General features: G+C 54.5%; 4 protein-coding genes across 10 annotated transcripts in view; all 4 read left to right on the top strand.

Moving 5' to 3' along the window:
• The first annotated feature begins 3,195 nt into the window (after positions 1-3,195).
• On the top strand, positions 3,196-13,647 carry PRELP (proline and arginine rich end leucine rich repeat protein). Its single transcript, XM_021538786.3, has 3 exons — positions 3,196-3,240; positions 8,786-9,737; positions 12,286-13,647. The coding sequence occupies exons 2-3, from the start codon at positions 8,801-8,803 to the stop codon at positions 12,462-12,464; spliced, it is 1,116 nt and encodes a 371-aa protein (XP_021394461.1). The 5' UTR covers positions 3,196-3,240; positions 8,786-8,800; the 3' UTR covers positions 12,465-13,647.
• A 4,204-nt stretch (positions 13,648-17,851) lies between these two features.
• Positions 17,852-24,136, top strand: OPTC (opticin). Its single transcript, XM_021538787.2, has 7 exons — positions 17,852-17,857; positions 19,161-19,420; positions 19,736-19,874; positions 20,796-20,954; positions 21,822-22,024; positions 22,712-22,807; positions 23,812-24,136. Exons 2-7 carry the CDS (start codon positions 19,199-19,201, stop codon positions 23,980-23,982), a joined length of 990 nt encoding a protein of 329 aa, XP_021394462.1. The 5' UTR covers positions 17,852-17,857; positions 19,161-19,198; the 3' UTR covers positions 23,983-24,136.
• A 29,844-nt stretch (positions 24,137-53,980) lies between these two features.
• Positions 53,981-128,491, top strand: ATP2B4 (ATPase plasma membrane Ca2+ transporting 4). Of its 3 annotated transcripts, none has more exons than XM_077789074.1 (22): positions 53,981-54,129; positions 82,152-82,632; positions 88,702-88,899; positions 90,621-90,878; positions 93,347-93,472; positions 93,842-93,967; positions 95,582-95,617; positions 97,517-97,678; positions 98,085-98,299; positions 98,374-98,616; positions 99,639-99,880; positions 101,198-101,432; positions 103,115-103,294; positions 104,924-105,011; positions 105,113-105,219; positions 106,650-106,841; positions 108,327-108,540; positions 109,608-109,819; positions 111,388-111,495; positions 112,871-113,053; positions 116,395-116,484; positions 123,625-128,491. In XM_077789074.1, the coding sequence occupies exons 2-22, from the start codon at positions 82,437-82,439 to the stop codon at positions 123,919-123,921; spliced, it is 3,708 nt and encodes a 1,235-aa protein (XP_077645200.1). In that variant the 5' UTR covers positions 53,981-54,129; positions 82,152-82,436; the 3' UTR covers positions 123,922-128,491. The 3 variants fall into 3 exon arrangements, with proteins under 3 accessions (XP_077645200.1, XP_021394470.1, XP_021394471.1); XM_021538795.2 differs by having other exon boundaries at positions 116,395-116,587; positions 123,625-123,766; XM_021538796.2 differs by lacking the exon at positions 95,582-95,617 and having other exon boundaries at positions 116,395-116,587; positions 123,625-123,766.
• Positions 128,492-130,561: 2,070 nt separating this feature from the next.
• Positions 130,562-139,150, top strand: part of ZC3H11A (zinc finger CCCH-type containing 11A) — a 21,345-nt gene continuing 12,756 nt past the window's right edge. Inside the window, exons 1-6 of one of the 5 annotated variants that reach the window (XM_077789072.1) lie at positions 130,589-130,674; positions 132,870-132,934; positions 134,103-134,155; positions 135,205-135,355; positions 136,474-136,593; positions 137,671-137,794. In XM_077789072.1, the coding sequence (XP_077645198.1) occupies positions 135,302-135,355; positions 136,474-136,593; positions 137,671-137,794 (298 nt within the window). In that variant the 5' untranslated portion in view covers positions 130,589-130,674; positions 132,870-132,934; positions 134,103-134,155; positions 135,205-135,301. The other 4 variants (XM_021538797.3, XM_077789071.1, XM_077789073.1 and 1 more) reach the window with 4 other exon arrangements.

Here is a 139,150-nt window from a genome sequence, read left to right as displayed (position 1 = left end):
GCCGTCCCAAAATGCCAGACGTCCTTTTTGGGGGATCCCTGCGCCCCTCTTATCCTTTCCTTTCCTTTCCTTTCCTTTCCTTTCCTTTCCTTTCCTTTCCTTTCCTTTCCTTTCCTTTCCTTTCCTTTCCTTTCCTTTCCTTTCCTTTCCTTTCCTTTCCTTTCCTTTCCTTTCCTTTCCTTTCCTTTCCTTTCCTTTCCTTTCCTTTCCTTTCCTTTCCTTTCCTTTCCTTCCCTTCCCTTCCCTTCCCTTCCCTTCCCTTCCCTTCCCTTCCCTTCCCTTCCCTTCCCTTCCCTTCCCTTCCCTTCCCTTCCCTTCCAATGTCCAGAGTGACCATGGAATATCCAGAATGACCATGGAGTGGCCAGAACATGGCCGGACTGACCAGTGCTCCAACCTCCCCGTTCCTGGTGGGACACACTGGGATCCGCCAGGTCCCAAATCATCCCTCCGTGTCTCCCCATTCCCACCTCTGTCCCTCGTGCTGTCCTTGGTCCCCCTGTCCATTCCCACTCTCCTGGCCCTGTCCCCCGGCATTCCCACACCTCAGACATTCCCTCTCCCACCTCTGCCAGACCCAAGAGGGGTTTGGCTCCAAATCCCTGTGGGACAAACCAGGAAAAATGGGATCAACCACCAGGATGGCTGAAAATCCACATCAGGGCCACCAGAACTGCGATGTCCCCAAGCTTGGGGACACACAGCCCTCCTTTCCCTGCGAGAGCAGGGCTGGATTTTGCTCCAGACACGGAAAAAACGGTGCCGGGAGCCACGTCCGAGGTTTGAAAAATGTCAAAGGGCGCCTTTGAAGGTGGATCCGAAACTTGGCTGCGGCGGGGGAAGAATTCCTGCAGGGAGAAAATTCAACAAACAAAGTGCCCTGGCTGAGAGCAGCGCTCGCTGTCACCACCAGAGCCGCTGGGAGGGGGCTCGGCCTCCCGAATTTGGAGTTTTCCTGGGTGGGAGCGGCTCCAGAGGTCGGGCAGAGCATGGAGAAGGTCTGGATGTGAACATCTTTCCATGCCTAGCATGGCTTCAGTGCCAGGAACTGCCCCTTTGGTGCCTCAATTTCTCCCTTTCCATGCCCGGCTGAAAAGCTGTAAATTAGCAGGGAAAAAAAAATTACAAAAAAAACAACAACAAAAAAAACCACCAAAAAAAACCCCAAAAACAAAAACAAAAAAGCAAAAGCAAAACCAAACCAAACCAAAAAAAAAAAAAAAAACCCACAAAAAAAAAAAACCAAAAAACACAAAAAAAAAAAAAAAAACCATGGAACATGTCCCCATGGATCTGGGTTTTTTTGGACTGGTTTTGAAAGGAATTAGCCTCAAATTCCAGCAGCATCTCCTTCCAAACAGCATCTCCATTCCCTATCGATCCTGGTGCTTTTCCAGCTGGCAAACTCCAGTCTCCATCCCGATTTTTTGTTTAAACAGCCTGGAATTCCTCCGTGGCTCCTCTCGATGCCTTTTCCTGCCTCCCACTCCATCGACCTGCTGGATTTCAGGTTCGGGATCATCCTGCTCCAGGCCCTCAGCAAGGAGCCATCCCCCGGTTTTGGGGTGAAATTCAAAGTGTTGGCAAGAAATATATTTGAGGCAAAAAAAAAAAGGGGCGGTGCAGAGAGGGGGAATTTTGGGAAAAGCTCCGGTTTCGGCTGCCAGCCGCTGCCAGCGCGGTGTGGCAGCGCAGGAGCAGCCCCTCCTGGGGGGCTGCCAGCCCCTGGCACGGCCGGGTTGGGATTTCGAGGAGCCAGAGCAGCTCGGGTTTCACGGTCCTGCTGTAGATGGAGAGAGGGGGATGGTGGGGAGGGAGGGAGGAGACCCCCGGACCCCAAATCCCAGGAATTCCGGGACAGGGATGGATGCAGGAGGGGAATTCACAGGGCTGGGGGGGCTGCTGTGCCCCCCTGGATCCCACATCTCAAGGATTCCGGGATCGGGATGGATGTGGGATGGCAATTCCCGGGGCTGCTGTGCCCCCCTGGATCCCAAATCCCAGGGATTCCGGGACAGGGATGGATGCAGGAGGCGAATTCACAGGGCTGGGGGGCTGCTGTGCCCCCCTGGATCCCACATCCCAGGAATTCCGGGATCGGGATGGATGTGGGAGGGGAATTCCCGGGACTGGGAGGCTCCTGTACCCCACTGGATCCCACATCCCAGGAATTCCGGGATCGGGATGGATGTGGGATGGCAATTCCTGGGGCTGAGGGGCTCCTCCGGCCCCCCGGCCCCCAAATCCCAGGGATTCCGGGATCGGGATGGATGTGGGACGGCAATTCCCGGCGCTGGGGGGCTCCTGTGCCCCCCTGGATCCCAAATCCCAGGAATTCCGGGACAGGGATGGGTGTGGGACAGCAATTCCCGGGGCTGGGGGGCTGCTGTGCCCCCCGGGATCCCTCAGAGCTCTGAACACGCAACAGGTCCCGGTTCCTCTGAGCCCCTCGTGGACAAAAATGTCCCTTTTGGAGCACAAATGTCCCCCCGGGTGCTCCTGGCCGTGTCCCCTCTGTGCGCCGCTGTTTCCCAGCCAGGAAAACCCAGTGTCCCCTGGGCAGGGACACCCAGCTGGTGCCACCACCGTGTCACCCCCACCCTGCCTTCACCGAGTGCCACCGGGATTTCAATCCAAGCTCATTCCCAGCTGGCAGCAAAGCAAACCCTGCACCCCAATTTCCAGCTTTCATCTGCCCTGATGGAATTGGGGATGTGGGGACAGCGGGCGGCGACAAGGAACACCCACCCAGCACAACTGCGGGGACAGCGGAGCCGGCGGCGAGGGCAGGGCTTATTCCGTGATTAATTAGCTTTGTTTTGAAACAAGGAGCTGCGGCAGCAGCAGGAGGAGGAAGACGAGGAGGAGGAGGAGGAGGAGGAGGAGGAATTGTTGCCGAGCTCCAGAGCCGCGTGTGCGCCGAGCCCGCCGCGCTCGGCTGCCAGAGAAAGACGTGATTGTTGTCACCGTGCCTCGCTCGCAGCCCTCCCAGTGCTCCCAGTGCTCCCAGCCCTCCCCTCCCAGCCCTCCGCCCCCCGCGCTCCCACCGCTCCCAGCCACAAAACCCCCGCGCCCCGGCCGGGCTCGCCCGTGGCGGAGCGGAGAGGAGGAGGAGGAGGAGGAGGAGGAGGAGGAGGAGGAGGAGGAGGAGGAGGAGGAGGAGGAGGAGGGAGAGAGAAGCCAGAGAGAAACTTGTCTTGGGGATTAATAGGAGGCAGGAGGAGGGAGAGGTGCACACAGGTAAGCTCTGGGCAGGTGTTGCCCCCCTGAGCCTCCCACCCAGGGTGCCACGATGCTCCTGCCCTCTCCGGCCTCCCTTTCCATCCCCAAAAACATCTGCTCTTCCTCCTTTTTTCCCCCCTCTCCTCTTGGTTCTTCTGTCCTGCAGCGCTCTGGAGTCTTTGTTCTTTCTCCGCTCCGGTTCCAGGAGTTTCTCTCGCCGTGGGCTGGAGGAGGGGGGGATTTGGGGGCTGGGGGGTCACAGGGAAGCTCGGGGGGTGTGACAGCGCTGCGGCCACCGCCAGGCGCTTTTGGGGGGACATGAAGTGTCCTTTGTGCGTCCCCACACCCCAAACCCCAGCACGATGGGCTCTGCAGCCAAACTGGGGGCGCCAGGGGTCGGAACTGGGGGAGCCGGGGGGGCTGCAGAGCCCCGGCCATGCCCAGCACAATCCCTGCCTTGGGAAGCAGGAGGGAAAACAAGCGAGGAAAGGGAGAGGAGGAGGAGGAGGAGGAGGAGGAGGGACCCCTCCGGAGCCGGGAATGCCACCGGGATCCTCCGGGAACATCGGAGCACCTTGTCCTGCCTGCGACAGCCGGGTAGAGCTTTGGGGGGGCTCTGGGGGGCTGCTCCCATCTCCCCGTGCCGGAGTGGAAACAGGGAGTTTTGGAAGGGACCGGAGCGGGGTGGGGGCGAGCAGCCCGACAGCTCCAGGAATTGCTGTTCCCCAATTCCAACGCGCTGCTTTTCTGCCCGAAATGTAGGTGGTAAAGTCCCTTTTTCCTGTCTGGATCGCACCGAGCATTCCCAGGACATGTAATGCCACTTTTCCTGCCCGGAGCCGGCTCAGCTCCAGGTGGGAGGGGAGGTGCAGCCCCCTCCCCGCGGGGGTCCCGTTTGGAGCCGGCTCTTTGTCCCCACGGGAGGAGAAAACGGGAAATGATGTTCGCTGAAATCCTGGGAAAAAAGGGTTTTGTTACTGGGAAGAGGCTCATCCCAAACCTGCCCTTGCCCGGCGGCTGGAGAGGTTTAGGGAAAAGCAGCTCCAAAACAAAACATGGGAATGCATCCCACTGGCGTGCGGCTCGTGAGGGCTTGGAAACTTCCCTGGGATCCTGGGATTCTGGGATCATGGAATTCTGGGATCATGGGATCCTGAAATTCTGGGATAATGGGATCATAGGATCCTCCAGTCCTGGGATCCTGCCATTCTGGGATCTTGGGATCATGGGATCCTCCAGTCCTGGGATCCTGCCATTCTGGGATCATGGGATCATGGGATCCTCCAACCCTGGGATCCTGAAATTCTGGGATAATGGGATCCTGTGCGATTCTGGTATTCTGGGATCCCTCGATCCCGGCCCAGCCTCGCGTGGCGCCCAGGGCATCCCAGAGCCGCCTCCCGGGCAGCGCAGCGCCCTTTCCTGGGACAGCCAAAATGCGGGAATTCTCTCCCTGCTCCGCGGGGAATGAGGGATCAGCGCTTCCAGCCCGGGAAGAGATCAAAGCGCAGCCGCGGGAGGTTTTCCCTGCCCTTGGAAGAGGCTGGAGAGGAGGGAATGAGGCGCCGGAGCCGTTTCCCAGCCTGAGGGAGAAGCGGAGCGGGGCGAGGCGGCTGCTTGGGGGGCCAAGCGGGGCGTGTGTGGGGTCCGGGCCGGCGGCGCTTTGGCAGCCAGGATCCGCTTTTGTCCCTGTCCAGCCATTCCCACTGCGTGCGGCAGCGGGATCCGAGCCGGGAGCGGCGCTGGGAAGGGTCGGGACACGCAGGGAGGGAGGAATTGCTGAGACCGGGAGAGCAGCGGGAAGGTGCTCCCGGCCAGGGCCGCCTTCCCACGGGCGCTGCCGCGGGAGGAGGGAGCAGAGGATGGGATGAACCTTTGGGAAGGATCCCGGGGATTGTGGGGACCAGGGAGCAGAGGATGGGATCAACCTTTGGGAAATATCCTGGGGGTTGTGAGGACCCGGGAGCAGAGGACGGGATGAGCCTTTGGGAAGGATCCCGGGGATTGTGGGGACCCGGTAGCAGAGGATGGGATCAACCTTTGGGAAATATCCTGGGGATTGTGAGGACCAGGGAGCAGAGGACGGGATGAGCCTTTGGGAAGGATCCCGGGGATTGTGGGGACCTGGGAGCAGAGGACGGGATGAGCCTTTGGGAAATATCCTGGGGGTTGTGAGGACCCGGGAGCAGAGGACGGGATGAGCCTTTGGGAAGGATCCCGGGGACTCTGGGGACCCAGGAGCAGAGGATGGGATGAGCCTTTGGGAAATATCCCGGGGGTTGTGGGGACCTGGGAGCAGAGGACGGGATGAGCCTTTGGGAAATATCCCAGGGATTATGAGGACCCAGGAGCAGGGGACGGGATCAGCCTTTGGGAAGGATCCTGGGGATTGTGGGGCCCTTCCTCCAGGAGCACCCCAATGTTGTCGCCGTGTCCAGGCTGAGCCCTGGCGGGTGTCACCGGTCCCTGCATGGACACAGCGCCATCCCAGTGGGAATGACCCAGTCCCAGCTCCGCTGCTCGCTGGGAAAGGGCTGGGAAAGGGCGAGAACCGCGGTGTTGTTGCGTCAGGGCCGCGTTTCCCAAGGGACCCCGGCGACGCCTGGGTGACAGCCTGGCTGCCCTCCCCCTTTTCCACGATTCCCAGCGCTCCGGAGCCGCTGGATGACGATCTTCATGTTGGGTCACGCTCTCGCAGAGACACGAGCGGTGTTGGACGCGAGGGAAGCCAAGGAAGGAGCTTTGCCCGATCCTTGTGGTTATTTTTATCTTGCTCTCCTTGTTCTGCTCCGACATTCCCGTTCCCAGGCTGGAAAGGGGCTTTTCCCCCACCAGGGGTGATGGGAATTGCGGGAATGTGTGAGCAGAGCTAACAACGAGCTGGAAAGGGGCCCTGCTCCAGTCATCCAGGCTTTTCCTGCCTCTCCCAGAGTTAAAATTCCCTTTATCCCTCTGCGGGAGCAGGATCTTGGACAAATACCCGCATCCAGCTGCTCCCTCTCCCCTCACCGCTGCAGGAGGCACCCGAGGGACAACGAGGGACAAGGAGGGGACTTGGCCCGTGACAAATCCCCCGCGGTGACCTTTGCACGGCTCCCTCTCGCCCCGGGGTGGTGGCTTCTCCCTGCCCTTGGCTCCCATCCCGGGGCTGGCAGCCAGCGCCGCTGCGAGCCGGGGGTTACTGGGATGCGGGGAAGAGAAACTATGTGCAAAGCAAACCCCAGTGGCATTCGGGGCTGGAATTTCCAGCTGTTGCACCGGATTTATTTTTCATCCATTGTAGCTGGGGTGGCTGAGGAAGCAGCTGCCTCCTGCTGGGAAAAGCCCCGGGATCTGTCGGGTGCCTCGGCCTTGCAGGCAGGCCGAGCCCAGCGGCTGGGGAGGTGTCAGGACTGGTCTGATCCATGAATTGAGCCTTCTTTCCACGCCAGCCCGTCGGTTTCCTGAATTCCTCCGTTGCTCCATGACTTAACTTTGTTCCAGTGGCGCGGATTCCTTGTGGGCAGCTGGAATCGGAGCTGCCCCGTCCGTCCGTCGGGGAGGGGAGGCTCCGGTGGGATCAGGGGGTGGGATTTGGGAATTCTGCTCCTGGCACTCGTGCCAGTAAATCCGACTGGATGGAGAACGGACTTCCAGCTTTTCCAGATCCCGGGAGAGCTGGCTTGGAACCTTCCAGCGATTGTGACGTTGTGGTGGCCTCAGGCTTGTTGCATCCCTGTTTTTTTTGGGAATGTCGCTGCTTTGCTGCAGTTTGCTTGGAAGTGGGTCCTGCTTTCTGGTGGTGGCAGTGTCACAGGGCTGGGACAGTCCCCGTGGAGACGTGAGGTGGATAAAAAGGTGGTGTCAGCCTCCTGCCACTGCTGACAGAATTCCACAGCATTTTGTCACCCTCCAGCCGTGGCTGTTCCCTCTCTGTGACTCCCCAAACATTTGGAATGTCAAATCCTCGTGTGGAGGGCACGGGGTGACAGCGCTGCCCTGTCCTCCACCCTGCTGGGACATTGCTGGGTGGCCTCAGTGGATCCAACACCTGGATCCCAGCGTGTCCTGGCTGGAATATTGTGTCCTGGATGGAAGATCACCTCCCAGCTGGAAAATCACCTCCCAGCTGGAAAATCACCTCCCAGCTGCTCCTTCCCCTCTGCACCGGGCCAAGCTCAGACCTCAGCCCCCGCCGCTCCCTCGGGCGTTTGTGGGGGTTAAAATCCAGGATCTGGAGCAGAGGAAAAACCCCATGGAAAGCTCTGGGACCCCATGGAAAGCTCTGGGACAACACAGAGCCAGATCCATGTGCTGCGGCTGGGAAAAGAGCAGGATGCTGACGGAGTGGGAAGGGCACTGCACAAACAGCAGATCCCTGTCGCGGATTTTCCCATTTTCCGGACGCTGAACCTGGAATGCAGAGGCAGGATCACGTCCATCCCCAACCAGGACCTGCTGCAGCGCTGCTGGGCTCAGGATCCGGCAGCTCTGGGCTCTGCTGGCTCCTTCCCTGCTCCTCCCTTCCCCCAGCGAGATGCCAGAGCCCTGATGGAAAGCAGCCGGCTCGGGAGGCGTGCGGGGTTAACCAGAGCCAGATGGGAGCCGGGAGGAACAGGCCGGGCCTGCAGGAGGGGCGAAAACAGGATCTTTTCCTGGAGAAAGTCAACTCCTTGGAGCTCCAGGAAAGCGTGGGATCGCTCCAGAGGGAGTTGGGGCTGGCCCTGGGTGAGGGTGGCTCATCCAGGGTGGGATGCAGATCCTGCTGGAAAGCAGCAGGGGGTTGGTGTGGCCGGTTCCTGGGTTGGGAGGGTCCTTTTTTCCCTCCGGGGATGATGGAAATTGGGGGTTCCAGGCGTGAGGAGAGCTGGCAATGGGCTGGAAGGGGAGGATGGGCAGCGAATCCCACTCTGCTGTGCTGGATGTGAATTCCATGGATAGCAGTGAGCCAGGGAGAGGAATTCCATGGATAATGGTGATCCATGGGGAGGAAATCCATGGATAGCAGTGAGCCAGGGAGAGGAATTCCATGGATAGCAGTGAGCCAGGAAGAGGAAATCCATGGATAATGGTGAGCCATGGAGAGGAATTCCATGGATAGCAGTGAGCCAGGGAGAGGAATTCCATGGATAATGGTGAGCCATGGAGAGGAAATCCATGGATAGCAGTGAGCCAGGGAGAGGAATTCCATGGATAATGGTGAGCCATGGAGAGGAAATCCATGGATAGCAGTGAGCCAGGGAGAGGAATTCCATGGATAATGGTGAGCCATGGAGAGGAAATCCATGGATAGCAGTGAGCCAGGGAGAGGAAATCCATGGATAGCAGTGAGCCAGGGAGAGGAAATCCATGGATAACAGTGAGGAATTCCATGGATAACAGGGAGGAATTCCATGGAAAACAGTGATAAGAACCTCATTGACTCCTGCTCTGGGGAGGGGCTGGATTGGAAGATGACTTCCAGCAGGAAGGGGAGAGGAAGGCAGGTGGCAGAGACGAGGGACAAACCCCTGCGTGCCAGCGGTGGGGAGGTGACAATTTCTCAACCGACCCCTTCCCAACCCCTCTCCTCGTGTCCCTGCAGGAAAACACCCGGACCATGAGGGCGGCCCTGGCGTTCCTTCTCCCGCTGGCGCTCGCGCTGGTGCCAGCGGCCGGCGGGCAGCGGCGGAAACCTCCCCGCAGACCCACGCGGCCGCCCGCGCCCTTCGAGGAGCCGGCGGAACCCACGGAGCTGCCCCCTCCCCTCCCTCCGGGCCCTCCGTCCGTCTTCCCCGACTGCCCGCGGGAGTGCTACTGCCCGCCGGACTTCCCGTCGGCGCTGTACTGCGACAGCCGCAACCTGCGCACGGTGCCGGTGATCCCGCCGCGCATCCACTACCTGTACCTGCAGAACAACTTCATCGCCGACCTGCCCGAGGAGTCCTTCCGCAACGCCACCGGCCTCAAGTGGGTCAACCTGGACAACAACCGCATCCGCAAGGTGGACAGGAAGGTGCTGGAGAAGCTGGAGAACCTCATCTTCCTCTACATGGAGAGGAACCAGCTGAAGGAGGTGCCCGCTTTCCTGCCGCCCAACCTGGAGCAGCTGCGGCTCAGCAGGAATCAGATCTCCAAGATCCCCGCCGGCGTCTTCAACAAGCTGGAGAACCTGGTGCTGCTGGACCTGCACCACAACAAGCTGAGCGACGGCGTCTTCAACAAGAACACCTTCAAGGGGCTCAAGAACCTGATGCAGCTCAACCTGGCCCACAACATCCTGAGGAAGATGCCTCCCGGCGTACCCAGCGCCATCCACCAGCTCTTCCTGGACAGGAACAACATCGAGGACATCCCCAGCGATTATTTCAAGGAGTTTCCCAACCTGGCTTTCATCCGGCTCAACTACAACCAGATCTCGGATAAGGGGCTGCCCAAAAACTCCTTCAACCTCACCAACCTGCTGGTGCTGCACCTGGCCCACAACAAGCTCACCAACGTGCCCTTCATCAGCCCCAAGCTGGAGCACCTCTACCTGAACAACAACTCCATTGAGAGTGAGTCCCACTCGGGTTGGCTGGGGGATGTGGGGAGGTTTTTGGGGAGAAAAAACCTTGGAAGGGTCGTTTCTCACCCGGTGGGATGTGATCCCTTCCGAGGGGGAAGCGGTGGTGGGATGAGGGGGGAGCTGCAAGGGTGGAAGGGAAGGAGCAGAGTGAAACCCCCCCTTGGTGCTGCAGGACTTTTCCCAGCTGCCTTCTTTGGGGCCACCTGCCCTTGGAAGCGCTCTTTCCAGGGCAAAAATCGGGATATTCAACCGGGAGAGCCTGCGCTCACATTTTAGGAACAAAATATGGCAAAACAAACAGCTGGGGATGGTGAGGAAACATCCCGGAGTGAGGAAGGAACGGGGAGAACAAGGCTGCCATGGAGGCAGAGCAGCCAGGGCTGTCTCACACCATTCCAGGGAAATCCAGCTGCAATTCCAGGGGAGAGGAGCCTGGGATGTGTGGAAACAGAGCGGGCACAGAGGAGAAGACAGAATCCCACTGCATTCCCATTCAGCCTTCCAGCACCTAAAGGGGCTCCAGGAGAGCTGGAGACAGATTTGGGATGAGGCATGGAGAAACGGGACGCAGGGAATGGCTTCCCACCTCCAGAGGGCAGGGATGAGTGGGATACTGGGAAGGAATTCTTCTCTGGGAGAGCGGTGAGGGGCTGGGATGGAATTCCTGGAGAAGCTGTGGCTTCCCCACCCTTGGAAGTGTCCAAGGCCAGGCTGGACGGGGCTTGGAGCAGCCTGGGACAGTGGAATGTGTCCCTGGGTGATCTTTGTGGTCCCTTCCAACCCAAACCATTCCAGGATTCTTGGTCTCCCCAGATGTTTCCTCTGTTGGAGCTCCAGGACCCCGCTGTGATCACATCCGCTCTTTAATCTGAATTTGAATCAAACACCACCAAATCTGAGCCGGGAGGGACCTTGGGGTGCAGGTGGTGACCCCTGCTGTCTTCCCACACCCCCCGTATCCAAGCGCTGCTGGGGTTTTCCACGGAGAGAAACCCAGTGCACGCCCTGACCCAGCTTTTCCTCACCTGTTTTCCCTGGTTTTTAGAAGGTTCCCATCCCTGAAGCTGCGTGCTGACATCAGAATCCCGCGGTTTATTTTCCATAACGCATGCCCCGGCTGGGCAGGGACACGTGGAAGGGCTGGAGCGGGATTCCTTGATGGTTTTTTGGGAAGCTCGGGGCCGGCTCGGCAGGTTCCAGGAGCGGGATGATCCCTTTTCTCTCCGGAATGCCACCGCATCCCTTGCTGCGCTCCGCAGGAACGTGACCTACTTCGCTCCTGATCACAAGCCAGAATTTCTTTCTTTGAATAGCCTGGGATTATCCCTTTTGGTGGCAAAACAACCCCAATTTGGGGTTCAATAACAGGGGGGATTAAAAAATCCCTACCCATTTTCCCTTTTCCCTAAACCGCACCTTGCTCTTCCTCCTGTCCACCTTCCCCTTTCCCTAACTTGAATCCCGCTCTTCCTCATCTCCACATTCCCCTTTCCCTAACCTGAATCCTGCTCTTCCTCCTCTCCACATTCCTGTTCCTCCTGCCCTCAATTTGGTTTTCCCTAAGTCATATCCCGCTTTTCCTCCTGCCCACCTTCCCCTTTCCTTAACTTGAATCCCGCTGTTCCTCATCTCCACATTCCCCTTTCCCTAACCTGAATCCTACTCTTCCTCCTCTTTACATTCCCTTTTCCATGACCCACATCCCACTCTTTCTCCTCTCTACATTCCCTTTTCCATGACCCACATCCCATTCTTCCTCCCGCCTACATTCCCCTTTTCCTAACCCACACCTCACTCTTCCTCCTCTCCACATTCTGGTTCCTCCTGCCCTCAATAATCTTTTCCCTAACCTGAATCCCGCTCTTCCTCCTGCCCTCACTCCCTTTTCCCTAACCCACATCCTGCCCTTCCTCCTCTCCAAATTCCCTTTTCCTAACTTGAATCCCATTCTTCCTCCTGCCCTCATTCCCTTTTTCCCTAACCCACACCTTACTGTCCACATTTCCTTTTCCCTAACCCACATCCTGCTCTTCCTCTTGCCCTCATTCCCTTTTCCCTGACCCTTATCCTGCTCTTCCTCCCCTCCAAATTCCCTTTTCCCTAACCCACATCCTGCTCTTCCTCCTCTCCACATTCCCTTTTCCCTAACCCGTATCCTGCTCTTCCTCCCCTCCAAATTCCCTTTTCCCTAACCCACATCCTGCTCTTCCTCCTCTCCACCTTCCTCTTCCTCCTGCCCTCATTCCCTTTTTCCCTGACCCACATCTGACTGTCCACATTCCCTTTTCCCTAACCCACATCCCGCTCTTCCTCCTGCCCTCATTCCCTTTTCCCTAACCCACATCCCGCTGTTCCTCCCTCCCCATCCCTTTTCCCTGACCCTCATCCCGCTGTCCCTCCCTCCCCATCCCTTTTCCCTGACCCTCATCCCGCTGTTCCTCCCTCCCCATCCCTTTTCCCTGACCCTCATCCCGCTGTTCCTCCTTCCCCATCCCTTTTCCCTGACCCTCATCCCGCTGTTCCCCCTGTGCCCGCAGAAATCAACGGCACGCAGATCTGCCCCACCTCGCTGGTGTCCATCCAGGATTTCTCGCCCTCCGACCTGGACAGCGTCCCGCGGCTCCGCTACCTGCGGCTGGACGGGAACCTGCTGAAGCCGCCCATCCCCCTGGACCTGATGCTGTGCTTCCGCCTGCTGCAGTCCGTGGTGTTTTAGCCCTGCCTCGCCTCTCCCAGCCCCGGCTTCGCTCGGACGTTTCACCCCCGGCGCCGTTCGACGCGTGGGACCCTCTCTCCTCCCTCTCCCCCTGCTCTCTCCCCGCCTCCATCCTCCTCCTCGCTCCTTTTCCTGCTCTGCAGGGATGCTGGTGGCTCCTTGGGGACATATCTGTGCCAGCCCCGGTCGCAGCTCCCTGTCCTTGTCCCCCCGGCCCAGCCCGCAGCGGCTCCGTCTCTCCCTCGGGGGTTGGGGTCGGTGGGGATGGAGCCGCTCCCCGCTCCCGGGGAGCCGTTCCCGCTGGATTTTGGAGCAGGGATGGGATGGGAATGGATTGAGAGCGGTGGAAGAAGAGGGAGGATGGACAATCAGGCCATGCCAGGGGGTGGGGACACTCCTGTCGCCCTTCTGGAGAGCTTCGGCTCCACATTTCTCTGCGGGAGGAGGATCCGAATCCCTCCTGGAGCTGCGGATCTGCCGGGATGGAGCAGGGAGGGTGTCCTGCCCCTGTGGGGGTCCCACCTTCCCACACCCCCTGGGCAAGAGCAGACCCTGCCCGGCTTCAAATCCCCCATCCCAGCACCGATCCATGGGGCCACATCCCCAAAATCCTGAATCCTTCCCTGTAAAATCTGGGATCAAGGGCCACATCCAAAGAGCCAGAGCCCCATCCCAAAATCCTGCATCATTCCCTCTAAAATCTGGGATTCAGGGCCATATCTATGGGGTCACAGGCCATCCCAAAATCCTGCATCATTCCCTGTAAAATTTGGGATCAAGGGCTACATCCATGGGGTCACAGCCCCATCCCAAAATCCTGCATCATTCCCTCTAAAACCTGAGATTCAGGGCAACATCCATGGGGTTATGGCCACATCCCAAATTCCTGCATCCACATCTGTGGGGTCACATCCGCATCCCAAATTCCTGCATCATTCCCCATAAAATCTGGGATTCAGGGCCACATCCGTGGGGTCACAGCCCCTTCCCAAAATCCTGCATCATTCCCTGTAAAATCTGGGATCAAGGACCACATCTGTGGGGTCACAGCCCCTTCCCAAAATCCTGCACCCTTTCCTCTGAGATCTGAGGATTCAGGGCCACATCCACGGCTCAGTTTCTCTCTGGAGCCAACACACAAGGCTGGGTTCTGCCTTTTTTTTTTTTTTTTTTTTTTTTTTTTTTAATTAGAAATAAAAGGAAGGGAGAAGAAAAGGGAAGAATCATCCTTTGGAAGGGCTATTTTTATCCCTGCTCTTCCCCATCCTCACATGTATCGCTTCCCCCTCCCGTAGCTGTACCTGCATTTATAGGGTGTCCGGGTTTAGGGGGGGATTATTCTCTTCTTTTCTTCCCGAGTCTCAGGATTTGGATTTAAATGCCGAGCATTAGAGAGGAAAAAAAAAATTAAAAATAATTCAAAATCCAACTGCAACGAGCATTAAATAAACCAAAGAAAACTCCTTTGTGTCCAGCCAGCAGAACTGCCACGGACGGGCACCGTGTCCAAACCCCTGCGGCCGGCACAGGGATGCTGCCCTTTCTCCATCAATTAAAAGCTAATTTTAATTAATTAATTAATTAATGACTTAATTTTAAATTTAAATTTACATTAATATGTTTTGATTAATTAATTAATATTTTAAAATTTTAATTTACATTAATACAATTTAATTGATTACTTGATTAATTAATTAATTAATTAAAACCTATTGCGAATTAATGAGAGGTTTTCCCTGATGATCAAATCCCCTTTCCAGCTCTCCCTGCAGTTGGCTGGGACAGGTTTCAGCCCTAAACCCGGACGGACCCCCTGGATTTATAGATATTTATATCTGATGTGTATATAGACTGGTAGAATGTACAGACGTTCCTAAAGCCGCGTGTACCTCCCCACCCGGCAACTTTATGGGATTTTCACTCCCACTCCCTGCAGCAGTGGAAATAAAATCATTCACAAGGGACCCCGAGCCTCTCCCTGATCCATCCTCGCCTTCTTCCAGCTCCAAAATTTCCTTTCCTGGGGATGACTCTCCCAAAGTTTTTGGGGTTTGGTGGGCTTGGGGTTTTTGGCTGGAGGGATGGTGAATTTGGGAAGGAATTCTTGGCTGGGATGGAATTCCCAGAGAATCCGTGGATGTCCCTGGTTTCCTGGAAATGTCCAGAGTTAGGTTGGAGCAGCGTAAAATCTGGGATTGAGGGACACATCCAGGGGATCACAGACTCATCTCAGCATTCTGAATCCTTCCCTGAAAAATCTGGGATTCAGGGCCACATCCACGGGGTCACAGCCCCATTCCAGAATCCTGAATACTTCCCTGAAAAATCTGTGATTCAGGGACACATCCATGGGGTCACAGCCTCATCCCAAAATCCTGCATCCACATCCATGGTGCCACAGACCCATCCCAGCATCCTGCAAAATTCCCTGTAAAATCTGGGGTCACATCTATGGGGCCACAGCCCCATTCCAAAATCCTGAATCCATCCCTGTAAAACCTGAGGATTCAGAGACACATCCATGCGGTTACGGCCCACTCCCAAAATCCTGAATCCTTCCCTGTAAAACCTGGGATTAGTGGCCACATCCATGGGGTCACATTCCCATCCCAAAATCCTGCATCCACATCCGAGGGGTCACATTCCCATCCCAAAATCAGGGGGCCTCTCCCGGGGGGGCTGAGGGGCTCTGTGTGTGTTTTTTATGTGCACGGCACTCACACCCCCCCCCCCCCCCCGCCATCCCCAGCGTGAATCCCCCACTCCCGATGGGATTTTCCCTCCCCGGGGAAGTCAGAGCCGTCTCCCATGGGAGCTGAGCGCCCCAAAGCCGCTCCCTGCAAAGCCTCGGTGCCCCCGTGGGGTTGGGATTGGGGCTGGCATTGTGGGGAGCTGCTCCTGTGGGCTCACGGGCAAGGCTGGGACCCCCTCAGGAGTGGGGTTGGAGGGGTGGGGCTCCTCAGCTGCTCCCAGGGATTGGGATCAGGGGGAATTCTGGCTCCCGTCAATCCCCCTGGCAGCCTGTGACCCCCCAACCCCATCTGTGGGTGCTGAGCAGGGACCTCCTGCTCTGAGGGGCTGGCAGCGACCCTTTTTGGGGGCACTCAGGGACATTTGGGATGGTGACAGAACCTTCCAGGTGACACCGTCGGTGCGGGGAACGCTGAGGGGGCACAAGAGGAGTCTGCTGCTGGTGGGGACAAGGACAGGACATCATTCCGGGGCCAGGACAGAAAAGCAAAGACCCCAAAGACCCCACTGCCCTAGGGACCCTTCACCCCCGGGAACCCTTCACTGCCCTGGGGATGCTTCACCCCCGAGGATCCCACTGCCCCGGGGACCTTTCAACTTTGGGGGACCCTTCATCCCTCTGGGACCCCACTGCCCCGGGACCTTTCAACTTTGGGGGACCCTTCATCCCTCTGGGACCCCACTGCCCCGGGACCTTTCAACTTTGGGGGACCCTTCACCCTCAGGGGACCCTTCACCTTTGGGGGACCCTTCACTTTTCAGGGACCCTTCACCCCTGGAAGCCTTTCACCCCTCTGGGACCCTTCACCCCCAAAGACCCCATTGCTCTGGGAACCTTTCACCCTGGGGGGACCCTTCACCCCTGGGGGACCCCACTGCCTGGGGGACCCCACTGTCCTTGAGGACGCCTTCACCCCTGGAGATCCCTTCATTTATGGGGACTCTTCATCCTTGGGGACCCCTTCAATGTTTGGGACCCTTCACCCTGGGGACCCCACTGTCCTTTGGGAGTCTTCACCCCAGGGAACCCCTTCACCCTTTGGGACCCTTCACTCCCCAGGACCCCTTCTTTCCCAGGGACCCCTTCATCCCGGAGATCCCTTCATTTATGGGGACTTCATCCCTGGGGACCCCACTGCCTGGGGGACCCCACTGCCCTTGAGGACCCCTTGTGGAGATCCCTTCATCTTTTGGGACCCTTCACCCCAGGGAACCCCTTCACCCTTTGGGACCCTTCACCCTGGGGACCCCACTGTCCTTTGGGAGCCTTCATCTTTTGGGACCCTTCACCCCCAGAGACCCCACTGTCCTTTGGGACCCTTCACCCCAGGGAACCCCTTCACCCTTTGGGGCTCTTCACCCCAGGGGACCCCTTCATCTTTTGGGGCCCTTCATCTTTTGGGACCCTTCACCCCCGGGGACCCCCTGCCCAGGGGACCCCGGCCCAGCCCCGCCTGTCTCTTGCCAGCAGCGCCCCCCGGCCGCGCTGTGCCCCCCCAGCTGCCACATCGGCTCCGTCACGGTGCCCACCCAGCCGCTTAATGAGCGCCTTAATGAAGATTAGCGGCGCTGCGTGCTGAGCGAGGGGGGCACACGGCTGGGGCTGGGGGCTGCGGGTGCCCACGGGGGGCTGGGGGGCTGCGGGGGTGTCCCCGGCCGCCCCCGGAGCAGATGGGTGCGCAGGGAGGGTGGGTGGGTGCGTGGGGGGCGATGCGCGGCTGGCGACAGGAACATTTTCGCGGCCGTGGGTGGGCACGAGGATGCCCAGGAGGGGCTGCCGTGCTCGCCCTGCCCCTCCTGGGGTGTGCCAGCCCCGCGGGGACCTCCCCCAGGAGGGTCGTGGTCCCTCTGTCCCCAGGGACATGGGGCGGGGGGACGTGGGGGTGGGGGGTTTCCACCCTGCCCCAATGAGGGGAGCAATGCTGAGCCCCCCCCCCCCGAACTCACACTGTCTCCTTGTCCCCAAAAATCCCAAAACCACCCCAGAGAGTGAAGATTGGGGTGCTGAGCCCCTCCCCCTGAACCCACACTGGCTCCAGCTCCCCCAAAATCCCCAAAACCTCTCAGTGTGTGATGTTTTGGGGTGCTGAGCCCCCCAGGAGGGGACCTGGGCTGGCTGAGCTCAATGTCCCCATCCATCGGCTGCCGGGGGGGTCTCTGGGGGTCTCTGCAGCCCCCCCAAACCCTGGGCTGCTCATTGGGACGACCCCCCCAGAGTGCTTTGGGGCGTCCCTGGGGTCGGACACAGCCCGGGTCCCTCCCTGGTGGCACCACCTGGGGTGGCGCTGGCTCTGTCTCCCCACCTCCCTGGGGGCTGGCTCTGTCCCCCACCGCCCCTGGGGACACCGGGGAGCTGCCACCGCTCGTTCCCCTCCGATCCCGCCGCTCCCAGCCCCAGACGGGGCTGTTGGAGCGGAGCCGGGCCTGGGGACAATGCAAGGACAATGCAGGGGACAGCCGGTTTGATTGGCCGCATCCTGGCTGTCCCCTCGGCCAGACCCCCGAGCAGCCCCCTCCTCCTCCTCCTTCTCCTCCTCCTCCTCTCCTCCTCCTCCTCCTCTCCGTGCCTTAAAAGCCCGGCATCCCTTCCCCAGCCCCTGCAGCCCACGGGAGGAGGAGGAGGAGGAGGAGGAAGGACGGGGGTACGTCTGTCCCGGCTTCGTTTGGCTCCTCCAGAGCCCCCCAGGCTGGGGCAGCTGGGGGATGGGAGGGTTTGGGGGGTGCAGGGGGCTCAGCGCACTGGGGAAGGGTGGATTTGGGGGAAAACAGCAGGAATTTGGGAGCAGCATCCTCAGGATGGAGTGAAAAAAAACTCTGGGCTGGGTGGTGGATTTGAGATTTGAGATTTGGGATTTGGGATTTGGGAGAGGCTGGAGGGGGCCGGGACCCTCCCCCTGCTCTGCCGTGGGTGTCCCATGGGAGGGAATTCTGTGGGAATGGGCCCTGGAGGGTTTGGATGTGGAGCTGCCAGGACTGTGGGGGGGGGTCCCCGTGCTGTCACATGGATCCTGTGGCCTCTGGCCCACCAGGGTGTTGGAAAAGCAGATTGAGACTGGGATTTAGACCTGGATGTGGGAGCAGAAGTGGGGAGCAGCAGTTCCAGGGCCCCTGGGCCCTGGCCACTGGGCTTGATGGGCCAGTGGCCAGTTCCACCCATTGCCACGAGCGCCGGGACCCCTTTATCACCTCCCGAGCCCCTCATCACCTCCTGAGTCCCTCATCACCTCCCGAGCCCCTCATCACCTCCCGAGCCCCTCATCACCTCCCGAGCCCCTCATCACCTCCCGAGTCCCTCATCACCTCCTGAGTCCCTCATCACATCCCGAGCCCCTCATCCTTTCCCAACTCCTTATCCTTTTCCAACCCCTCTTTCCCCTCCCGACCCCCCCATCCCCTCCCGACCCCTCCGCACTCCCCGGGGCTGGGAGATCCGGGCAGCCCCGGCAGCCCCGCGGGGCCTCTCCTGCACAGCCGAGCGTGAAACGCGCTGAAAAGGGTCACGGAAGGTCCCCAGGGCCGGGGGCTGTCTGTCCCCTCTGGGGCTGGGGCTGTCTGTCCTCTCTGGGAAGGGGCTGCCTGTCTCTGCCAGGGGTTGAGGCTGCCTGTCCCCCCCAGGGGTTGGGGTCTGCCTGTCCCCCCCAGGGGTTGGGTCCCCTCTGTCCCGTCCACCCCGGGGTTTGGGGTCTCTCTGTCCCCTCCCGGGATTGGGGCTGTCTGTCCCACTCACCCCAGGGCTGGCTCAGCCACATCCCGTCCCCACATCCAGCCCTTGGTGACCATTTCAGGTCCCTCGGTGACCATTGCAGGTCCCTTGGTGACCGATCCAGCCCTTGGTGACCCATCCAGCCCTTGGTGACCCATCAAGCCCTTAGTGGCCATTCCCGGTCCCTTGGTGGCCATTCCAGGTCCCTTGGTGACCCACCCAGCCCTTGGTGACCCATCCAGGTCCCATCCCCAGGCACGGTGACCCCAGCCGGGGCAGGATGTGTCCCCTGGGCTGGCTGGGTGTGGCCAGCCTGTGCTTGGGGACACTTTGGGCTGTCCCAGCTGAGAAGAGGATGAAGGTGGACAAGCCCAAGGCTGAGCTGACCCTCTATGAAAACCTGGATCTGGGCAACTACGAGGTGACCTTGGATAACTACGGGGACATCCTGGACCTGAGCAACTACGAGGAGCTCTACGACTACAAGGACCTTGTCTCGAAGGTGAGGGGGACACAGGAGAGCCCCCGGGACAGGGATTTGGTGCCAGGGATGGATGAGGCACGGCAGCTCCTGGCAGCAGCAGCCCTGGCAGCTCTCCCGGCGCTGGGCAAGGTTTTACCCGAGCCAAAGCTCTGCCAGCTCCTGGATGTGAGGATTCCTTCATCCCTCTGGGCCAGGGGGGTTCCTTGGAGAGCCTGTGGAGCTTCCCAAGAAGGAATTCATGATCCCAACCTGTAACCCTGACCGGTGCCACCACCCCGGAGGGGACAAGGACACAAGTCACCCACCCCCCCTCACACCCAGCTGTGTTTGCAGATCGAGGTTGGCACCTTGGCTCCTCGCCCCAAGGACCGCAAACCCCTCCCAGGGCTGGGTGAAACCACGGCTGGAACCCCAAAACCACAGCCCCCGAGCAGTGCTGGCCCCGTGCCCCCAGCGCCCATCCCCGGGCAGGGTGAGTTGTGTTCCCTTGGGATGCATCCCCGAGTGGAGTTTTGGGGGGAAAAATGGGAATTTTGGTGCTGCCAGCAGCTCTTTGCAGGGTTTTGGGGTTGCATCTGCTGGCACAGCGAGGCAGGAGGGCTGCAGAGAAAGAAATTACTGGGGAAAAAATGAACTCCAGCAAAGCAGCGAGGCTTTAATGAGCAGAGCCTTTGCGACAGAGGCAATTAGATTAGTGACAATTAAAATCCTGCAGCGAGGATAAATATCTTTATTCCTTTTCTGTCACTCCAGGCCAAGAAAAATTAAGTGGGAGGAGAAAGGAAATCGGTGCTGAGCTGCTTTGAAGCCCCCTTGAAGGGGTGGGAGGGGGGGCTTGGTTTTACCCCTCCTGCCCCCCGTGCTGGGGCCTTGGGGGCAGCTGAGACAGATTTTTTCTTGATCCAAAAGAATTTTGTTGAGTTCTTCTTCCTCCAGTGGGAAAATTAAGGGGGCCAGGAGAGCTTTGGGTGTAAAAAGCTGAATTTGGGGGCTTTAATCTCCCCTCCTCCTGCAGGAGGGATTTGATCCTGGGCACTTCATTTTTTAACAGTTTGGGTTTTGGTTTTTTTTTCTGGGAGTTTCTGTCCCTTCCCTGGGTGCTGCGGGGCTGTGACAGCTCTGGGTGTCACAGATCCATGTCCCCATGACAGGGTGGGTAGATCCCACTGTTGTGGGGCATTTTGTGGGGTTGGGGTCTATGACAGGTTTAGTGACATGGATTTTGTGTCCTCACAGTGTGAGCATGTCCCTGTGTTGTTCTGGGGTATTTTATGGGGTCAGGAGGCTGTGACATCTCTGTGTGCCACAAAGCCACATCCCCACAGCCGAGTGGGCTCCTCCCGCTGTTGTGGGGTATTTTATGGGGTCAGACTTTATTTCCACGCACCCGCAGGGCTGCACAGCTGCCAGCTGTGCCTGTGCCTCGGCACCTCGGTGTACTGCGACGACACCGAGCTGGAGCAGATCCCGGCGCTGCCCCCGGACACCGCGTACCTGTACGCCCGCTTCAACCGCATCGAGGCTGTCCGCGCCGCCGACTTCAGCGGCCTCGGTGCGTTGGGGTCACCAAAATCCCCTGCAGTGACCTCATTGCGTCGGGGTCATCAAAATCCCCACAGTGGCCTCGGCATGTTGGGGTCACCAAATCCCCCACAGCAGCCTCAGCACATCGGGGTCACCATAACCCCAACAGTGGACTTGGCATGTCGGGGTCACCATAATCCCAACAGTGGACTTGGCACGTCGGGGTCACCAAAATCTCCCACAGCGGCCTCGGTGCATCAGGGTCACCAAAATCCCCCACAGAGGCCCCGGCACGTCGGGGTCACCACTTGGGGAACCCGGGAGACAAATCCCCCACAGCGGCCTCAGAGGAGGGAAGTTGAAGTGCAGGATTTTATGGGAAGAATAAGTTTAAAAGTAAAAAAAGCAGAGTTTTAGCCTGGTGGTGACGGGCACACCTAGAATTGGGTTTTATAAGGTTCATTAATTGGGATATTGAACAGGTGTATTTGGGTTTTGATGGTTTTAATAGGGTTAATTAATTGGGATCTTTAACAGGTATAGTTATATTTGAGTTTTGATGATTTTGTAGGGTTAAGTAATTGGGATATTTAGCAAGTATGGTTTTGAAGGTTTTGTAGGGTTCATTAATTGGGATATTGAACAGGTATATTTGGGGTTTTGTAGGGTTAATTATTACTTATATCAAACCCTCAGAGCTTGTAATTCATCCTGTAAGACTGAAAACTTTTTTCCATGGCCAGAGATCACAGCCAGTGTCTCTGGGGGCTCTGTCCAGGGGGGTTCCTGACCCCTGCCAGGGTCCCAGGGCAGCCAGAGGGAATCTCTGGATTCCCACAGGGAATGAGGTGACTAAACCATCCTGGCTTTGTCCCTCTTCTCGTCCTCCCCTCAGAGAAGCTGGAGCGCATCGACCTGAGCAGCAATTCCATCTCGTGGGTGGACGCGGACGCATTCCGGCGGCTGCCCCGGCTGCAGGAGCTGCTGCTGCCCGAGAACCGCCTGCCGGCACTGCCCGAGCTGCCCCGCAGCCTCGTCCACCTGGATGTCCGCCACAACCGCATCGCCAGCGCCGGGCTGCGCCCCGAGGCCTTCCGGGTGGGTCCCTGCTCCGGAGTGGGGACAGGGGTGAGGAGGGGTGGGACAAGGGGTCAACTCCAGGGGGGTCAGCTCCAGGGGGGTCAGCTCTAGGGAGGTCAGATCCAGAGGGGTCTTCTCTATTGGGGTTTCATCCCTATTGGGGTTTTATCTCTATTGGGGTTTTATCCCTACTGGGGTTTAATCCCTATTGGGGCTTCATCCCTATTAGGGTTTCATCCCTACTGGGGCTTCATCTCTTTCAGGGTTTAATCTCTATTGGGGTTTAATCTCTTTTGGGGTTTTATCTCTGTTGTGGTTTCATCCCTATTGGGGTTTAATCTCTATTGGGGTTTCATCTCTAGGGGAGAGTCAACTTTAGTGGGATTCATCTTTAGGGGGTTCATCTCCAGGGGGTTCATTGGTTCATTTCTAGGGGTTCATCTCTTGGGAGATTCATGTCTAGGAAGGTTCCTGTTTAGGGGAGTTCATCTTTTGGGGTCGTCTTTAAGGGTTCGTCTCTAGCGGTTCATCTCTAGGGAGTTCATCTCTAGGGGGATCATTGTTCATCTCCTGGGGGTTCATCTTTGGGGGCTCCTCTTTAGGGGTTCATCTCTATTTGGGTTCATTTTTAGGAGATCCCCTCTTTAGGGGTCCATCTCTATTTGGGTTCATCTTTAGGGGTTCCCCTCTGCCCTCTCCCCGCAGGACCTGAAGCAGCTGCAGTTCCTCCATCTCTCCGATAACCAGCTGGATTTTATCCCGGTGCCCCTTCCCGAGAGCCTGCGCTCCCTGCACCTCCAGGTGGGACAGGGTTGGCCTGTACCTGAGCCTAGCAGAGCCCTCATCCCGCTCCTCCTCCTCCTCCTCCTCCTCCTTCTCCTCATCCTCTTCTTCCTGGTCCTGGTCCTCCTTATCCTGGGCCTAGGCCTGGGCCTGCTCAGCCTCCTCATCCCTTTGACTCAGATTTGTCCCTTTCCCTGCACCTCCAGGTGGGATGAGGTTTACCTGAGTTTAGCAGATCTTCCTCCCCCTCCTCCTCCTCCTTCTCCTCCTCTTCATTGTCCTTTTTCTTTTCCTGGTCCTGGTCCTGGCTCTAGCCCTGGTCCTTTTCTGGTCCTGGTCCTGGTTCTAGCCCTGGTCTGAGTCCTAGTCCTGGTCCTTTTCCTGGTCCTGGTCCTATTCTTGGTCCTTTTCCTAGTCCTGGCCCTGGCCCTGATCCTGGTCCTTTTCCTGGCCCTGGTCCTGGTCCTTTTTATGGTCCTGGTCCTGGTCTTGGCCCTGATCCTGGCCCTGGTTCTGGTCATGGTCCTGGGTCTGGTCCTGGTCTTTTTGCTGGTCCTGGTCCTTTTCCTGGTCCTAGCCCTGGTCACAGTCCTTTTCCTAGTCCTGGTCCTTTTCCTGGTCCTGGTCCTTGTCCTGGTCCTGGTCCTGGTCCTTGCCCTGGTCCTTTTCCTAGTCCTGGTCCTTTTCCTGGTCCTAGCCCTGGTCACGGTCCTTTTCCTGGTCCTAGTCTTTTCCTAGTCCTGGTCCTGGTCCTTGTCCTGGTCCTGATCCTGGTCCTGGTCCTTGCCCTGGTCCTTTCCCTAGTCCTGGTCCTTTTCCTGGTCCTAGCCCTGGTCACGGTCCTTTTCCTGGTCCTGGTCCTGGTCTTTTCCTGGTCCTCTTCCTGGTCCTGGTCTTTTTCCCAGTCCTCTTCCTGATCCTGGTCATGGTCCTGGTCGTGGTCCTGGCCCTGGTCCTGGTCCTTGTCCTGGTTCTCCTCCTCTCCTGCTCCCGTGACTCGGGTCCGCTTTGCGTGCCCGCAGAACAACAACATCCGGACGATGCACGAGGACACGTTCTGTGACCGCCAGGAGCAGGGCCAGATCCGCCGGGCGCTCGAGGACATCCGCCTGGACGGGAACCCCATCAACCTCAGCCTCTTCGCCAGCGCCTTCTCCTGCCTGCCCCGCCTGCCCACCGGCCGCTTCTCCTGAGCCCCCGCTGCTGCAGACACAGGAAAATGTTCCCAGATCCCGTCCCACAGCGCTCAGACCCCGCTGCTCCACGGAAAATGTGGAAGTGGAGGTCTTCCATCCCAGGGCAAATGCGTAAAATAAAAAGAAAGTAAAATAAAGGTTTTAAAATGCATTCAAAGCCTTGTTCTTGACAGTGAGAGAAGCTGGGAATGCAGACCCAGCCCAGCAGCTTTGCTTGGATTTGCAAAGTTGGATTTTCCCTTCATCCCGCTTCTCCCTCATTCCCTCCAGAGCTGTTGGAATCCAGGACATCCCTCTGGCTGCCCTGGCTGTCTCCAGACCCTGGAGGGGGCTCAGAGACCCTGACACGAAGTCAAAAACACCTGTGGCTTCAATTTTAGCCCATGGAAAAAGCTGCCAATTTTGTATAAGGAATTACAAACCACAAGGGTTTGAGTGGTGTGGATGTTGAATTAACACGGGGTGAAAAATTAGAATTTTGGGGCTTTTTAAAATGGGGTTCAAGGGGACAAAATGGAGGGATTTGGGTGTGTCCTGACCTCCTTCTCCTTCTCCTTCTCCTTCTCCTTCTCCTTCTCCTTCTCCTTCTCCTTCTCCTTCTCCTTCTCCTTCTCCTTCTCCTTCTCCTTCTCCTTCTCCTTCTCCTTCTCCTTTCTCCTTCTCCTTCTCCTTCTCCTTCTCCTTCTCCTTCTCCTTCTCCTTCTCCTTCTCCTTCTCCTTCTCCTTCTTTCTCCTTCTCCTTCTCCTTCTCCTTCTCCTTCTCCTTCTCCTTCTCCTTCTCCTTCTCCTTCTCCTTCTCCTTCTCCTCCATGTCTTGCTGTGATGGTGACACTTTTCTGTTGGTTTAAGGTAGGGACACACTGCCCAACATAAATGACAGAGTTTGGCAGGTTATTGTAAACGTGGCACACGTTGTTTTTGACATAAAATGTAAACACCGCCCTGAGAGCAGTGCATGCCATGGTATCCATGGGTTTGGGAGGAGATCCCTGGATTTGGGAGGGCATCCTTAGATTTGGGAGGGTGCCCATGGATTTGGGAGGGTATCCCTGCATTTGGGGCGGTACCCGTGGATTTGTGAGTGTAACTATGAATTTGGGACAGTATCCATGGATTTGGGATGGCATCCATGGATTTGGGATGGCATCCATGGATTTGGGATGGTATTGATGGATTTGGGACAGTATCCATGGATTTTGAAGGGTATCCATGGATTTGGGATAGTATCCATGGATTTTGGAGGGTATCCATGGATTTAGGATGGTGTCCATGGATTTGGGATGGCATTCATAGATTTGGGAGGACATCCCTGGATTTGGGAGGGCATTCCTAGATTTAGGATGGTGCTCATGGATTTGGGAAGGTATCCATGGATTTGGGAGGGTATAAATGGATTTGGGATGTTATCCATGGGTTTGGGATGGTGCCCATGGATTTAGGAGGACATCCCTGGATTTGCAATGGTATTCATGGATTTGGAATGATGTCAGTGGATTTGGGATGTTATCCATGGATTTGGGACAGTACCTATGAATTTGGAACCACAGAGAAACCCGGAGATCCCCAAGTCCCTGAGCCTGGAGCCGAAATCTCCGGGATGATCCCAGCTCCCCGCAGAGGAGGAGCTGCCCAGCGGTGTGGGATATTTCCGAGGCGATGTATTCATCCCTTGTATTTTTATCCACATGTAAGGAACACCTCGAGGGGGATGACACATCCCTGGAGAATCCAAAACCCTGAAGTGAAACCACGGAGCTCAGCCCACATCCTCGGAGCCCGGGGAGGCATCCGAAGGCGGCTGGAGAAAACTTGGGAAGAGGATCCGGCTCCTCATCCGTGGGGACGCGGCGCCTGCGGCGCTGGCACGGTGTGGGCACCTCCTCTCTCCCCTTTTCCATGCAAAACCCAGCCCAGGCGTGGATTGTTGGCCCAAAATCCTTGGGAAATGGGAATTTGGAGTTGTTTGATCCAGAATTCCAGGATTTGGAGCCGCTGTTGTCGTGTCACCCTCGAGCCTGCGGATCCGTTGCCCCCGCGTCCTCCTCCATCCCCACCCACCCTTCCAACACCTTCCCACCAGCCTTCATCCCGCTGATCCCACGGGATGGAGCCCCCAGCACCCCCTCCCCAAATCCAGCCCCACCTCTGCCCCTCCAGAGCTCTGGAAAAGGTGGGACCCCCCCCCGTCCCATCCTGGCTGAGGGGACCCCAAAGCCACCCAAGGCAAGACAACGCTCCTAAATCCCAACTCTCCTGCAGCAACCCCGCCTCGGAGCTCCTCATTTCTTTTGGAAAAGTTGGGATTTCTGCAAATCCGGCTCCAGCGGGGTGGATTTTTGGCCGATTTTTTCCCCGCCGGGTCCTTCGCGTTGGTCCCGCTAGAGGGCAAAGGCAGCGCCGGGAATGCCGGACCTTCCCTCCTGGAACCTCCGCTTCTCCCGGGAATGCTCGCCGGGCTCGGGAACAGCCCGGGAATGCTCCGGGGAAGGGCTCAGAGGAGCTGCGGGGGCTGGGCTGCGGCAGGAGGGTGAGGGCAGCGCGGGGATGGCTCCCGGATTTACAGAACTCCCAAATTCCCCAGAGCAGTGAACGGCTCTGTCGGGGCTTTGCTGGGAGAGTTGAGGTTCAGGGCGGGTGCCTTTGGGTGGCTTTTGTGTCCCTGCCACCCCCAGGGAGGAGGGACCAGGGTGGGGCAGGAGAGGCCGAGCTGGGGCTGGTTTGGGGTCGGTTATTGATTATTGGGGCAGTTATTGATCGCGCCCTCGTGTCCTCGCTGGGAACTGCCACCGCCTCCTGCCACTCGTCCCCTCCGTGGGCAGGGACTGTCCCCAGGCGCCGGGATCTGTCCTGGAGCAGCCAGGAGGGCACAGAGCCCTCCCCGGGGGGGTTTCATCCCTGTCCTGCCCTCCATCCCTTCTCCCTCGCCCGGGGAACATTCCCGGGTGGATTCCTGGCCCTGCCGTGTGGCTCTGCCGCTCAAGGTCACCTTCCCCCGGCGGGGCTGGGCTGGCACAAATCGATCGCTCGGCTCTGGCAGCGCCGGCTCCGCATCCTGCGGCTGCTCCATATGGCCCCCGCCCCCTCCTCTCCTTCTCTTCCTCCCCCTCCTCCTCCTCCTCCTCCTCCGTCCCGCCCCTCCCCGCTCCGCTCCCAGCCCCAAAATTCAGCCGGGGAATTCTGCGAACGCTCCGAGCCCCGGGGAGCGGGACCCGCTCCGCTCGGGGGGCACCGCACGGGCCTCGCTGGGGCTGGGAGGAGCTGGGACAGCGGGGGACACATCGGGGGGCTCCGGGGGACATCCCGGGGGGTCCGGGGGACATCCCTGGGGGCTCCGGGGGACATCCCTGGGGACTCCGGGGACACCTCGGGGGGCTCTGGGGCTCGGGGGGCTCTGGGTGACATCCCCGGGGGCTCTGGGTGACAGCTGTAAGGGACAGTGGGTGACATCCCTGGGGGCTGACTGTGACACTCCTGGGGGCTCTGGGTGACATTCCTGGGGGCTGTGTGACATCCCTGAGGGCTCCGGGTGACATCCCTGAGGGAGCTGTGTGACACCCCTGGAGGACAGCGGGCGACATCCCTGGGAGACAGAGTGTGACACCCCTGGGGGACAGCGTGGGACATTTTTGGGGGACTATGTGTGACATCCCTGGGGGCCGAGTGTGACACCCCTGGGGGACAGCGCATGACACCCCTCAGGGACAGTGTGTGACATCCCTGAGGGACCTTGTGTCACATCCCTGGCGATGCGTGTGACATCCCTCAGGGACAGCGTGTGACATCTCTGGGGGACTCTCTGTCACATCCTTGGGGGACTCTGTGACACCCCTGGGTGCCCTGGGTGACATCCTTGGGGGACAGAGTGTCACATCCCTGGCAATGCGTGTGACATCGCACAGGGACAGCGTGTGACAACCCTGAGGGACGGGGTGACATCTTTGGACAACTCTGTGTGGCATCCCTGGGGACACTGTGTGACACCCCTGAGGTGACATCCTGGGGACCCTGTGCGTGCCCAGGAGTTCCTCCATCCCCTCTGCCCGGCAGTGTCCCCCTCCAAATCCACATTCCCAATTTTCTCCCTGCTCCCACCCAAATTCCTTCTCCCTTTTCCCCTTTGGCCACCACGTGGGGACAGAACCGTCCCCTGGTGTCCCTTGATGGAACTTTTCATCCTCCTGGGCCCTGGAAAATCAGGGAAGATCCCCCAGAATGACCAAAACCTCATTTTCCTGCCCCAATCCCAATGGGGTCATTGCTGGAGTCATTAATTCCCCCTGGGATTAACAGATTATTCTGATTATTAATGATGCTGCTCCAATTGTGGAGTTTTTCCCCTTTATTTTTCCAGAATATCCCAGTGCTGGGATTGATTAGGTGGGAGCAGGGGATGGAAGGGACACCCATGAATTATCCCTGAGGTGCAGACAGCTCTGGGGTCCCTCCAGGGAAACTCAACAATGGGAATGGGAACGGGATGAGGGGAACAGCCTGAGCTTTTCTTCTCCCCATTTTCCCCTTCACCACTGAAAAAACAAAAAAACAAAACAAAACAAAAAAATTAAAAAAATAAAAAAAGGAGGAGGGGAAAACGCAGCAAAATGCAGCAAACACATTTCTTGTTTTTTTCCACGTCCCCCTCCCCCTCGAGCTGTATAAAAATAATCCGCAAAAATTCAGATTTCTCCGCCTCAGCCCCCTCCCTGCAGCATTCCCGAGGGTTTGGGGGTTCCTGCAGCATCCCGGGGTTTTCCTGCCTTTTTCTGGGATCGGGATCCTGCACCCTGCGCGGCTCCGGGGTGGGAGATGTGGTTGCCACATCCTATTTTTAGCAGCCACGCGTTAGGTGCTGTCAACAGGAGCCCTGGCAAAGGCTGGGAAAAGCTGCGGGATGGGAAGCGGGAATTGCCGGGAATGCGGGCCCGGGATGAACCCGGGAGCGGCTCCTTTTGGGGGGAAGGGAGTTCGGGGTGCTGGGAGGGGATGGAGGATCCCAGGACAGGGAGGCGGTGGCCCTGTGGCGGTGTCACCTCCTTGGGGGGGGACAGCAGAGCAGGGAATGTTCTCCCACCCTGCTGCTGATCCCGGATCCCGCTCCAGGGAAAATTCCCTCATTCCCAGGGGATCTTCTCCCATCAGATCAGGGAGAAGGGACGACATGGAGGAAAATTCCAGTGGGAATGGCAATTCCATGCCGCAATCCCGCATTTTCCAAGGATCAGCATCCATATGGGCACGAGGCCCTCCCCCAGTGGGAATTCAGTGTTCCCCCTTTTTTGTTTGTTTTTTAAAAAAATTTTACCTAAATCCCAGCTCTTCCAAGTGGGATTTGGGGGAGATCTCACTCTAGGGAAAATTCCCTCATTCCCAGGGGATTATCTCCTTCAGGGAAAAGGGACGAAAAGGAGGAAAATTCCAGCGGGAATGGCAATTCCATGCCTCAATCACACATTTTCCAAGGACCACATCCAGCATCCCAGTGGGAATTCAGCGCTCCCCCATTTTTATTTTTTTTTTTTTTTTAATTTTGACCTAACTCCCATCTCTCCCAAGTGGGATTTGGGGGGGATGATTTGCTCGGGAGGGGTTCAGGGGGTGCAGCAGCCGAGGATCAGGACGGGAGGAGGGGGAACTCCAATGGATCTTTTAAAAGAACCACGCCGAGCTTGGATCTTCCCTCGCTGTAGGATGTGGAAAAACCTGCAGAGGGGGAAGAGAGAAACAGCTCGGAGCGAGCCGAGCGCGAGGATCGCTAATTTATGATCAGAGAAATGTTGGGGATGGAAGATTGCAGGGAAAGGACCCGGCTCAGCTGAGGAGAAATCCAGGGAAAAATCTTCCCCACAGGGAAAACTGTGGGAACGTATAGCAGGCTTAGCCCAAATTTCTGCTCCAGGAATTATTCCTGCTCGCCTTTCCCAGCTGATTTTTCCCGGCCCTGCTCGTTGGGATGTGAGGATTTGGGGGAAATTCTCCTTTTTTGGGGTTTTTTTGGGGGGGTTTCCTTTGTGCACTCAGAGCAAGGTGAGGGAATTTGAATTCCTCCCCCTTGATATTGATTTTTTTTTCCTCCCAAGGGTGGAGGTTGGTGTGGCCACTGGGGACATGGAAAGGGGGAAAAATAAGGGAAAAAAAGATCTTACAAGCCAGGACACGCGGATTCACACACCCAAAATCCCAGAATAATGAGGCTGGAAGAGACCTCTGAGATCACCAAGTCCAGCCCATGCCCTGACACCACAACCAGCCCATAGCACCAAGTGCCAAGTCCAGTCTTTTTTTAAACACATCCAGAGATGGAGATTCCACCACCTCCCTGGGAAGGCAATTGTCCTGGCTTGTAAGATCAGCAGGGATTCTGTTGCCATCTGTTGGAGGCGGGGCAGTTTTCTTATCTCTCCAAGAACAATGTCTCCCTCCGGGGAGATATCTTCTGTTAATGGGCCATTAATGACTCTGTATGACTGGGAAAGTTCCATCAGCCCATGGGGTGATGCTCCACCCAGAGGGAGGAGCCAAGCATTCCTACCTGCAGAAAATCAGCATTTTTGGGACACTGGGAGCACTTCGCTGGATTCCCAGAGGAGCAGCTTCTTTCCTGCTGGATTCCCAGAGGAAGACCAGGCCCAACTCCTCCATCCCCAGACCTCCAGAGAAAACTCCACCCTTCTCCAGATCCCTGCTCCAGCAATCTGCCACTGCAGGAGGAGCAGCCACCATTTAACTGGACTATTCCCAACATCCTGACACTCTGAGGAGTCAGGCTTCTGACTCCATCACTAGTTTCATTTGTACTAATTACATTTTTTAATTATTATTATTTTTATTTCGCTTTTCTCCTAGTAAAGAACTCTTATTCCCATTCCCATATCTTTGCCTGAGAGCCTTTTTTAAAATTGTGGAAATTCGGAGGGAGGGGGTTTTACCTTTTCCATTTCACAGGAGGCTCTTGCCTTCCTCCACAGACTCCTGTCTTTTCAAACCAAGACAACAATTCCAGTATTTTATTATTCTTTCAGTGAAAAACTTTTTCCTGATATCCAACCCAAACCTTCCCTGACGTAGTTTGATTCCGTGCTGTGGGATGGCAAAATGTCCCTTCCCTGTCACCTCCCCCCTCCCGGGGTTATTTTGAGCCTTTTCCCGGCTCATGCTGCCACGGGACTCTCCGGGAGCCCACGGTGTCCCCGAGCGTCCCTCGCCACCCCCAGCCCATTCCTGAATTTCCAGCAGCTCCGGGAAGCAGCTCCATAAATCAGCGGAGAGCCGGGAAATGAAAATCGTTCCGGTGATAAATGGGGTTTATTTCGCTTTCAAGGAGCGGGATCGTGGAAAAAGAGCAGGGCAGGAGCAGGGACAAGGAGGTGCTGAGGTTTTTTTCCATTTGGGAAAAATTGTGGGATAAAGGGGGAAGCGAGGGAATGCTGAAAATTCCTTGCAGCAAGGGAGGGAATATGGGAAGGGGTGAGGGTTTTCCAGGTGGCCCCGCATTTTTGGGGTGCTGTGCTGCACTGATCAGGGGTGTGCTCACCCCACAGGGGTTTCCTGGCTGTGGGATGGTCCAAATCCACAAGGAAATGTTATCCTTGGATCCAGGTGGGGGTGATTATCCACTGGGCTCGCCAGTGCCTGCAGCACCCAAATCCTGCAGCACCCACAGGATCCAAATCCTGCAGCACCCAAATCCTGCAGCACCCACAGGATCCAAGTCCTGCAAAACCCAAATCCAGCAGGACCCAAATCCTTTAAAACCCAAATCCCACAGCACCCAAATCCTGCAGAACCCAAATCCTTTAAAACCCAAATCCCACAGGTTCCACATCCTGCAGAACCCAAATCCCACAGCACCCACAGGATCCAAACCCTGCAGAACCCAAATCTCTCAGTACCCACATCCCAACAATTCCTGCATCCCAACAATTCCTGCATCCCACAGCACCCACATCCTGCATCACTTGCATCCCATAGGACCCACATCCTGCTGCACCCTCACCCTTCACTCCTGCATCCCAACAGCACCCACAGCACCGAAATCCCAACAATTCCTGCATCCCAACAATTCCTGCATCCCACAGCACTCAAATCCTAACAATTCCTGCATCCCTTGGCACCTTCATCCCACAGCACCCAAATCCTGTAGCTCCCACATCCCCCAGCACCCAAATCCCACAGTACCCACATCCCACCCAAATCCCAGCAATTCCTGCATCCCACAGCACCCAAATCCCAGCAGTTCCTAAATCCCACAGCACCCACATCCTCCAGCACCCAAATCCCACAGCACTGGTATCCCACAGCACCCAAACCCCAACAATTCCTGCATCCCACAGCACCCAAATCCCCCAGCACCCAAATCCCCCAGCACCCACATCTCAACAATTCCCGCATTCCACAGCACCCCAATCCTGTGGCACCCACATCCCCCAGCACCCAAATCCCACAGTACCCAAATCCCAACAATTCCTGCATCTCTCAGCACCCGAATCCAAACAATTCCCGCATTCCACAGCACCCCAATCCTGCGGCACCCACATCCCCCAGCACCCAAATCCCACAGTACCCGAATCCCAACAATTCCTGCATCCCACAGCACCCAAATCCTGCAGCACCCACATCCCCCAGCACCCACATCCCCCAGCACCCAAATCCCACAGTACCCGAATCCCAACAATTCCTGCATCCCACAGCACCCAAATCCTGCAGCACCCACATCCCCCAGCACCCACATCCCCCAGCACCCACAGCACACCCCGCCGGCCCCGCAGCCTGGCAGCAGCTCCCTCGGCCAGGGGCAGCGGTGCACGGGATGATTTCAGGATTTGGCCCCGGGACACCGGGGATGGGAGCCCGCATTAATAAATCAGCGCTGCCCCAAGCCCCAGGGCATTTCCTGGGATTAATGACCGGCTCCGGGAGGAGCTGGTCATTTGGGATGAGGCCAAAAATCCCATTTACCCCACCCGGTGCCGAGTCCCTGCGCGCTCTTTGTGCCAAGGTCAGCGACGCCTTTTCCAGCCAATTTTTAAAATTATTATTAACAAGAATAATCAAGTGTTGGAAATGGATTTGCATTCCCAGCACGGCGATGCCTCCAGGTTCCCACAGAGAAAGGGGAGATGGACACCCCTCGTTAAAAATGGATGTGGAAACAGCATCCCTGTCCCCCAGGAGCCTTTTCCTGGCTCTCCGGGGGACAGGAGGGTGTTGTGGACATTCCTTGGCCTCTCCTGGAGTTCCCACCGGGATTTTGACACCCTGGAATTGCCAGGAAGGGATGGGGCAGGGAAAATGAGGAGCAGGATGCGGGCCCTGGGCTGTTTTGCGATGGAAGTTTGCGGGTTCCGGGATGAGCCGTGCTGGTCCCCGGCTTTCCTCTCCTGGGGGGAAGAAAGTTTTGTGCTGTGGGATGCGCTGGGAATGCGGGATCAGAGCTGTGGGATGCGCTGGGAATGTGGGATCAGAGCTGTGGGATGGGCTAGGAATGCAGGATCAGCCCCATGGGAATGCGGTGGGATCAGAGCCTGGGATGTGGTGGGATCGGAGCCTGGAATGCGCTGGGAATGCGGGATCAGAGCCATGGGATCTGCTGGGAATGTGAGATCAGACCTGTGGATGTGCTGGGAATGCGGTGGGATCGGAGCCTGGGATGGGCTGGGAATGCGGGACCAGAGCTGTGGGATGCTCTGGGAATGCAGCATTGGAGCTCTGGGAATGCAGGATTGGAGCTGTGGGGTGTGCTAGGAATGTGGGACCAGAGCTGTGGGATGCTCTGGGAATGCAGGATTGGAGCTGTGGGGTGTGCTAGGAATGTGGGACCAGAGCTGTGGGATGCTCTGGGAATGCGGGATTGGAGCTGAGGGAATGCAGGATTGGAGCTGTGGGGTGCGCTGGGAATGCGGGACCGGAGCCGTGGGAAGCTCAGGCTCTGCTGCCGCCACTCCCACGCATGTTCAGGGACACCAAACACGGAAAATTCCAACCCAAAGCCATCCCGAGAAGCGGGACAGCCCTGCACTCCTGCTCCACATCGCCGTGTGGAGATCCAGCCTGGAATTCCAAGGGCTGGGATCGCTGGATGCTCCTCTGCAGCCACCACCCGCATCCTGTCCCTGCTTGGGGAACAATTCTGGTGCAGCCCCGGGATGAAGCCCTGGATGCTCCCCTGGATTCTGAGCTTTGGGGTGGAAGAAGATCCCAAAAACATTCCAAGGTGGATTCCAGGCCCTGGGCAAATCCTGGCCCTGGTTTTCCAGCCCAAGGAGAGCAGCCCTGGTTGTCCTGGAGGAAAATCCAGCTGGGAAAACATTCCCGGCCAAAAAAAAACCCCTGATCCTTCTCCCAGTCCGAAAGGGAACTCAGAAACCAGGGAAATCCCAAATCCAATCCCAAATCCAAATCCTGCTGGAAGCCCAGCCCTGCTCCGGAGCCTCTCCAGCTCTCCCTGCTTCTGCTGAGTTTTATGGCCGCTCTCTGTGATTAATCACTTGGGTTTAATTGCTGCTGCTCCAGCTCCGCCAGCGTTTGGTTCCTCTTGGCTGCTTCCCTCAGGATGGAGGAGCTGGGCCTGGGAGCAGTTTGGGATCAGGATCCTGATGGATCAGGATCCCAACAGAGCCCCGGGAGCTCCCTGGTCCCGCAGCCAGGCTGGGGCTGGAAAATGGGATTTTGGTCCAATGCTCAGGGTTTGATTCCAGCTGGGAGCCGGCAGAGCCACCAAGGCCTGCTCAGTGTCCCCACCCCGGGGAGGGCTCAGCCCCTCCACCAAAATCCCAATTCCTGCCCCAAAGCCATCCCAGAGACCTCCAGGACCCTGCTGGATGAACTGGCCAGGCTGGGGGTGACCCCAAAACCAGCCTGTCCTCACTGCCACCTCAAAAATCAGCCTGTCACCCCAAAACCAGCCTGTCCTCACTGTCACCTGAAAAATCAGTGTGTCCCCACTGCCACTCCAAAAATCAGTCTGTCTCCAGTGTCACCTCAAAAATCAGCCTGTTCCCACATCACCCCAAATCTAGTCTGTCCTCGCTGTCACCCCAAAAAATCAGCCTGTCCCTGCTGCAACCCCAAACCAGCCTGTCCCCATGGCCACCCCAAAAATCAGCCTGTTCCCACATCACCCCAAATCCAGCCTGTCCCTGCTGTCACCCCAAAACCAGCCTGTCCTCACTGCCACCTCAAAAATCAGCCTGTTAACCCCAAAATCAGCCTGTCCTCGTTGTCACCCCAAAACCAGCCTGTCCCCACGGCCACCCCAAAAGCACGGCACGGGGCAGGGCAGCAGGGCAGCCCAGCTTCACCCTCGGCTGCGGGGCGGGCGGAGGGGACAGCGCGGTGACCCGGGGCCACCGGCAGCGACAGCAGCGACGGCAGCGATGGCAGCAGCAGATAGAAGAGAAGAGACCGCCCTACTTAGCAGGGTTTATGTAAGGAGACATCTCCGTGACAGGATGGGAAAACTCGGGAATGGGAAAAGCTGCTCGGGAATCCCGGCTGGGGGGTGAGGGTGACACCCGCGAGGGGCGCAGCCACCCCCTGCTTTGTCCCCCTTCACAGCCAGCTCCCACTCCTTATCGCTAATTAACACTCATTCATTAATTCACGGCCGTCCCCAGCACGTTTGGGGTGGGGGGCGGAGGTGCTGCCGTGGGGTGGCTTTGGGGTCATCCCGTGGGAATGCAGAGCTTCCCCCTGGCAGGTCTGGGACCCAGGCAGGGTCAGGAACCCCCTGGACAGAGCCCCAGAGACACTGGCTGTGATCTCTGGCCATGGGAAAGAGTTTTCAATCTTACAGGATCAATTACCAGCTCTGAGGGTTTGATATCAGTAATAATTAAGTGTGGCACGGGTGCAAAAGTAAAATTTTAGGATTCTAGATTAGGGGTCCAAAGGGAACAAGCTGGAGGAAATTGGGTGTGCCTTGTCCTTTTTCTCCTTCTTCATGCCCTCCATGTCTCACTGTGGTGTTGGCATTTTTCTGTTGGTTCAGGCTGGGGACACACTGTCCAACGTAGGTGACAGATATTGGCACGTTCTTGTAAATGCAGCCCAGGGAGTTTCTGGTATTGAATGTTTGTCACATCCCACTGAGGGCAGAGCCCCACACGCTGCCCTGCAGGACAGAGCTGGGCAGGGCAGCAGAACATGTGAGAGATAAACAGAATAAACAACCTGGAAACCAGTACAGACGAATTTTAACTTCTTCTTTGGCAACAAAGCAAAAAATAAACCCAAAAACTTTCTACAATCTCAGAATCATCAACATTACAAATTCCAGCATCATCCCAAAAACTCCGGGATGTGCCGGAGCCTTTCCCCGCTGGCCCGCGGTGACCGCGGGGCTGGAAAGGAGCCGGGAGAGCGGCACCTCGGCCAGCAGGTTCGCTCCCCTTATGGAAAGGCATTTGGGATGTGTTTATTCCTGTCGGAGCCCTTGGCCCGTGCCGAGGAGCGGGATTAATCCGGGAGGAGCGGCCGCTGCTGCCAAATTCCCCCGAGAGGCACAAGAGGCTGGATTTGGGGGGCCTCCGAGCCGCGGGGGAGAACTGGGGGGGTCCCCTTGGAGCAGCGGGGTGATGGGTGGATGTTCCCCCTCCTGATCCCAGGAGGAGCAGCCACAGCGGGGAAATGGAAGTGGAGGAAAAGGAGGAAAAATCCCCGGAATCACTTTGGGCTCCGGAGCGAAATTTTGGGATAAATTCTGTCGCAGCCTGGCTGCTCTCCCTTCAGGGCACGGTCCCCGCCGGGCTGGGCGAGCTCCGCAGCTCCAGGGAGGCAGGAATTGGGAGAGGAAACCCCAAAACTTTAAAACCCCATTCCCAGAAAGCTGCCCCGGGTGTCTCGGTCGGATCGTCACTCCGAGCCGCCTGCCACGGTTCTGGTGACAAAACCGGTCAATGTCGCCGCGGCCCCGGGGCTGGCGGTGGCACCGACCTTGCTCACCGAGCGAGCCGCGGAGCTTGTTAATTATCCCAATTCCTGATTGCCATTCATGGTGAACACGATGACAAGTATCATATTCCCAATTATCATCGTGGTTACGTGACAATTATCATTATCGTCGCCTCTTCGGGGACTTTCTGCCCGTCCTGCTGCGCTGCCCTGGCACCTTGCACACCCATCCCTGCCCTCTCCAGCCTGTTCGTGCCCAGCTGTGCCCGTTTTCCATGGATTTCCTCGCTTTTATCCCCCTCGCCCACCTGCCCCAGGTGCTGCCTCAGGGCTCGAAGGGATTTTTAGGGGATTTCTCCCTCTCCTGGGTTATCCTCACCCCCCTCAGGCGGGCACGAACCGCGGAATTCCCTCCTTGGGAGGCTGCCCGCAGAGCCCGCCTGCCCCAGGGAATTCCCTGACCCCTCCAGCCCGGCTGGAAAATTTGGAAATTGCTGCGAAAACACAATTTGGTGAGGACGGCGCTGCCTCACGCAGAAATCTGTCCCCGCTAGGAGCGGGGTGCGGTCACCGAGCCCATCCTGGGCTGTGATCCCGCAGCCTGGAGCGGCACCAGTGCCCGGGGGGAACTGGGACCAGTTGGCCGAGGCCAGCGGGAGCCATCCAGCCAGAAACATTCCGGCTTGGGAGCCGCGTCCCAGTTTCTCGTGCTGTTCGCATTGATCTGCCTTCCAGGCTCTGCTTTGCTCCACTTTTTAATGTAATTTCACCAGCCATTAGCCCAGAACGGAGATCTGCCCCTCCCTCTCCTCACAGCGGTTTCCCCCCCTAACTTTTCCCTAAATTTTTCTTTATTTTATTTTATTTTATTTTATTTTATTTTATTTTATTTTATTTTATTTTATTTTATTTTATTTTATTTTATTTTATTTTATTTTATTTTATTCTTTCCCCTAAATATCTCCATTTGAGACCGCCTTGGTAGCAAAATCCTCACTTTTTTTTGGGACCCTCGCCACGACCCGGCAAAAGTGGCGGGAGCCCAAGGTTTGTGCCTCCCCAAACCAACCCAATTATGGCCAAACAGCTGCAAAAACAGCCCGGAGAGCATCCTTGACCGTCTGGAAGCTGCTCGAAACCCCCGGGAATGACCCTGAGCTTCACCCAGATGATTTCAGCGCTGATTTCCTGGGGGGTCTGGCTGCGCGGGGGGTGTTATTTTTTTTTCCACGCTGAGGGAAAAGGAAAATGCTGAGGCACAGAAAGACTCTCACTTCCCTAAATCCTAATTATAGCAGCCAGAGCTTTCGGGCTCAGCGGGTGCCCCGAGCCTCGTGCAGCCTGCGGGGGTGGGAAACTGAGGCACGGGATGGATTTAAGGAGGTTTGGGAAAACGCTGAGCTCCTCCTGAGTTTCCTCTGAGGGTGGTGGCGGTGCCGCAGGATGGGGGATATTCCCTGTCCTTCCCCGAGAGGATTTCCAAGATTTGCAGGGAAAAAAATCGTGGGGGAAACGGGGGGAAAATGGGATTTTGCTGCCTTAAATTTCGTGATACCATCAGAGGGATCAGAGCCGCCAGCTCCAGCCCCGGCTGCCCCGGGGCTCGGCGGGGACACGGGGCCGGGGCGAGCGGGGACAGCGGCGTTGTCACGCCAAGCGACAATCCCTGGGGCTGCCAGCACCCACGGGCAGCCAGAGCCGGGGGAAAAAATGCCCAAATCCCGCTTGTCCCAAAGCCAACTTTCCGCTGGAAGCCACCAGCTGTCCCCCGGCCAGGTACGGGGACTTTGCCACGGGTTTGGACGCTCCCCTCATTAGTCACAACCTGATTAATTACCCCGCCGCCTCCTCTCCCAAACAGAGCCGGGTATGCAGGCGCTAATGAACGACTCCAGCAATTAATTACAGGGGTGAGTCCACTCCTAATTAGGAGCAGATTTAGGGAAGGAGCGCTGCGAGGGCTCGGCTTGGCCGCCGGTGCCTCCGCTCCAGCGCGGGCTGTGGATTCCAACCTGGGGCTTTTAATGACTAATTGAGGAGTTAATTAAGCTGGTGGGAACGGAGCTGGAGATGCTGGATCCAGCCGGGATCCAGCCGGGATCCAGCCCTGCCGGGAGTGGTTTTGCTGCCAGAAAAGGAGGTGTGAATGTGGCCGGGACGCCCAGCTCTGCTGGGGAGCTCCAGCGCGGCTCTCCATGGCTGGGAAGCTTTTTACAGCTGCTTCCAGATGCCCAAAATATGCTTAAATATCGGATTTTTCCACTGCGTTATCAGAGTGTCACCTGGACGGGGGACAGGGCTGTCCCTTTTGGATGTTTGGGTGTCCCAGGCTGGGCTCTGCCTGTCCCCTTGGGCTCCTGGCTGTCCCTGAGAAATCCCAAAGAAAAGGGAGATGCTGCTCCTGAGAAATATCCAAGAAAAGGGAGATGCTGCTCCTGAGAAATCCCAAAGAAAAGGGAGACGCTGTCCCTGAGAAATCCCAAAGAAAAGGGAATACTGTTCCAGCTTTCCCTGAGAAATCCCAAAGAAAAGGGGAATGCTGTCACTGAGAAATTCCAAAGAAAAGGGATATGCTGTTCTTGGCTGTCCCTGAGAAATCCCAAAGAGAAGGGAATTCTGTTCCAGCTTTCCCTAAGGAATCCCAAAGAAAAGCAGATGCTGCATCCATGTCCCCTCTCTGTCCCTTCCCTGTCCCTGGCCAGGCCCAGTCCCTGTGTCACGGTGGGCCCTGCTTTGGGCTGCTCCCCTTTGCTGGGGATTCCCAATGGAGCTGGGAACGGGAATTTTCCACTTTTCCCTGCAGATCTCCCCTGCTCGGAGCAGAACCGGGCGAGCCCTGCGCTGTGCCAGCTCCAGAGGCGGCAGGGCTGGGGGGGGGTGCAGCTGGAAAATTAAAAATAAACAACACCCAAACACTGTGGAGAAGAAAGAGCCGGAGAGCGGCCGAGTTTCCATCAGCGCTGGGTCACTGGAAAATCTGAGTGGGGAGAGAGGGAAGGAGGAACTTCTGCTTCCTGAGAGAGGGAGGGAGGGAGGGAGAGGCCATCATGGGCTGAGCGCGCTCCTGCACCTCGGGCTGCTTTTCCCTGGAAAACGCCGCTGGAATGAGGATCCCGATCTGCTCCGTGCCCGGCGCCGCGGGGCTGCTGCTGCCCCACCGAGAATGAGGCACAAAAAGAGCTGATGGACAATGGGATGGACAATGATGTGTCCATGGGATGGACAATGATGTGTCCATGGGATGGACACTCAGTGTTTGCAGGATGGACAATGATCTGTCTGTCCACAGGATGGACACTGATGTGACCACAGGATGGACACTGATGACACTGATGTGTCCAGAGGATGGACACTGAGTGTCTGCAGGGTGGACACTGATGTATCCACTGACTGGACACTGAGTGTCCACAGGATGGACAATGAGTGTTCGCAGGATGGACACTGATGACACTGATGTGCCCACAGGATGGACAATGATGTGCCCACAAAGTGGACACTGATCTGTCCACAGGATGAACACTGATGACACTGATGTGCCTGCAGGATGGACACTGATCTGTCCACAGAATGGGCAATGATGTGTCCACAAGCTGGATACTGATGTGCCCACAGGATGGACACTCAGTGTCTGCAGGATGGGCACTGATCTGTCTGTCCACAGGATGCACACTGAGCATCTGCAGGATGGACAGTGAGTGTCTGCAGGATGGACACTGCTCTGTCCACAAATTGGACACTGATCTGCTCACTGACTGGACACCGATGTGTCTGCAGGCCAGACACTGCTCTACCCACATGCTGGACACTGATGTACCAACAGGCTGGACACTGATGTGCCCAGAGGACGGACACTGATGTGCCCAGGGGATGGAAACTGATGTGCCCAGGGGATGGACACTGATGTGCCCACAAACCAGACACTGACGACTCTGATGTGCCCACAAACCTGACCCTGCTCTGCCAGGCTGCAGCTGCCCGCTCTCCTCCAGGACCTGTGCTGCAAATCCTCGGTCCCAATCCTGGCTCAGCGCAGGGAGAACGGGAGGAAGGACATTCAGCACGAGGGGACGGGGACACAGGCCATCTTTGGAGGGGCTGCGTGGCAGGGCTGGAGGGTTCAATCCCTCCTGGATGGCACACAGGCAATCTCTGCCTCCTGCCCCTGCTGCCTGCTGGGCTCTGCTGGGCAGAGCTGATCCCACATCTGCGACCGTGGTGCCCTGAGGGACCTGTCAAAGCCTTCTTCTCCTCCTCCTCCTCCTCCTCCTCCTCGGAGCTGGGATCCGCGGGCACAGGGAGCAGAGCCGGCTCTGCGGAGCTCGGGGAGGAGCGCGGAGCCTGCGGCTCCCCGGGGGTTGCGGGACCCTCCCAGCCCTTTGCGGGTCCCTCCCTGCAAACCGGGGCTCGCTGGGGGCACAGCCACGGGAAGGAGCTCCCAGAGCTCACCTGGGGAACGCTGCATTTCTCTACTCCCTGTAGAACACATGTCAAAAAAACCTAACTTATTTACCTCAAATACGAGACAAAATATGCACGCTGCTTTTCCTTTCTACCCTTTCCTTTCTATCTTTCATCTGAGACCAGATAATCAGCCACCACTCTCTTTCCATCCTTCACTTTGTGGAACCCTGGCACGGCTGGGGTGGAAAGAGATCGTAAAGATCACCCAGTGCCACTCCTGCCACGGCAGGGACACCTTCCCCTATGCCAGCGTGCTCCAAACCCCACAAACCCGGCCTGAGATGCTTCCAGGGATGGAGCAGCCACAGCTTCTCTGGGAAATCCATCCCAGCTCCTCCCCTGCCTGCCAGGGAACAATTCCCAATTCCCAATCTCCCACCCATTGCTGCCCTCTGGCAGTGGGAGCCATTCCCTGGGTCCTGCCCGTCCAGGCCTTGTCCCAAGTGCCTCTCCAGCTGCCCTGGAGCCCCTTCAGGCCCTGGAAGAGGCTCCAAGATCTCCCATCCAAGAAGCTCCTCCAGATGCCCGATCAGGCCAGGTGCCCTGTGCCACCCCCAGCACAGGGGGCTCTTCCCAGGACCACTTCCACCACCAGATGTTCTTCTCTGGGATCAGCCAGTGGAGCACAGCTGGATTCAGGTTTGGATCTGGAGCACACCTGGACTCAGATTTGGATTCTGGAGCACACCTGGACTCAGGTTTGGTTCCTGGATCACACCTGGACTCAGGTTTGGATTCTGGAGCACACCTGGACTCAGGTTTGGTTCCTGGATCACACCTGGACTCAGGTTTGGTTCCTGGAGCACACCTGGACTCAGGTTTGGATCTGGAGCACACCTGGACTCAGATTTGGCTCTGGGAGCACACCTGGACTCAGATTTGGATTCTGGAGAACAGCTGGACTCAGGTTTGGATCTGGAGCACACCTGGACTCAGATTTGGCTCTGGGAGCACACCTGGACTCAGGGTTGCATCCCTACCTCCAACACCTACCCCAGATCTTTGTCCCAACCCTGCAGAGATCCTTCATCCCTCATCCTTTTCCCGGGCTTTGGGGATGGATTCTCCATCCCCTCCTGCCCTTCCTTGTTTTTTGCTTTTTGGTTTTGGTTTGTTTGGTTTGGTTTGGTTTTGGGTTGGGTTGTTTTTTTTTTTTGGTTGTTTTTTTTGGTTTTTCTTTTTCCCCAGATCTCAGCCTCATCCATCGCCATCCTTCATGGATCAGATGTGTCATTCCTGACCCGGGTTCACCAGGAGCTGCCGGGGCCCATCCCATGGCCCTCATCATCTTCCCCGCTCCTCGGGCTGCCGGGACGTGCCAAACCCGCGTCCTCCCGGCGCTCCATCCCCGCCTGGAGCCGCGCAGGGCTCGGTGCGTGGATGGAAAAAAAGGATAAAAGAGCTCGGTGGCGCTGGCAATGACATTCCCACGTCAGAGCCGGGAGCTGGGAGCCGCTGTGGCGGCAGTCAGCGGGGACAGGAGCTGCTGGCGTCACCGCTGATGTGCGACACAGGCACGGCAGGCGGGCAGGGACATCTGTGCCATGAGACGTGGATGAAAAATTAAATTCTACAGTTTTGATCAAGATTTGTGGGCAGCGGTATGGTTATTTACAGCCCTGTCAGGACTCATTGCCCTTCCATGGACACGCGTACCTCTGAGAACCCTTGGTTCTTTTTTGTTACTCTTATTATTTTTTATATGAAATTTTAATATTAATTTTATATGAAATTTTATCTAGAGTTTCACAATAGGTTAATGGATATTTATTCTGCTGATTTCACATAATACTTACAGCTAGTCACACTTCCACTTAATTTTTGTTAGAAAGTATAGAAAGAATTCCTGGGTCACTCTGCTCTGTTTTAAGGTCTGAGGAGTTTTTTTTCTTATATTTTAGTGTGGAAATTTGCATTTTTTTCTCTTTAGCTGGGGTAGTTTTGCTAGGCCTGCAGTCACCAGACTAAACAACATATTTAGCAAGCTCAAAGTGGCCCATTTTGCTCAAATTTAAACAGATTTCTACCCTGTTCAACCTTCACTCTGTCCCAGCCACAGCCCGGGGATCCGAGGGCATTCCTGCAGCCCGACGTGTTCCCAAAATCCCAGACTCGGTGGTGGGAGGGTCCCTCCGGGAGCGTGGAGCCGTGTCCTGTCCCCGCGTTGCCACCACACCCACACCTCCCTTGGACACCTCCAGGGATGGACACTCCACAGCTCCCCGGGCAGTTCCAATCCTGCTTTTTCCAGGAAAAATTCCTCCTGGTGACCAAGCTGAGCCTCCCCTGGGTGGGGCGGTGTGTGGCCAGCAGGTGGCTGGGGTGTCCTCATCACCTTCCCAAGCAAGGCAGGGATCTGCTTTTCCAAATGGGGCCAAAAACTTGGAGTCCACAGGGAAAATCCCACCAAAAATCCAGGAAAATCAGCTTGACAGTGGCTGATGGATGGATGATGGATGGATGGATGGATGGATGGATGGATGGATGGATGGATGATGGATGGATGGATGGATAGATGGATGGATGGATGGATGGATGGATGGATGATGGATGGATGGATGGATGGATGATGGATGATGGATGATGGATGGATGATAGATGGATGGATGGATGATGGATGGATGGATGGATAGATGGATGGATGGATGGATGGATGGATGGATGATGGATGGATGGATGGATGGATGATGGATGATGGATGATGGATGGATGGATGGATGGATGGATGATGGATGGATGATGGATGGATGGATGGATAGATGGATGGATGGATGGATGGATGGATGGATGGATGATGGATGGATGGATGGATGGATGGATGATGGATGGATGGATGGTTGGATGGATGGATGATGGATGGATGATGGATGGATGGATGGATGGATGGATGGATGGATGGATGGATGATGGATGGATGGATGGATGGATCCATGGATGGATCCATGGATGGATGATAGATGAATGGATGGATGGATGATGGATGATGGATGATGGATGATGGATGGATGGATGGATGGATGGATAGATGGATGATGGATGGATGGATGGATGGATGGATGGATGGATGGATGGATGATGGATGGATGGATGGATGGATGGATGGATGGATGGATGGATGGATCCATGGATGGATCCATGGATGGATCCATGGATGGGGATCAAGGAGATCTCAGCACCCAGGACCCAGCAGATGAAGCCAGATTTGGACTGGGAATGGGATCCCACACTGGTGCAGGATCGTCCCTGTGCTCAGCAGTTGGAACAAGGATGGGACATTCCAGCTGCTGCCAAGTCTCTGGGAAGCACAAGCAAAACGCTGGGAAGGAAAAGGAAAATATCCCGGCCTCACAAGGATCCCTGCAGGTTTTGAGGAGCCCCAGCCTCCCCCTGGCTCTTTGTGGAGGGTGGGAATGGCTCCTGGAGCACTGCCTGGAAGTGTCCCAGGCCAGCTTGGAGCAACCTGGCAGAGAGAAACGTGTCCTTGTCCCCAGGGATGAGCTGCAAGGTCCCTTCCCACCCAAACCATTCCAGGATCCCATGAAACGTCCTTGGCTTCCCTCTGCTCCTCTGCTGTTCTCCAGGGAAGCAGGGGACGCTCCCAGGGACACAGGGCATTGCTGTCCCCATCCCAGGTGACATTTTCTGGAGCCCATTCCCTGCTCCCGTCCCAGCAGGAGCTGCAGGGAGCTGCCAGCCCAGTCCCGGGCCCCTCTGGACAGCGGCAGGAATTTGGGAATGCCAAGCTGCGGGATCATCCCACTCCCTGGCATCCCACCGCCCCGTGATAGGAATTTTTGGGGTGTTTGAGCGGCCCCAAATCCCACATCACCCCCTCGTTCCTCAGCGTGGCTTTCCCAGCCCTTATCCACGAGTTGTTCCCGGTCAAGATTTGCACTCCCGCCTCTCCCAAGGAATTCTTGGTGCCTCCTCCAGGCCCGGGCACGGTGCCAAGGAGAAGGAGGGCATCACCACCAGCGGGTCACATCTGCACCTCGCCCAGCAAACCCCAAACTTTCCCTGGCAGCCCCTGGGGAGCCGTGGGTGCGGCCGCGTGCTGCTGGAGGAAAGTTGCTCCTCCGTTTTTGTGATTAATTCCTTCCTCCCACCACGGCCGCCCTCAATCCCATCTATATCCATGGCTCCCCACTCCTCCTCAGCTGTAAAATATTTATAAATCCCTACATTAGGGGCTTTTTTCTTTTCTTTTTTTTTTTTTTTTTCCCTGCCTTTTTTTAAAATTTTCTTTCCCTTTCTCCCCTGCCGAGCTCCAGGAACTGCTTCATTTCCATAAATCTCGGGGAAGCTGTGAGGAATAATTTTGGTTTTTTTGCTTGGGGAATGCACTGCTTTTATTTTTTTTGTTGTTGTTGTTTTTAATTGCACTCATCTGCAGCTCCTTAGCAATGCATTATTGATGGTTTTTATTCCAATAAAGGTTCCTGGTTTGTTTTCCCGGGGATGCACTTGGAGACGTGTCTGGTTTCCCCTATTCCCTCTTTTGGGAAGAGGTAACCTTGGCATCCAAGATTTTTCCACCAATTTTCACCCTTCTTTTGGTATTTCATCCCTTTGTTTGGGTATTTCACCCCTTTATTTTGGATATTTCACCCCTTTTTTGGTATTTCACCCCTCTTTTGGTATTTCACCTCTCTTTTGGGTATTTCATCTCTTTATTTTGGATATTTCACCCTTTATTTTGGATATTTCACCCCTTTTTTGGAATTTCACCCCTCTTTTGGTATTTCACCCCTCTTCTGGGTATTTAATCTCTTTATTTTGGATATCTCACCCTTTCTTTTGGGTATTTCACCCGTTTTTTGTGTATTTCACCCCTTTTTTGGTATTTCACCCCATTTTTTGGTGTTTCACCCCTCTTTTGGGTATTTAATTTCATTATTTTGGATATTTCATCCTTTATTTTGGGTATTTCACCCCTTTATTTTGCGTATTTCACCCCTTTTTGGTATTTCACCCCTCTTTTGGTATTTCACCCCTCTTTTGGTATTTCACCCCTTTATTTTGTGTATTTCACCCCTCTTTTGGTATTTCATCTCTTTATTTTGGATATTTCACCATTTATTTTGGGTATTTTCACCTCTTTATTTTGGGCATTTCACCACATTTTTGGCATTTCACCCTTCTTTTGTGTATTTCACCCCTTCATTTTGGCTATTTCACCCTTTTTTCAGTATTTCACCCCTTTTTTTGGGTATTTCACCCCCTTTTGGGTGTCACCACAGCTTTGCCTTGTGGCATCAACACCCGCGATGTCCCCTTATTGTCCCCCAGCACCTGCAGGTGGGGTTAGGAGGGAAATGGACCTTTCTGGAAGCAGGAATCCCGAGAATCCTGGAGGACGGGAATGTCCGGAGGCTCCGTGTGGCTTTGGGGTTTTCACCGCTGGTCCAGCCTCCAGATTTCCCATTTTGGGAGCACCTTGAGATTTTGGAAAAGCCGTTCCCGACCACACAACTTAGTGAAGGTGACAAAAGTGGCATTGTTGGGGTCATCCCTTCTTTGGCTGTCGCATTTCTCCTCCACGGTCCGTGACCCAGGTGGCACCGAGGGCATCTCCAGCTCTCCCAACCCTTTCTCCCCGCATCCCTGGAGGGAAGGACGACCCCAAAATAGCCCCAAAGTGGGGCTCGGGAGCTCCTCCGCCTCTCCAGCTCGTGGCTGACAGCTCGGGAGTGACGGGCAGAGCTTTCATCTCCCTGTCCCCGAGCTGTCACTTGGCACCCCTCGCTTTCAGCACCACCCACCGCGCTGTCACCGCCAGCAGCGGGGACTTTCCTGGGGCCCACCAAGGTCCCCGAGCTGTTACCGCGCTGCAAACACCACGCACGAGGTTCCTCCTCGATGGCAGGAATGAAACGAGGTCGGAACTGGAGGGGGAAAAAAAAAAATGTTCATTTCGGGATCTCGGTGGGGATTTTCCCTGCAGGTGTTTTCTGTGGGAATGCAGAGCTTCCCTCTGGCTGACCTGGGACCCTGGCAGGGGTCAGGAACCCCCCTGGACAGAGCCCCCAGAGACACTGGCTGTGATCTCTGGCCATGGAAAAGAGTTTTCAATCTCACAGGATCAATTACCAGCTCTGAGTGTTTGATATAAGTAATAATTAAGTGTGGCACGGGTGCAAAAGTAAAATTTTAGGATTCTAGATGAGGGGTCCAAAGGGGACAAGCTGGAGGAAATTGGGTGTGCCTTGTCCTTTTTCTCCTTCTTCATGCCCTCCATGTCTCATTGTGGTGTTGGCATTTTTCTGTTGGTTCAGGCTGGGGACACACTGTCCAACGTAGGTGACAGATATTGGCACGTTCTTGTAAATCCAGCCCAGGGAGTTTCTGGTATTTAATGTTTGTAACATCCCACTGAGGGCAGAGCCCCACACGCTGCCCTGCAGGACAGAGCTGGGCAGGGCAGCAGAACATGTGAGAGATAAACAGAATAAACAACCTGGAAACCAGCACAGACCAATTATGGCTTCTGCTTTGGCAGCGGGGCAGAAAAACCCCCCAAAATTTTCTACAATCTCAGAATCATCAATACCTCGGATTCCGACAGTTTTCTGCCCCTGCGAGGACAGAAAATCTCCTGGCTAGCTCGCCAGATGAAAAATCAAAATGTCACAATTTTAATAAAGATTTGTAGGGAACGGTAACTTTTCATTTTTTTAACGCTGGGATTTCCCCTCCCGCAGGGATCCCCTTCAAAGGGCACGCACAAAAATTTCTTTTATTATTCTGCACTAATTTATATATACATAGAATCTTATAATATGATTATATGCATTATATGATGCAGTATATGATTGTCATGATTATAATGCATATGATTATAATATGATTATATGATTTTATGCATAGTTATTTTGTTAATTTTGAGTTGCAATTTATAGTTGGCCCTTTGTATAGAGAACTCTTTAATCTCTTTGGTTATTCTTGCAGACTTTTATTTTCTTAGTTTTAGAGTTTAAGGTGCTCCTCTTATCTCTTCACCTTAGAAATCACATTTTTTTACTTTAGCTGGGACAGTTTTACAAGCACAGTATAGTTAACAGACTAAGCAGGAGATTTTACTCGTGTTAGTAAGCTGTGTAGTATACTTGACTTAGATCTAAATAGATTTTTTTACCTTGTTAAATTTTATTCTATTTCATCATCCATGGAAAAGCACGGATCCAGCAGCCCGGAATTCCCCTCATCCCCAGCAGGGATGCTTGGGAAGGAGCAGCCCAGAGGCTCCTCCTGAGCCTCAAATTCACAAATTTTGGGGGTTTAATGATGGGAATCCAGGGCATCCCTCTGGCTACCCTGGAAGCAGAGGGATGCCCTGGATTCCCACATTTAATAAACAAATTTAAATCCCGCCGTGCTTCCAACCGGGAACGCGCAGGGATGGGGAAGGGAAAGGCTCCCAGGCACTCTGGTGATCAATTCTGTAGGTGAGCAAATAATTTCATCTGCTAATTACGGCCATAAAGCAAAAAATCCCTCCCAATCCCCAAATTCCTCCTCTGGCCTCTCCTGTCAAGGCCCTTTTCCCTAATGAAGGAGCTGCTTAATTAGGAATTAATGGGGCTGTTGGAGTGATTGGGAGGAGGAATAGGCTAGGAAAGGTTCATTAGTGAAGTGATGGGTAATTAGCACTTCCGTGGCTGCGGGAATTTTTTTTTTTTTTGGGAGGGGGGTCTCCAAAGACCTTGGAGTGAGCAGCGAATTGGTGTGGATGCCATGGGACATTTTCCATGGGCATCCCAAATTCCAGGCAAGAATCCAAACCTTGACCAGGCACCTCGGGGTGCTGCAGCTCAGGGGTGAGCAGGCAGAGGGAAAAGAGGGAGAAAAAGCAGGAAAAAAATCTCTTAAATCCGCTTTTCATCAGCTGTGGGAGCATCTCCAGCTCCGTGGTGCCTCCAGGACCCCCGGCATTCCCGGCAGAGCCTCTCCAGGGTTTATTTATCCCCGAGCACATCGCTGCTCTCCCTATATTTAGCCCTTGAATGGAGAGAGATTTTACAGACGCCTGACTCTGCCTTGTGCTCCAAAAGTCACTCAGTGTTTCCATGAGAAACCCGCGGGGAGTGGGGGGGGGATCCAATCCGGAGCTCCGTGACAAAATCCTGCCCAAAATCCTTCCCAAAATCCTTCCCCGCGTATTCCAGCAGCGCTGGATTTACCCCGTCCGCCCCCTCCGGGGATGAGATCAGGATCTGGCCCCGGGTTTTGATGGGTTTGTAACTTGGCTGATACAACTCGGCTGATTTAATTCATTTTTCAGGCTCAAAAACTCCACCTACAAGTTCCCAGCCTGGGAGGCATTAAAAGCAAATTAATCCAAATATTAGAGGCTGGGTTTAAAGGGAAATCATCAGGGAAGGTGGATTTTTTTTTTATTATTATTATTTTGGGTTTTTTTTTTTTTTTTTAGGGAAGAGCCTGGGGGAGAAGTTTTCTATTTTGGGGTTATTTATTTTACCTTGGTGCTGCCTCAAGGCCTGGCACTGCCCACTGCTCTGCTTCACTTCCAGAGCAGCCAGAAAAGCGCTGGGGGAGGAAAAGAGGTGGCAAAAATCAGGAAAACAGCCGAGATTCCCATGGGGATTTAGGTCCTTGGTGGAGAATTTGGGTGCTGCCGGTCACTGGGGGAGTTTGGCTGATTTTCCAGGGAATGGGAAGGGAGAGGCCTCAGGGATGTGGTGGGGATCCAGAGGAGCTGGGTGCAATGAATGAGAGAAATCCACTGGGAATCCACCCGGGAATCCAGCCAGGAATCCACCTGGGAATCCACCCAGGAATTCACCTGGGAATCCACCCAGGAATCCACCCAGGAATCCACCCAGGAATCCACCCAGGAATCCACCCAGGAATCCAACTGGAGATTCACCTGGGAATTCACTTGGGAATCCACCCAGGAATTCACTTGGGAATCCACCCAGAAATCCACCCAGGAATTCACACAAGAATCCACCAGGGAATCCATCCAGAAATCCACCCAGGAATTCACACAAGAATCCACCAGGGAATCCATCCAGAAACCCACCCAAGAATCCATCTGGGAATTCACCCAGGAATTCATCTGGGAATTCACTTGGGAATCCACCCAGGAATCCACACAAGAATCCACTTGGGAATCCACTTGGGAATCCACTTGGGAATCCATCTGGAAATACACCCAGGAATCCACCCAGGAATCCAACTGGGAATTCACCCAGGGATCCACCCAGGGATCCACCCTGGAATTCACCCCAAATCCAGCCTGTCCCTGCTGTCACCCCAAATCCGTCCTGTCCCATCTGTCACCCTATACCAGCCCGTCACCATCATCACCCCAAATCTGTCTGTCCCCATCATTACCCCAAATCCAGCCTGTCACCCCAAATCCAGCCTGTCACCCAAAATTCAGCCTGTCTCTTCTTTCAGCCTATACCATCCTGTCCCCAGTGCCACCCCAAATCCAGCCTGTCCCAGTGCGAGCAGCGTGGGGACACCTCTGTCACCTCCCCGGGGGTGGCCAAGCCACTGGGAGGAGCAGGTGAGTGGAGCAGGAGGGAAGCAGAGACCAACACAGAGGGTCCCAAAATATTCTGTGAAGGAATTTTTCCCATCTGCAGCTCGTGGGGACAGCTCGGTGCTGACTTGGAGGTGATACTCCTGCTCCTGCTCCTTCTCCTCCATGTTCTTCTCCTTAAACGTGGCCTGGAAGAAGCTCTGGGGCCGTTCATGCCTCTCAAAAATCACATTTCCCCACACGGATTTCGGGATTTTGGCTGCTCCCTCCCGCAGCCGCTACCCTGGGGTGGAAAACCTGTTTTTCCCCTTTTTAACCCAAACCCAATGCTGCAAATTCCCGGCAAATTCCTGCTCACACGGCTTCCCTGGGGCAGGAAGGCTGATTTCCTTCCAGGAGCCCAAATCCAGATGGTCAGAGATTCCTTCCAAGCTCCCAGAACCTGTTGGAAAAGGCCATTATGTCTCAATAGCAGCTCTGCATGGGAAGCCGTGCCTGCCAGCTGCTCCAACACCTCTTTTCCAAGCTGTTCTGTGAACCAGCCTGCTCAGGGCTGGCAGATTTTGGTGGAGGAATAAAAATCCCTGTGTTTATTCCCATTTTTTTGTGTGTGGCGGGCAAACGTGGAGTGAGTGAAAGGGGCCTGAGTTTGGTTTTTGAGTCTTTGTCATGAGAATGCCCAGCCCTGAAATATTTTATATTTTATTATCTATAAAGCTATAAATCTATAAACCTATAAATCTAGAAATATATACATATATACATATATACATATATACATATATACATATATACATATATACATAATAAATAAATAAATAAATTTATATATATGTTTTATTTTCAGTAGGAATAACCCTGGAAACTCCCAAGGAGCAATTGAGGAGGAATTCCAAACCCAGGGCATTTTCCTCTTCCCAAAGGTGGTTGCGAACAATGCCCAATCACTTGTTTTTTTTAAAATTTTAAAAGTTCGATAATAATAAAATGGTTATAAAAATAATAATACAATTAGAGGAATAAAGTTTAGAGTTAGGACAATACAAGACAATACAAAGCAAAGAATTATGGATGTTTGGGTGCTTTAAGTCATGAAAAGCATGACTTGTGAACAAAAGAATCATCCTTAAACCAATCCACTTGTTGCATATTCATATATCCTTCATGGTTATGCATATATTTTATTTAAAACAAACTCTGTCTGTTGTATGTCAGTTGTTTCCTTTAATCCCTGGGCGTCTTCGATCTGAGCAAGGCCTGAAGAAATTAAGCTTATTCTGATAAGAAGCCATAAATTCTTCTCTTTTAGAAGATTTTGGTGTTCCTTGAAGCGAGTATCTCATTCCTAAAAAAATAAAAAAACAACTTCCCCCACATACATAGTCTATATTTTAACATTAAGTTGTAACCTAAAAGTACATTTAACACACTACCGAAGAGAATTAGCACAGCATCACTTTCTAACATTACACACATAATATTCTTCGTGCCATTTGCGAAAAGCCAATCACAAAATCTGCATTTTTCACAGTCGTGCTCCAAAGGATGCGGAGATGGAATGAAATCCAACCCGGGCAGCTCTGATGTCGCTCGGGTGACTCCAAAAAAACATTCCCAGCTCCAAAAAAATCCCCTGGATCGGCTGGGCTGGGCGAGAAGGTCCATCCCGGAGAGCTGAGGGAGGAATTCTGCTGGAAAATGGGGTGGAAATGAATTCCCAGGGCTGGCAATGTGGAATTCCCGAGGTGCAGGCCCAAACCTCTTGGGATAGCTAATGAGGGGCTAATTAACGAGGGCTAATGAGGGGCTGTGGCCGCAGGGGTGTTGCACTGGTTAAACTGGAACAGCTGGAGCCCAAACTGGGATTTGGGAGGGGATTTTTGGAACCCCCTCGAAGCCCTGCATGGAATCCTTCCATGGGGAATTTTATCCGGGTTCCTTTAGGAAAAGGGGCGAGGGTGGGATTTGGGGTGGGGGGGTTGGGCGTGCTGGATCTCAAGGTGTCAGCACCCCCAAATTTGTGCTGCCTATGAGGGGACAGGGTGGGTCAGAGCCACCCCAAAAGTGCTAAAACCCCCCAAAAAACCCCAATTTTGTCCCAGGTCACAGAATTCCTTCTGCCACCTCCACGGCCGGAGTGGGGAGGGGGCTGGGCATGAGGGTGCCAGCGGTTTTTGGGGTGCCCACACTGCCCTGGGGGGTCCCCACAGGTTTTGGGGGTGCACACTCCAATCTGCTTTCAGGGTGGGGTCCCCACATTGCCCAGGGGTGTCCCCACTCTTCCCGGGGGTGCATCTGCCTCCCTGCCCAGCGTGTCCCCACCCTGCTTGGGGACCCCCATATCGCCCCGGGGTGTCCCCAACTCTTCCCAGGGGTGTCCCCACATCGCCCAGGGAGTGTGCCCAAATTTCCCAGTGGTGTCCCCACCCTTTTGGGGGTGCACCCACTGCCTTGTCCAGCGTGTCCCCACCCTGCCTGGGGAACCCCGTATTACCTGGGGGTGTCCCCACCCTGCTTGGGGACCCCGATATTACCCGGGGGTGTCCCCACATTGTCCGGGGAGGTCCCCACACTGCTTGGGGGTACCTGGGGTGGCACCTGGGGGTCCCCACATTGCCCATTGGGGTCCTCACATTGCTCGGGGGGTCCCCACATTACCTGGGGGTGTCCCCACCCTGCTTGGGGACCCCGATATTACCCGGGGGGGTCCCCACATTGCCCGGGGGAGTCTCCCCTCTTTCTGGGGGTGCATCTGCCACCCTGTCCAGCGTGTCCCCACCCTGCTTGGGGACCCCGATATTACCCGGGGGTGTCCCCACATTGCCCGGGGGAGTCTCCCCTCTTTCTGGGGGTGCATCTGCCACCCTGACCAGCGTGTCCCCACCGTGCTTGGGGGTCCCCGATATTACCCGGGGGTGCCCCCACCCTTTCCAGCCGTGCACCCCCCGCTCTGCCCGTGGGCTCCTGCCATGTTCGGGGTCCCCCACGCCGCTGTCCCCCCCTCGCTGGTCCCTTCACCCCGTTCCTGTCGCCGTCCCCCTTAAGCGGCCGTCGGGGCGTGCAGCCACCTTAAGGGAGCCCCTCCCCCGGCGGGCTGGGACGAGCCCTCCCCCTCCCTGCCCGCCGTCCCCTCCCTCGCCGGCCCGGCCCCGCACGGCCCCGCACGGCACGGGGGGTTGCCATGACAAGCATTTTCTCCCGTTAGCTCCGGGACCGCTCCCCCTCCAGCCCATGGCCAGTCGCGGGGGCTCCGCCGCCAGCCGGGCGCCGTGGGACCGGAGCCGGTGAGTGCAAGGGGTGGGGGGGACACGACCCCGAGAGCTTGGGGGTACGGGGGTCCCGCGGGGGGTTTGAGGTGTTGGGGACACGGCGGGGGGACGCACGGGAGTGGCGTGGGGTGGCTGCGGAGCGGGGGTCTGTGTCGGGGCCGGGGGTGGGAGCATCGCCGCCCCCGCCGTGGGGGCGGTGGGGCGCTGGCAGCGGGGGTTTCACCGCCCCGCTCCGTCCCGGTGCAGCAGGTGGGATGGGGGGGCTCGCCGTGGGTTCTACATCACGGGGGGGTCGGTGTGGGACCCCCCCCCAGACCCCAATCCCACGTGGGAGAAGGGTGGGGTGGTGGGGTGACCGCGGTCCGGCCGCTCCGGGGCGTGGGCGGCTGCGGGGAGTGCAGCCCCCAAATTTCTCGTGGGGGGGGTAACTCCGGCAGCCCCCCGGGTTTTGGGGTGGGGAGGATGCTCCGGTCGGATCCTACAACTTGTTGCCCGCCCTTGAGGTGGCTGTGTGTGTGCGGGGGGGAGGACGGTGCGGGGTTCCCGGTCGCGCGTGTTGCTGGATTTTTTGGGAGGCAGCGGGTTGTGGCATTGCGGGGAGGAGGAGGATGAGGATGATGGAGGAAGGAAGAGGCGGGGGAAGGGGAGGGGGGCTTGCGGCAGCCCAAGGACAGAGCGGGGAAGGTGCTGCGTGGGTGGGTTTGGGGTGGTTTTTTTCCCCCACGCGTGGGGCAGCAAAGGGGGCTGCTCCCTGCCTGGAGTGGGGTGACTCGGGTGGGGGGCGCGTGGGGAGGGTGGGATGCGGTGGGGAGGTGCGTGGGAGGGGAGGGGGGGTTTGCCCACGCCACGGCTGGGCACGTCTCCCTCCTGCCTGCACCAATCCAGCTGGGCAGAGCCACAGCAGAGAAAACAGGAGTGGGGAGGCGGAAAATAAATTAAAAAATAAATCAGGAAATCTATTGCAAGCTCGGCCAGGCTCTGGCCTCGTCCGCCTCCTCCTGCCTCTGTCCCCAGCGCTCTCGCTGCATCCCAGCCCGGCTCCGGAGCCTCCCAGCATCCCTGGCCTGGCTCGGTGGGTCCGTGTCCCCCGTGGGCTGCCGGCGGCGGGGGCGGGGGGGGCTGTGCGGAGCTGGGTGGTCCCTCCCCGCTTCGCCAGAGGCGAGTGGAGATGTTGGGAGGGGAGGAGGGACAATAGGTTATTGTGCTCTTATCTCTGGAGACCTGAGCTTGGGTGGGGGTTTGCATTGCGAAGCCCAAACCAGTGCAGCCAGTTTCTGCCCGTGGCCGTGGACTGGCAGCCCCGGACGTGGGTGGACGGGCAGGAGCCGAGGGCAGCGAGCCGGGGTGGAGGTGAGTGCTCGGAGCTCGCCATGGGGCACCCAGAGCCGTCCTGGGGCCGGGGGACCCCCGAGGTGAGCCCCCCATCCCAAACCCCTTGGGCTGCGTGGGCAAGGCAGGGGCTGCACCGCTGCCTGCGCCCTGCCTGCCTCCAGACATTGCCCTCAATCTTTCGCTTTTCCGAGCACTGAAACGCACCTAAATTATTCAATCATGAGCGAGCGAGGCTGACGCCCCCGCGCTCCGCCAGCCCCACCCCGCCGCGCCCCGGGGATCCCTCGCCGGCCCTGGGCTTCCCTCCCCGGCTGCCCCCTCGGGTGACCGCCCGGACCCCTCCGTGCGGCCAGGCTGGCGGCTCGGGGGGGCTGGAGGTGCCCTTCGGATCGGAGCGGCGGAGGACCCTTCCTCAAAGGTGGGCGCTGGGTGGGCTTGGAGGCCAAATTGTGAGTGCCCGAGGCCCGGCTGCATCGCCTGGGCTGGCGGATGGCCGCGGCACGGGGAAGGTGCCGGTGCCGGGATGGTGCGGCTGGAGCTGGGAGGAGGCAGCGCTTCCCCGTTCCGGCCCCGGCACCGCGCGTTCCCCGCGGGCTCCGGCCCCGGCCCGCCCTGGCCGCCGGCGGGGCCGTGGCTGCCGCTCCCCGTCCTACCTACCCCGGCTCCTTCCCGGCTGGAAAAGCGCTGAGAAGTGCTGCAGGTAGAGAGGTTTGAGAGGGCGCATTCTGTTGTTGGGTGTTGGTTTCTTTTCTCCTTCCTTTTTTTTTTTTTTTTTTTTGTATTTTTTTTTTTTTTTCCGCTGGCGATGATGACGGAGGGAATTCCCTGCGCTGCCGGCTCGCCGCTCGCGTGCCGTGGGTCCGCATCTCTTCCCGGGGGAATCTGCCGCTGTCACCCCAGCCTTGCGCCTCCGGAGCCGGGAGCCGCCGCGCCCGAGCCCCCGGGCAGGGCGGGGGCAGCCCAAGGGTGGCACGGCTCCTTGGGCAGGATGAGTAAGAGCAGCAGGGAGGGACGCCTGCTCCTCTCCACTATTGTTTAGCAGTCGAAAGCTCCGGGGTGGAGCTGAGCCTGGAGTTTCCCCTTGTCCCCAAGCCCTGCGAGGCGAGCCCGCTCCTTCCCCGCCGCCCCTCGCCGGGGCCGCGCGTTCCCCGCGCGTTCCCCGCTCCTCTCTCGGGTTATGTGTTTTCTTCTAGTTTTTTTTTTTTTTTTCTATTCCTGTTTCTCCTCCCTGCTAGGCCACGAGCGGAGTTTTCCCGCAGGGTTGGAGCCTGCGGGGAATTTGGGGACCCAAATCTCTGCGGTGCCGGGGGGGACTCGCAGCCGCCACCCGCTCGCTGCTGCTGCTCCCCGAGCACGGCCCGGCCGAGGGCTGGGCCGGGCTGGGCTGGCAGCTCCGGCTTCCTCCTCGCCCAGGGCTCCTCCCCGCCGGGCACGGCTGCGCCCTGCTGGGAAAGGAGCCGGAAAACCTGCGGGGAGAGCCCGGGCATCCCGCTGGGTCCGGGAGAGCCCGGGCAGGGACAGCGAGACCCGGCGGGGAGACACGGTGTGGCTCTGGGAAGTGACCGATGGTCAGTGTGGGTGTGGAAATGGGATGCAGATCTTTTGGGAAGTGACCGATGGTCAGTGTGGGTGTGGGAATGGGTGCAGGTCCTTTGGGAAGTGACCGATGGTCAGTGTGGCCATGGAAATGGGGTGCAGATCTTTTGGGAAGTGACCCATGGTCAGTGTGGCCGTGGAAATGGGGTGCAGATCTTTTGGGAATTGACCCATGGTCAGTGTGGCCATGGAAATGGGGTGCAAATCTTTTGGGAAGTGACCCATGGTCAGTGTGGCCGTGGAAATGGGATGCAGATCTTTTGGGAAGTGACCGATGGTCAGTGTGGGTGTGGGAATGGGTGCGGGTCCTTTGGGAAGTGACCGATGGTCAGTGTGGCCGTGGAAATGGGGTGCAGATCTTTTGGGAAGTGACCCATGGTCAGTGTGGCCATGGAAATGGGGTGCGGATCTTTTGGGAAGTGACCCATGGTCAGTGTGGCCGTGGAAATGGGATGCAGATCTTTTGGGAAGTGACCGATGGTCAGTGTGGGTGTGGGAATGGGTGCAGGTCCTTTGGGAAGTGACCGATGGTCAGTGTGACCACAACAGTGGGATGCAGGCCCTTAGGTGGGAGGTGACCAGTGCTCGGTGTGACCATGGCAGTGACCAGTGCTCGGTGTGACCATGGCAGTGGAAGTGACCGGTGGTCACTGTGACCATGGCAGTGGGAGTGACCATGGTGGTGGAAGTGACCACTGCTCGGTGGGAGGTGACCATGGCAGTAGGAAGTGACCAGTGCTCGGTGTGACCATGACAGTGGGAGCTGACCAGTGGTCACTGTGAGGTGACCATGGCAGTGGAAGTGACCAGTGCTTGGTGTGACCATGGCAGTGACCAGTGCTCAGTGTGACCATGGCAGTGGGAACTGACCAATGGTCACTGAGGTGACCATAGCAGTGGAAGTGACCAGATCTCGGTGTGACCACGCTGATGGATGCAGGCCCTTAGGTGGGAAGTGGCCACTGCAGCACAGGCGGTGCCACTTCCCTGGTGTCCCCTGTCTCCTGTGGCTGGCTGGAAACTCCTGGATCCAGGGATGCTGCAGCATTCCCAGTAAGGAATGGCTGTTCTGGCACGCCGGAGGGGCTCTGGTGTGCAGAGCTGGGAATTTGAACCCATCCCTGTCCCCCTGTGTTGTGCTGGGGGGAATAGGGATCCGATAGGTGGTGATGGGGCTGGAGATGCTCCTGTGGGAAGGAGCTTTGATGGCAGAGGTGGCAGAGCTGTCCCCAACCTCCCTCCTCTCCACACTGGTGCAGGCAGAGGTGACCAGCTGGGGGACAGGGACAGGCAGGTGACGGGATCCTGCCCAGCCCAGCGGTTTTCCAGTGGAAGCCACTGGTTTTCCCAGTGACACTGGGACAGGGAATGTGTTTTGGGGTGCAGGGATCGCTGGGAGCAGTCGGGTGACAGCCACAATCCCTGTCACCTCCTACCAGCGCTGAGGCTGAGCTAATGAACCCTGTGACTTTGATGTTTTAATTAGTTGCTTTTGGCTTTAATGCACGGGGATAATAGAGTTTCTATGGACTTATAAACCCTGCCCCTCTGCTGGATCGTTAGGAAAAGGGAAAAAAGCCACAAGGTAAGGCTGGGTAGGGACAGGAGGGAAGCTTGGAGCCCTGTGGAGTGCATGACACCCGCTGGGGTGTCACCCAGCCCGCTGGTGACTCTTTGAAACCGCTAATTAAGCACCTTAAATCCTGGGAGAACTCTCTGTGAGTAAGAGCTGAGTTCAGAGTCCTCCTGCGTTTGTGAGCTTCTGGGAGGGGTCTCAGATTGGAACGTGGGAAGCTGATGCACAGCGAGGTCCCGGGAATTTTGGGATTTTGGGATTCCCTTTTGGGGCTGGCCCTGCTCCCTCCAGGGTGCAGAACTCCACCAGGGTCCCCATGTCCCACCAGCCTGGGCTGGTGACAAGGGACATGGGGACCCTGGTGGAGTTCTCCTGGGATTTCTGGATCATGGCATCAAGTCTTACATGGGGACCTAAATATGGACCAAGAAGTGTGGGCTGGGGAGGGAACACACAGCGGTGACACCAGCAACCCTCTGCCCAAATCCTGCAGCTTCAGGGCGAGGGAAGGGACGTGGGATCAATCGTCCATCGTGGGATTGATCATGGGATCAATCATGGGATGGGATCGATCATCCATTGTGGGATCGATGGTCCATCATGGGATGGGATCGATTATCCATTGTGGGATTGATTGTCCATTGTGGGATTGGTTGTCCATCATGGGATGGGATCGATCATCCATTGTGGGATCGATCGTCCATCGCGGGATCGATTGTCCATCATGGGATAGGATGGGATCGATCATCCATTGTGGGATTGATCATCCATTGCGGGATCTATCGTCCATCATGGGATGGGATCGACCATCCATTGTGGGATCGATTGTCCATCGTGGGATTGATTGTCCATCATGGAATGGGATGGGATCGATCATCCATTGTGGGATTGATCATCCATTGTGGGATCAATTGTCCATCATGGGATGGAATCGATCATCCATTGTGGGATTGATCGTCCATCGTGGGATCCATCATCCATTGTGGGATTGATCATCCATTGTGGGATGGGATGGGATGGGATGGATCATCCATCGTGGGATCGATCGTCCATTGTGGGATCGATCATCCATTGTGGGATGGGATGGGATTGATCATCCATTGTGGGATCAATTGTCCATCATGGGACGGGATCGATCATCCATTGTGGGATTGATCGTCCATCGCGGGATCCATCATCCATTGTGGGATTGATCATCCATTGTGGGATGGGATGGGATGGGATGGATCATCCATCGTGGGATCGATCGTCCATCATGGGACGGGATCGATCATCCATTGTGGGATTGATCGTCCATCATGAGATGGGATCGATCATCCATTGTGGGATGGGATGGAATTGATCATCCATTGTGGGATCAATTGTCCATCATGGGACGGGATCGATCATCCATTGTGGGATCGATCATCCATCGTGGGATCGATCGTCCATCATGGGACGGGATCGATCATCCTTAGCCCAGTGCCAATGGGAGAGCTGCCGGCCTCGGGAATCCTTCCCTTCCCTGCGGCACCAGGGGCTGTGTGCCACCCCAGTGCCACCGCAGTGCCACCGCAGTGCCACCCCGGGCCTGTCCCTTGCCACCCCCACCCACTGCGGCCACCCGTGGCCGAGCCCTGGCGTGTCCCAGCGTGGGGAGCTCCCGGCCGGGGCAGCACCGGCCGAGGGGAAGCTCCGGCCAAGTGTCCGCGCTTTGTGCTGACGGGGAAACTTTTCCTTCCACGCTTCCCCGGCAGGGATGAGTCGGCAGCTGGGCTGAGCCGAGCGCGTTGCCGGGGGCGAGGAGCAGTCCCGGTTTTCCCATCCCGTGCCCCCGTGGCTGCTGCGGGAAGGAGCAGCGAGCCGTGCCTGGGCAGAGCCCGGCGCGTAGGAGTCCCCACCCGGAAGAGTTTGTCCGGCGGGGCCGGGGAGGGAGGAATCCGATCCCTCCTTTCCCAGGCTGGGATCCCAGCGCCGGAGCTCGGCTCTGCGTGGCCGGTTCCCCTCTGCCGAACCCCCCCCACTCTCCCCAGCGTGGCTCTGCCATCCCTCCGCGCCGGGCCGGGTCCCGCAGCAGCGATTCCCGACATCTCCTCTTTTGTCTGCGGCTCGCAAAGGTCAGCCCTGCCTCGCTCCGTTAAGGAGCTGTAAATAATCCCCGCTCCGTGTGCCGCGGCTCCAGGGCTGAGCCCAGCATCCTCCTGCTCCTGCCCGAGGAGGTGATGCAGCCCAGCCCCGGGGGGACGCAGCGCTGCAGAGCCGGGGGGCAGCGGGGTGCGGGTGGCCCGGGGGGGGACAGCGGCGTGTCCCACGCCAAGGACAAGAGTCGGGATGGCCGCTCCTGCCTTCTCCAGGCTAAAAATAAGCCGCTGGCCCTCGCCGTGCTGCCTCTGCGAGGGGGTGGCGGTGGGCAGGGGGTGAATCCGGGCACCGCGGGGACCGTGGGGTGGTGGCGGGGCTGGCGTGGGGCTGGAAGTGACCTTTGCTCTTTGAGCATCGGGGTCGGCGATCGGATTTTCAGCTCCGGGCTCGGATTTCGGGCGGTAGGTGTCTGATTTTTCGGCGCCGTTTCTCGAGATGCTAATTAAGGACCCTGCAGCAGCAGCTGGAGCTTTAGTGTCCCTTCGACACCCCTCGCTCAGCCGGGAGGTGCCCGTGGCCCCTGGAATGCCCTCGGCTTTTCTTGGCCCCTAGAATACCCTCGGTTCTTCCTGGCCCCTGGAATGCCCTCGGCTTTTCCTGGCCCCTGGAATGCCCTCGGCTTTTCCTGGCCCCTAGAATGCCCTCGGTTCTTCCTGGCCCCTGGAATGCCCTCGGCTTTTCGCTTCTCGCCTTTTGTTCCTGTTTGGGAATGCCTCCCCTCGCCTCTCCAGGGCTCCAGCCTTTCCAGAGGCTTTTAGTGGCGTGGCCCCCTCGCTATTCCAGCTCCTCGCCTCACTTTCCAGCTTCTTAAAAATAACCCCGTGCTGCTGGGGACACAGCCCAGGATCCTGGAGGAAGGCTGCTTTCCCACTCCTGCCATTCCACAGGCAGCCCAGGGGCAGCGGGACGAGCCGGGAGATGGCTCAGTCCTCCAGCACTGCCCCCTCTCCTCCTTGCTCCGTGGAAGGCCGCTGATTTTGGGATGATGCCGGGGGAGATGTGACGGCTCCGAGCGGGATGTGGGATTTTCTCGTGGCACCTGCAGAGCTCAGCCCGGCTGCGTCCCAGTCCCGGCGTGACGGATGGCTGCAGCTGGCAGCGCGCCGTGCCAGCTTCCCGGAGCTTCCCGCAGCTCCGGAGGGGCTTCCTGGCACAGCCGGGCACGTGCCCGTGCCAGCGGCAGGGATCCGGCACGGCCTCGGCGCCGGGGACACGCCTGGGGCTGACCCGGGCTGGGAGGGAGCTGGTGCTCCGGCGTGAACCTCGAGTTAAACATTATTCCTGCCTCTGGAGCAGGGAGGGATTAGTGCAGGGAAATGAGGGCAGGCTGGATTTGCAGCTGGGAATGCCAGGCTGGCACTGGGTGAACCCCAGGATGGCTGGAGCGAGGCTGGAAGAGGGGTGACAGCGTGGGTGACAGCCTCGGGAGCAGCGGGAATGACAACCAGGATTCAGGTTGAATCCTGAAGGCGTGAACCTTGAGTTAAAAATTATTCCTGCCTCTGGAGCAGGGAGGGATTAGTGCAGGGAAATGAGGGCAGGCTGGCGCTGGGTGAACCCCAGGATGGCCGGAGCGAGGCTGGAAGAGGGGTGACAGCGTGGGTGACAGCCTCTGGAGCAGCAGGAATGACAACCAGGATTCATCCCGATAGACAGGCCTGGCTGGGGGCTGGATCAGCTGCAGGAGCTGGGATCGGAGCCGTGGCTGGGCTGGGAGAAGCTGGGGAGCGTGGCTGGGAGCTTTCCTGGGTGTCCCGCTGCAGACGTGGCTCTGAGTCACCACATCCTGCCTGGGAAAGTTTTGGGTCCCCGCACTTCCCTCGGAGCAGCCGGGCAGGGCTCTGGGATGGGCCCCAGAGGGTCCTGCTGGATTCCCTGTGGGACAAATCCCCAAAATTTGGAGGCCACAACCCCCCCGCTGTGTGCAGGCTGGAGCTGGGAGAGGGTGAAGCTCCACATCCTGCATTTTCCAGTGTGACTGGTGCTGGCTATTTTTAGTTGTCCAAATTAAGCTCGTCTTAAATGCTGTCTTTTGAGGTTTCTTTGAGGGAGGAGGCCTGGAGTGGTGTTATTTCCCAAGTGACTGATTGCTCTCCAATCTGACCCCAAGTGGACTGGCCAAAAAAATGAAAGGGAGGACCAAAGCTGTGGCTGGGAAGTGTCTCCTCCCTGCAGAGCTGTGCCTGAGGGTGTTTCCTGAGCCAGCAGGAGATTTCCTGGGGGAAGGAGAAAGTAAACAGCATCCCCATGGGGCAATCCAGCTGGAAAACCTCATCCTGCTGCCTGCTCTGGCGTCCCTGGGGTGTGCTGTGCCCCTGGCTGTTCCACGGGGTGTTAAATCCACGGGTTTCTCACCTCAGGGACATTTTGGATTTATTGGAGAGCGCTGGGTGCTGGCTGGGGTTCCTAGAGGAGGTGGAAAAGGCTGGAAGCACGTGCAGGGTGCTGAGATTCTTCTTGTTTTGGGGGAAGCTCATCCAGAGGGGGCTGTGATGGTATCTGTCGGAATTTTTGGTATTGATGATTCTGAGATTGTAAAAGTCTCTGTCAGCCCCACTGCCAAAGCAGAAGCCATAATTGGTCTGTGCTGGTTTCCAGGTTGTTTATTCTGTTGATCTCTCACATGTTCTGCTGCCCTGCCCAGCTCTGTCCTGCAGGGCAGCGTGTGGGGCTCTGCCCTCAGTGGGATGTGACAAACATTAAATACCAGAAACTCCCTGGGCTGGATTTACAAGAACGTGCCAATATCTGTCACCTACGTTGGACAGTGTGTCCCCAGCCTGAACCAACAGAAAAATGCCAACACCACAGTGAGACATGGAGGGCATGAAGAAGGAGAAAAAGGACAAGGCACACCCAATTTCCTCCATCTTGTCCCCTTTGGACCCTCATCTAGAATCCTAAAATTTTACTTTTGCACCCGTGCCACACTTAATTATTCCTTATATCAAACCCTCAGAGCTGGTAATTCATCCTGTAAGATTGAAAACTCTTTTCCAAGGACAGAGATCACAGCCAGTGTCTCTGGGGGCTCTGTCCAGGGGGTTCCTGACACCTGCCAGGGTCCCAGGGCAGCCAGAGGGAAGCCCTGGACTCCCACAGTATCCATGAATTCCCCAGGATGCCTACATCCCATCAAAACCCATCCCCACCGTGCTCCAGCTCCGTCCCCGCCGCTGGATTCTGTTGTGCCAGCTCTTGCCTGTTCCCTGCTTCCCTTTTTTTGGCGCTGTTTTCCCACCTCTCCCCATCCGTGGGTGCGCTCCGTGCCTGTCTCACCTCACCGGGCACCTGCTGCAGCATCTCCTGCCTGGAGCCAGGTGCAGGAATGGCTTTTCCTGCCCTGCTGCAGCTCCCTGCAGCAGCAGCAGCAGCAGCAGTCAGTGTTTCCGTGCAGGTCAGCAGCCGGGGGATGCTCCGGCTCCTGCAGTGGGACGTGAAGTGCATGATGGAATCCCGGGCAGATGCTGCAGATGGAATTTCTGCAGCGCCGGGGGGACGTGGCCCTGCGGCCCCGGGGGTCAGAGCCAGGAGCTGGAAGTGTTCCCTGGCCTTTCCAGGCTCGGGACTGTCCCTTTTCCCTCTGGGAAGGACGACGAGGAGCCTCCCTTCCTCCTGGCGCTGCCCCGGCCGCAGCTGCCGGCGCTGGCCCGCTTCGGTTGGGTCTCCGTGCCCGGGAGCTGGCTGGGATCTGTCCCCTCTCGGGGTGATCCTTTGGGAACGGGGCTTTTGGGAAGGGATCCAGGAAAAGCCAGCAGGGAGCAGAGGGATTTTCCCAAATCTCAGCCTGCTCACCCGGGACCTGCCTCCCCTCGAGTGTGGGAGCAGCCAGGGTGGTGCTGGGGCACCCCACAAGGGTTTGGGGCATCCCACACAGTTCTGGGGGATCCAAAACGGTTCTGGGGGATCCCACACATTTTTTGGGGATATAAAACAGTTCTGGGGGATCCCACACAGTTCTGGAGGATCCCAAACAGTTCTGGGGGATCCCAAACAATTCTGGAGGATCCCAAGCGGTTCTGGGGGATCTCACACAGTTCTGGAGGATCCCACAAAGTTCTGGGGGATCCAAAACGGTTCTGGAGGATCCCAAACAGTTATGGAGGATCCCAAACAGGTCTGGGGGATCCCACCCAGTTTTGGAGGATCCCACACAGTTCTGGACAGCCCCAATCCAAGCTCCCACCCTGCATTCCCACTCACCTCGTTACTCCAGGAGCGAACCCCCCTGCCCAGCCCCTGGCCGTGCTGGAAGGTGATGGAGAGGGTGAGGAAGGCCCCTGATCCTGCAGGGAAAATGCTGGGAAAGGGGAAAGGAGGCAGAGCCTCGGGAGCGGAGGGGATTCCGGCAGGGACAGCTGGGCTGGAGGGGAATCCTGGCCGTGGGTTTGGCATTTTTCCATTGGGATGGGGGGCGGGAATCACACCCTGAGCCACGGCTGGGTGTGTGTGTCCCTGCTGGGTGCCGGTGTCCGGGGAATCCTCCCTGTGTTCCCGGGATCCTGCACTGTATTCCGTGGATCCCTCGCTGTATTCCTGGGATCCCTCACTGTATTCCCATGGATGCCTTGCTGTATTCCCAGGATTCCTCTCTGTATTCCACAGATTCCTTGCTGTATTCCCCTGAATCCCTCACTGCATTCCCACAGATCCCTCAGTGTATTCTTGTGGATCCTTTACTTTATCCCACAGATTCCTCACGTATTCCCACAGATCCCTCACTGTGTTCCTGTGGATCCCTCCCTTTATCCCAGAGATCTCTCACTGTATCCCACAGATTCCTTGCTGTATTCCTGTGGATCTCTCACTATATTCCCGCAGATCCCTTGCTGTATGAAACAGATCCCTCACTGTATTCCTGTGGATCCCTCACTTTATCCCACAGATCCCTCACTATATTTGCACAGATCCCTCACTGTATTCATGTGGATCCCTCACTGTATCCTGCAGATCCCTCTCTGTATGCCACAGATCCCTCACTTTATCCCACAGATCCCTCACTGTATCCCGCAGATCCCTCACTCTATTCCCACAGATCCCTCGCTGTATTCCCGGGATCCCTTACTCTCTGTATCCTGCAGATCTCTCGCTGTATTCCCGGGATCCCTCACTCGCTGTATCCCACAGATCCCTCGCTGTATCCCACAGATCCCTCACTCTATTCCCACAGATCCCTTGCTGTATTCCTGGGATCCCTCACTCGCTGTATCCCACAGATCCCTCACTGTATCCCACAGATCCCTTGCTGTATCCCACAGATCCCTCGCTGTATTCCTGGGATCCCTCACTCGCTGTATCCCACAGATCCCTCCCTCTATTCCCGCAGATCCCTCGCTGTATTCCTGGGATCCCTCACTCGCTGTATCCCACAGATCCCTCGCTGTATCCCACAGATCCCTCACTGTATCCCGCAGATCCCTCGCTGTATTCCCGGGATCCCTCACTCGCTGTATCCCACAGATCCCTCCCTCTATTCCCGCAGATCCCTCGCTGTATTCCTGGGATCCCTCACTCGCTGTATCCCACAGATCCCTCGCTGTATCCCACAGATCCCTCACTGTATCCCACAGATCCCTCGCTGTATCCCACAGATCCCTCACTGTATCCCGCAGATCCCTCGCTGTATTCCCGGGATCCCTCTCTCCGCTGGCTCCCTCGGTGCCAGCTGGGTGCCCCTAACTCCGGGATTTCCCCGCTAATCTGGGCCCTATCGCTGGTAAAGCCGCAATTATCCCGGGATTAGCGGGATGAGCGCTGCTGCTCGGGGCCCCCCTGGGCCCGGGCCAGCACAGCGGGGCCGGTGGCCACCGTCACCTCCGCCGACCCCAGAGCGCCCGTCCCTCCTGCCCGGGGGCTGGGCGCAGCTTTTGGGGTTTTTTGGGACGTCGTTTGGGCTGTGTCCTGGTTCCCGTTGTGTCTGAGCCGAGCGAGGCCACGCTGGGTTTGGAGCACCCTGGGATGACGGGAGGTTTCCCTGCCCAGGGAATGGGATGAGCTTTGAGGTCTCTTTTCATCGCTTCCATCCCGAACAACGGTGAGATTCCATCCCGAACCATGGTGGGAGTCCATCCCGAACCATGGTGGGATTCCATCCCGAACCATGGTGAGATTCCATCCCGAACCATGGTGGGAGTCCATCCCGAACCATGGTGGGAGTCCATCCCGAACCATGGTGGGATTCCATCCCGAACCATGGTGAGATTCCATCCCGAACCATGGTGGGATTCCATCCCGAACCATGGTGAGATTCCATCCCGAACCATGGTGGGATTCCATCCCGAACCATGGTGGGATTCCATCCCGAACCATGGTGGGATTCCATCCCGAACCATGGTGAGATTCCATCCCAAACCATGGTGGGATTCCATCCCAAACCATGGTGGGATTCCATCCCGAACCATGGTGGGTTTCCATCCCAGTGTCGCTGCAGGTGGGTTTTTTTTTGGGGTTAGCTGGGATTTGTGACACGTTTATGGCAAAAAAAGCGCTTGGTTTTGGGGCCGTGCAGCAGGGCTGGAAGGCCCCAATCCCTCCTGGCAGGGATGTCTGTCCCAGGGGAGGGATATCCCAGTTTATGGAGGAATATCCCAGTTTATGGAGGGATATCCCAGTTTGCACAGGGATATCCCAGTTTATGGAAAAATATCCCAGTCTGCTGCAGGGATATCCCAGTTTATGGAGGAATATCCCTGTTTGCAGAGGGATATCCCAGTTTATGGAGGGATATCCCAGTTTGCCCGGGTTACTGGTGCAGCTGGGAGCTGCTGGGAGGAGGGAACAGGATGGCAGGTCAGGAATGCTGGGATGCAGGGCAGGGGTGTGGAGGTGAGGCTGGGAATGTCGGGGTTGGGAATTACAGGATTGGGAATGTCAGGGCTGGGAATGACTGACAGGGCCGGGAATGACACCCCAGACTCCATGGCTGCAGATCGGGGTGACTGCGGGGTGGCAACAGGACAAGGTGCAATTTTAGGGAGCAAAGAGCCGCATCCAGTTGGAATCATCACCCATGGAGATGATGATGATGATGATGATGATGGTGGTGGTGGTGGTGGTGGTGCCTCTCCCCAAACTCATATAATCAATCAGCACTTAATTAAAGCCTGCTCAGGGTTTTTAATTGCTGTGACTACCCCGGGAAGCGGGAACGCCGTCCCTGCTCTGGCTGAGGCGAGTGCCTGGCGCTGGTGGGAAGCTCAGCTCGAAGGAAGCGCCTCTGGAAAGCACATCCAGGCTTTTCCCAAGGATTTTTCCCATCCCCCTGGACGCGGGAAGAGAGACAGCTCCCCCAGAACACCGGTGGGGTTCAGCTGGGCCGGGCTGGGAGCCTGTGGGTGCCCGGGATGGGTGCCCAGGGTGCTGCCCCTTCCCTGCCACCCACCCTGGGGCCCTGCGGTGCCTCCAGGCTTTGCCCACCCCCTTTCCATCTCTCCCGCCCGCCTAGATTCCCTTTCCGATTGATTCCATTGATTTTCCAAGCCCATTCCGGCTGCTTTGCTCAAATCTTCGCTTCTCCACCTGGGGGGGAAGAGCCTGGGAGGCTCCCGGGGGGGTGGCTGTGCCCCCTCCCAGCTCATTCCCAGCTCATTCCCAGTTTATTCCCAGCTCATTCCCACCTCATTCTCAGGTCATTCCCACCTCATTCTCAGCTCATTCCCAGTTTATTCCCAGCTCATTCCCAGTTTATTCCCAGCTCATTTCCAGCTCATTCTAAGCTCATTTCCAGTTTATTCCCACTCATTCTCAGCTCATTCCCAGCTCATTCCCAGTTTATTCCCAGTTTATTCTCAGCTCATTCCCAGTTTATTCCCAGCTCATTCCCAGTTTATTCTCAGCTCATTCCCAGTTTATTCCCAGCTCATTCCCAGTTTATTCCCAGCTCATTTCCAGCTCATTCTAAGCTCATTTCCAGTTTATTCCCACTCATTCTCAGCTCATTCCCAGCTCATTCCCAGTTTATTCCCAGTTTATTCTCAGCTCATTCCCAGTTTATTCCCAGCTCATCCCAGCTCCGAGGAACTTTCCCTATTTCTTGCCCTGCCCCTCCCTATGCTCTCCTGGCCCATCTGGCTCTCCCCTCCTATTTCTCCATATTTTCCATCCTCTGATTTGCCTCTCCCGCCTGGTTTTTTTTTCCCCTTTTTTTCCTTTTTTTTTTTTTTTTTTGGCGATTCCCACACCCACCACCACATTACTTTTTTTTATTATTATTTTTCTCTCTTCCTTCCCCCCCATTGCTGGGCGAAGGTCTGCATTTCGGATTTTTTACGGATGGGGTCGGGGGTTTCTTTTCTCCCGGGTAAATATCTCCTTCCCTGCTCGCCTGGCTCCCTTTAATTAGACTTCTTACTGCATGGAACAGTTTGCAGTTATATATGGAAAACATCCCACACTTTCCCAGGAGCGGGGCATGTTGGGAAGGGAAACGGGAGCAGCCGGGCGCGCTCTTCCCTGGGAGCCGCGTGTGTTTTTCCTATCGCTTTTCCCGACTTTATTTTTTTAACCCTTTTGCGGCAGCGAAAAGCGCTCGCAGCCTTTTTTTTTTTTAATTTTTTTATTTTTTAAATTTATTTATTTCATTTGTTCGTACTCCTCTTCCATCCCTCGTCGTTGCGGGTCTGTCCCTTAGAAAATCGGCGCTGGGCTCGTTTTTTTTGGTGGGTTTTTTTGGGGTTTTTTTAGGAGTTTTTTTTGGGCTTTTTTGTGTTTGGTTTTTTTTTTTGTGTGTTTTGTTTTGGTTTTTTTTTTTGTTTTTGGTTGGTTGGTTTATTTGATTTTTTTGTTGTTTTTGGTTTTTTAGGGGTTTTTGGGGTTTTTTGTTTGGTTTGTTTGGTTTTTTTTGTTGTTGTTGTTTTGTTTTGATGTTTTTGTTTTTTTGTTTCATTTTGTTTGGTTTATTTGGGGTTTTTTGGGATTTTTTTTTTGCTTTTTGGGTTTTTGTTTGTTTGCTTTGTTTATTTGGGTTTTTTCTTACTTTTTTGAGATTTTCCTGGATTTTTTTGTTTGATTGGTTTATTTGGGGTTTTTCTGGGTTTTTTTGTTTTTTGGTTTTTTTTTTTTTGCTTTTTTGGTTTTTTTTGGATGGGAAAATACATACTTAGTGCTGGAGGAGTGTGGGGAAAGTGATTGCAGGTAGCCGGGCTGGCAGGGATGTGATCCAGAGCGGGAATTCTCGGAGCCGGGACGCTCCTCCCGGCTGACGCGGTGGCAGGAGGGACAGCGCTGTCCCCAGCCCTTCCCCGTGTCCCCAGGGCTGCCGCCACCCTCGGGATCCGCCCGCTGGAATTGTCACCCTCCAGCACATCTGGAATCGCTGGGGTTCCCCTACAGCACATCTGGAATTGGTGGCGATCCCCTACAGCACATCTGGAATTGTTGGGGTTCCCCTACAGCACATCTGGAATTGTTGGTGATTCCCTACAGCACATCTGGAATTGGTGGGGTTCTCCTACAGCACATTTGGAATTGTTGGTGATTCCCTACAGCACATCTGGAATTGGTGGGGTTCCCCTACAGCACATCTGGAATTGTTGGTGATTCCCTACAGCACATCTGGAATTGGTGGGGTTCTCCTACAGCACATTTGGAATTGTTGGTGATCCCCTCCTGCCACAACCCCAGCTTTAGGGGATCCCCCAAATTTCCCTGTGCTGCCCCACCAGCTCTGCCTCTCCTGCCTCAGTTTCCTCAGGGGCGTTTTTAGGAGGGATTGCTGCCGGTTTGGGTTTTTTTGGTTTTTTTTTTTTTTTTTTTAATTTTTTGATTTTCCCCACGGGATTCTTCACGGAGCAGGGAAGAGGAAGCTCCCGGCGGTGACGAGGTGAGCCACCAGGTGCCCCAGGGTGTCCTGGGCACCCCAAAAATCCCACGGGCTGCCCCTCTCCTCCTCCTGCCTTCCCGCAGCAGCTGATGCTTCCCCCGGCTGCTGCTGCTGGAGGAAGGGACGGGGCCCTATTTTCAGCCCCCAGGGATTTTCGGGGTGGGAATCCCCTGTCCCTGTGGAATCTTGCTGAAAACACCGGGCCTGTGTCCTCCTGTCCTGCCCGGTGGCTCTCCTGTCCCCCCGAGTGTTGTTTTGCGCCGTGCTCTGGGTTTGGATGGAATTTAAGCCGATTTTAAAATTCCTGCGCTTTCCAAACGGGATGTGGGAAGGTGGGAATCGGGATTTGGGAGATCTCAGGTGTGTGGAGAGATGAGCTGGACACCAATTGCTTCTGGGCTGCCCCATCCCATGAGAGAGATGGGATGGCAGGAGCATCCCTGCCCTGGGCTGGGATTCACCAGGCTCAGCCCCATCTCCTGCCAAAATCCCGCTGTCCATCCTGAGATGCAAAAATCCAAAAAAATCCTGCTTGGGGCTGTGCCCAGGAACGGCTCTGGAGCAGAGGGCTCCGGGCTCCTCCCTCCTGCCCTCTGCTCCAGCCTGGCCAGCTTGGACACTGCCCCCAGCCTTCCCCTGGCCTCTCCTGCTCCTCAGGGACCTCCCAGGACAGTGAAAGTGATTTTTAAGGCTTGTGAAGATACTGGAGTCTGTTCAAGATATGTATGGTTTATGGTTTTTCATCCTCCCCTGCATCCTAGTTCCAGTAATATGTTCTGGGGGTTTATTAGTAATTGTTAGGGGAGGAGCAGGGTTGAGGTTTTTCAGCCTCTCCTTTCCTTCTTCTCTTTTGAATCTGTTATGTCACTTTTTGAGGATATTCGGTTTCCCCCGAATGTTACAGAGACCATCTTTCCAGTATTCTGCAGCACCACCCTGCCAACGGGATCCCCATCCTGCCAGGATTCCCGGTGCCAGCTCCCGGCTGGCCAGGTGTGCCAGCGGCTGGCAGGGTCCAGGTGGCTCTGACAGGGCTGGGATGTGGCCACTGCCCCGTGTCCATCCTGGAGGTGCTGCCAGAGCAGCCCCAGGGCCTGGTTTGCTGCCTTGCTGTTATCCTCCAGTCCTGCTCCACAATTCCAAGCTGCCCAAATCCCAAACCTCGGCTTTGGGCTCGCTCTGGGGCTGGGAATCGGCGCCAAGCTGAGCCCAGCATGGGTCTGGAGGAGGGAGGAGAGGTGGAGGGGGCAGCGGGGTGGGAGCTGCTGCCCTGGACACGTCCCTGCAGCAGATCTGCCCGGAGGGAAGGGAACAGAGCAGAGAAGGGGCACCCACTGCGTGCCAGCTGCTGCATCACCCCGTGGAGGCTCCCCAGTGAAGAACCCATTTCCTGGTGCCAGGTGGGATGGAGAAGGAGCGGGCAAAACCTCGTGCTGGCACCCAGGACAGTCCTGCCAACCTGGCAGCACCGGGGCTGTGCCACTGTCACCTCCAGGGAGCAGGTGAATTTGGGGGAGAGAGGGACAGACGCAGAGCAAAGAGCAAGGCAGCCCAGCTCCTCCCTACCTGAGGGCTGCTGCGTAGAATCACAGAATTGTCGGGGTTGAAAAAGATCTTTAAGATTGTCAAATCCAATCCTTAAACCAGCAGTGCCAAATCCAGCACTACACCATGTCCCTGAGCACCACATCAACATGTCCTTTGAAATCCTCTGGGTGTTACAGGCAGGTGAAAGATGTATTCTGTGATTTTGGTGGCCGGATGATCACAAACAAAACCGTGTTGGTGTTGAAAGCGCCGAGGCTGCTCGGGAGGTGGCAGAGGGGCTGTCCCCAGGGGGATGCTGTGCCCCTGCAGAGGGTGAGGCCTGCAGGTGTTTGCTGCTGCAGGAGAGGCTGGCTTTGCTGCCCATCCTCCTGCGTTCCTGCACCGTGCTACCTTGTAAAGCACGGAGAGAATAATGAGAGGAGCGGCGCTGATTTAGTGCAGGCGCCGCCGGAGAAATACCAAGGCCTTAGATGGAAACATTCTCCCTGACAGCTCGCCTGGAGGCTCCCTGCTTTTCTTTTACTTCCACCCCCCCTGGAATTCCTGGGCTGCTGCACCCTGAGGCTCGGGGAAGCCCCGATTCAGATTCCTGACCCCCGGCACTGCCAGCTGTGCCCGGTGGTGGCTTTGGCACGTGGATGTGACACTTTTGGAAGCCTGGACACCACGAGCTGTCACAGCCCCTGGTGGCAGCAGGCTCAGAGCTGGGGGGTTTGAGGCTCAGGGCTGTGGGTTTAGGGGCTGAGGGATGCAGATTTTGGGGCTCAGGGCAGCGGGATTTGGGGAGCCACGTCATGGATGGCCGCATCCGTGCCAAGGCTGTGCCCAGCGTTCCGCCTCCAGCCTCTTCCCTGCCCTTTGCGGGAGTTAATTGCTGCCTTGGGCACGCCAAAAACCAGCAGTTTTCCAACGTCAATTAGCAGGAGGCAAAATAGGAGCAAAATGGGAGCCAGGGCAGCTGGAATGAGCGGGGCGGTGGCGGCCGCGTGAGTGCCCTGCAGGGTGGCGGCAGGGACATTCGTTTTGGGGAATGTCACCTCCTCCTGCCTTCTCCTGCTTTCCCTGTGACCTTGGCCCTGCTGCCATCCCTCCTGTGGGTCCCACGGGCCTGGCAGGAGGAAGGAGAGGAGGAGGAGGATGGTGTGACACAGGCAGGGATGGGACAACGCTCTGCTGGCATCGCCGCCCTCGGTGTCACCGGTGTGGGGACGAGGATCTACGGCCAAGGGGGTGACAGCTGGTTTGGGGACAGGCCCCCAGCCTTGTGCCCTGCACGTGGCAGCCCCGTGGCTGCCTGCTGGCACCGGGAATTGTGTGCTTGGCACAGCCATGTGGGAGGAAAAACTGCGGGGCTGGCACCGGGGGTGACGGTGACACCGCGGGGACAGCGGCTCCCTGCCCGCAGCGTGTGGCACCCTGAGCCCGTGGGAGCTGTGGCGTGTCCCTGTCCTCGTCCCCAACCCCATGTCGTGGACGGGGAGGAGTGGTGTGGGAGTCGGGAATTGTCACTTGCGGGAGATGGAAATTGTCACTCGTGGGGAGATACGAATTGTCACTCGCGAGAGTCTGGAATTGTCACTCGCGGGAGACAGGAATTGTCACTCGCAGGAGATGGGAATTGTCATTCGTGGGGGACTGGAATTGCGGGAGACAGGAACTGTCACTTGCAGGAGTTGGGAATTGTCGCTTGCAGGAGACAGGAACTGTCACTCGTGGGAGACAGGAACTGTCACTCACGGTAGTCGGGAATTGTCACCTGCAGGAGACAGGAATTGTCACTCGTGGGGACCCGCGGGGACGAGGGGAGCCTGTCCTGCCCAGCCCTGCCCAGGAGCAGCCCCAGGGGCCGATCCCCGCAGGAATTCCCGCAGGAATTCCCGGGCTGCGCCTCCAGCCCCGCGTCCTGCCCCGTTGTCACTCGGCTGGTGACTCAGTTTCCCTGGCACAGCGCTGCTGCTGCCGCCGCTCTCCATGAGGCCCCAGCGCTTCCTGGGCGTTTTCCTGCTCCTTTTCCAGGGCTTTTCCCCCACGTTTATCCCCACCACGTTTATCCCCCCAGGTTTATCCCCCCAGGTTCATCCCCCCCAGGTTTATCCCCACCAGGTTCATCCCCCCAGGTTCATCCCCAGCAGGTTCATCCCCCCCAGGTTCATCCCCCCAGGTTCATCCCCCCCAGGTTCATCCCCACCAGGTTCATCCCCCCAGGTTCATCCCCCCCAGGTTCATCCCCCCCAGGTTCATCCCCCCAGGTTCATCCCCAGCAGGTTCATCCCCCCAGGTTCATCCCCCCCAGGTTCATCCCCCCCACGTTTATCCCCGCAGGTTTATCCCCACCAGGTTCATCCCCCCAGGTTCATCCCCCCCAGGTTCATCCCCCCCAGGTTCATCCCCCCAGGTTCATCCCCCCACGTTTATCCCCACCACGTTTATCCCCCCAGGTTTATCCCCACCAGGTTCATCCCCCCCAGGTTTATCCCCCCCAGGTTAATCCCCCCAGGTTCATCCCCCCCAGGTTTATCCCCCCCAGGTTCATCCCCCCCAGGTTCATCCCCCCAGGTTCATCCCCCCAGGTTCATCCCCCCCACGTTTATCCCCACCAGGTTCATCCCCCCCAGGTTCATCCCCCCCAGGTTTATCCCCCCCAGGTTTATCCCCCCCAGGTTCATCCCCCCAGGTTCATCCCCCCAGGTTCATCCCCCCCACGTTTATCCCCACCAGGTTCATCCCCCCCAGGTTTATCCCCCCCAGGTTCATCCCCCCAGGTTCATCCCCCCACGTTTATCCCCACCAGGTTCATCCCCCCCAGGTTCATCCCCTCTCGCAGGATGGAGCCTGCGGGCTCCTTCCCCGTCTGCCCCCAGGAACGGGGCGGGTCTGGCGGTCAGCGGGGTGTCCCCCGTGCCAGGGTTTGGCCCTGGAGTGTCCCCCGGGTGTGGCGGGGGTGTCGCTGCCGGGTGCGGGTGGCCCCCGCGGGCAGGGCAGTGTCGCTGTCCCCACCCCTGGCGGAGGAAGCGGATGCTGCTGCGGGAGGAGGGGACATCCCGCGGGTGCCACAGGTGGCTGTCCCCGGGTGCCACCGCTTCTGCTTTCGGCACAGCGTGACCGAGGGAAGGGGACAGATCCTCCTGAGCTGGCACAAGGTCCCTGAGCTTGTCCCGGGGTCTGTCACAGCCTGGCTTTGTCCCCTTCTCCTCTCCGTGACACCGGGATGGCGGTTCCCGCACCGTGACCTTCTTGCCACCCTGCCCCTCCTCCCCGAAGGTGACAATGCCGGCTGGGATGTCCCCTGCCCCTTTCAGCCAGCCCTGAGCACGAGGCTCGTCCCTCTGCGCCCCCGCCTCGTCCGGGGAGGTGCCAGCCCGGCGGTGTCCCCCGCGGGCCCGGCGCCGCAGGGGTTAAGCAGGGAAGGCTTCCCTTGCCAGGGGTGTTGCTGGGAACGGGCAGGAGCGGGAGCGGAGCCGCTGCCATCTGCACATTGCGATTTGGTGAGTGTGCAGGGGAGGGGCGCCCAGGGCGGCCGGGCCCCCCGCTGCCCGCGGCGGCTCCGGGGCGACGCTGGGCACCCCGAAATCCCCCGTGACATCCCCCTGAAATCCCTTGACATCCCCCTGGAATCCTCTGTGGCATCCCCCTGAAATCCCCCGTGACATCCCCCTGGAATCCCCCGTGACATCCCCCTGGAATCCCCCGTGACATCCCCCTGGAATCCCCCGTGACATCCCCCTGAAATCCTCCGTGACATCCCCCTGAAATCCCCCGTGACATCCCCCTTAAATCCCCCTGAAACTCCCCGTGACATCCCCCGTGACATCCCCCTGAAATCCTCCGTGACATCCCCCTGAAATCCCCCTGAAATCCCCCGTGACATCCCCCTGGAATCCTCTGTGGCATCCCCCTGAAATCCCCCGTGACATCCCCCTGGAATCCTCTGTGGCATCCCCCTGAAATCCCCCGTGACATCCCCCTGAAATCCCCCGTGACATACCCCTGAAATCCCCCGTGACATCCCCCGTGACATCCCCCTGAAATCCCCCGTGACATCCCCCTGAAGTCCCCCGTGACATCCCCCTGGAATCCCCCTGGAATCCCCCTGACATCCCCCTGAGATCCCCCGTGGCATCCCCCATCAGCCGGGCTGGGCTCCACCTGCTCCACGTGGCCGTGTCCTGGTGGGACGGGGACCTGCCTGCCGCAGCCCCCTGTCTCCAAGGCTGTCACCTCAGCCTCGCTGTGTCCCCTCCCTGTGTCCCCTCCCTGTCCCCAAGGCTGTCACCACAGCCCCGCTGTCCATTTCCTGTCCCGAAGACTGTCACCCCTCTCCCGGTGCCCTCCCTGTCCCCAAAGCTGTCACCACAGCCCCACGGTGCCCTCCCTGTCCCCAGGGCTGTCACCTGTTGGTGCGGGGCAGGACGCTGTGCCCAGGTGCCAGTGCAGAGCCCAGGTCCCACATTCCCGCTGGGAAGGCGCCTCCCCTGGCTCTGGGGGGCTGCAGGGGGGTCTCGTCCCCTCCTCAACCTCCCCACGGTGATGGCAGCACCCCATGGGTCTCTCCCGGTGATTCCTCCCTGGATTCAGCCATTCCAGGGGATTTTCACCTCCCTGTGGCCTCTCCAGGGGCAGCAAAGGTGCTCCAAGGCCGTTTTTCTCCTTTAATTGGCAACTTTGGCTCGTGGAGTCCGTCTGTGCATCTGGAGAACGTCCCTGTCCGTGCAGCCTCTCTCATCCCACTGCAGATGCAGCTTCAGATTCCCAACGAGAAAAAAAATCTCAAACCCGAGCCAAGGAAGGGGAATTTTGGGGGAGTTGATTTTTATGTGGGTTTTTTTTTTTCTTTTTATTATTTTTTTTCCCTTCCTCCCCACTTGGCAACATAAACAGCATCCTTGACAGCTTTACATTGAGTTTGCCATGGCAACCTCCGGCAGCCAAGTGTTCCCAACACCCCATTCCCAAACTGGGAGAGGAGTTGGACTCTGGTGGGTGCTGCTGAGAGGGGCAGAGTGTGGGGCTGGGATCCAGGTGCTCGGGGAAGGTGATCCCACCTTGATCCACCTGATCTGAGCTGGTATTTGTGGCTCTGGGCAGGGAATGTGGTGGCTGGTGATGCTTTTCCTTGGCCTGTGGGTGGGAGATGTCCCAGCTGGGGCACGGATTTCATCCTCCTTCGTGGACCAATGGAAAAACCTCCTGAGCTTGGGCAGGGATTGCTCCATTGGGAGGATGGAGCAGCTCCCGCTGTCCATCAGGATTTGATCCGATGTCCTGAGGCAGGAGGATCCCTGTCCTCACCCAGGGACCCACCAGGGCTGCTGCTGGCACATGCCAGCTCCTGGTGCCACCAGCACGGCAGCAGGGCCACCCCACGGCGTGGCTGGAGTTGCCACTTGTGGCACCTCCAGCTGATTAATTTTTCCTCGTCGCTTTCCGAGCGCTTTGCGAGGGTAAATCCAGCAGGTCCTGGGGCTGGGGTGGGCACAGGCCAGGCTGGGGCGGTGGCGCTGGCTGCGGGCACTGTCCCTGGCAGGACAGAGGTGCCGTGGCTGCCGTTTATTATTCCGGGCAGGTTCAGCTGCAGCACCGGCTCCACCGCTCCTCGCCAGCTCCTCCTGCCTGGAGCCCGCACGCTCCTTCCTCCCCTCACACTGCTCTCCTTCCTCCCCTCACACCCCACTCCATCTTCCCCTCACACCCCGCTCCTTCCTCCCCTCACATGCCTCTCCTTCATCCCCTCACACCCTGCTCCTTCCTCCCCTCACACTCTTCTCCTTCCTCCCCTCACACCCTACTTCTTTGTCCCCTCACACCCCACTCCATCTTCCCCTCACACTGCTCTCCTTCCTCCCCTCACACCCCGCTCCTTCCTCCCCTCACACCCCACTCTTTCCCCTCACACTCCCCTCCCTTGTCCCCTCACACTCCTCTCCTTCCTCCCCTCACTCCGTGTTCTTTCCTCACACTCCTCTCCTTGCTCCCCTCACACTCTTTCATCCCCTCACACCCCACTTCCTTCCCCTCACACTCCTCTCCCTTGTCCTCTCACATTTCTCTCCTTCCTCCCCTCACACTCTTTCATCCCCTCACACTCCTCTCCCTTGTCCCCTCACACTCCTCTCCTTCCTCCCCTCACACTCCTCTCCCACCTGGGCTGTTTTCATCCCTCAGGGAGCGCTTGTTCCTCTCCAGGGCCTGGGGCTCTGGGAATGGATTCCCAGAGTGAAGGACAGAACCCGCTGGAGTCACTGGGATCTCCTCAGAGCGATGGCTCTGATCCGGGTGGATCCTTCCCAGCTCGGCCAGGGAGCCGTGCTGGTGGGATGGGGCAGGTTTGGGAACGGGGCTGTGATCCCAAAAGGGCTGCGGGAGGATGCTTGGAGCAGACAGGAGCCATCCCACACCTCGGTCCCAGGCTGGGATTGCAGGGTGGGACACAGGGATGGTGCCGAATACCTCCTTTCCCCGCAGGACAGAGCGAATTCCAGGCTGGAATCTGACTGTGGGACAGGGATGGTGCTGAATCCCTCCTTTCTCCTCAGGACAGAGCGAATTCCAGGCTGGAATCTGTGGGACACAGGGATGGTGCTGGGTCCCTCCTTTCCCGCAGGACAGAGCGAATTCCAGGCTGGAATCTATCTGACTGTGGGACACAGGGATGGTGCTGGGTCCCTCCTTTCTCCTCAGGACAGAGCGAATTCCAGGCTGGAATCTTGCAGTGGGACACAGGGATGGTGCTGATCGCTGCCCCCTGAGCTCTGTCAGGGGTAATTAAGGGCTAGGCCGTTACAGTATTAATTAACTGTCTCCCTCTTAACCTCTGAGCACTCCTCAGACAGCGCCGGTTGCTATGAAAGAGAAGGAAATGAGCGTGGTGGGGTGGGGGAATTAGCGTTTTTTCTCTTAATCAGCAGGAGCCTGCTTAATTGGGCCTGCCACCTCCTGCTTCCCGCTGCTGGGAGCTGCTGCCTGGCAGGGATGGATGAGCTCAGCTCCACGAGGAGCCGTGGGAGAACGGGGCTGGGGATGGGCAGGGATCCATCCCTGCTGGATGGGGCAGGAGCAAAGCTCTGGGTGTCCCGGGAGCTGCAGTGTCCCATCTGTGTGTCCCATCCCTGTGTCCTTCCATCCCTGAGTCCCATCCCTGTTCTCCCCATCCCTGTGTCCCCATCCCCGTGTCACCATCCCTGTGTCCTATCTCTGTTCTCCCCATCCCCATGTCCCATCCTCGTGTCCTGTCCCCGTGTCCCAATCCCTGTGTCCCCCATCCCTGTGTCCCCCATCCCAGTGTCCCCATCCCCATGTCCCCCATACCCATGTCCCAATCCCTGTTCCCCATCCCTGTGTCCCATCCCTGTTCTCCCCATCCCCATGTCCCATCCTCGTGTCCTATCCCCGTGTCCCAATCCCTGTCCCCCATCCCTGTGTCCCCCATCCCAGTGTCCCCATCCCCATGTCCCCCATACCCATGTCCCAATCCCTGTTCCCCATCCCTGTGTCCCATCCCTGTTCTCCCCATCCCCATGTCCTATCCCCGTGTTCCCCCATCCCCGTGTCCCCATCCCAGTGTCCTGTATCCCATCCCTGTGTCTTATCCCAGTGTCCCCATCCCCTTGTCCCCCATACCCATGTCCCAATCCCTGTGTCCCATCCCTGTTCCCCCCATCCTGCCGTGCTCCCCGCTCCCTGCAGCTGGAGCACGGGTCCCTCCCGAGGTGGGGACACTGCTGAGGAGGGGACACTGACAGTGTCACTGCTGTCCCCGAGGTTCGGTTGGTGCCTGTGGTGCCCTGATAACGCCGGGAGCTGCCCTGGGGGTGCTGCTGGTGGGATAAGGAGGGCCAGGCAGGGAGGGTTCGGTTCTTTGGGCTTCTGCTGCTCCAGAGATTGAAAAGTCCCTGGGGCTGGAATTGGGGCAGTTTGGGGCAGTCTGGGGGGCAGCCCTGGAGCTGGAATTGGGGCAGTTTGGGACAGGGCAGTTTGGGATAGCTCTGGGGCTGGAATTGGGGCAGTTTAGGATGGCCCTGGAGCTGGAATTGGGGCAGTTTGGGACAGGGCAGTTTGGGATAGCTCTGAGGCTGGAATTGGGGCAGTTTGGGATGGCCCTGGAGCTGGAATTGGGGCAGTTTGGGATGGCCCTGGAGCTGGAATTGGGGCAGTTTGGGACAGGGCAGTTTGGGATAGCTCTGGGGCTGGAATTGGGGCAGCTCTGGGGCTGGAATTGGGGCAGTTTGGGATGGCCCTGGAGCTGAAATTGGGGCTGTTTGGGACAGGGCAGTTTGGGACAGATGTGGGGCTGGAATTAGGGCAACTCTGGGGCTGGAATCAGAGCAGTTTGGGATAGCCCTGGAGCTGGAATCAGGGCACTTTGGGACGGGCAGTTTGGGATGGCCCTGGAGCTGGAATTGAGGCAGTTTGGGATGGAGCAGTTTGGGATGGCGCTGGGGCTGGAATTGGGGCAGTTTGGGACACCCCTGTGCTGATTTGGTGCCTTTCTGTGGGGTTTGTGAGGGCTGGTGCTTCCCGTGTGTTCTGGGATCAGCCGTGGACGTTCTCCCTCCCCATCCCTCCCCAGGCTGCTCTGCCACCCCTGGGCCCCGTCTGGGGCGGATGCTGCCTGTTCTTTATTTATTTTGCCCTCAGAAAGATTTTGTTTTCTCTCCATGAGAGCCTCTCCTCGCAGCCTTTTTGCCTCTGGAGTGCCGGCAGCTTCCCTGGAGCTTGAGAACACAGCTAACCCTGGCTGACAAAAAGCCCTTTTCCCCTCTGGCCTGTGCTGTTCCCTCCATGTCCCTGATTGTCCCTAGAACTCTGAAATGCCAGCAGGAAATCCCAGCCCCAAAATCCCTGAGGAATGGGGGAGCTGTGGGATGCTCGTGGTCCTTGCCTGGCTTGGTTGAAGTGTTTTAGGGGCTTGCTGTGGGGTTGTGACCCCAGGTGGCAGCTCTTGGGGACACTGAGAGCCACTCGCTGGCCTCAGGGAACCACCTCGGAACAGGAAAAGCCTCGATTTCCAACAAAATCCCAGGTTTTGGTGGCTTTTCTGCCACTTCCCTCTTCTCTTTTGTGGTTCCTGTGGCGTCTCCCAGCCGATGTAGAGCCCATGGGGTGATGCAGCCCCTTTCCTATGGATATTGGGATAGTGGGATATTGGGATTTTTGGACATTGGGATGTCAGGAATTTTGGATATTGGGACATTGAGATATTGGGAATTTGGGATATTGGGGCATTGGGATATTTGGATATTAAGATATTTGGACATTGTGATTTTGGGATATTGGGATATCGGGAATTTGGGATATTGGAACATTGAGATATTGGGAATTTGGGATGTTGGGGCATTGGGATAGTTGGATATTGGGAATTTGGGATATTGGGACTTTGGGATATTTGAATATTGGGATATTTGGACATTGTGATTTTGGGATATTGGGATATTGAGAATTTGGGATATTGGACATTGAGATGTTGGGAATTTGGGATATTGGGACATTGGGATATCAGGATTTGGGGATATTTGGATATTGGGATATTTGGACATTGTGATTTTGGGGTATTGGGATATCGGGATATTGTGAATATGGGATATCGGGACATTGAGATATTGGGATTTTGGGAATTTGGCCTATTGGGACATTGGGATATTTGGACATTGTGATTTTGGGATATTGGGATCATTGCCTACCTGCTGGCAGGGCGGGGAGCGATGCTCCGGCCCCCACGTCCTGCCCAGGGGAGGAAGCAGCTGTTTCCCACTGCCGAGGGGTATTTTTAACCCAAAATCGATGGGAGGGTTTGTCTGGGCTGAAAGCGAAGAACCACCTGGGCTCCTCTTCCTGCCCGGCCCCGCAGCTGCGGCTTTCCCCTGCTCCACACCCCGAGCTCAACTTCTCACCCAGGAATTCCTGCCCAAACCACGCTGACACCGCATTCTCCCTAAAAATCCCCCCCGTGGGGTAGCACCTCTCCCTTGTCCCACCCCATGGGGCGCCTCGCTCCTTCCCAAGCCCTCCTAACGCCGATATTTTTGTTTCCCACGGTTGTTTTCGCAGCTCCAGTTGCTGTGGTATCCAGGGAGCCCTCCTCCTCCTCCTCCTCCTCCTCCTCCTCCCGCTGCAGGAGCTGCACGCCGGGCGTTGCTAAGGTCGCCTCCGCGGTAACATGCACATCCTGTTTACACCTTCATCCCGACAACTTGGGCTCGGATAGAGCCGCCCGTTCCCCCCGGGAAGCCCCCAGGGAAGGAGCCACACGGAGCATCCCCCACCGGAGCCGCCGGAGCCGCGAGCGAGGCCGCCCCAGGAGCGCCGCGCCGGTGGCACCGTCGCCGCGACAAGATGACGAACAACGTGGCCGACCACCACCCCGGGAACTCGGTGGCCGAGGGCAGCCATGAGGGGGACTTTGGGTGCTCCTTGGTGGAGCTCAGGAACCTCATGGAGCTGAGGAGCGCCGAGGCCGTGGCCCGGCTCAATGACTCCTATGGCGGCGTCCAGAACGTCTGCAAGAGGTTGAAGACGTCGCCGGTCGAAGGTGAGTGGCCCTGCCATGGGCTGGGGTTGTCACCTGTGGGGTTATCACCTCCAGGATGGAGACACATATGGAGGTGATGTCTAAGGGTGGTGGCTCCCACAGTCTGTGGTTGTCACCTGTGAGGTTGTCACCTCCAGGATGGAGACACATGGAGGTGATGTCCGAGGGTGGTGGCTCCCACGGTCTGTGGTTGCCATCTCTGGGGTTGTCACTTCCAGGATGGAACCATGTGAAGGTGACATTCAAGGGTGGTGGCTCCCACGATCTGGGGTTGTCAGCTCCAGCATGGAGCCATGTGAAGGTGACACCTGAAGATGGTAGCTTGCAGGGTCTGGGGTTGTCAACTTTGGGATTGTCACCTCCAGGATGGAGCCATGTGAAGGTGGCACCCGCAGATGGTGGCTGCCACGGTCTGGGGTTGTCACCTCCAGGATGGATCCACATGGAGATATCGTCCAAAGGTGGTCTGGGGTTGTCACCTCTGGATTGGAGCCATGTGAAGGTGACACTCGAGGGTGGTGGCTCTCATGATCTGGGATTATCACCTCCAGGGTTGTCACCTCCAGGATGGAACCATGTGAAGGTGACATCTGAGGGTGGTGGCTCCGGTGGCTGTCATGTGGCCTGGGGGTGTCACTTTTGGGATGGAACCACATGAATGTGACACTCGATGGTGTCTCCAGCGGCTGTCCCATGGTCTGGGGTTGTCACCTCTGGGATGGTCAGAGATGTGGGATCTGGCCTTCTCCGGCTGTTCCCTGTTCAATCATTTACGGAGTGGGAGGGGAGGTGTAAAGGTTGGAGGGCGCTGGTGAGGTGGCCGGGTGTTACCTGCAGCTGTTGGTGGCACTTTGGGTGATGGACATGGACAGTGCGTCCCCAAAGGGGGTGGGGGATGCACCCAGGGATGGGGAGGTGGGACCAAGTCCCTCCTGGTCTGAGGGTGCTCCGAGGAAAACCTGGGCAGTGCAGCTGGGGTGGTGGCCGTGACACCTGGGGTCACCTCTGGAAGGATCTCAGGGTGGCACCTCTGCCCTCACGGTCTGGGCTGGCTTTTGGGGTCCCCTCAGCAGCGGGGCTGGTGGCACTGAGGGGGTGCAGGGGCAGAGAGCTCCTGATTCCAGCTCTGAGGGGTTTCCTGGAGCTGTGGGATGGGAACTGGGCCCTGGGGCTGTGGGATGGGGGCTCAGCCCTAAAACTGTGGGATGGGGACTTGACTGTGACAATCTGGGATGATGACACAGCCCTGGAGCTGTGGGATGGGGGCTCAGCCCTAAAACTGTGGGATGGGGACTTGACTGTGACAATCTGGGATGATGACACAGCCCTGGAGCTGTGGGATGGGGGCTCAGCCCTAAAACTGTGGGATGGGGACTTGACTGTGACAATCTGGGTTGGGAACACAGACCTGGAGCTGTGGGATGGGGACTCAGCCCAAAAGCTGTAGGAAGGGGACAATGCTGTGACAATCCGTGGGTACTGAGCCCTGGAACTGTGGTATGGGGACTCTTGGGGACTCAGCCCTGTAGCTGTGGGATGGGGACTCAGCTGGGACAATCTGTGGGATATTTTTAGTGCTGCAAGGGGGGGGTTTGCAGCTTTCCAGCTGCGAGCGGGACCGGGAAGGAGAGACAATATCGGGATGTCGTTCGAGAAGGGGGGGAAATCCCGGTGGAAATACGAAGCTCAGGTCACAAAACAATGTGCTCGGCCTTGCCAAAGTGGGATCACGCTGCTTTGGGGCGGGAAGAGAGGCAGGAGGAGAACCCAAAAGGTTCTTCTAGGGGAGGTGAAGGGTTCAGTCCCACCCTGGCACATGCCTGCCATGGAGCTGAGCTGTCCCAAATCCCGCTGGAAAGGTTCTCTCCTCCAAATCCTCGGGGATTTTTGGCAAGACCAAAACCCCAAGGGAACCTGTGGCACCTCTGTCTGACCCCACTGAGTGGGGTCAGCTTGGTGTCCTTGTTTCCAGATGTTTGTCCCCATCCCCATTCTCGTTGTCCCTCTGCTTGTCACCCTTCTGGGGTGGCACAGGGCCTTGTCCTCCTGCGTGTCACCAGCAGGGCCAGCCCGGGGTGTCCTGCCAGCACCCCTGTCCTGCTGTCGGATCCTTTAGGATCCTGTTCTGGAGTGCTTTGATCCCACCTGGATCCCTTCTGAGCCTCGGTGCCACCCTGTGCTGCAGGACTGGTGTCCCCTCTCCAGCCTGGCACTGTCCTCATGGGCAAACACTGTCCACAGTCCCCCAGAGCCCTCCTTGGGGTCCCCAGTGAGGGGTCCCCGGTGTCACTTTGGGGTCTGCTGGTTCTGGCAGCTCCAGCAGCCCCAAAACCCTCAGGGCTGCTCCAGAAGCGGCTTTGGGGTGCCACGAGCGGGTGGTGGCTCCTCTGAGTCACCCGTGTCCCCTGGGTGCCTGGTGCCAGCACAGCCACCCTGACTCACCCCCAGCCCCATTCCTGCGGGGGATCTCCTCGTGCCACCCCACAGCCGCTGTCCCCAGGCAGAGCAGGGACTGGTGACAGCTCCCTGCTGTCACGTGTGGCCTCCACCCAAAATTTCTGCCCCATTTCTGTGCCAGTCCTGACCCCAGAGTGGCCCCATGGGTGCCACCTGCCCAGGGCTGCTGCTTTTTGTCACCTTGTAATCGGTCCCCCACACCCTGCAGTGGCATTTGGGTGGCACGTGCTCTTTGTCACCCTCCCTGTGCCAGCACAGAGCCACCAAACCCCCCCAGTTCCCCAGGGAGGGTGGGGGACAGCCCTGGGATCGTTCCCATGGGTGGGATCTGCTTTGGGATCTGTGTCCTGTGGGACCATCCCGTGTCCCCGTGTGTCCCCACGTGTGTCCCCACGGCTCCGTGGCCATGAGCCACATTTTCCACCCTCTGGTCGGGAATGGAGGCCGGGACATGCCAGGATCCTGCTCAGCCTCCTCGTCACGGCTGGGTGGGGACAGCCCGGCTGCTGTGCCAGCTGCCAGCTGCCAGCTGTCCCCTCCCTGCAGCTGGGCTGGAGCGGGAGGGGATCGATCCTGCTTCAGGGACACGGGGCGGCACGGGGGGTGTCCCCAGAGTGACACAGGGCTGACAGAAAGGTGTCCCCAGAGTGACACAGAGCTGGCAGGGAGGTGTCCCCTGAAATGACAGAGCTGCCAGGGAGGTGTCCCCCAGAGTGACACCGGGCTGTTAGGAAGGGCATCCCCTGGTGTGACATGGAGCTGGGAGGAGGGTGTCCCCCAGAGTGACACAGGGCTGGCACAGGGGTGACCCCAGGGTGACACAGGGCTGGCACGGGGGTGTCCCCAGGGTGACACAGGGCTGGCAGGGAGGTGTCCCCAGGGTGACACAGGGCTGGCACGGGGGTGTCCCCAAAGTGACATGGAGCTGGCAGGGAAGTGTCCCCTGGAATGACAGAGCTGGCAGGGAGGTGTCCCCCAGAGTGACATGGTGCTAGCAGGGAGATGTCCCCACAGTGACACAGCGCTGGCAGGGAGTGTCCCCCAGAGTGACAGAGCTGGCAGGGAGGTGTCCCCTGAAATGACAGAGCTGCCAGGGAGGTGTCCCCCAGAGTGACACCGGGCTGTTAGGAAGGGCATCCCCTGGTGTGACATGGAGCTGGGAGGAGGGTGTCCCCCAGAGTGACACAGGGCTGGCAGGGGGTGTCCCATACAGTGACACGGCTGGCAGGGGGGTGTCCCCTGGAATGACTCGGAGCTGTCCCCTGAGTGCGAGGCCGGGTCCCCTGTCACTGCCAGGCTGCTCCAGGCACCGCAGGGATGTGCCCAGGGCCACCAGGGCCATTATTCCTGGAGCATCCCGGGACCTGGCAGTGCCCGGGGACATCTTAAGGTGGAGAAGGACGGGAGTGGGGGGGTCCCTTAAGGTGGTGCTGGGCAGGGGGGGCTGCTCTGTCTGGGGACACAGCCGTGTCACCCACTGCTGCCTGGTGGGACCCTGTCACCATTTATGGCTTTATTAGGGGTGGCTGTGTCACTTTGCCACTGTCACCCCTGGCTGGTGGGACCCCATGAGCATTTATGGCTTTATTAGGGGTGGCCACATCACTTTGCCACTGTCACCACCACCAGCTCATGTCCTGGTACCCCCTCAGCCCTTGTGGCTTTGTGGGGGTGGCTGTGTCACATTGCCACTGTCCCCTCCTGGGACCCCCCTCAACATTTATGGCTTTATTAGGGGTGGCCGTGTCACTTTGCCACTGGCACCCACTGCTGCCTGGTGGGACCCTGTCACCATTTATGGCTTTATTAGGGGTGGCCACGTCACTTTGCCACTGTCACCCACTGCTCCCTCCTGGGACCCCCCTCAGCATTTATGGCTTTATTAGGGGTGGCTGTGTCACACTGCCACTGTCCCCTCCTGGGACCCCCCTCAGCATTTATGGCTTTATTAGGGGTGGCACTGTCACCCCTGAGTGGTGGGACCCCATGAGCATTTAAGGTTTTAATAGGGGTGGCCACGTCACTTTGCCATTGTCACCATCACTGCTTTGTGTCCTGGTGCCCCCTCAGCCCTTGTGGCTTTATGGGGGACATTGCCACTGTCACCCCCTGTCCCCTCCTGGAACTCTGTCACCATTCATGGCTTTATTAGGGGTGGCTGTGTCACACTGCCATGTCCCCTCCTGGGACCCCCCTCAACATTTATGCCTTTAATATGGGTGGCCCTGTCACTTTGCCACTGTCACCCATCTCTCATCCCGAAACCCCGCTGGCATTTATGGCTGTATCAGAGGTGGCCCTGTCACTTTGTCACCCACTGCTCCATCCCAAAACCCCGCTGGCATTTATGGCTGTATCAGAGGTGCCACCTTGCCACGGCTGCCCGGCGCTGCCTGTAGGGCTCAGGAGGGGCTCAGCCTCCCTTTCATTCCCTGTTTTTCCCCATTTTTCCCCATTTTTCCCCCATCCCCGCTCCCAGCTCCGTGTCCTGCTCCCTCCCTGTCTCCCACCCTTTTCCAGCAGCAAATCCCAGCTCGGGTCTGGTGTCCCCAGGGCTTGGGGACATTCCTGTGGCTCCAGGGGCTGGCATGGGCAGGGCTCAGGGGGCCACGGGCGCTGCCGGTGCCAGAATTGCCCAGAATTACCCAGAATTGCCCAGATTTGCCCAGAATTACCCAGAATTGCCCAGATTTGCCCAGATTTACCCAGATTTATGGCTCATTTGATGTAAACAAGGCTACCGGTGCCAGCTGGCAGCACCTGGGCACTCGCCAGGCTGCAGCCTGATAGATTATTTGTTTGTTTTATTTAGTTATTTATTTGCTCATTGTTTGGTTTATTTATAGTTTGTTTGATTGATTTGTTTATGTTTTTATATAGTTCTATTTTATCTTCTAATGTGTTATTTATTAATACCTTTGTTTATAATTTATGTATATTTTATTTATTTATACTTTATTTTTATGTTTTTATTTTATATGTTTTGTTTATATTTTGTTTATGCTTTATACTTTATTTAATTTATTTGTTGATACTTAATTAATTTATATTTTAATTTTATTCTTTTTATTTATTTATACTTTATGTATATTTTAATTTTAATTCATTTATTTATACTTTATATTTTCATTTTAACAATTTTAGTTCTTTGTGTATACTTTGTTTAGATTATAATTCTTATATAATTTATGTATCTGTTTATATTTAATTTATAATTTGTTTTTATTTAGATCATTTATTTGTTGATACTTTATATTTTATTATTATGTGTTTATTTGTTTACATTTATAATATATTATTTAATTTATTTATTTGTTTATACTTTATTTATATGTTACTTTTTGTTTATATTTTAATTTTAGTTTATTTATATTATTTCTAATTTATTTATATTTAGCTTTTGTTTATGCTTTATTTATATATTTGTATTTTTATTTAGTTAATTTTATATTTTATTTATTTATTTGTTATTTATTTATTTAATTATTTATTTATTTGCACCTTGGCTCCCCACTGCCAGCACCACCCGGGACAGGCAGGGAGCTGCTCCGGGATGAATTCCAGAGGGACAAGAGTGGGATTTGCCCTCATCCCTGCTTTCCCACCCTCCAGGCCTGTCCGGGAACCCCACGGACCTGGAGAAGCGGCGCCAGGTCTTCGGCCAGAACTTCATCCCCCCGAAGAAGGCCAAGACGTTCCTGCAGCTGGTGTGGGAGGCGCTGCAGGACGTGACGCTGATCATCCTGGAGATCGCCGCCATCATCTCCCTGGGGCTCTCCTTCTACCACCCCCCCGGCGGGGACAACGAGCGTGAGTCCGGGATGGGCTCCGGGATTGGGTCCTTCCCTGTGGGAATGGGGGTTTGGGATGGGTGCTCCGGGATCGGGTCCTTCCCTGTGGGAATGGGGGTTTGGGATGGGCTTCGGGATCGGGTCCTTCCCTGTGGGAATGGGGGTTTGGGATGGGTGCTCCGGGATCGGGTCCTTCCCTGTGGGAATGGGGGTTTGGGATGGGTGCTCCGGGATCGGGTCCTTCCCTGTGGGAACGGGGGTTTGGGATGGGTGCTCCGGGATCGGGTCCTTCCCTGGGGATCAGGGGTTTGGGATGGGCTTCGGGATTGGGTCCTTCCCTGTGGGAATGGGGGTTTGGGATGGGCTTCGGGATCAGGTCCTTCCCTGTGGGAATGGGGGTTTGGGATGGGTGCTCCGGGATCGGGTCCTTCCCTGTGGGAATGGGGGTTTGGGATGGGCTCCGGGATCGGGTCCTTCCCTGTGGGAATGGGGGTTTGGGATGGGCTTCGGGATCGGGTCCTTCCCTGTGGGAATGGGGGTTTGGGATGGGCTTCGGGATCGGGTCCTTCCCTGCGGGAATGGGGGTTTGGGATGGGTGCTCCGGGATCGGGTCCTTCCCTGCGGGAATGGGGGTTTGGGATGGGTGCTCCGGGATCGGGTCCTTCCCTGTGGGAATGGGGGTTTGGGATGGGCTTCGGGATCAGGTCCTTCCCTGTGGGAATGGGGGTTTGGGATGGGTGCTCCGGGATCGGCCCCTTCCCTGTGGGAATGGGGGTTTGGGTTGGGCTTCGGGATTGGGTCCTTCCCTGTGGGAATGGGGGTTTGGGATGGGTGCTCCGGGATCGGGTCTTTTCCTGTGGGAATGGGGGTTTGGGATGGGTGCTCTGGGATCTGCTCTGTTCTCTGTGGGGATATCCTGGGATCTGCCCCTTCCCTGGGGGAACAGGGATTGGGATGGGGGAGTTGGGATGTGCCCCATTCCCTATGGGAGCAGGGATTTGGGATGGCCACTCCAGGATCGGCCCCATTCCCTGTGGGGATATCCTGGGATCTGTCCTGTTCCCTGTGGGAGCAGGGATTTGGGATGGAGGTGTTGGGATGTGCCCCATTTCCTGTGGGAACAGGATGTTTGGGATGGGATAGGGGCGTTGGGTGGTGGCATCTCCCCATCTTTGGGGTCGCTGTGGGAGGAGCAATTATCCAATGGGGAATTCTCTCCAGGGGTATGTATGGGGTTATCTATTCCCTTGGGCAGTGTGTGGGGTTATCCAAGCAGGAATTCCCTGCTCCAGTCAGTGTGTGGGGTTATCCCATGGGAATTCTCTCAGGCAGTGTGTGGGGTTATCCCAGGCAGTGTGTGGGGTTATCCCGGGCAGTGTGTGGGGTTATCCCACAGGAATTCTCTCAAGCAGTATGTGGGATTATCCCATGGGAATTCTCCCGGGCAGTGTCTGGGGTTATCCCAGGCAGTGTGTGGGGTTATCCCGGGCAGTGTGTGGGGTTATCCCGGGCTGTGTGTTCAGTTATCCCGGGCAGTGTGTGGGGTTTATCCCACGGGAATTCTCCCGGGCAGTGTGGGGGTTATCCCGGGCAGCGTGTGGGGTTATCCTGGGCAGTGTGTTCAGTTATCCCGGGCAGCGTGTGGGGTTATCCTGGGCAGTGTGTTCAGTTATCCCAGGCAGTGTTTGGGGTTATCCTGGGCAACGTGTGCGGTTATCCCATGGGAATTCTCCCGGGCAGTGTGCGGGCAGTCCACGGGCGGCGTGGAGGACGAGGGCGAGTCGCAGGCGGGCTGGATCGAGGGCGCTGCCATCCTGTTCTCCGTCATCATCGTGGTGCTGGTGACGGCCTTCAACGACTGGAGCAAGGAGAAGCAGTTCCGGGGCCTCCAGAGCCGCATCGAGCAGGAGCAGAAGTTCACGGTGATCCGCAAGGGCCAGGTGATCCAGATCCCCGTGGCCGAGATCGTGGTGGGGGACATCGCCCAGATCAAGTACGGTGAGTGGAGCTGGGGCTGTCCCTCCCCTGGATCCCCCTCTAACGCAGCTGCGGTGTCCTGGATCGCTCTGGGATGATGGGCACAGCCTGTCCTGGGTCCCAGCCGTGGGCAAGCTTAGCGAGCAGCTCTTGAAGTGATTTCAGCTCCTTGGTGAATTCATCTCTTAAGTGATTTCAGCTCCTTGGTGAATTCATCTCTTTGGTAAATTCAGCTCTGAAGTGATTTCAGCTTCTTGGTGCATTCAGCTCTTTGGTGAATTCATCTCTTAAGTGATTTCAGCTCCTTGGTGAATTCAGCTCTCTGGTGATTTCATCAGCTCTTTGGTTAATTCATCTCTTAAGTGATTTCAGCTCTTTGGTAAATTCAGCTCTTTGGTGATTTAAGCAGTTCAGTGATTTCAGCTCTTTGGTGAATTCATCTCTTAAGTGATTCCAGCTCCTTGGTGAATTCAGCTCTGAAGTCATTTCATCTCTTTGGTAAATCCAGCTCTTAGTGATTTCAGCTCTGGTGAATTCAGCTCTGTGGTGAATTCAGCCCTTCAGTGATTCCAGCTCTTTGGTGAATTCAGCTCTGAAGTCATTTCATCTCTTTGGTAAATCCAGCTCTTGGTGATTTCAGCTCTGGTGAATTCAGCTCTGTGGTGAATTCAGCCCTTCAGTGATTCCAGCTCTTTGTTCACTAAGTGCCTCAGCAGACGCAGGGCTGAGAGAGGAGAAGGCTGTATGAGGTTCCACAGCTGTGTCTTTATTGGCAGCTCCTGCAAAGCATTTCAGTGTCAGCTCTTCTGCCAAAATGGGCAGAAACGGGGCTTATGTAGGGTACAGGAATTGTCCGATGGCCAGGCTCGAGGTGAATATCACCTATGGTCTTACAGAGAGATCATGAGGGTCTGAAGGAGGAAGAGGGGCTTCTTTGGTCCACTCATCATGACTTGGCACTTCTTATCTTGGGCAAGTGACCTCCAGGGAGGCCTCGCAGGGCCTCTGGCTGCTGCACTCCTCCCCGCTTCTCCATCGGAAATCAGGGAAGAAATTATGATGTCTGCTCCCCATCAGAAGGTTGAAGGATAGCTTTATTAAAACTATATTGCATTAATATACTATTTAAAGAGATACTATCCAATTCCACATGCTTAATTCTTACTTACCTAACTAATTAACTACAAACTCATGACTCTGCTGAGAGTCCCACGCACAGCAGCTGTGTCTGCCCCATCCCTGGCAGCTCCTTGGGATCATGGAAGTTTGTCCCTGCCCATGGAATGGGATGGGATTTAAAATCCTTTCAACCCAAAGCAGTCTGGAATTCTATAATTCCAGGATCTCCATAACCCTGCCCAAAATATTTCAAAATATTCTCTATTGGTCACTGAACCCAAACAACCTTCACCAGAATCCAATCCAACAATGAGTTCAGGTAAAATCTCCACACCAAATTCCACATGGGGAAAACAAAGGAGCAGAGATAAAGATTGTTTTCTCTTCTTCTCCCTGTGCTTCTCCTGAGAGACAGAATTGTGTCTCTGTCCTGAGAATGTGAATGCCACACTCCTCCAGCCCTTCTCCCTTGAGGACACTCACCTTCCCTTTTTGCCCTGGAACTTTAAGGAGCTTCTGGATCAGAATTAGTGTATTTTATCAGTTTGTATTAGTTTATTTTCCCAGAAACCTTGTCCCTGTTGAGGATATTTCCTTATCCAGATGTTGAGGAATACTTCCTTGGCCAGGAGATGTTGGGGAGTGTTTCCTCATCCGGGAGGTTTTGGGGAACATTTCTTTATGCAGGAGGTTTTGGGGAACATTTCTTTATCCAGGAGATTTTGGGGAACATTTCTTTATGCAGGAGGTTTTGGGGAACATTTCTTTATCCAGGAAATTTTGGGGAACATTTCTTTATGCAGGAGGTTTTGGGGAACATTTCTTTATGTAGGAGGTTTTAGGGAACATTTCCTCATCCAGGAGATGTTGCTGGATATTTCCTTATTCAGGAGATGCTGGGGAATATTTCCTTACCCAGGAGTTGCTGGGGAATATTTCCTTGGCCTGGAGGTCCTGGTGGATGTTTCCTTATCCAGGAGCTGCAGCCCTTGGGATCCATCAGGCCCTGCTCCTCGTTTCCCAGGGGGAATATTCCTCCCATTCAGGAAGGAGATTGATCCAGCATCGTGTTTGTTTTCCCAAGGGCCCGATTCCATACTTGGCAGGTGGATAGGGTGGATTTTGGATGCATCAGGAGCTCTGGGAAGGATTCATTAAAACCAAATGGGGAAACACTGAGCAAAATCCTCCCCAGGACTCTGCAGCGAGGATTTGGGAGCTCTTGGATTTCATTGGATTGCACCTGTCCCTTACAACCCCCACCTGCTGCTTCTCCTCCCTCTGGAGCTGGAGTTTTGGATCCTTTTGGAGCACTCCTGTGGGCTGGGGCAGGCAGGCTGGGCTGATCCCTGGTTTTCCTCCTCTCCCAGGTGATCTCCTGCCAGCGGACGGGATCCTGATCCAGGGCAATGACCTGAAGATAGATGAGAGCTCGCTGACAGGGGAGTCAGACCAGGTGAAGAAATCCATGGATAAAGACCCCATGCTGCTGTCAGGTGAGGCTTCAGGGCTGGGATCAGGGTGTGTCCTGCTCTCAGGGAGGTGTCCAAGGCCAGGCTGGGTGGGACTTGGAGCAATCTGGGATAGGGGAGGTTGGCCCTGTCCGTGGCAGGGGGCGGAAGGTTCTTCTGAGTCAAAGATGCTTTGTTTTTAGAATTTATACTAGATACTAAATAAATGCACTTACACATGTGATAGAAGGGAAATAGTCTTGGTAGGTATTCATTTGGACTGGGGCTGCTACATCAAGTAATCATTAAAGAATTCCTCCTTTTAGGAGTCGGTTAGAAGCTCCAAGTCTGGGGTTGTGTGGGATGGGAACTGGGGGTCTCACCTGTGTGCCCACGGCGTTGCTGCCCTGCCAGGTACCCACGTGATGGAGGGCTCGGGCAGGATGGTGGTGACTGCCGTGGGCATCAACTCCCAGACAGGGATCATCTTCACCCTCTTGGGAGCAGGAGAAGGGGACGAGGAGAAGAAAGTGAAGAAAGGTAAGGACATGTCCTGAACCTGCCTTTTCCCTCCTTTTCCCTTTCCTGGGAAGCATCCACAGGCTCCTTCCACATCGGGGTCAGCTCCCCCGGCCCAGACAGGAACAGGGAGAGGTTGGGGGTCCCTCCCTGTCCCCTCCACCTGGTGCAGGTGCTCCCAGACCTCTTTAGGACCCTTCTCCATCCTGGAGCTGTGAGGTGGGGGAGTCAAGGATCCCCTGGTGGGCAACTCCCCCGTGGTGCTCGTTGCCCACCCTGTGGTGGTGGGAAGGTGAGTCCTGGGTGCCCACAGGGTGTTTTTAGCCCATCCAAACCCTGCAGGACTTGGCTGAGGATCTCCTGAGCATTTCCTGAGCTCCCAGGGGGAAAGGAGGGGATGGCAGGAAGCAGAGGACAGCAGCCAGGCCGAGGTGTTCCCATTGTGCTGGGGCTGGAGTGCTCTCCTGTCTCAGCTTTCACATCCAGCTGTTTATTCCCTGCTGGGGAAGCTCCCCGTGTCCCTGATGCCCTGCTCAGCAGGTTTGGCCTCACTGGGATCAGGCACTGGCAACAGCAGCAGGCTGGCACTGCCAGCTGCTCTGGCATCCCCGCGGCAGGGAGCCCTTCCCAGGAGGGGATGCCAGGTGGGAGAGGCTCCCGGGCTGTGCTGGCTGCCAGCTCCCAGCTGGATCCTGCATTTCCCAGCTGGATCCTGCATTTCCCAGCTCCCAGCTTGATCCTGCCTTCCCCAGCTGGATCCTGCCGCTCCCAGCTCTGGGTGTGGATCCTGCCTTCCCCAGTTGGATCCTGCCTTTCCCAGCTCCAACCTGATCCTGCCTCCCCACCTATGGGTGTGGATCCTACCTTCCCCAGCTCCCAGCTGGATCCTGCCTCTCCCAGCTCCAGGATCGCCAGGATTTGGGAGCTTTGGAGCTCCTGGGTTCAGCTGCCACCGTGGAGATGGCAGGACAAGATGCCCTGGGAATGGCACTGCCCTGGGATCCACCCAGTGCTTGGAGCTTTCCCAGCCTTCAAGCTCAATGGATGTGGGAGCAGAGCAGGCCGCGGGGTGCCACCAGTTTGTCCCCACGGGAGCTGTGGGGTGGCATCAAACCCTTGTCACCTGAAGCTGGTGGAGGTGCAGCAGCCATGGGCACCCCCGTGTGCCACCTGGACAGATTTTGGGGCGGTCACACCTCCCTGCTCTGGGTCTGGGGCTGCCCATGGTGGGGGACAAGTCTGAGCTTCCCATCTGGATCTGATGGCAGTGGGAGGGAAGGACCTGGAGCTGCAGGAGGGTTTCTTCTGAAAATCTGCTCCATGGATCTGATGGCAGCGGGAGGGAAGGACCTGGAGCTGCAGGAGGGTTTCTTCTCCTGAAAATCTGCTCCATGATTTCTCCTCCTGAAAACCTGAGGCACCTCCAGCACCCTCGATGCACTCTGCGGGTTTTGGGGGTGATTTGCAGGTGGGAAAAATCAGAATCCTTGGCAATGGGGTGCCCAGGGAGCTCTGGAGCCTCGAGCAGTGCGGACCAAGGCGAGGGTGACCACAGGAGTGACCCCCTCGGAGCATCCCAGGATGGGGAATTCGGCTCCGTGTGCTCAGCCCTCCCCCCTTTCTCTCTTTGAACAGGTAAAAAAAGCGGAGCCCCCGAAAACCGCAACAAAGGTAACGCCAGCCTCTCCATCCTTTGAACCAGCACCACACTAACTACCGAGCATTCCTCCTTCCTCTTCCTTCCTTCTCCTCATCAGTCTGTGCTCTTTGCTGCTCCGGCGGGACTCTCGCCTCGTTTCTCCGGGACAGGGTGCAAGGGTCCCCTGGCACGGCGTCCTGGTGTCCCCAAAACCATCCCCAAAACTGTCCCCAAAACCCCGGCACGGGCTGCTGGTGCCTTGGTGGGACTGCCCAGAAACAGAATGAAGGGAATAAAAAGCAGTTTTATTTACTGAAGGGCCTCCAGGTACATTTAGGCAGATGAAACCCAGCCAGAAATGGACCACGGGTTTCACGCTTTTATAAGTTTGGGTTGTTTGCGTATTGGGGGTTAATCTTCCAATTAAAGCTTCAGGTAATGAAGTCGTTTAACCCAAGTTTGCTCCTCCCCAAATCATTTTTGTTCCCATCTCTCTGGCTTGAGGCAGTGAGGTGTCCTTGATTGCCAGGCCTGGAGAGGAATTGTTTTGCAAAAATGGGAAAGCAGCAGCTCCCACTGTGTATAGAGTTTAGATTTACACACTAAAGAACTGCAGGATTACAAATGTACAGAAAAGAGAAAAGCTAAAATGTATAAATGCTAAAATTTATATATCTATAAAATGTATACATTTATAAAAGCTAAAATTTATAAATGTCCATAAAACTTATGGAAAAAAAGCTAAAATTTATAAATGTATGAAAAAGATAAAAGCTAAAATCCTCAGGCATCACTGGGATGAACCTTCCTGCTGTTCCTACATGGGGAAAAGCCATTTTTCAGGGAGGACAAGGCTCTTCCAGCGGGACTTCTGGCACGGCATCCCTTTCTTGGGATAGCTCCGTGAGTCCCAGCAGGGGTTTGGTGGTTGAGGTGCCCTCCTGGCATTCCTGGGATGAGATCTCTGCCAGGGCCTGGCCCACGGGACGCTTGCACCCTGTCCTGCCATGGCCTCGACTCCGTGAGCGTCTCCTCGCCAGTGTTTCTCACCCTGTTCTTTGCAGGCTGTGGAGGAAGCCCCATTTCTGCACCTCTCTCTGCACCCCTCTCTCTGTTTCTGTTTCTCTCTCTCTCTCAGCAGTTTGAGTTGCCCTCCTTGCCCTCAGGTGTGTCCGGGTGCTTTGTTGTGTCCGTGTCGGGTCTCTTGTCACCGTCGAGGTTCCCCTGTGGAGCTGCTCCGGGGTGGCCTCAGGAAGGGGACAGGTCCCGGGATGTTCTGCTGCTCCAGCAGCTCAGCACGAGCCTCTGGTGGGCTCCAAAGCTTCCAGGCGTGGGTTTCCCCCAGGGCAGCCTTCCAGCTGGATGAGCCCAGTTTTAGGAGCAGGAAGCCCGGCTGTCTCGGGTCCCCTAGGCGTGGTGGATGGATGGCTCCAGGCTGGGATTGGAGGCTCCCTGGCTCCCTGCTCTTCAGTCTCCATGCCAGTCTCTAACCCTCCCCTCCATCCCACCCCCTCCGTCACTTCCCTGGCCAGTGGTTCCTGCTGGGGACCTGGGGGCATCTCTGGGCTCATCCCAAAGCGCTCCCAGTCCTCTGCAGGCTTAGAGGCCAGAAGAGACCCCAAAATCTGGCCTAGAGGGTCTCTTGCAGAGGTGTGACGGGTGCCACAGTCACCTCTGAGGATCCCTTATCCATGGGCAGGGGGTAGATGGCAGAAAACCACCCCGGAGAGAGGTGGCAGGGCCCAGGACACGGAGCTTCCATGTGCTCGGACGCATGTGTGGTCGGGAGTGGTTCTTGTCCTGGATTTCTCTTTCTCTCTCTCTCTCTTTCTCTCTCTCTGCCACCACCATCCTCCTCAGTGGTGTCCTCCAGGCTGGCCTGGGTCTCTCCTGTTCACACGTGGTGTCTTGTTTTGCCCCCCGGGCTGTAGCTAAAACTCAGGATGGTGTGGCCTTAGAGATCCAGCCCCTGAAGAGCCAGGAGGGGGTGGAGAACGAGGAGAAGGAGAAGAAGAAGGTGAAGGTGCCCAAGAAGGAGAAGTCGGTGCTGCAGGGGAAGCTCACGCGCCTGGCGGTGCAGATCGGGAAGGCAGGTGAGTGACACTGACAATGACAGTGACCCCAGAGCTGGTGAGACAGGGCTGTCTCTGTCCCCTGTGTCCCCAGGGCTGGTGGGGAAGGGCTCTGCTTGTTCCCCAGTGTCCCCAGGGCTGGTGGGGACGGGCTGACCCTGTCCCGAGTGTCCCCAGGGCTGGTGGGGATGGGCTGTCCCTGTTCCCAGTGTCCCCAGGGCTGGTGGGGAAGGGCTGACCCTGTCCTGTGTCCCCTCACCTCATTCTTGTCCCCATCCCCAGTGACCCCAGAGCTGGTGAAGGGCTGTCCCTGTTCCCAGTGACCCCAGAGCTGGTGAAGGGCTGACCCTGTCCCCAGTGTCCCCAGGGCTGGTGAGGAAGGGCTGTCCCTGTCCCCTGTGTCCCCTCACCTCGTCCTCGTCCCCAGGGCTGATCATGTCGGCCATCACCGTCATCATCTTGGTGCTCTACTTCGTCATCGACACCTTTGGGGTGCAGGGCCGGCCCTGGCTGGCCGAGTGCACCCCCATCTACATCCAGTACTTCGTCAAGTTCTTCATCATCGGCGTCACCGTGCTGGTGGTGGCCGTGCCCGAGGGGCTCCCGCTGGCCGTCACCATCTCGCTGGCCTACTCCGTCAAGGTGAGGTTTGGGGCGGTGAGGAGGGATGGGGGTGACCGGGGTGAGCTCAGCCCTGACCTTCTGGGTGTTTGCAGAAAATGATGAAGGACAACAACCTGGTGAGGCACCTGGACGCCTGCGAGACCATGGGCAACGCCACGGCCATCTGCTCGGACAAGACGGGCACGCTGACCATGAACCGCATGACCGTGGTGCAGGCCTACGTGGGGGACACCCACTACCGCCAGATCCCCGACCCCGAGGCCATCCTGCCCAAAATCCTGGACCTCATCGTCCACGGCGTGGCCATCAACTCTGCCTACACCTCCAAAATCCTGGTGAGCTGCAGCACCGAAGCTCAGGGGTGTCCCGGTGCCTTGAGTGGGAATCTAGAACACAGGCTGGACAGAGTTAATGGAGTAAAGCAGGGATTTATTAAAATGTGACAGTGACCCCAGAGCTGCTGTGTCCCCTGTGTCCCCTCACCTTGTCCCCTGTTCTACCCGCCCAAGGTGAACCTTCAAGGACACACCTTGGCCAGCACAAGAACCTGCCCATGGCTCCACGACTCAGAGTCATGAGTTTTGACACTTTTATAAGTTTTGGTCCATTTCCATTTTGGGGTTAATTGTCCAATTCCAGCTCCAGGTGATGCAGTCCTATCCTCCCAGGTTGCTCTCCCCTATTCCCGGTTGTTTGGGGTTGTTTGTTGTTTTTGGGGGCTGAAGCTGCAGCGGTGCCCTTGGTTGTGGGGCTGGAAAAGGATTGTTCTGTGTGCCTGAGCTGTGAGGAGAGCTCGTGCAGTTCAGAGTTATTTATTAATGCAGCACAGAGCCTGGAAAACATAAAAGCTGAAAGTTAAGGCATCGTTCCATCCATCACTCCATCCATTGTTCCATCATCACTCCATCCTATTGTAAATGCAGGTGAACTGGTGGGCAGAAATACTGATGTCTGACTCAGCTCAGAAGGCTGAATGATTTCTTTATTACAACTATACTATAATACATTAGTATACTATTTAAAGGAGATACTAAAACTACAAATCTACTAAATCTAACTCACAACTCCTGACTCTCTCTGGAGAGCCCAGCCCCAGGTGGATTGGATTGGATTGGATTGGATTGGGTTGGATTGGATTGGATTGGATTGGATTGGCCACCAGGCTCAAACAATCCTCCCCAGAATCCAACCCAGCAATCACCCAGGTAAAGAATTCCACAAACACATTCCACGTGGGAAAAACAAGAAGCAGAAATAGAAATTGTTCTCTTTCTTCTGTATGAAAAAATACTGAGAGATCCAGAAACGTGCTTGCCACGCCTGGGGTTGGCCCCACCTCTCCATCCTTTTTTTACAGCCGCCGGAGAAGGAAGGGGGGCTGCCCCGCCAGGTGGGCAACAAGACCGAGTGTGCCCTGCTGGGCTTCGTGCTGGACCTGAAGCAGGACTACCAGGCCGTGCGCAACGAGGTGCCCGAGGAGAAGCTCTACAAGGTCTACACCTTCAACTCCGTGCGCAAGTCCATGAGCACCGTGCTGAGGAGCGGCGGCGGCGGCTTCCGCATGTACAGCAAGGGCGCCTCCGAGATCATCCTGCGCAAGTAAACCCCGCTGCTGCCCCAGCCCCCGGAGCTGGGGGGTCTGGCTGCCCCACGGGGCGAGGGGGGCATGGGGCTGGGTGTTGGGAGGTGCCCGGTGGGGTTTTGGGGAAGCTGGAGGGAAAGGGGATGTCCAGATGGAAGCAGGAATGGTTTTCGGGTGGGTTTTGGGGAGGTTGGAGTGGGCTGTGAGAAAGGGACAGCTCCCTTTTGTAGATGGGGTGTTAGGGATGTGCTGAGTGGTTTTTTGGGAAATCTGGAGGGGGCTGTGAGAAAGGGACAGCCCCTTTTCGTACATGAGGTGGTAGGGATGTGCTGAGTGTTTTTTTGGTGGTTTCGGGGAAGTTTGAGGGAGCTGTGAGAAAGGGACAGCCCCCTTTTGTAGATGGGGTGTTAGGAATGTGCTGAGTGGTTTTTTGGGTGGGTTTGGGAAGGTTGGAGGGGGCTGTGAGAAAGCGTTAGCCCCCTTTTGTGGAATATGCCAAGTGTTTTTTTGTGGTGGGTTTGGGAAATTTGGAGGGAGTTGTGGAAAGGGAATGTGCCCCTTTTTGGAAATTTGGGTGGCAGGAATGTGCTGAGTGGTTTTTGGGTAGGTTTAGGTAATCTGGAGGGGGCTGTGAAAAAGGGACAGCTCCTTTTTATAGATGGGGTGCCAGGAACGTGCTGAGTTGTTTTTGGGTGGGTTTGGGAAAGTTGGAGGGGGCTGTGAGAAAGGAATAGCCCCTTTTTTGGATGGGGTATTAGGAATGTGCTGAATGGTTTTTGGGTGGGTTTGGAAAATTTGGAGGGAGCTGTGGAAGGGGAATATGCCCCTTTTTGGAAATTTGGGTGGCAGGAATGTGCTGAGTAGTTTTTGGGTAGGTTTAGGTAATCTGGAGGGGGCTGTGAAAAAGGAACAGCTCCTTTTTAGTGAATGGAGTGCCAGGAACGTGCTGAGTGGTTTTTGGGTGGGTTTGGGGAAGTTGGAGGGAGTTGTGGAAGGGGAATGTGCCCCTTTTTGGAAATGGGGTGCCAGGAATGTGCTGAGTGTGTTTTGGGTGGATTTAGGAAATCTGGAGGGGACTGTGAAAAAGGAACAGCCCCTTTTTAGTGGCTGGGTTGTCAGGAACGTGCTGAGTAGTTTTTGGGTGGGTTTAGGTAATCTGGAGGGGGCTGTGAGAAAGGAACAGCCCCTTTTTAGTGGCTGGGGTGCCAGGAACGTGCCGAGTGGTTTTTGGGTGGGTTTAGGTAATCTGGAGGGGGCTGTGAAAAAGGAACAGCCCCTTTTTAGTGGCTGGGGTGCCAGGAACGTGCCACTGCCTCACCTCCCGCTCCCCTCAGGTGCACCAAGATCCTGGACAAGAACGGCGAGCCGCGGGTGTTCAAGGTGAAGGACAGGGACGAGATGGTGAAGAAGGTGATCGAGCCCATGGCCTGCCACGGGCTCAGGACCATCTGCCTGGCATTCCGGGATTTCCCTGCGGAGCCGGAGCCCGACTGGGACAGCGAGAACGAGATCCTGTCTGAGCTGACCTGCATCGCTGTGGTGGGGATCGAGGATCCCGTACGGCCCGAGGTACCAAATCCCACCTGGCCCCCCTGGCCGGGGCTGCTCCCGGCCCTTTTCCTGCTGCTCAGGGCTGTGATCCCCTCAGGAATTCCAGCAGCTCCCTGTGTCCATCCTGGATGTGCCCCCAAGGAATTCCAGCAGCTCTTCTATCTCCATCCCTAATTTCTCCTCAGGAATTCCAGCAGCTCCCTGTGCCCATCCTGGATGTTCCCCTCAGTATTTCATGTGTCCATCCCAGCTGTGCCCTCAAGGAATTCCAGCAGCTCCTCTGTGTCCATCCCAGATGATCCCCTCAGGAATTCCAGCAGCTCTTCTATGCCCATCCTGGATGTTCCCCCAAGGAATTCCAGCAGCTCCTCTGTGCCCATCCCTGACTTCCCCTCAGGAATTCCAGCAGCTCCCTGTGTCCATCCTGGATGTTCCCCCAAGGAATTCCAGCAGCTCCCTGTGTCCATCCTGGATGTTCCCTTCAGGAATTCCAGCAGCTCTACTATGCCCGTCCCTGATTTCCCCTCAGGAATTCCAGCAGCTCCTCTCTGCCCATCCCTGATGTGCCCCCAGCTCCCTGCTGTGGGCATTTCTCTCCCACTTTTGGACAAAACAATGCCACGGCACCCAAAATTCCCGATCCTTGGGGTCTGTGCTGCTCCAGGCTGCGCCAAAGGCGGATGGAAACAGCCAGGAAGAATCCCTGGGCTGCTGGAGCTGGTTTTCCCTCTGAGCTGTGTGCTGGCTAATGCAATAATCCCCCTGTTCCTGCCTCTGGATGCAGTTTGGAGCTCCCCTGGTCCCTGATGAGATGTTCAGGGATCTGGCAATCTGGGAATTGCATTAGGGATCCCCAGCTGCAGCGGCTCTGGAGGCTCCTGATTCGATTTGCTCATTGCTCACTCCAATTTCCTCTCTTCCCCCTCTGCTCCCTGATGGCTAAACCCAGCAGAGGGGTGGCAGAGGATGAAATTCCTGCTTTTATGGACGGCCTTGGCACCCAGGGAGGTGACAACAAGGTGGCAGTGAGGTCCCATCCCCTTGGGGTGGCAGATGCAGCTCCCCCACCCCTCCAGAGCCTTTTCCAGATCCTTTTAGGACGAGGAGGCAAAGATTTATTAAAATGTGGTGACAGCAACCCCAGAGCTGCTGGGGAAGTCCCTGTCCCCTGTGTCCCCTCACCTTGGGTTCTGAAACGCGGGTGAAAAATCAAACCCCACATTTCCAATAAAGATTTGTAGGGAATGGTTATGTTTATTTACAGTGCTGTGGACGCATGTCAGGACTCATTTCCTTTAATGGATATGTGAACCTCTGAGAACTCCTCATCCTTTTTTGTTACTCTTATTAATTTCTATATGTATAAAATTTCACAATAGGTCAATGCATGTTTGTTCTGCTGATTTCACATTATGATTACAGCTAGTTGTACTTAGTTTTTGTCAGAAAGTACAGAAAGAACTCTTGGGTTACTTTGCCCTGCTCGTTTTAAGGTCCGAGGAGTTTTTTTTTGTTTCTTACCTTTCAGTGTGGAAATTTGCATTCTTTCTCCTTAGCTGGGGTAGCTTCGCCAGGCCTGCAGTCACCAGACTAAACAGCACATTTAGCAAGCTCAAAGTGGCACATTCCACCCAAATCCAAACGGATTGCTACCCTGTTAAACTCTCAGTTCCCAGTGCCAACCCTGCCCGTGTCCCCAGGTGCCCGACGCCATCCTGAAGTGCCAGCGCGCGGGCATCACCGTCCGCATGGTGACGGGGGACAACATCAACACCGCCCGCGCCATCGCCACCAAGTGTGGCATCCTGCTGCCCGGGGAGGACTTCCTGTGCCTGGAGGGGAAGGAGTTCAACCGCCTCATCCGCAACGAGAAGGGAGAGGTGGGCAGCTTGGGAGCCCCGAGTGCTGGGGGGGGTCCCGAATCCCGAGGGGTTTCCCGAATCCCGAGGGGTTTTCTAAATCCTGAGGGGTTTCCAAGTCCTGAGGGGTTTCCCCGAATCCTGATGGGTTTCCCAAGTCCTGACGGGTTTCCCCGAATCCTGAGGGGTTTCCCTGAATCCTGAGGGGTTTTCTAAATCCTGAGAGGTTTCCCAAATCCTGCTGGGTTTCCCGAATCCTGAGGGGTTTCCCGAATCCTGACGGGTTTCCCGAATCCTGAGGGGTTTCCCAAGTCTTGAGGGGTTTTCTAAATCCTGCTGGGTTTCCTGAATCCTGAGGGGCTTCCTGAATCCTGAGGGGTTTCCCAAATCCTGCTGGGTTTCCCGAATCCTGAGGGGTTTCCCAAGTCCTGAGGGGTTTCCAAGTCCTGAGGGGTTTCCAAGTCCTGAGGGGTTTCCCCGAATCCTGATGGGTTTCCCAAGTCCTGACGGGTTTCCCCGAATCCTGAGGGGTTTCCCTGAATCCTGAGGGGTTTTCTAAATCCTGAGAGGTTTCCCAAATCCTTCTGGGTTTCCCGAATCCTGAGGGGTTTCCCGAATCCTGACGGGTTTCCCGAATCCTGACGGGTTTCCCAAGTCTTGAGGGGTTTTCTAAATCCTGAGGGGTTTCCCGAATCCTGAGGGGTTTCCCAAGTCTTGAGGGGTTTTCTAAATCCTGCTGGGTTTCCTGAATCCTGAGGGGCTTCCTGAATCCTGAGGGGTTTCCCAAATCCTGCTGGGTTTCCCCGAATCCTGAGGGGTTTTCTGTATCCTGAGAGGTTTCCCAAGCCCTGCTGGGTTTCCCAAATTCTAATGGATTTTCTAAATCTTGAGGGGTTTCCTGATTCCTGTAAATCCTGATGGATTTCCCAAATCCTGATGGGTTTCCCGAATCCTGATGGATTTTCTAAATCCTGAGAGGTTTCCCAAATCCTGTAAATCCTCCTGGGTTTCCCAAATCCTGATGAGTTTTCCCAAATCCTGCTAGGTTTCCCGAATCCTGCTGGGTTTTCCGAATCCTGAGGTGTTTCCCAACTCCTGAGGGGTTAACCCAAATCCTGCTGGGTTTCCCAAATCCTGATGAATTTTCTAAATCCTGAGAGGTTTCCCAAATCCTGATGAATTTTCCAAATCATGCTGGGTTTCCCAAATCCTGAGGGGTTTCCCAGCTCCTGAGAGGTTTCCCAAACCCTGAGGGGTTTCCCAACTCCTGACATATTTCCCAAATCCTGCTGGGCTTGCCAAATCCTGCTGGGTTTCCCGAATACTGATAGGTTTCCCAAGCCCTGCTGAGTTTCCCAATTCCCGAGAGGTTTCCTGAATCCCAATGGGTTTCCCAAATCCTGAGAGGTTTCCCGAATCCTGATGGGTGTTCAGAATCCTGCTGGCTTTCCCGAGCCCTGCTGGGTTTTCCCGATCCCAATACCTCTCCCGAATCCTGCTGGCTTTCCCTAATTTCCTCGGATAAGGAAGCTGCTGGGGTGCTCAGCAGTGTTTGGGGTGAAGCCACTGCCCCGTCCCAGTTGGGATTTGCTCCCAGGCGGGACAGAAGATTCCTGGGGGGGAATCACTTCCCTTTTCCTGCTGCTGCAGGTGGAGCAGGAGCAGCTGGACAAGATCTGGCCCAAGCTGCGGGTGCTGGCGCGCTCCTCGCCCACGGACAAGCACACCCTGGTGAAAGGTGGGCACTGCCCTCCCCAGGGGCTCCTCCCTGGCGATTTTCCAGCCCGATCCAGGCTGGGATCCTTCCCGTGGGGGTTTCATTTCTCCTTTCCTTCGCAGGAATCATCGACAGCACCGTGGGTGACCAGAGGCAGGTGGTGGCTGTGACGGGGGATGGCACCAACGATGGCCCAGCCCTGAAGAAAGCAGACGTTGGGTTTGCCATGGTAGGGGGTTTTCCTTTGCTCCGTGGGTTATTCCACTGGGATGGCTTCCAGACCGTGGAAACCTTTTTCCAAATCTGTGGGATGGACTAAAAACCCAAAAAGGAATTTTCTTAGGATGTTGGGTTTGGGTCTGAGCAAGGGGTTGGGAATTCCTTGGAAGTCCCAGAGCAGGGACCTGCCCTGTCTTGGTGTCTCTCCTGGATCCAGGAGAGCCATGGGAGCCCCAGGATTTGGTTTTCCCTGCAGTTTTTCACCCCAATTCCAGGCACGGTGCTGGATCAGACTTTGGGAATGGTGGAAAATTTTGGCTTGATGCTTTTTTATGCTGTCTGAAAGGAGCAGGGAAATAAACCTGTTGTTTTTCACAGATTCCCTATGGATTAATTTTAGGGAGGTGAGCAGGAGCTGGGTGGGGAGGCTGCACAGGGAGCTTCGAGCAAATGAGAGATTTTTGGGAAGCGTTTTTAGGAATGTGCTGGACATCCAAACGCAATTCCAGAAGCAGGGAGGGCTGTTCCCCTAAACCCCACGTGCTGCCACGGGCAGGGATGTCCCCTTTGAGGTGGGATTGGGATCTGGGGAATCTCCTTTTGGGCACAGCCTGGAATTCCTGCCTGGAATTCCTGCGGGGCGAGCGCCTCGCTGTGCTGGCTCCTGGAAGCACAGCCCGGCCCGCTGCCCTGGAGACGCTGCCGGGGATTTTGGGGGATTTTTGGGGATTTTTGGGGCCGGGGTTGGGGCAGAAACCTCCGGGCCGAGCTCTCGCTCCTTTGAGCTCCCAGCAGAGGCGCCCAGCCCGGGATGGAGCCAATCCCTGGCATGGGGAGAGAGCTGTTTTCCTGTCTGTTTTCCTGTTTCCCAGCTATTTTCCAGCTGTTTTCCTATTTTCCAGCTGTTTTCTGGCATTTTCCCAGCCGTTTTCCAGGAGATTTCCACCTTTTTTTCCAGATGTTTCCCAGTTGTTTCCTGTTTTCCTGTCCGTTTTCCTGTCCGTTTTCCTGTTTCCCAGCTCTTTTCCAGCTGGTTTTCTGGCCATTTTCCAGCTGTTTCCTGGCATTTTCCCAGCTGTGTTCCAGGAGATTTCTGTCTGCTTTCCTGTCTATTTTCCTATCTGTTTTCCAGCATTTTCCCAGCTGTTTCCCTGTCTGTTTCCTATCAGTTTTCCATCTGTTTCCCAGCTGTTTTCCTGTCAGTTTTCCATTTGTTCCCCATCCGTTTCCCCCATCCGTTTCCCCCATCCGTTTTCCCACCCGTTTCCCACCCATTTCCCACCCGTTTCCCACCTATTTCCCAGTTTTTCTGCACCATGGCTCTGTCTGGGCCACCTGGGCTCCCTCAGAGCATGTCCATGAAGGCTCTGGAGCTTTCTGGGCAGCGTCGGGGGCTTTTCCTGCCGGGAACGTCCATGAAACTGTCCCTTTGTCCCCAAGGGCATCGCGGGCACGGACGTGGCCAAGGAGGCCTCGGACATCATCCTGACGGACGACAACTTCACCAGCATCGTCAAGGCCGTCATGTGGGGCCGCAACGTCTACGACAGCATCTCCAAGTTCCTGCAGTTCCAGCTGACCGTCAACGTGGTGGCCGTCATCGTGGCCTTCACCGGCGCCTGCATCACCCAGGTGAGCTCACCTGGGCGGGTGGGACATGGGAATTTTCACCAGGCCAGGTAGGACATGGTGGTGGCATCATCGTGGCCTTCATTGGTGGCTGAATCACCCAGGTGAGCTCACCTGGGTAGGTGGGACACTGAAGGTCTCACCTGGGTGGCTGGGACATGCAGGGTCTCATCTGGGTGAGTGGGACATGGTGGTGGCATCATCGTGGACTTTGATGCCTGCATCACCCAGGTGAACTCATTTGGGCAGGTGGAACACTGAAGGTCTCACCTGGCTGGGTGGGACATGTGAATTTTCACCAGGCCAGGTAGGACATGGTGGTGGCATCATTGTGGCCTTCATTGGTGGCTGAATCACCCAGGTGAGCTCACCTGGGTAGGTGGGACACTGAAGGTCTCACCTGGGTAGGTGGGACATTAAAGGTCTCACCTGGCTGGGTGGAACACAGTGATGGCATCATCATGGCCTTCACCAGTGCCTGCATCACCCAGGTGAGCTCATCTGGGCAGGTGGGACATTGAAGGTCTCACCTGGGTGGGTGGGACATGGGAGTCTCAAGAGAAAAGCAGTAATATCTTGAGGGGTGTTTTAGGAAGTTGTTAAATACCCCAGAGCAATTCTGGAGTTCTCTTCAAGAGGAGAGTGAAACTAAAGAGAAAAAAAGTTTTATTTAGGTGGTGTGACTGTTCTCCCCCTCAGGACTCCCCCCTGAAGGCCATGGAGAAAAGGAGAAATATTTGGGGATGTTTTTGGAAGGTGTTAAGTACCCAAAAGTGATTTTGGAGAGGTTTTCAGGAGGAGAGTGAAACAAAGAGGGAACCAAGGTTTATTTTGGTTGTGTGACTGTTCTCCCCCTCAGGACTCCCCGCTGAAGGCCATGGAGAAAAGGAGAAATATTTGGGGATGTTTTTGAAGGTGTTAAGTACCCAAGAGTGATTTTGGAGAGGTTTTCAGGAGGAGAGTGAAACAAAGAAGGATAAAAAATGTTTATTTTGGTCATGTTGATGTGTTCTCCCAGTCTTTACCTGCAGGACTCTTCTCTGAAGACTGTGGAGAAAAGGAGAAATATTTGGGGATGTTTTTGGAAGGTGTTAAATACTCAAGAGTGATTTTGGAGAGGTTTTCAGGAGGAGACCAAAACAAAGAGAGAACAAAGTTTTATTTAGGTGATGTGACTGCTTTCCCCCTTCAGGACTCCCTGCTGAAGGTCATGGAGAAAAGGAGAAATATTTGGGACGGTGTTATGTACCCAAGAGTGATTTTGGAGAGGTTTTCAGGAGGAGACCAAAACAAAGAGGGAACAAAGTTTTATTTAGGTGGTGTGACTGCTCTCCCCCTCAGGATTCTTCTCTGAAGGCCGTGGAGGAAAGGAGAAATATTTGGGATGTTGTTATGTACCCAAGAGTGATTTTGGAGAGGTTTTCAGGAGGAAAACGAAACAAAGAGAGAACAAATCTTTATTTTGGTGGTGTGACTGCTCTCCCCCAGGACTCCCCGCTGAAGGCCGTGCAGATGCTGTGGGTGAACCTGATCATGGACACGTTCGCCTCGCTGGCGCTGGCCACGGAGCCGCCGTCGGAGTCGCTGCTGCTGCGCAAACCCTACGGGCGCAACAAGCCGCTCATCTCCCGCACCATGATGAAAAACATCCTGGGCCACGCCGTCTACCAGCTCACCATCATCTTCACCCTGCTCTTCGCCGGTGAGAGCGAGCGCGGCGCCCGCGCGGGACGGGAGAGGGGAAGCAAAGGGAAAGGGGAAAAGGGAAAAGGAAAAGGGAAGGGAAAGAGAAAAAAAGGAAAGGGAAGGGGGAAAAGGAAAGGAAAGGGGAAGGGGGAAAGGGAAAAGAGAAAAGGAAAGGGAAAAAGAAAAAAGGGAAAAGAGGAAAGGAAAAGGGAAGGGAAAATGGAAAAGGAAAAGAGAAAAAAGGAAAAGGAAAGGGAAAGGGGAAAAAGGAAAGGAAAGGGGAAGGGGAAAAGGGAAAAGGAAAGGGAAAAGGGAAAAGGAAAAGGGAAGGGAAAAAAGGAAAAGGGAAAGGAAAGAGAAAAAAAGGAAAGGGAAGGGGGAAAAGGAAAGGAAAGGGGAAGGGGGAAAGGGAAAAGAGAAAAGGAAAGGGAAAAAGAAAAAAGGGAAAAGAGGAAAGGAAAAGGGAAGGGAAAATGGAAAAGGAAAAGAGAAAAAAGGAAAAGGAAAGGTAAAGGAAAGGAAAAAAGGAAAAGTAAAGAGGGAAAAGGAAAGGCAAAGAGAAAAAAGGGAAAGGAAGGAGGAAAAGGAAAAAGAGAAAAGGAAAAGGAAAGGGGGGAATAGGAAAGGGAAAAGGAAAAAGAAAAGCAAAGGGAAAAAAGGGAAAGTAAAGGGTTAAGGGGAAAAGGGAAAAGAGAAAAGGAAAGGGAAAGAGAAAAAAAGGAAAAAGAAAAAGAGAAAAGGAAAAAAAGGAAAAGGAAAGGGGAAAAGGAAAGGGAAAGAGAAAAAAGGGAAAAGAAGGGGGGAAAAGGAAAGGGAAAAGGAAAAAGAGAAAAGGAAAAGGGAAGGGGGGAATAGGAAAGGGAAAAGGAAAAAGAAAAGGAAAGGGAAAAAAGGAAAGGGAAGGGAAGGGGGAAAGGAAAGGGGAAGGAGAAAAGGTAAGAGAAAAAGGAGAAGGAAAGGGGGGGAAAGGAAAGGGGAAGGAGAAAAGGAAAGAGAAAGGGAAAGGGGGAAAAGGAAAGGGAAAAAGGAGAAAGGGAAGAAGAGAACTCTTCCCTTCCCCAAACCCCCTCTCCTCCTGCTCAGGGGAGCAGTTTTTCGACATCGACAGCGGCCGGAACGCGCCCCTGCACTCCCCGCCCACGGAGCACTACACCATCGTCTTCAACACCTTCGTGATGATGCAGCTCTTCAACGAGATCAACGCCCGCAAGATCCACGGCGAGAGGAACGTCTTCGAGGGCGTCTACCGCAACCCCATCTTCTGCAGCGTGGTGCTGGGCACCTTCTTCGCCCAGGTGACCCCAGCCTGGGGGGGTTTTTCCTTTGCTCCGTGGGTTATTCCGCTGGGATGGCTTCCAGAGCATGGGAACGCTTTTTCCAAATCTGTAGGATGGACTAAAAAGCCAAAAAGGAATTTTTTTAGGGTGTTTGGTTTGGGTTTGAGTAAGGGGTTTGGTGTTGCTGTTGAGGTAGGGAAGACTCCATCTTCAGAAGGCAAATGAGCGTTTATTTAAAAGCACTTCTCTCTTTTATAGAGAACATCCGAACATTAATTCCATCTGTCCTAGAGTAAAAAACATTTCACCTGGCTGGTGCACTGCACTTAGGTCAGTGTGGTAGAACACATCTATAAACAATATGAATGGAAAACAAGATAATCGATTGTTTACATTCCTCACAGACTTTTTCCCAGGCTTTGCCTGGCAGAAATCTTTCTTTTTCTCTCTGACTGAACTGAGAGTATCCACAGCTGGAAATTCCTTGGAGGTCCCAGAGCAGGGACCTGCCCTGTCCTGGGGTCTCTCCTGGATCCAGGAGAGCCATGGTAGCCCCAGGATTTGGATTTCCTTGCAGCTTTTTACCCCAGTTCCAGGCACAGTGCTGGATCAGGCTGTGGGAATTTCTTTCTGGTGGAAAACTGGTTTGGTGCTTTTTTATCCTGTCTGAAGGGTTTCCAGGCCATTGCTGTCATATTAAGGTGAATAAAGTGACAGAGGCTTCAAGTTCTCAGAAGGCAAAAAGCAAATTTATTAGAAACCATACATTTCTTTTATTAACAATTCTGAGAAAGTTGGACCTCATTAATCAACATCTCTTAATGAACACCCCTTAATCAACACCCTTTAATCAACACCCCTTAATCAACACCCCTCACACCGTTGGCTAATTAGGAACAACACCCTTCTTGCACCTCGTGCAAGTGAACACCACCTTCAAAGCACCAGCTGCAGGATGGTTTTAATTCTCCAAACTTCCCAGAGCAAGGCCTGGGAATGTTTATCTGAATTTTTCTCTGAGTAGATTTTTCACACCAGGGGCTGTGGCACAGGCAGGCTCTGTTCTGTGGAGCTCAGAGTGACCTGAGCTGGTGGAAAGTGTCCCTGTGTGTGGATCTGGGTGGGCTTTAAATCCTTTGAAGCCCAAAACATCCTGGGATTTCAGGATTTGGGGTCTAGAGTAATTTGGGATGTGTTTCATAGAGTTCCAAGCCTGGATGTGAGGTCCCCGCTCTTTTCTGGTGTTCCTTAAAATTCTCAGCCTGACTGGGAGGTCCCTGCTTCTTTCTGCTGTCCCAGAAATTTTCCAGTCTGGACGAGAGATCTTTGCACCTCTCTGGTGTTACACAAAATTCCCAGCCTGGAAGTGAGTGAGGTCCTTGCTCCTAAAATTCCCAGCCTGGAAGTGAGTGAGGTCCTTGCTCCTAAAATTCCCAGCCTGGAAGTGAGTGAGGTCCTTGCTCCTAAAATTCCCAACCTGGATGGTGAAGTCCTCGCTCCTCTTGTAATCCCAGGAAAGAGGGAAAAGTGTGGCTCAGGGGGACGTTTCCATGCCCAGGGTGTGACTCCTGTCTCGTGTGCTGCAGATCATTATCGTGGAGTTTGGTGGGAAGCCCTTCAGCTGCTCCGGGCTCACCCTGAGCCAGTGGTTCTGGTGCATCTTCATCGGAGTGGGAGAGCTCCTGTGGGGCCAGGTGAGGGCCAATCCCAAAATCCTGCCCCATCTTTCTCTCCCTGCATTTGTTTTCCCTGGATTTTCTGCAGGGAAGGTGTTTAGGAAGGGGATGATGCCCCTCCTCAGCCCAGCAGCAGGAGAGGAGGTGGCTGGTCTCCTCCTGCTGCAGAGGGACACGGCCCGCGGTGACAGGGACATCCCCAGTGCTCCCACCGGGTCCTGGCAGCTCCTCCAGGCTGGTGGCACTGGCACTGCTGCCTTGGGAAGGCTGAGCCAGAGCAGAGGCCAGACAGAGCTAAAGGATAAAGCAGGGATTTATTAAGGGATCTCCTCCATGGAGCCACCTTGGGCAGCACCAGAGCCCAGCCAGGGCTGCACCCAAGATGGACCAAAATGGTCACAAAGTGAACCCAAAATGGTCACAAAATGAACCCAAAATGGTCACAAAGTGAACCCAAAATGGTCACAAAATGAACCCAAAATGGTCACAAAGTGAACCCAAAATGGTCACAAAATGAACCCAAAATGGTCACAAAATGAACCTGAAATGCTCACAAAATGAACCCAAAATAGTCACAAAATGAACCAAAGTAAACAAAAATGGTCCCAAAATGAATCCAAAATGGACCCAAAATGGTCACAAAATGAACCTAGGATGGCCCCAAATGGTCCCAAAATTAATCCAAAATGGACCCAAAATGGTCACAAAATGAGCCCAAGATGGACCCAAAATGGTCCCAAAATGCACGACCGCTCACGGGGGCTCTCACTTTTATCAATTCTGCTCCATTTGCATATTGGAGTTAATTATGCAATTACAGCTTTAGCCCATGCACTCCCATCCTGCTTGTTTTTATCTCTTCAGCCCACAGTGTTTATGCTCTTGGGCTTGAAATTTGGATCATTTGAAATTTAGATCATAGAGAGCCTGATATTTTGATCATTTGAAATTCAGATCATAGAGAGAGCCTGAGATTTGGATAATTTGAAATTTGGATGATTTGAAATTTTGATCTTAGGGAGGGCCTGAAATTTGGATCATTTGAGATTTGGATCATTTGAAATTTGGATCATTTGAGATTTGGATCATTTGAGATTTGGATCATAGAGTGGGCCTGAAATTCGGATCATTTGAAATTTGGATCATAGAGTGGGCCTGAAATTTGGATCATTTGAAATTTGGATCATAGAGAGGGCCTGATATTTTTATAATCTGAAATTTGGACCATGGGGAAGGAACTGTTTTGTCTCCCTACTCTGTGAAGAGAGCTCACCAACACTTAGCACGAAGCTCAGCCCCACACGCTAAAGAATCCTCAAACCATAAAACCCAAACCCTGAGACCTCAGCACGACCTCAGGCTGAGTCTCTGCTGTGTCCCCGAATGTCCCCAGCTGATCTGCACCGTCCCAACGAGCCACCTGAAGTTCCTGAAGGAAGCCGGGCACGGCATCACCAAGGAGGAGATCCCCGAGGAGGAGCTGCCCGAGGACGTGGACGAGATCGACCACGCCGAGATGGAGCTGCGGCGGGGGCAGATCCTGTGGTTCCGGGGGCTCAACAGGATCCAGACCCAGGTACTGGGGGGCAGCGGGGCCGGGCGGGGGGCTCTGCCTGCTGTGTCCCCTCCTCTCTGTCCCCTGCCGGGGGGAAAGGTGCTGCTCACTGGTGCCATCACCTCCCGGGCCAGGGTTCCTCCTGTGCCGCTCCAGGGAGCCGGGATAAGCTGGATTTTGGGAGAGCTGGAGGTGGGGAGGCTGTTCTGCTGCAGGCACTGTGCTGCTGGTCAGCAGGAGGGTGGACGTGCCACCAATGGTCACCTCGTGCCACTGATGATCACAGCAGCGGCACAAGGAGCTTGGATGTGCCACTGATGGTCACCTTGGCAGGATGGGAGGGTGGATGTGCCACTGGTGGTCACCTCGGCAGGACGTGCCGCCGATGGTCACCTCGGCTGCACAGCAGGGTGGACGTGCCACTGATAGTCACCTCATGCCACTGATGGTCACCTCAGTGGCACAGGAGGGTGGACATGCCACCAATGGTCACCTTGGCAGGATGTGCCACCGATGGTCACCTCAGTGGCACAGGAGGGTGGACATGCCACCTCAGCAGGATGTGCCACTGATGGTCACCTTGGCAGGAGGTGCCATCGACGATCACCTAAGCAGGACATGCCACTGATGGTCACCTTGGCGGCACAGGAGGTGGGTGTGCCACCAAAGGTCGCCTTGGTAGGACATGCCACCAAAGGTCACCTTGGCAGGAGGGGAGGGTGGACGTGCCACCGATGGTCACCTCTGCAGCACAGCAGGGTGGATGTGCCACCAATGGTCACCTCGGCAGCACAGGAGCTTGGACGTGTCACCGAAGGTCACCTTGGCAGGAGGTGCCATCGATGGTCATCTCAGCAGGACATGCCGCCAATGGTCACCTCAGTGGCACAGGAGCTTGGACGTGCCACCCAAGGTCACCTTGGCAGGATGTGCCACTGATGGTCACCTTGATGGCACAGGAGGGTGGATGTGCTACTGATGGTCACCTTGGCAGGACGTGCCACCGAAGGTCACCTCAGCAGGACATGTCACTGATGGTCACCTCAGTGGCACAGGAGGGTGGACATGCCACCGATCAGGTCACCTCAGCAGGACGTGCTACTGATGGTCACCTTGGCGGCACAGGAGGTGGGTGTGCCACCAAAGGTCACCTTGGTAGGACATGCCACCAATGGTCACCTCGGCGGCACAGGATCTTGGACGTGCCACCGAAGGTCACCTTGGCAGGATGTGCCACCGAAGGTCACCTCAGCAGGACATGCCATCTTGGTGGCACAGGAGGGTGGGCATGCCACCGATGGCACACCAGGGGAGAAAGTCTCTCCATCTTCTTCTTACATCACGTGGTTTTCCTGCCTCCTTTCCCTGATTTTTGCCTTTCCCCCACCCCAAGAGGGGTTTTCTGCTCCCACCAAGCAGGAGCCCCTCACTGTCCCTGGAGGCCAGGCCACAGCTGTCCCACGGAGGGAAGTCCTGGTGTCCCCGGGCGTGCAGAGCTGCTGGGTCACTTTTGCTCCTCCTCTGTCCCTGTGAGGAGGCCTGGGGACAGGGTAGGGTTCACTGCCTTTCTCTGAGAGCTGCCACCTCTGCGGTGCCACCTCCATGGCTTCAAGGTGACACCTCCATGGCCTCAAAGTAACACTTTGATGGCTTCAAGGTGACACCTCCCATGGCTTCAAGGTGGTACCTCCATGGCCTCAAAATGACACCTCCATGGCTTCAAGGTGGACACCTCCATGGCCTCAAAATGACACCTCCATGGCTTCAAAGTGCCACCACCATGGCTTCAAGGTGGCACCTCCATGGCCTCAAAATGACACCTCCATGGCTTCAAAGTGCCACCACCATGGCTTCAAGGTGGACACCTCCATGGCCTCAAAATGACACCTCCATGGCTTCAAAGTGACACCTCCATGTCCAAGGTGTCACCTCGATGGCTTCAAGGTAGACGCCTCGATGGTTTCAGGGTGTCACCTCCATGGCTTCAAGGTGACACCTCCATGTTCAATGTGTCACCTCCATGTTCAAGGTGTCACCTCCATGTCCAAGGTGACACCTCGATGGCTTCCAGGTGATGCTCAAGGTTCCTGGCTGGCTGTGAGCCCCGAGGAGCAGCCGGGCTCTTTGTGGGGGGAACCATTCTTCACTCACATGAGGAACATGCTGGGAACTTCCAGCATCTTCTGGGAGTGCTGCAGCTGTGCTGGAATTCTGGGAGCTCTGGGGCCGAGCCTGGAGCTTCCCGGGAGTTTCCCTGTGCTGGGGCTGAGCTCCTGCCACATGAGAAACGAGTGCTGGCACGTCCTGGAGCATCTTTGGGGTCCAACCTGAGCATTGTCGGGGGCTCCTGTCTGAAAAGGGCACAGGACTCTTCCCCCAGCCCAGGGGAGAAGAGGGACATCGGAATGGGGCCTGGATGTGAGGTCCCCGCTCTTTTCTGGTGTTCCTTAAAATTCTCAGCCTGACTGGGAGGTCTCTGCTTCTTTCTGCTGTCCCAGAAATTTTCCAGTCTGGACGAGAGATCTTTGCACCTCTCTGGTGTTACACAAAATTCCCAGTCTGGAAGTGAGTGAGATCCTTGCTCCTAAAATTTCCAGCCTGGAAACGAGTGAGGTCCTTGCTCCTAAAATTCCCAGCCTGGATGGTGAGGTCCTCGCTCCTCTTATAATCCCAGGAGAGAGGGAAAAGTGTGGCTCAGGGGGACCTTTCTGTGCCCAGGCTGTGACATGGGAGTGTGGCAGGAGCGAATCTGTGCGTGAAGCCCCCGCACAGCCAGAGCTGGGGCTGCAGGAGGTGCCCAGAAGGTGTCCAGAAGGTGCCCCAGGGCTGGCATCACCCAGCAATTTGGATGCTCCCCAGATGCTGCTCAGCTCCTGGAGCCTTGGGGACACATCCACAGGGCAGCCCTGAGGCCTGGGAGAGGGGCTGGAGCATCTCCTGCTGCCAGGGGAGCCCGTGGGGTGTCCCCAGAGCTGCCCCACAGGGCTGGGGCAGCAGGAGCCCTTCCCCACCAGCTGCCCACTTGCACCTCTGCCCACCCTCTCCGTCTCTCTCTGCTCCTCCTGCAGATTTTTGGGATGTTTCCTCTGCCACTGCCTCCCACCACAGCCCTTTTCCTGCTGGGGGGATCCTCCCTGCCGCTCTGGCTGCCCTGGAAGGGCAGAGCCAGACATTCTCAAAAACCCCACGTGGCTTTCGGGGAGCGTGGGGCGGGGTGGGGTGGCTTTTTCCTTCTTCCTCCTCCTCTTCCTCACCTTTCCATCCTCCTCCTTCCTCGCTGTCTGTGTGTCTGCCCGCCCTCCCCTGTCCCCTGTCCCTGTCCCTGGCCGGGTGTCGCTATCTCACTCTCTGGTTCTTTGCAGATGGACGTAGTTTACACATTCCAGACCGGCGCCTCCTCTTTGCAGGGAGCCCTCAGGAGACAGCCTTCCATCGTGAGCCAGCACCACGATGTAAAAAATGTTTCTAGCCCAACCCATGTAGCTCTTTCCTCCGTCAATTCCACTCCCACCACTTCTGCTGTTGCTGCTGCTGCTGCATCTCCTCCTGCGGGCAGTGAGTGATGGTCTATTACAATGCATGACTTTAATAACCACAGAGAGCACCTGCACCCCCCTAACCCCGCCTGTTCTCGCTCCCTCTCCGCCTTCACTCACACACTCGATCCCAAACCTGAAGGATAGGGCGGGAAACCCTTCAAAACCCTTCAAAACCCTTCAAAACCCTTCAAAACCCTTCAAAACCCCAGTTTTTTAATGCTGTTAACAAAGTTATGAACCTTTCTGGTCCTTTCCCCCCCCAGTTCCTTGTTGCTTCTTCCAGTTTTACCTCTTCTCCTCCTTTGCAGGGCTGGTGTTTGAGCCCACCCTCCTGAGGACGGGCAAAAATTGGCAGTTCTTGCTCAAAAAACCCCCGAGTTCACGAGCATTGCTGGGAGAAGGGCAAGGCTGAGCCCAAATCCTGCTGGTTTTTTCCCACTGCCCGGCCCTGGGACACGCCAGGGATGGGCAGAGGAGTTGCTTGGAATCTTTTCTGGAGGCAGAGTGGCTGCTGGGACTGTCCCCAGGGCTGGCTGGGCCGGGAGGGACAAGCAGGAATTTTTCCTGCCCATGGCTCAGCTGGTGACACCTCGGGGCTGCTGTCCCCTTCTCTGTCCCCACCTGGGGACTTGCACGGCCTGGGGACATCCCTGTGCTGCCCTGGGGACATCCCCGGGCTTCTGCTGGTGCCCAGGGCAGGCAGAGGATCCTCAGTGCCCACCTTGCTCTGCACACTCTGGATCCCAGGGGGTGCAGACACTGCTCTGCATGGAAAAGGGCATGGAGCACAATTCCTGCTGGATCCCAGGGGGAATTCTGAGTTCTGGATTTGGCACTGGGTTTTCAGACCCCCAAAAATGGTCCTGTGTGGTGCAGGACTCTCTCTCTGTTCACACTCTGGATCCCAGGGTGTGCAGACATTGCTCTGCATGGAAAAGGGCATGGAGCACAATTCCTGCTGGATCCCAGTGGGAATTCTGGGTTTTCAGACCCCAAAAAAGGCCCTGTGTGGTTCAGGGCTCTCTCTCTGTTCACACTCTGGATCCCAGGGTGTGCAGACAACAGCTGTGCATGGAGCACAATTCCTGCTGGATCCCAGGGGGAATTCTGAGTCCTGGATTTGGCACTGGGTTTTCAGACCCCCAAAAAAGGCCCTGTGTGGTGCAGGGCTCTCTCTCTGTTCATTCTGGTCTGCTCTGCACACTCTGGATCTCAGGGTATGCAGACACACAGCTGTGCATGGAACACAATTCCTGCTGGATCCCAGTGGGAATTCTGGGTTTTCAGACCCCAAAAAAGGCCCTGTGTGGTGCAGGGCTCTCTCTCTCTCTGTCCATTGTGGTCTGCTCTGTACATGATGGATCTCAGGGTCTGCAGACACACAAATGTGCATGGAAAAGGGCATGGAGCACAATTCCTTCTGGATCCCAGTGGGAATGCTGGGTTCTAGATCTGGCACTGGATTTTCAGACCTCCAAAAAAAAGGCCCTGTGTGGTGCAGGGCTCTCTCTCTGTTCACACTCTGGATCCAAGGGTGTGCAGACACAAAACTGTGCATGGAAAAGGGCATGGAAGCCACATTCCTGCTGGATATCAATGGGAATGCTGGGTCCTGGCTTTCCAGACCCCCCAAAAAAGGCCCTGTCTGATGTAGAACCCCCGTGTGTGTCGGGTGTTGGGGCTGGTGAGCACATGGCCGTGGATTCTGTCTGCAGGCTGGGAGCAGGGAATGTGTCTCTGCTGGATAATTGGCTTTTTTATTGCACAGTCACTTATCCCTGTTCTCTGATTAGAGAAAAACCCTCGGTGGCTTTCTGGAGAGCTTTCAGGCTCCGCTGTTTATGCACTGTGGGGGAGGAGAGAGAATTTGGGATAATTTTGTTTTCTCTCTGTTTAGCTGACTCTGAGGCTGGCAGCTGATTGAGTTTAACCCCAGCGATTCTGGAGCAGCACAGCTGCCTCCTGCTCCTCCTGCATCTGGGAAAACCTCCAGGATTTTCTGATGGAATCAAATCTGCTTGGAGGGGCTCAGAGGGGGGGTGGGAATGAGACCAAAATGCAATCTGTGCATCCATGTTTTTGCAGCGAGGGAATAGAAAACTTGGATAGCTCGTGCAAACTTCACCAGGAGCTAAGCCAGGTCTCCAAATTTCCTGCTGTTTTCTTGCCTGGATTTCTCTTGTTTCCCTCTGCTGCTTCTCTTTCTCTCTCCCAAATCTCCTCTTCCCTCCACGCAGATCCGTGGTCTCCCTCTCCCGTGGATGAGTTTTTTCCAGGGCTGGACTTGCTGTGTCCCTCCTGGAGATGTCTCAGGAATTGATGTTCAGGTTTTGGCAGGGAATTCTGCCCTGGGCTGAGGGATGTAACTCCCTCCCAAGCACGTGGAGGTTTCACGGGAATCAATTCCAAGCCTGGAGGTTGCATTTGAAGCTTCCAGGTGGGGAGGAGGCGGGAGCTGGGCCGTGGGAGGGAGGGAGGGGCAGCTCCAGGCTGGAATTCGGCTCTGCTGGCGCTGCCTGCCTCATTCAGAACACATTTCCTCCCTGTTCCCTCCCTTGGAGAGGGAGCAGCTGAATTCATCTCACAGCAGGTGATGGAGAAGGGGGAGAAAATGTGAGGGAAGCTGCAGCAGGAGCTCCTTGAGGGGGCTGAGCAGGAGACGGAGCACAGATTCCCTGGAATTGCTCCAAGGAGCCTTCCCTGCTGCTCCTGGCAGTGCTGGACAAATCTCCAGGGCTTGGGAGGGGAGATCTGCTCCCACGTGAGAGGGGGAGGCTTCTGTGGAGCTGCTCCTAAGTCTGAGCTTGTAGATGTCACCTCCTGGTGGCTCAGAGTCCCTGGGCTCTCCTTGGCCACCTCCTGGTGGCTCTGGCAGTCCCTGGATCTCCTTGGTCACCTCCTGGTGGCTCTGACAGTCCTTGGAATCTCCTTGGCCACCTCCTGGTGGTTCTGAGTCCCTGGGCTCTCCTTGGTCACCTCCTGGTGGTTCTGAGTCCCCTCCTTGGCCACCTCCTGGTGGCTCTGGCAGTCCCTGGGCTCTCCTTGGCCACCTCCTGGTGGTTCTGAGTCCCTGGGCTCTCCTTGGCCACCTCCTGGTGGCTCTGGCAGTCCCTGGGCTCTCCTTGGCTTGGTTGGATTTGTTCTCCGTGGTTCAGTGGTGTTTTAGGGCTCAGGACTTGCTGCTCTCAAGCCGTTGCTGATGTGGCAGATGATCAGCGTGAGGTGGCCCCGTGGTGTCCCTTGTCCTGTTGATCCAAGGTCATCGGTGCACAAATCCAGCTCTGAGCTGGCTCCCAGCTGCCTCAAATTCCCGTTTTTCCAAGCCAGTGGTGCTCCAGGCTGAGGTGTGTGTGCCCTGCTCCCTGTGCAGGAGCTCCTGGGGCTGCTTCCAGCTGGGATGGGCCGAGCCCGTGCCAGGAAATTCCTCCTGATCCAGGGAGCAATTCCTCCTGATCCATGGGCAAAACACACCGGGAAAGGCATCCCTGGTGAGAGGGGGCAGGGACAACACCAGAGTTCCAGACACAAGGAAGGAATTCCCTGTGCTGCTTTTGTGGGATCAGAGATCCTCAGGAGGGTTTTGGCTGTGCTGGGGGGTTGAATTCCCACCTACAGGGGTGAATTCCCACCTGGAGGGGTGAATTCCCATCTGGAGGGTGAATTCCTACTTGGAGAGGTGAATTCCCACTTTGAGGGGTGCCACACCCAGGGACAGTTTAAATAAAGGGACAGATTAAATAAAGAGACAGTTTAGGGGCAGTTTAAATAAAAGGAATAGTTTAAGTAGAGGGACAATTTAAATACAGGGACAGTTCCAATAAAGGACAGCTTAGCCCAGCCCATCTCACCAGGATTTGGGGTGATCTCCCTGCCCCCCCTCACCACCAAGGGGATTTCTGCACCGTCCCCCCTCGGCTCCCTCCGCTGGGAGGATTCCCACAGGGAATCCCTTCTGTGGGATCTGTGGATCTCCTCCTGTTTGTGCTGCACTTTCAGCCCTGGGGGCACCACGGCAGCGGGCAGGGGTGAGGAGCAGGGGGAGGCAGCTGAGGAGGAGCAAAGCAGGAGACTGAGCACAGCCCAGCACTGGAATTGCTCCAGGGAGCCTTCCCTGCTGCTTCCAGGGGTGCTGGACAAACCTCCAGGGGTCTGGGAGAGGAGATTGGTCCCACAGCAGCTCTGCTCCACAACTGCTGTTGCTTCCCTGGAGCCCCAGCAGAGCTGGGATGTGACACTCGCCACCCACCTGAGCCACAGTCTGTGAGCTGGAAGGGCTTGAGGCTGGAATTCCAGAGGATCTGGAGGGAGCAGGGAATTCCCTGCCAGCCACCATCCGGGTGTGCTCCCAGAGCTCTCCCTCCCAGCGCAGTGGGGGTGGCAGAGCCGTTCCCTGCTGCTCTGCATCTCCTGCCTGAGCCTGGGTTTCGGTGGAGCTGCCCCAGGGCTTTCCCAGGATGGTGTGTGGCTGGAATTCCCTCAGAATATCCAACAGGATCTGAACTGGCTGCCAGCCCCATCTAATTCCCATTTTTCCAGGCTGGTGGAACTGCCTTTGGAAACCACTGGGTGTCTCCTGCAGGTGCAGGGAAGGTGCAGGTCCCTTCCCTTCCCTTCCCTTCCCTTCCCTTCCCTTCCCTTCCCTTCCCTTCCCTTCCCTTCCCTTCCCTTCCCTTCCCTTCCCTTCCCTTCCCTTCCCTTCCCTTCCCTTCCCTTCCCTTCCCTTCCCTTCCCTTCCCTTCCCTTCCCTTCCCTTCCCTTCCCTTCCTTTCGTGCCCATTTTTAAAAGGATCTAGAGTATCAAAAATCATTGAAAGTTTTCCCTTCGGGAGCAGCCCTGGCAGTGTGTTTGTCCCAAATTCACCTGCGTGGATTTAGACACTTCAAAGGACAAAAATTTCCTCTTGCTAGCATTTATTTGGTGCAGGAAAGTTGATGCCTCTGACAAAAAGCAAAATGAAGCAATAATTAGTGGGGGTGAGCTGAGTCCTTGGCGTGTGCTGGTGGAGGCATCTGTGTGCCCCCCCTGTAATCCTGGGGGCGTAAGGGACATTTGGGGACAAGAACACAACAAAGTCACGAAGATCCAAACCACCTGAACATCTGCAGGTGCAGGGAAGGCTCCAGATTCTCCAGCAGTGTGGGGAACCCCGCACCGAGCTGGATTTTCACCTGGATCCTCACGCACCCACGTGGATCTGGTGCTTCCAGGAGCCCCAAAAAAACCTGGAGCCACCTTTGTGCAGCCCCATTCCTCTGCAGAGCTGTAGGAAGGACCCTCCCAACCCCACCCACGGCTCCACAGTGTCGCTGTTGGGGCGGGACGGGGATGAAGGGACTCTGACCAGAAGGTTGTGAGAGTAAAACTCCGATTTATTCAAAATACACTGCTCTTTATACAGAGCTTTGTGAGGGCCAACTCCATTGGACCAATGGAAAAAACAGAGTAAAACTCCGATTTATTCAAAATACACTGCTCTTTATACAGAGCTTGTGAGGACCAACTCCATAGGACCAATGGAAAAAAACTGAGAGTAAAACTCCGATTTATTCAAAATACACCTCTCTTTATACAGAGCTTTGTGAGGGCCAACTCCATTGGTCCAATGGAAAAAAACTGAGAGTAAAACTCTGATTTATTCAAAATACACCGTGAGGACCAACTCCATTGGTCCAATGATAAAAACTGAGAGTAAAACTCTGATTTATTCAAAATACACCGTGAGGACCAACTCCATTGGTCCAATGGAAAAAAACTGAGAGTAAAACTCTGATTTATTCAAAATACACCGTGAGGACCAACTCCATTGGTCCAATGGAAAAAAAAAACAGAGAGTAAAACTCTGATTTATTTAAAATACACTGCTCTTTATACAGAGCTTTGTGAGGGCCAACTCCATTGGACCAATGGAAAAAAAAAACAGAGAGTAAAACTGATTTATTCAAAATACACCATTCTTTTATACAGAGCTTTGCGATGACCAACTCCATTGGTCCAATGGAAAAAAACTGAGAGTAAAACTCCAATTTATTCAAAACACATCATTCTTTTATACAGAGCTTTGTGAAGGCCGGCTCCATTGGACCAATGGAAAAAACTGAGAGTAAAACTCCGATTTATTCAAAATACACCATGAGGGCCAACTCCATTGGTCCAATGGAAAAAAAAAACAGAGAGTAAAACTTTGATTTATTTAAAATACACTGCTCTTTATACAGAGCTTTGTGAGGGCCAACTCCATTGGACCAATGGAAAAAAAAACCTGAAAGTAAAACTCCGATTTATTCAAAATACACTGCTCTTTATACAGAGCTTTGCGAGGACCAACTCCATTGGTCCAATGGAAAAAAAACCTGAGAATAAAACTCTGATTTATTCAAAATACACCGCGAGGACCAACTCCATTGGTCCTGAAAACAACTCACCCCATTGGTGTACAGTGCTTGACACACAGTGATAGAACTTAACTGTAAATAATGTGAACAAGAAGAGAGATAAAGAATTATTTACATTCCTCTCCAGCTCTTCCCCAGGCTCCTGCCTGGCTAGAACCTCCCAGTTTCTCTCTTTGACCGAATCAGTCCCACACCACAGTAGATGCTCTTTGCCTAACCCACCTCTTTTTTGGAGCCGTAGTTCCCCCCACCTCCTCCATTGTCCTGTGTCCGTGCACCCCGAGGCGCGCGCGCACCCACACACGAACTTAACGACTAATTAACGCCTTTTGGCTTCCGTCCGTCCAGACCCGTGGTGCTGGGGCGCCGCTTTTGAGTCGCCCCGTGTCTTTTTCTTGCAGCTCCTGAGGCCGTCCCGTAGCCGGTGGGTTCCCACCGCCCCCGTAGTGCCTGACCCTGACCCCCCCCAGTTCACCGTAGATGTCTCATTTTTGACCCAGCTGTCTGTTCAGTGGTGATTTTGTCGTGGTTGTGCTGTTTTATTATTTTTTTTTGTTTGTTTGACGGTTGTCTTCCATCGTTTCTTTCCACGTTCTCCCTCCATCCCTGCCCCCTGGCACCACACTGACCCTTTTTTTTTTCCCTCCCCACGCCGCCCAGATCAAAGTGGTGAATGCGTTCCGTAGCTCCCTCTACGAAGGCCTCGAGAAACCCGAATCCAGAAGCTCCATCCATAACTTCATGACTCACCCCGAGTTCATCCTGGAGGAAGACGAGCCTCGGACACCATTCCTGGACGGCGCCGAAGACGAGCCCGAGCCTGAGGGACTCCAACAGCGAGGTGGGGGCAGCCTGGGGGGCTCCACGGCCCTCAACAGGAACAACAACGCCGTGGACAGCCAGTTCAGCTTCCCCGAGCCCGGGAGCCCCTTCCACAGCCTGGAGACCTCTGTTTGACCCTAGAACTTGGAATTCCTCCTCCTCATCCTCATCCACCTCAACCCTGTGTGATGCCAGCAGCAGTAACTGATCACACACGCTGCGGCCACTCCGTGTCAAACTGCTCATGCCTGTATCATCATCTGGGTTTTGGGGGGGGGGTGTTTATCCGTTTTTTGGGGTTTTATTTTTATTTTGTTGGTTTTGGTTTTGTTTTTTTTTTTTTACCGTTATTTAGCAGTGGGAAGCAGAGTACCACCACGCTGGGTGTTGGGAGAGAGGCTAAGCCAAAAAAAAACCAACGAAAAATAACCACCAATTGTGCATCTCCATCCCTGATTTTCCGTGGGACTCACCCAGGGGAAGCTGCCAGCTTCTTTCCTCTCCAAGAGTTGGGCTCCAGGCACCTGGAGTCAGGGGGTTTTCACTTTGGAAAAATGCATGTTCCAGGGAAATTCAAATTGTTGTAGTCTTACACGCCCTCAGCCCGAAGGCTGTGGGTGCACTTGTGACTTGATTTATTTTTTTTTTTGTGTGTGTGGTTTTGTTTTTTTTCCACACGTGATTTTTTGGGGTTTTTTTTGTTCCTTCTAACGTTGGGGTTTGCTCTTTGCTTGTGGGATTCGCCCCCCTGGTTCCCCCAGTGGGAAGTGGGGAGGGGCAGTCACTGCTCCAGTGTGAAAATTAAGGAATAAACTAAAAAATCCCAGCCAGGGGAAGGTGTTTACTCCAAGGTTCAGAGATCCAGGGATGCCCACCAGTCTTCCACCTTCCAAAAATGGTACCTGGGCTTTTTCCAGCTCTCCCTCTGTGAGTGCCCACACGTTTTCCTCTCTCTGTTTCCAAACTGGGAGATGAGAAACGAAGGTGGGGCTTGGCTCCAACCTTGCTGGAGGGGAGATATTCTGATTTTCCTGCAAAAGCGGAGGTGAAACTGCCAGGGAAAAGGTGAGGAGAGTCCCCCCGATGTGAGGGATGCAGCTTTTTCCTGAGGAATTCTCCAGGAATTCTCTTCTCCTCTGGGAGAGGGTCTCTGCTGCTCTTGCTCTTGGGGAACTCTGGGGTGAGGATTTTTGCAGCTCTCCCCGCTCCTGCCCTCCAGGGCAGGGGGATTTTTGCCCTTTTTGCTCTGTGCTTTTGGGGTCCCCCCAGCCCCGCAGGGATCCGGGAGGAGGCTCCAGCCCTGCCCAAAAGCCGTGGGAGGCTGAGTGGAGGATGCTGAGAACGCTCCTGGATCCTGGGAGGGATTGCTCCAGCTGTGATCCCAGATTTTCCCGGAGCTCTGGCTTGGATGGCGGCAGGAGCTGCTGGAGGAACCTCAGCTCACTTTGGCTGCTTCTTTTTGGAGCTCGTCTCCTCCCCTTTTCCTTGGAGCTGCCTCTGGATTGTCCCTCTGGAGCAGCAGGCAGGGCTGGGGAAGCTCTGCCACCTCCCTGCTCTGCCCCGTCCCCTCTGGAGGAGCTGGAAGCGAGGCCATTCCCACCCCTGGATGGGAAAACCCTGGAATTGCAAAGGCTGGGATTCCCAGGGATGGGATTCCCAGGGATGGGATTCCAAAGGATGGGATCCAAACCCTGGGATTCCAAACCTTGGGATTTCAAACCCTAGGATTTCAAACCTTGGTATTTCAAACCCTGGGATTTCAAATCGTGGGATCCAAACCCAGAGATTTCAAATCCTGGGATTTCAAACCTTGGGATCCATACCCTGGGATTTCAAACCCTGGGATTCCAAACCTTGGGATTTCAAATCCTGGGATCCAAACCCTGAGATTTCAAACCCTGGGATTTCAAACCCTCGGAATTCAAACCCTGGAATCCAAAGGCTGGGATCCAAACCCTGGGATTTCAAACCTTGGGATCCAAACCCTGGGATTTCAAACCCTGGGATTTCAAACCTTGGGATCCAAACCCTGGGATTTCAAACCCTGGGATCCAAACCCTGCTTTTCCAAACCGTGGGATCCCAAACCCCGTGATTCCAAAGGCCGAGTGAGGCTTGTTTGGTTGGTTTTTTGGGAAAGGCTGGCTCTGGCTGGGCTCTCCTCCTGCCCCATCCCACCAGGAGCTCCCAGCGGGATCTCCCGTGCCTTGTCCGAGCACTGCCTGCAGCACCTCCTGCCACGCCGGGCCCAGAGCGAGCCTTTGCCAGGATTTAAATGTTTATTATTATTTAAGTGTTCCTTAAATAAAACCACAAACACAAACCAAGTGTCTTCGCTTCGGCCCCGGCCCCGCCGTGGCGTGGGAGGAGGAGGAGGAGGAAGGAGCAGCTCCTTCCTGCTGAGGAAAAGCTTTCCATCCCAAAAATCCCAAATTATATTCCGAATTTCCCGAGCACCCTGGTGCTGGGCGAGCTGGGCTTTGTTCACTGCCAACAGCAAGAAGAAGAAATTGCCACCACTGCCCGTCCCGGGTGCAAATTCAGTGTCCACCCCATGCCCGGCTCCTCCTTCCCCCCAAAAAAAAATAACCCAGGGGAGTGAGGGGATTTGGGGTTCAACACCAGGAAAAACAACAAAAGCAAACCCCAAACGAGGGGCGGTTGTGGGGTTTTGGTTCTGTGCTAAAGGTGACGTTGCTTTAAAAAAAAAAAAAAACAAAACAACAAAAAAAATCACTTTTTCTATTTTAAATACTTGCGGAAAAAAAAGCCAAAAAAAAAAAAAATTATATGGTGTTCTTACAAGCTTACTAAATATTTATTAAATACTTTTTTGGGGGGATGCACCGATTTTTTTTTTTTCCTTTTTGATATTTTTTTTTTTTAATACCTCAGACCTGTTGAAAAAAAGAAATTAGAAAAAAAAAAAAAAAACAACAAACTAAGAAAGACTCAAAACTCAAACCAACAACAACTTCAAGCCAACTTTGGAGGCTCTCGAAGTCACTCCCAAAAATCTGTGACTTGGCAGGGTTTGCCACGAAGGGTCTGGTCGTTCCTTTGCTTTGCTCTATTTTTGTTGTTTTAGTTGCCATTTTAGGAGCGGGTGGGGAGGGGAGGGAGAAAGAATGCTATATATAAATATTATGCAAAAAACAAAAAAAAAAAAAGAAAAAGAAAAAAAAAATCTAGTTTTCTTTAGCTCAGAAACTGATATTTTTACGTCAGCCATATGTATTTTGTTTAAAGAAAATAAAGAAATATCGAGTCCCGCCGCTGCCTGAGGGCAGCTGTGAGGGACACTTTAATTAATTCCGTGGATTAATTAATTCAGCCATCGGATGCCAGTCAGCTTCCTTTTCTCTGAGCAGCCATCTTTCTACTAGCCGTGAGTTGGGTGACACAAATGGGTTTTTTTTTTAATATAAATATCTATAAATTATGTTGGTGTATGGCTGGTTGGCTTCAAGTATAAATGTTTCTCGTGCAGATTTCCTGTAAAGTTTTGGGGTTTTTTTGGGGGTTCAGTTTCAGTGATATCCTGGCAGCAGCTGACTCTTGGCTTAAGTTATTGAGGACATTACACACAAAAAATAATAAAAAAAAAAATATTTGGGGGAGATTGGTGCTCCAAAAAAAAAAACAAAAAAAAATTTAAAAAGGCATGGTCGGCGGCACGGACTTTTGGGGACTTTCTGCAACATGCCTTGACTAGGGGGAGATATAAATATCCATATAAATATATATTATTATGAATAATTTCTGGTTTTTTATTTTTGTTTTTTGCTTTGTTTGAACTGCCACGAGCGCGTGCAAAGCCGCCCCCTCGCTCCTCCTTGTGATCAACTTGCCTTGATCAATAACGCTTTGTTATTAAAACACTCTCAACGTCCTTCTGCATCCAGTTCTTGCTCCCAGCAGGGCGGATTTCCCCATTTTCCCCTGGATTTTCCCTGGATTTTCCGTGGATTTTCCGTGGAATTGGCGGATCGCTACCAAAGACGTCGCGGGCTGGCCAAGCGGCTCTCGAGGCGTTCTCCTGCTGAGGTTTTTACCATCAACGGGGTGGGGAGGGAGGTTTTAATTTCTTTTTTTTTATTATTATTTTTTTTTTTCTTTTTCCCCAGAAGGTTTTCCGTGCAATAAAGCGAAATTTCCCCAACCGATCTCGCAAAGGAAATAAACCAAACGGCGATTTTAGCACGGGCGGCGTTTCCTCCCCTCACGTCCCAGGTCATCCACCTCCTGTTTTCCACCCAAAAGGGATTTTTGGTGTTTTCCCCCCATCCAAAATGCCTCCAGCATCCCCAAATCATCCCTCGGGATCTGGGGAATCCTTTTATTGTTAATTTTCCACCCAAACGGGGATTTTGGCCTTTTCCCTTCACCCAAAACCCTCACCCCCAAATCATCCCTTGGGATGTGGGGAGTCCTTTTATTGTTAATTTTCCACCCAAAAGGGATTTTGGTGTTTTTCCCCCATCCAAAATGCCTCCAGCATCCCCAAATCATCCCCTCGGGATGTGGGGAGTCCTTTTCCTGTTAATTTTCCACCCAAACGGGGATTTTGTCGCTTTCCCCCCTCACTCCAACTCTGCTCTCCCCAAATTCCCCAATTTTCCTCCAGCAAAGCCCATGGCTAAAACTGCCTTTAGTTTATTTCCTCCCCTTCAATAAATATATATATATATACAGTCTGAACTCAACATTTATGTGTGTGTATATATATTTTTCCAACGCTCTCACACAACAACAAAAAAAAATTTATTTTAAAGAGGGCACGTGGAGCTGAGTTTTTTTATTTTTATTTTTTTTTCCCAGTAACTCAGTATAATAAGCACTGGTATTTTTGTATAAAAAAAAACAGGCGAGAGGAAAAAAAAAGAGGAAAAAAAACCCAAAATACAAAACAAAAGACTGAATATTATGTGGTATGCATGACATTAAAAACAAAACAATGGTGGTTTCAAAGCAATATGTACCCTGGTGTGTTTGCCATATCCTAGAGTCCAGCTTAAAGTGCACCTGATCTGTATTGCATTTTGATATTAATCTCTATGTACGATGTTTTGCATGTAATTTATATGGATCTTGGGAGAAAAAAAAAAACAAAAAAAAAAAAAGAAAAAAAAAAAAAAGAAAAACCAACAAAACCAGAATTTGAATGAATCGTGCGTTGGTTTCTTCTGAGCAAACAAACTCCAAGCAGAGCTGAAACTCCAAAGTGGAAGCAGCGGTCGAGGGGTGGGGAAAAGGGGTGCAGTAAAATAAAAATTAAAATTAAAATTAAATAAAGAGGGAGAAGGGGAACGGTTTGGAATGAATGAAGATTTTTTTTTTTTTTTTTGGCTGTTGAGCAGGAACGATGCATCCAGAGAATAAAATGTGCCCACGTGTAAATGTGGCGTGCTCCGTGTGTCCCAAAGCTGCCCCAGGAACACTCCGGGAAAGGGAGGGGAAGGGGAAAAGGGATGGGAAAAGGGATGGGATGGGAAGAGAGAGGGAAAGAGGGATGAGAAGAGGAGATGGGAAGAGGAAAAAGGATGGGGAAAGGGATGGGAAGAGGAAGGGAGATGGGAAGAGGGAGAGGAAGAGGGGCGGGAAGAGGAAGAGAGATGGGAAGAGGAACGGGAAAAGGGGTGGGAAGAAGGAAGGGAAGAGGAATAGAGATGGGAAGAAGGAGGTGAAGAGGGGCAGGAAGAGGGGTGGGAAGAGAAAGAGGGATAGGAAGAGGGGTGGGGAAAGAAGGTGGGAAGAGGAAGAGGGAAGGGAAGAGGAGGTGGGAAGAGGGACGGGAATAGGGAATAGGGTGGAGCCCATCAGGCGGGTGAAGCCACTTCCGGACACCATCTTTGAACCGGGCACCGGCCCACGGCGGTGGCCCCGGTAGGGTGTAGAACCACAATCCTGTTCCCTTCACAGGGAGAAGTTTTTTCCCATTTTTGAGCCTTTCTGAAGGACTTTTGAAGCGTGCGGAAGCAACAAAACCACAGTAAAATCCACACCCGCTCCGCCTCAGACGCTCGCCCGCCCTCTCCTTTTCTGTAGGGCGGGTGAAGCCACTTCCGGCCGCCATCTTGGCAGAGGGCACCATCTTTGCGCCGGGCGCCGGCACACGGCGGCGGTGGCCCCGGCAGGGTGGAGAAACACAATCCTGTTCCCTTCACCGGTAAATTATTTGTCCCCTTTTTGAGGCTTTTTGTAGGATTTGTGAATCCTGGGGACAAAATCAGCAAAATTCATCCTCGATCCGCCTCAGACTCCTGCCCACCCTCTCCCTTCCCGTAAGGGTGAGTGAAGCCACTTCCGGCCGCCATCTTGCAGAGGGCACCATCTTTGAATCGGGCACCCGGACGCGGCGGCGGCGGCCCGGACAGGGTATAGAAACACAATCCTATTTCCTTCACAGAGAGAAGCTTTGTCCCCTTTTTGAGCCATTTTGAAAGATTTTTTGAAGCGTGGGGGAGCAAAAACAAATAGCAAAATTCATCCACGATCCGCCTCAGGCGCCTGCCCGCCCTCTCCCTTCCCGTAGGGCGGGTGAGTGAAGCCACTTCCGGCCGCCATCTTGGCATCGGGCACCATCTTTGAGCTGGGCACCGGGACGCGGTGACCCTCGGCGAAAAAAACAAAATCCTGTTCATTTCCGAAATAAAGTCTTTGTCCAGCTTTTGAAGAACTTTTGAAGCGCGAGGAACCCAAAACCGCAAAACCCAGTTTTGCTCCACCTCGGGAGAGTGAAGCCACTTCCTCCCGCCATCTTGGCGGCGACGGCGCTGAGGCTGCGCGGCTCGCCGGGCGCCATCTTTGAGCCGGGCACCGGCGACACGGCGGCGGCGGATCGCGGCGGATCGCGGCGAACAGCGGCGCGGCGGCCCCCGGGGGCTCGGTAAAACTCCCTGAGCGACCGTAAATAAAAGCGCTTCGGAGCCCCGCGGCGGCGGTTGGGAGGGGGACGCGGCGGGGCGAGGGCGGCGCTGCCTCCTCCGCCAGGCCGCGCGTCCCCCGCGCTGCCCCCACAGCGGGGACGCTGAGGGACGAGCGGGATAAACCGGGATAAATTTGAATAAATTGGGATAAATTTGAATAAATCGGGGTAAAACGGGATTAGTAAAGTGAAATTAGCGGGATGAGGTGGAATTAGCGGGATTAACATCGGGTTTCGGTGGGTTTTGTGCCCCGGGGGTTTGGGTTGGAGGAGCAGCGCGCCCGGTGTAACCCCGAGGTTTTTCCCCTCAGCGCTCATCCCCTCACAAAATTCGATTTTTCAGCAGAAATACTTCCTAATTTTCCTCATTTTCAGCTTAAATCTCCTTTCTCCTTGTTGTATCAACGCGTCTGAGGGGTATTTCTAATACAGTCACCAAATTTCTCCTCATTCCCTAAAGGAACTTCAGGACCGGGCTGAAATCTTCCTTGAGGTTGTTAAAAAAAACCAACAAAATTCGAATTTTTCGGGTATTTTCTTGGGTTTTTTTTAAAGGTTGGAGCTGAGAGATTTCTGACGTCGTTTTTGGTACAGAAAAACCAAAATGTGATTTTTTTTTTTGTTGTTGTAAAGCCTCCAGGTTATTCCCAGAATTGCACTCAGGGTCGTGCATATCCTAAATAAAAACCTAAATATTTGGGTGTAAAAAATTAGAATTCAATAAAACAGGAAGTTTTAAAAAAGTAGAATTAAATAAAAGGGGAATAAAGGGTTGAATTTGGGCACAGCTGAAGCAGAGCAGGGGGAATTTTCCAGGTAAAACTTCCTGGTGGTGGCATTTTCCAAGGTGAAATCCAGGGAAAAATTGGATTTTTTTTTTTTTTTTTTTTGGAAAATCGAATATTTTTGGGATTTAAGAAAAGATTCCCATGATGGGGAGGAATTGTCACAAGAAATCATTGCCAGGCCTTGGGGTTGAGCACAAAAATAGAGAAAAAAGCCAAAAGGAAAATAAATTTTATTTAATTATTCCTGTTTTATTCAAGAGTGGCTGTAGCAGCTTCCCTTGGTTTGGAGTTGATTCCTGAGGAGGAAAAGCTGGAGGAGAGAGGAAAATAAAAGGTTAAAAATGGGTAAAAAAGTGGAATTTTTGGTGCTTTTCCTTCTTTTTTCACCTGATAAATCATCAGGACTTTAAAGCACAAATTTGGGGGTTTGAAATCCAAGAATTCCTCACAGGAAAATTCTTTATTTTCCTTCTAAAAATTTAAATTTTCCCTTTAAAAACAAAAAGTTTGTGTTGGTTTTTGGCCTGGTTTTTGCTGACCCTCAGGTCCTGGTTTCTAAAAAATTTTAATTTTTTGATTTTTTTTTTTTTTTTAGAAACAATTGGTTTAAAAAATATTTTACCAGAAAAATTTTAATGGTATTTTGGACAAAAAAATGTTTTTTAAATTTTCCTTAATTTGAATTCATTTGAGACCTGCTGAGTGCACCAGAGTTACTAATTTTTATTCAGATTTTTTTTTTGATTGCCACCTCGACACCAGTTTAAAATTAAACAAAAAAAAAAATATTTAATGAACCTTTTAATAATTAAATTACCTTGATGAAGTTTAGAACTTGGAGGGGGTTTGGGGAGGGGAGGTTTGGTTGATTTTTTTTCTGTTGTTTTGTTGATTTTCAAGGTTTTATTCCAATTATTTAAAGAAAATTGAGACTCTGAACTGAAATGTGGAAAAATATGGGCGGCAAAAAGCTGATTGAATTTCTCAATTGAATTAAATTAAATCCCTGAATTAAATCTCCAGGGATTTTCTTTCCCCCCAAGGTGCTGGATGTAGGAAAATGTTGCGTTTTTAATTGTGAAAATTCCATTTTCTAGCCTGGTTTGGGTTTAAATTCCTGATTTTATCACCCCTTATTCAGCAAATTCAGCCTTGAAATTTCAATTTAACTCTCAAGAACATTGGGGAAAAAACCCTGAGGAAAAGAAGAAAATTTCCAGGAATTTTTAGGAATAAATTCCCCTGGAAAATCTGATTTTGAAGGTCCAAAAATGCATTTAAATCCTGTTTTATTCCCTTTCTCAAGCAGCAAAAAAAACCAAACCAATAATTAATATGAAAACCCAATTTTTCCTCTCTTTATTTTAGATTTGGGAAAATTCTCTGGCCAAAACAAAAAAAAAATTCCTGGGAAAATTGAAAATTTTGTTTGTGTGAGTAAAAAGGTTCAAACTGTTTCTTCTTAAGCTGTAAAGAAAAATTTCACTGAATTTTGTCTTCCCCAAAGTGTGAAAAATCCTTTGCACAGAAATATCTGAGGGGTAAAATTAACTTTTATTTGTATTTTAGCTGTTCTGGGTACAAGGTTGTGTGGAAAAGAGCCCTAAAAATCAGATTTATTAGAAGAATATTCAAAAGAAAAGCGTGATTCATGCGAAAAAAAATCAATTTTTGGTGGCACCAAAACCCCCAGTCAGCTGCTGGGACGAGCTAATGGTGGATGAATGGATTAGGCAACAGCACAAATGGAAAAATTGGAATATTTGATGGAAAACCCAACAAATTCCTGCCAAAAATCCCCTCGAAAATTCAGTTTTTCCTTGCCTGAGGGATGGGGGTGGATGTGTTTGTCCCTGTGCTGTCCCCGTGTCCCCAAATCCCCTCTCACCCCATCAAAAATCCATCAAATAATCTCATTTTTCCCCCCCTCCATGAGAGATTCATGTGGGAAATGGGCCCAAAATTTGAATTTTATTGCTGTTTTTTCTCCTTGTTCTGCTGTCCCTCCCTCTGGTGGGGTGTGTATAAACACATTTCTGGGTTTATACACACAAATTTGGGGTTGTTTCTTTTTATTGTACAGGTCATAAAGGACGGGGGAAGGTTTTTGTGTTTTCTTAATAGGTGAAGAAATCTCAGAAGACCCGAAATTGCAACTTACTGAATTAAATAATTAAAAAAAAAAATTAAAAAAAAATTAGAAATTTCCCCAGCTGTGGAAGATGGAGCCTTATTTTTGCAGCCATTTTGAATCCTGAGTTCATCTTAAAAAAAAAAAAAAAAAAAAGCAGCTGGGGCGCTTTTTTTATATTTTTTTTGTTTATTTTTTTTTTAATTTTTTTTTTATTGGAAGAGCTAAAATATCCCTGGCTGTCTCCAGTGTGCCAGATTTGCAATGGACTCAATTCCTCCATTAATTATCAGATTGTTCTGAGAGCACCTCAGAGTTTTGGAATTGTTGGCTGAGAGGTTCCCTTGGAATTGTCAGGAGGAAAAAAAAAAAAAAAAAAAAAATCCAAACAAAACAAAAAAAAAAAAGGCAAAATTCAAAATTTTTTTCTGCCCCTTTGTTATTCATTGACGGAATCCTTCGGCCTACAGGAGAGGGGAACTGCATGGCTGGGAAGAGCCAAGGCTGGGCTCAGCGGGGCCAGGTGGGTGAGCTCCAGAGTGGCCTGGGATGGGAAAAGTGGCCTAAATTTGGGGGAAAAATGGGCTGGGTTTGAGGGAAAACTGGGGGGAAAATCCCCCTGGGATTGAGGGAAAAATGGGCTGGATTTGAGGAAAAATTGGAGGAAAATCCCCCTGGGATTGAGGGAAAATGCCCTGGATTTGGGGGAAAGATTGGGGGGAAATGGCCTGGATTTGAGGGAAAATCCCCCTGGGATTGAGGGAAAAATGCCCTGGATTTGGTTGAAAACTGGGGGAAAATCCCCCTGGGATTGAGGGAAAAATGCCCTGGATTTGAGGAAAAATTGGAGGAAAATCCCCCTGGGATTGAGGGAAAAATGCCCTGGATTTGAGGAAAAATTGGAGGAAAATCCCCCTGGGATTAGGGGGTAAAGGGCCTGGGTTTGGGGGGAAATTGGGGGGAAATCCCCCATGGACTGGGGAAAATGTTCTGGGATTGGGGAAAATTGGAGGAAAAATCCCTCTGGGATTGGGGGGAAAATGGAGACGAAATCTCCCTGGGACTGGGGGAAAAAAATCCCCCTGGGATTTGTAATAATAGTGTGATATCAAATAATACATTATAACAATATCAAAACATTTATTTAATTTATTATTAAAATTTTCTTGTATCATCAATAACTGAAAATCGCACCCAATTTTTGAAGAAGTGCCTTTGTTTTGGGGTCACTCCCTAACTTTTTTGGGGTTACCTCCTAATTTTTTGGGGTCACTCCCTAGTTTTTTGGGATCACTCCCTAATTTTTGGGGTCACTTCCTAATTTTTGGGGTCGCTTCTAATATTTCTCAACCTCAAGACCCAGAACTCTTCCTAAGCTCCCAAATCCCAATTTATACTGACAAAACCCCTGCACTTTGACCAAATCTGCTTTAAAAATTCACATAAAAACCAAATTTTTCACCAAATTCAGCTTTATTTTTATTCCTATTTAACTTCAACGCATACATAATTTAACCAGTTAATAGGAAACGAGTCTAAATCCTGATTTTTCATCCTGATCCCTTTCTGCAGGGTGACTTTTAAAAAGGAGCTGTCACAGCTAAGGCAGAGAAGCCAATTCTGGAGAAGGGAGGAGCAAAGCCTGAGTAAGCTGTGAGGATCCCTCAGCATGTCCAGCCAGGGGGATGACTGCTACTTCTACTTCTACTCCACCTGCAACAAGGTGAGCCCGACCCCTCTGGGAGCAATAATAATCATTATTGATTATTGATTGGTTATTGGTTCATTGATCAGCTCCCGGGTTGGAAATCTGCATTTCTCTAAGCTGTGTCGTTTCCATTTCCAGCCCTTTGCTTTTCAAACTTGTGTCCTTGTCCCAGCTCATTTTTCACTTTTGTGATTGTTCCCATCCCATTTTTTTTAACCTGTCCTTTTCCCATCCCATTTTTTAACCTTTTTGCTTTTCCCATCCCATTTTTAGCCTTTGTCATTGTCTCATCCCATTTTTAAAGCTGTGCTTTTTCCATCCCATTTTTAACCTGTCTGCTTTTCCCATTCTGTTTTTTTTTAACCCTTTTGATTCTCTTTTGAAGCTGAGTGGGTTTTTACCCCCCCCCTTTTTTTTTTTTTTCCGATTTTGCTGATTTTCTGTGGATTTCAGGGAGATTCCTGTTCCTTCCTCTCGTTTTTTTTTGCCGATTTCCTGTGGATTTCAGGGAGTTTTCCTGTGGTGTTTTTCCTGATTTTCTGTGGATTTCAGGGCAATTCCTGTGGGGTTTATTGCTGATTTCCTGTGGATTTCAGGGCGATTCCTGTGGGAGTTTGTTTTTTTTTTGCTGATTTCCTGTGGATTTCAGGGAGTTTTCGTCTGGATTTCAGGGAGTTTTCCTGTGGAATTTTGCTGATTTCCTGTGGATTTTAGGGTGATTCCTGTGGTATTTTTGCTGATTTCCTGTGGAATTTTGCTGATTTCCTGTGGATTTTGGGGAGTTTCCTGTTCCTTCTCTCAGTTTTTTTTTTGCTGATTTCCCTGTGGATTTCCCCTTTTTTTTTTTTTTTTCTTTAATTTTTTTTTTTCTTTTTTTTTTTTTTTTCTGATTTCCTGTGGATTTCAGGGAGTTTTCCTCTGGATTTCAGGGAGTTTTCCTCTGGATTTCAGGGAGTTTTCCTGTGGTGTTTTTTTTTGCTGATTTCCTTTGGAATTTCACTGTTTTTCTGTGGCTTTCAGGGCGATTCCTGTGGGGCTTTTTTTTTGCTGATTTCCCGTGAATTTCAGTGAGTTTCCCCTTTGATTTTTTTGCTGATTTCCTTTGGAATTTCACTGTTTTTTGTGGATTTCAGGGCGATTCCTGCTCCTTCCGGCACTGCGAGGCCGCCCTGGGCAGCGAGACCGTCTGCACGCTGTGGCAGGAGGGGAGGTGCTTCAGGAACATCTGCAGGTTCAGGCACATGGAAATCGATGTGAGTGCCCCCCAAAACCCCTCTGCTCACCCCAAAAATCCCTGCCACACCCTCCCAGGGATCTGGGGGCGTTAATACCCTTCCCCAGCAGGGATTTGGGTTACCAGGAGGGAGGTAAAGGAGGAAAAAAATTGATTTTTGAGGTGTTTTTCTTGTGTTAAATGATGTTGTTCCCTATGTTCCATGTGGATCCCACTCTTTAAATGTGGTGGGAAAAAAAAAAACCTGGGAGATGGAATTTTTCCCTAAATTTTTTATCCTAAGATGGAATTTTCCCCAAATTTTTTATCCGAAGTTAGAATTTTTGCCAGATTCTTCATCCTGAGCTCTTGGAATTCCTAAAAGCTGGAATTTTCCTCAATCTTTTTTATCCTGAGCTGGAATTTCTTCCCAGATTTTGTATCCTGAGCTCTTGGAATTCCTGAGAGCTGGAATTTCTCTCTAAATTTTTTATCCTAAGCTGGAATTTTCCTCAAATGTTTTATCCTAAGCTGGAATTTCTTCCTAAATTTTTTATCCTGAGTTCTTGGAATTCCTAAAAGCTGGAAAATCTCTTTAAATTTATCCTGAGCTATTGGAATTCCTGAGAGCTGGAATTTCTCTCTAAATTTTTTATCCTGAGCTTTTGGAATTCCTGAGAACTTGTATTTCTCCCTAAATTTTTTATCCTAAGCTGGAATTTTTCCTAATTTTTTTATCCTGAGCTCTTGCAGTTGTACAGAGTAAAGATAAAAAAAAAAGATGGGAAGGAGCTAAAGCTATGCAAGATAAATTCAGGTGGATTTCACCAACAACTGAAATCTGAAAATTGACTTTTTTCTCTGGGAATAATCCCATTATTTTGAATTTTATTTTAATTTAACCCCATGACAAAGCAAAACTTGATTTTTTTCCTTTGGGAATAATCCCATTATTTTGAATTTTATATTAATTTAACCCCTCGATACCATCCCGCTGAATGAAAAAACCCAGCAAAATTCCGATTTTTCCCCTCTCTAAACCTTTTCCTTGTTAACAGAGCGAGTGGGATTCTCCAGGAGGGAATTCCCTGAGTTTGGATTTATGTTTTTTTCCCAGAAAAAGAGGAGTGAGATCGCCTGTTACTGGGAGAACCAGCCCGGGGGCTGCCAGAAGCACAACTGCGCCTTCCACCACGCCAAGGGCCGCTACGTGGACGGGCTCTTCCTGCCCCCCAGCAAAAGTCAGTTTTCCATCTCATTTTTCCCTAAAATTGCTAAAAAATCATGGGGAATATTGCTTAAAATTAGCTGGATGTGGGTCTGAGCAAAAGTCAGTTTTCCATCTCATTTTTCCTTAAAATTGCTAAAAAATCATGCTGGAAATCCAAGAATTCATGGGAAGTATTCCTTAAAATTACCTGGATGTGGGTCTGAGCAAAAGTGAGTTTTCCATCTCATTTTTCCACAAAATACCCAAAAATTCATGGGGAATATTCCTTAAAATTACCTGGATGTGGGTCTGAGCAAAAGTGAGTTTTCCATGTAATTTTTCCTCAAAATACCCAAAAATTCATGGGGAATATTCCTTAAAATTACCTGGATGTGGGTCTGAGCAAAAGTGAGTTTTCCATCTCATTTTTCCACAAAATACCCAAAAATTCATGGGGAATATTCCTTAAAATTACCTGGATGTGGGTCTGAGCAAAAGTGAGTTTTCCATGTAATTTTTCCTCAAAATACCCAAAAATTCATGGGGAATATTCCTTAAAATTACCTGGATGTGGGTCTGAGCAAAAGTGAGTTTTCCATGTAATTTTTCCTCAAAATACCCAAAAATTCATGGGGAATATTCCTTAAAATTACCTGGATGTGGGTCTGAGCAAAAGTGAGTTTTCCATGTAATTTTTCCTCAAAATACCCAAAAATTCATGGGGAATATTCCTTAAAATTACCTGGATGTGGGTCTGAGCAAAAGTGAGTTTTCCATCTCATTTTTCCACAAAATACCCAAAAATTCATGGGGAATATTCCTTAAAATTACCTGGATGTGGGTCTGAGCAAAAGTGAGTTTTCCATGTAATTTTTCCTCAAAATACCCAAAAATTCATGGGGAATATTCCTTAAAATTACCTGGATGTGGGTCTGAGCAAAAGTGAGTTTTCCATGTAATTTTTCCTCAAAATACCCAAAAATTCATGGGGAATATTCCTTAAAATTACCTGGATGTGGGTCTGAGCAAAAGTGAGTTTTCCATGTAATTTTTCCTCAAAATACCCAAAAATTCATGGGGAATATTCCTTAAAATTACCTGGATGTGGGTCTGAGCAAAAGTGAGTTTTCCATGTAATTTTTCCTCAAAATACCCAAAAATTCATGGGGAATATTCCTTAAAATTACCTGGATGTGGGTCTGAGCAAAAGTGAGTTTTCCATGTAATTTTTCCTCAAAATACCCAAAAATTCATGGGGAATATTCCTTAAAATTACCTGGATGTGGGTCTGAGCAAAAGTGAGTTTTCCATGTAATTTTTCCTCAAAATACCCAAAAATTCATGGGGAATATTCCTTAAAATTACCTGGATGTGGGTCTGAGCAAAA

This window comes from Lonchura striata, chromosome 30, assembly GCF_046129695.1.
Source record: "Lonchura striata isolate bLonStr1 chromosome 30, bLonStr1.mat, whole genome shotgun sequence".
Lineage (NCBI taxonomy): Eukaryota > Metazoa > Chordata > Aves > Passeriformes > Estrildidae > Lonchura > Lonchura striata.
The sequence above is the reverse complement of the archived record's forward strand: the minus strand, read 5'-3'. Positions and strand labels throughout refer to the sequence as shown.

Excerpts from the sequence above, each read along its gene's own strand:
- PRELP (XM_021538786.3), top strand. The coding sequence starts at position 8,801 with ATGAGGGCGGCCCTGGCGTTCCTTCTCCCGCTGGCGCTCGCGCTGGTG. Across the intron at positions 9,738-12,285 it reads GAACAACAACTCCATTGAGA|AAATCAACGGCACGCAGATC; the intron begins GTGAGTCCCACT and ends CTGTGCCCGCAG.
- OPTC (XM_021538787.2), top strand. The coding sequence starts at position 19,199 with ATGTGTCCCCTGGGCTGGCTGGGTGTGGCCAGCCTGTGCTTGGGGACA. Across the intron at positions 22,025-22,711 it reads TGCGCCCCGAGGCCTTCCGG|GACCTGAAGCAGCTGCAGTT; the intron begins GTGGGTCCCTGC and ends CTCTCCCCGCAG. Across the intron at positions 22,808-23,811 it reads TGCGCTCCCTGCACCTCCAG|AACAACAACATCCGGACGAT; the intron begins GTGGGACAGGGT and ends GCGTGCCCGCAG.
- ATP2B4 (XM_077789074.1), top strand. The coding sequence starts at position 82,437 with ATGACGAACAACGTGGCCGACCACCACCCCGGGAACTCGGTGGCCGAG. Across the intron at positions 82,633-88,701 it reads GAAGACGTCGCCGGTCGAAG|GCCTGTCCGGGAACCCCACG; the intron begins GTGAGTGGCCCT and ends CCCACCCTCCAG. Across the intron at positions 97,679-98,084 it reads GGTGCAGATCGGGAAGGCAG|GGCTGATCATGTCGGCCATC; the intron begins GTGAGTGACACT and ends CCTCGTCCCCAG.